At 33.6% G+C, this 122323-nt stretch overlaps 11 protein-coding genes, 1 long non-coding RNA gene and 1 pseudogene across 15 annotated transcripts; 2 read left to right on the top strand and 11 right to left on the bottom strand.

Annotated features, from left to right (window-relative positions):
* Positions 1–5427: 5427 nt before the first annotated feature.
* On the bottom strand, positions 5428–10953 carry LOC146910769 (uncharacterized). Its single transcript, XM_085724419.1, has 4 exons — positions 10807–10953; positions 8767–10097; positions 8439–8588; positions 5428–5935 (listed from the first exon to the last, which is right to left on the bottom strand). Exons 1-4 carry the CDS (start codon positions 10871–10873, stop codon positions 5561–5563), a joined length of 1923 nt encoding a protein of 640 aa, XP_085580545.1. The 5' UTR covers positions 10874–10953; the 3' UTR covers positions 5428–5560.
* Positions 10954–14553: 3600 nt separating this feature from the next.
* LOC146910768 (uncharacterized) lies at positions 14554–19099 on the bottom strand (annotated as a pseudogene). Its single transcript, XR_015020261.1, has 9 exons — positions 19007–19099; positions 18650–18735; positions 18462–18564; positions 18236–18340; positions 18057–18142; positions 17417–17658; positions 16412–16606; positions 15604–15787; positions 14554–14971 (listed from the first exon to the last, which is right to left on the bottom strand). The product of XR_015020261.1 is annotated as an uncharacterized LOC146910768 (transcript).
* A 3387-nt stretch (positions 19100–22486) lies between these two features.
* Positions 22487–27010, bottom strand: LOC146910767 (uncharacterized). Of its 2 annotated transcripts, XM_085724418.1 has the most exons (5): positions 26395–26928; positions 26242–26287; positions 25206–25617; positions 24982–25060; positions 22487–22970 (listed from the first exon to the last, which is right to left on the bottom strand). In XM_085724418.1, exons 2-5 carry the CDS (start codon positions 26257–26259, stop codon positions 22835–22837), a joined length of 645 nt encoding a protein of 214 aa, XP_085580544.1. In that variant the 5' UTR covers positions 26260–26287; positions 26395–26928; the 3' UTR covers positions 22487–22834. The 2 variants fall into 2 exon arrangements, with proteins under 2 accessions (XP_085580544.1, XP_085580542.1); XM_085724416.1 differs by having other exon boundaries at positions 26242–27010.
* A 4244-nt stretch (positions 27011–31254) lies between these two features.
* LOC146910766 (beta-fructofuranosidase, insoluble isoenzyme 1-like) lies at positions 31255–33810 on the bottom strand. Its single transcript, XM_085724415.1, has 6 exons — positions 33790–33810; positions 32824–33686; positions 32572–32730; positions 32194–32432; positions 31753–31843; positions 31255–31661 (listed from the first exon to the last, which is right to left on the bottom strand). Exons 2-6 carry the CDS (start codon positions 33679–33681, stop codon positions 31482–31484), a joined length of 1527 nt encoding a protein of 508 aa, XP_085580541.1. The 5' UTR covers positions 33682–33686; positions 33790–33810; the 3' UTR covers positions 31255–31481.
* A 9860-nt stretch (positions 33811–43670) lies between these two features.
* LOC146910765 (kinesin-like protein KIN-5C) lies at positions 43671–50034 on the bottom strand. The gene is made up of 23 exons (XM_085730838.1): positions 49805–50034; positions 49562–49691; positions 49297–49455; positions 48807–49156; positions 48587–48725; positions 48377–48474; positions 48124–48280; positions 47852–47921; positions 47672–47748; positions 47375–47428; positions 47186–47266; positions 46990–47101; positions 46782–46868; positions 46512–46687; positions 46151–46312; positions 45939–46046; positions 45646–45804; positions 45475–45558; positions 45150–45355; positions 44971–45072; positions 44637–44746; positions 44225–44376; positions 43671–44139 (listed from the first exon to the last, which is right to left on the bottom strand). Exons 1-23 carry the CDS (start codon positions 49852–49854, stop codon positions 43939–43941), a joined length of 3024 nt encoding a protein of 1007 aa, XP_085586964.1. The 5' UTR covers positions 49855–50034; the 3' UTR covers positions 43671–43938.
* Positions 50035–58437: 8403 nt separating this feature from the next.
* LOC146910764 (uncharacterized) lies at positions 58438–61407 on the bottom strand. Its single transcript, XR_015018067.1, has 3 exons — positions 60317–61407; positions 59428–60149; positions 58438–58636 (listed from the first exon to the last, which is right to left on the bottom strand). It is a non-coding gene; the product is annotated as an uncharacterized LOC146910764 (long non-coding RNA).
* A 1358-nt stretch (positions 61408–62765) lies between these two features.
* Positions 62766–72175, top strand: LOC146910762 (uncharacterized). The gene is made up of 3 exons (XM_085726510.1): positions 62766–63658; positions 63878–64034; positions 71590–72175. The coding sequence occupies exons 1-3, from the start codon at positions 62894–62896 to the stop codon at positions 72045–72047; spliced, it is 1380 nt and encodes a 459-aa protein (XP_085582636.1). The 5' UTR covers positions 62766–62893; the 3' UTR covers positions 72048–72175.
* On the top strand, positions 64860–67502 carry LOC146910763 (uncharacterized). The gene has a single exon (XM_085724966.1). The coding sequence runs from the start codon at positions 64860–64862 to the stop codon at positions 67500–67502; it is 2643 nt and encodes an 880-aa protein (XP_085581092.1).
* A 10173-nt stretch (positions 72176–82348) lies between the features above and the next one.
* Positions 82349–88543, bottom strand: LOC146910761 (DNA-directed RNA polymerase I subunit rpa49-like). 2 transcript variants are annotated; one of them, XM_085722998.1, is made up of 5 exons: positions 88428–88543; positions 87463–87853; positions 87097–87249; positions 84216–84530; positions 82349–82946 (listed from the first exon to the last, which is right to left on the bottom strand). In XM_085722998.1, the coding sequence occupies exons 2-5, from the start codon at positions 87847–87849 to the stop codon at positions 82554–82556; spliced, it is 1248 nt and encodes a 415-aa protein (XP_085579124.1). In that variant the 5' UTR covers positions 87850–87853; positions 88428–88543; the 3' UTR covers positions 82349–82553. The 2 variants fall into 2 exon arrangements, with proteins under 2 accessions (XP_085579124.1, XP_085579125.1); XM_085722999.1 differs by having other exon boundaries at positions 87471–87853.
* A 2007-nt stretch (positions 88544–90550) lies between these two features.
* LOC146910760 (replication protein A 14 kDa subunit B-like) lies at positions 90551–92371 on the bottom strand. Its single transcript, XM_085723000.1, has 3 exons — positions 92216–92371; positions 91122–91380; positions 90551–90950 (listed from the first exon to the last, which is right to left on the bottom strand). Exons 2-3 carry the CDS (start codon positions 91375–91377, stop codon positions 90886–90888), a joined length of 321 nt encoding a protein of 106 aa, XP_085579126.1. The 5' UTR covers positions 91378–91380; positions 92216–92371; the 3' UTR covers positions 90551–90885.
* A 2618-nt stretch (positions 92372–94989) lies between these two features.
* On the bottom strand, positions 94990–101491 carry CPSRP54 (chloroplast signal recognition particle 54 kDa subunit). The gene is made up of 15 exons (XM_085724413.1): positions 101260–101491; positions 101017–101158; positions 100777–100844; positions 100583–100684; positions 99887–100039; positions 99718–99795; positions 99157–99282; positions 98943–99045; positions 98421–98521; positions 97370–97507; positions 97149–97292; positions 96847–96922; positions 96673–96758; positions 96427–96552; positions 94990–95597 (listed from the first exon to the last, which is right to left on the bottom strand). Exons 1-15 carry the CDS (start codon positions 101395–101397, stop codon positions 95493–95495), a joined length of 1686 nt encoding a protein of 561 aa, XP_085580539.1. The 5' UTR covers positions 101398–101491; the 3' UTR covers positions 94990–95492.
* Positions 101492–102586: 1095 nt separating this feature from the next.
* LOC146910758 (rho GTPase-activating protein 4-like) lies at positions 102587–108247 on the bottom strand. Its single transcript, XM_085724414.1, has 5 exons — positions 107603–108247; positions 105388–105508; positions 105165–105284; positions 104460–104690; positions 102587–103534 (listed from the first exon to the last, which is right to left on the bottom strand). The coding sequence occupies exons 1-5, from the start codon at positions 108019–108021 to the stop codon at positions 102986–102988; spliced, it is 1440 nt and encodes a 479-aa protein (XP_085580540.1). The 5' UTR covers positions 108022–108247; the 3' UTR covers positions 102587–102985.
* Positions 108248–115816: 7569 nt separating this feature from the next.
* On the bottom strand, positions 115817–117440 carry LOC146910757 (putative small nuclear ribonucleoprotein G). Its single transcript, XM_085724412.1, has 4 exons — positions 117305–117440; positions 117174–117196; positions 116232–116353; positions 115817–116119 (listed from the first exon to the last, which is right to left on the bottom strand). Exons 1-4 carry the CDS (start codon positions 117337–117339, stop codon positions 116057–116059), a joined length of 243 nt encoding a protein of 80 aa, XP_085580538.1. The 5' UTR covers positions 117340–117440; the 3' UTR covers positions 115817–116056.
* Between the last annotated feature and the right edge of the window lie 4883 nt (positions 117441–122323).

Below are 122323 nucleotides of genomic sequence, written 5' to 3'. Positions count from 1 at the left end.
AAAACCAAGTCTGAAGTATCTCAACATGTCAAAAAATTCATTACCCTCATTGAAACTCAATACCATATCACCCCAAAAACTGTCAGAAGTGACAATGGTCCTGAGTTTCTCTTGAATTCCTTTTATGCTTCTAAAGGTATATTTCACCATAGGTCTTGTGTTGAGACACCTCAATAAAATGGTAGGGTTGAGAGAAAACACCAACATATTCTCAATGTAGGTAGAGCTCTCCTTTATCAATCAAAATTACATGCCTCATATTGGTCCTATGCTCTCCTACATGCCACCTTTATCATCAATATAGTTACTTCCCCTACACTCAACAATAAATCTCCTTATCAACTGCTTCATGATAAGGTCCCTGACATTGATTCCTTTAAAGTTTTTGGTTCATTGTGTTACTCCACTTCCCTCCATTCTCACAGAACCAAATTGGATGCCAGAGCCAGAAATCTGTCTTTCTGGGTTACTCTATTGGTTTTAAAGGCTATGTTTTGTTAGATATTCACACTAGAGAGATTCATATCTCTAGACATGTCAGTTTCCATGAGCACATTTTACCTTATCCCCCATCATCATCCTCTATTACTACTGATTGGGACTATTTTCCCTCTGAAACTTCCATTGCAAGCAACTCACCCTCTGATGTTTCAACTCCACAACTTCCACCTCCTTTCACTGACATTGACCCTCCTCCCCCTGATAATACTCCATCCCCATCACCTATTCCTTCACCCCCCATCTTAAGAATATCATCTAGATCTGTCAATCCACCATCTCATTTGCAAGATTATGTCTGCAGTCTTCATCATGCATCAACTTCACATTCTCATGATGTTTCTTATCCTATTCATCACTATATGTCTTTTACCAATTTGTCACCTTCTCATTGTGCTTATTCTTTGTCCCTTGACTCCCACACTAAACTTACATCATATGCTGAGGCAAGCAAATTCAGTTGTTGGAATCAAGCTATGCAAGTTGAAATTACTGCTCTTGAAAACACTGGGACATGGAAACTGGTTGATTTACCACCAAATGTCAAGCCTATTGGTTGTAAGTGGATTTACAAAATCAAGTATCATGCAGATGGCTCTATAGAAAGATACAAAGCAAGATTGGTTGCCAAACTTTATAATCAAATTGAAGGTCTGGATTACTTTGATACCTACTCTCCAGTTGCCAAGCTTACAACTGTCAGAACTGTTATTGTTTTGGCATCTATCAATCATTGGCACATTCACCAGCTGGATGTTAATAATGCTTTTTTGCATGGAGATTTACAGGAAGATGTTTATATGCTTGTTCCATAAGGTATAACTACTTCTAAACCTAATCAGGTATGTAAGCTGGTGAAATCATTGTATGGATTGAAACAAGCAAGTAGGAAATGGTATGAAAAGCTTACTTCTTTACTATTACATCACCACTATACACAGTCCACTTCTGATCATTCCTTATTCATCAAGAAGACTGCTACTTCCTTCACAGCATTACTTGTCTATGTAGATGATGTGATAATTACTGGTGATTCATTATCCGAGTTTCAATCCATCAAAGCCATTCTGCACTCTTCCTTTAAAATCAAGGATCTTGGTCAATTGAAGTATTTCCTTTGCTTGGAGGTTGCTCATTCTTCTCAGGGTATTTCTCTATGTCAGAGAAAATACTGCATTGATTTGCTTACTGACACTGGCTATCTTGCTTGCAAGCCTATATGTACTCCATCTGACCCCACTTGCAAGTTACATAATGATTCTAGTACTCCATATGCTGATGTACCATCCTATAGAAGATTGATAAGCACACTCATATATCTTACTAATACAAGGCCTGATATCACTTTTGCTACACAGCAATTGAGCCAGTTTTTAACTTCTCCCACTGGACAACACTTCACAGCTGCAACTAGAATCTTAAGATACCTCAAAAAGTGTCTTGGTCAAGGTTTGATGTTCCCTAGAGATTCATCTCTTTGCGTAACAGGATACTCAGATGCTGTCTGGGCTGGATGTTTAGATTCCAGAAGGTCAATTTCAAGCCAGTGTTTCTTTCTTCGCAAATCTCTAATCTCATGGAGGACCAAAAAGCAATTGACTGTGTCCAGGTCCTCTTCAAAAGCTGAATATCGTGCTTTAGGTGCAGCTACTTGTGAGCTGCAGTGACTTCTCTATTTGTTAAAGGATTTACATGTTCCAATTACTAAACTCCCTGTGCTTTATTGTGACAACCAAAGTGCTTTACACATCGCAGCTAACCCAGTATTTCATGAAAGGACTAAGCACCTTGAGATTGACTGCCATTTGGTTAGAGAAAAATTGCAAGCAGGCATCATGAAGCTTCTTCATGTCTGTTCATCTGATCAGCTTGCAGACTTCTTCACTAAGCCATTACTTCCTCAACCATTCAACACTCTGTTGTTCAAGCTGGGAATGTTAAATATTTACCATTCTCCAGCTTGTGGGGGACTATTTGAGGGAGAAGAGAATAAAGAACATAGTTCATCTAGTTTACTTGCATCTCAAGTTAACTAGTTTAGCTTTCCTATTCTAGTTGATTTAGCTTGTGCTTAGGCTTATTGTACTTTACATATTGCCTATAAATACACCTTGTACCCACTTTCACATCTGTGAGAAATGAGATCATTTTTACACTTTACATTCCATAACAGCTAGCTCTCAAATAAAATGGAAACTACAATATAAAAGTTGAAGAGAAATCAATAGAATAAGAAAAGGCCATGGCTTTTTGCATACATATGTATACAATGTGATTACTATAAGAAGATGAAAAACAAAACAGAGTAAAAAGTTTTTAAGAAATGGTATTTGGTGTAGAAGTTGATCTCCATCAAACCTCTCAAATCTCCCACTCACGAAAATAAATAACGAATTTTTTTTTATTTTATAATCATTTATAATAAAAAAAACAAAAAACAATTATGGAATAAAAAAATCTTTTTTAATAATTTTTTTTATGAAAGCAAAAAAATTTAAAAAAAATTATAATAAAAACTTTTTTATAATCCCAAAATCTTTTATGATAAAAAAAACAAATAAAATAAATAACGAATTTTTTTATAATCCTAAAAAAATTTATGAAAGCATTTTTTAATCTTTTTTCGAAAAAGATTTTATAAAAATTATGGAATAAAATTGTTTCTAAATTTAAATAAAAATTACAATTGAAAATTCTGGAACATTATCTAATATTCTGAAAATTAAGTTCCAAAGTTTATTTATTTTTTTTTAAAATTTCGTAAAAGATATATGATTTTTTTTCTAATTTTTAAATTTTTGCCAAAAAAAATCTGAAATTAAGATTTTGAAAATTGAAATAAAATCAATTTTTTTCTTCAGTATATATAATTTCCAATATTTTAATTGGAATTTAAAGAAAATTATATCCAGATTTTTAAAAATTAAAATACTTTACAGAATTTTTATTTTTTGTAGAAAAATTGTCATGTTAGTGCCACATCATAGATTCTGCTGAGTCAAAGGGCAGAGGGGGCAATTGTGAAGAATCTTTATTTTACAAGTACCGAATCCAATTTTTTTTTTATAGGGGGTAAAACCAAAAGTCATATATTATAGGGAGTAAAACACTATTAACCCTTTTAGAGTGCTTAACTGATTTAGAAATTCCCGTATGTGACAGATTATTTTCTAAACTGAATGGGAGAAAATGTGGTTAAAAGGATTTATCTTGCTTTAGAAGAAAAATAAACAGTAATCCAGAAAAATTATTCTTTACCTCTGTCTACCTAACCTATCATTTGAGACATATCAACCTTTTTTTTTTCATTTTATATATTTCAATAACGCTATAATCACTATTAATCAACGTTGAAGTAGAGAACCAACAGTTGGAAAATAGATTATGGAAGGTGCCCTGTTTTGATAATGTTGTACTAAGATGTGTGTTAAAAGTTCATCAGTGACCCGGATGATGTTATTGATTTTATCAGTATATATTTATGTATTCATTTGTATTTAATTACATTCTAATACTTGTGGTATAAAAACAGATATTACATGAATTCTAATGCTAAGCCAATATGGCCCATTTTAAGTGGTCGGCCATCCAAAGATGATATCCCTAAATGCATCTGTTGCGGTGGATCCATGTGTTGTGAATTTCAGGTAGTTATTTATTGTTGTCATTCTGCATGTATTGCCATTTCTCTTGTTTAGTCAACCAAATATTTTCTGTTTCCTTCTCTCGATAATACTGAAATGTTAATATTGGTTTTGTCATATTTTGCCACAGTTGTTGTATTAGGATACGAAGCAAAAAGACATAATCAAATGTGGAATGTTATTCCATGCAAAGAATTAAAGGATAAACTCAAGGATGACTGAATAACAAAACAGGAAAAAAAAAGAGAATTTTAAAGAGGGAGAAAGTTCCATTCAATCATTGCATGTCTTTCCTTTGCACACAACCTTGCCTATTGCATCATCATATCAATGTTATTTTCTGTCAGAAATCTTCACTATGATTTCCCTTTCCAAACACAAGATTACGTGGATCACTCTCACATATTCTTTTCTCAGAAGACTCTTCCTCTCAAGTGTATTTCCTCTTCCACGTAGAGAAATGATATTTTTACAATTATTTTTTGACAACTTTTGAAACAACTCTCTCTCTCATACTCACATGTGTTTTCATTCTCTTTCTTCTTATTTCTCTCTCCATTATATTTGTCTAATCACTGATTTTATTCTCTCTTCTTATTTCTCTCTCCATTATATTTGTCCAATCACAAGAGGAGAAAAGTGGTTGTCACCAAAGTTGTCTAAGACCATCCACATTGGTGAGGTCTTAACCATATAAGACCCGGTACATAATAGGTACCCCAATGTGGAAATTTTTTTTGGGGCTCTCTCAAGACCCAAGGTCTTACTTAAGACCTCAATGCTTAAGTGGACCCCACATTACTTTTTCTTAAAATAATCATTTTTATTGTACTATCTCTCAAATAGATAATAATGTCTTAAATAAATAGTTAGTGGTGGGACCCTTTTAGACCTTTTGTTAGAGGATCTCCATTGGAGTGGATGAGTACCTATTAGGTACTATTATTAAAAAATAAAAAATAAATGATGTGTCAATGTGGGACCCATTTAAGACCTCACAATTGAGTGTCTCCAATGTAGATACTATAATATTAGTTGTACAAATATCACTCATCTTCCACATTTAAGAGAAATGATATTTGTACAACCATTTTTTGACAACTTTCTCTCTCATACTCACATTATACTCTTATTTTCTCTCTTCATTTTTCTCTCTATTGATTTTGACCAATGGAAAGAGAGAGAGAAAAGAAGTTGTCACATAAATTGTCCCACATGGTTGTTCAAATATCACTGCTCATATAACAATGCCTGCCACTACAATGATTCCTTCATATAAACATAAAAACACACAAATGGATAGTTAATATTGTAATATTTCACTTCATAAATAAAGTAAATTATACAATGTCCGAATGGATTTATTACTAATATTAATAGTAAAAACTCATTATAAATAGATAAAATACACTCCAAAATTACAAAATTATAAGCTGGCATTGTTCTTTTACTTCATCTTTAAGCATCTCGTGAATAACATTCTCTCCAAACCAACAACCACCACCACAACCATTAACCCATTTAGTAGCACTTATATAAAATTTGTCACGAGGTTTAGAGTCAGAAGTCCATCTACCAGCTCCCATATAGAACTTGTCACGAGAACTGAAAATCATTTTCGTAATCGAATTTGCACTCCTCAATAGGTGACTAGCTAACTCCATAACATTTGTGGAGCAAACACAACCACGAAAATCCACACATTTCAAATTATTATGAGAAAACCCCGCATATTCTCTTTTTTGCCTCTTAAATCCAACCATGTGTGAATGTTCCGGAAGTAGATTTAAAATCTGAAAATTGAAAAAGTTCCGGATGTAGATTTAAAATCTAAAAATTGAAAAATAACGAGCATAATATAACTTAAATGAAAATTTAAAAATTCCATTAGGCATGTAAAACTAATCCAGGACTTGTTCATTATTTTAGTTGAAATAAGAGGTTGTTTGATTGAGGTTATGTTTGACAAGGTCAAACTGCTAGCCTAAGATACATGTCACAATTTGTGAATGTGTACTATTCACATGACTTTAACTATATTTTTTTAAGTAGTATAAATACAATGTTAATTATATAAGATTTTGTTTGATTTGTCTCAATAAATATTTTAAAAATATCTAATTTTTATATTTTTTATCATAGTAATTTTTTGTTGGAATATGTGCATTGAATTTAATTTTTGAATTTGTAATAAATAGAATGCACAAAACTCGAGGGAACGTTTATACTTTTGGGTTCCTTATCTTTTCCCTAAAATTTTGTGCATTAAAATGATTAAAAAGTTAAATATTAAATGCAATGCACACATTTCAATAAACTTTTTCTATATTTGAATCATTAACTTATGCCTTGAGGGCACAAGTTAACATTTCCCATTTAGAAATAGAAGGGGTATAACTAATTATAAGACCCTTTTGAGTTTTTTCTTTGTCCCTTTTACAAGACTCTTTTCAAATTTCAAGATACATTAATTATTTATTCACCAATATACCCCGATTTATGTTACATATTTTTCTTCGATATGTAATAAATATTTTTGAAAACATTAAAAACCCTCTCTCCTAAAGGGTAAATTTGTAAAACAATAGCGATTGTCAACAAAACTAACACAATAATTAACTTTATTAGTTCCGGTGTTTTTCACAAAAGGAACATAATTTAGGGACAGAGTTAGCAGCGTATAAAAACACACGCCTAAAATAGAGTTGTTTGATAGTGTTTTTTTTTTTGTTGTTTTAATGCACTTTTGGTTTCCCTATTTTTAAATAAAAAAATGAAGATTTGGTCCCCAGTTTTAAAAACCTTTTTTGTCTCCCAATTTCAATTTTTATGAGTTTTGGTCCCTCACCCATTTTGAGATAATTTTGGTGACGTGGCCTTATCAATAATGATGATGTGGCAGCGCCCTTTACAAACCATAAACCTCTTCGTAGTTTCCCGACAAATCAAAATCAAAACTAGATTATGAAGTATAAAATGAAGCAGTAGCATCTTGTGAAATTCATTTCAACACATCCAAAATGGTACTACAAAAAACATGCACGAATCAAAACAAGCCTAAATTTTTTAGAAAGCTCTTCAACAAAACCCCAAAATTCAAAGAGAACTAAAATTTGAAAATTACATGGATAGAAAGATCCTTAATGGAGCAATGATTCAGAGTGTGTTCTTTTCTTTCATTCAATTGCGCTTGCAGCTATCATTTCCATGCAATTTGTGGGTTGAAGAATTATGCATTTATATTTTATTTTTTTTGAATAATTTCTAATTTTATAATTGTTAAATCTGATTTAAAATATTATTTCAATAATTAAAATATTGTATAAAATAGGTATTATTGAATTAAACAAATTAGTAATGACGTGGAAATTAAATGTCCACCACTGCCATATTATTAGTGTCAAGGCCACATCACCAAAATTGAGGTGCGGGACTTAAACTCAAAAAATTGAAATTGGGGCAGAAAGCTGTCTTTTTAAATAGGGTGACCAAAACTAACTTTTTTTTTTAAATAGAGACCAAAAATGTATTTAAACCTAGTCTTTTTCCATGAGATTAGTGTTTTTTCATATGCTAGTAGAGTCTATAGCTTATATAGCATATAAGCTGTAAGCTAACGTATCAATTAAATATTACTCTTTGCAGAACAAAGCATAAGCCATGAAATATTAGATTTTATTTTTTTACAAAAAATAATTGGGTTGAAATTAATTGTGCAGATTTCAAGAAGTCGTAATATGTTCCCACTTATATGTTACACATTCAAGACTTAAACAACTCACTTTATGAAAGAGGGGGAAGTACAAATCTATCTTACATCATTGTAATTAACTACAAGGGAGTTACTAATTGAGTTAAATTCTAGATTCTATGCAGCGGCTAGGGTTCGAAACCCGAACACCCCGCTTCTCCACATTTAAAATGTGTGAGCTCTGGCCACTTGACTAAAAAAAAAATCTAAATTTTTTTTTTAGCTTCCTACTTTTATTATACACATAAAAATTCAACAATTAGTTCCGAAAATTAATTTAAGAAAGTAAATAAAAAATTACAATGATCATTTATTAGGGAAATGAACCAAGATCATTATAAATCATATGATATGATGTTAATCTAACTGCAAAATTGTCTATTTATTTTCTAATTTAAAATAAGTTTTTAATTTATAAATTTCTTGATACGTGAAGACAAACACATTGCAAGTATTGAAGACGGAAAATAAACTTCTAGTTCCATTAAAGTTTTTAGAAGAAAAAAAAAAGTGAACAAAAAAAAAAAAAGTTTGAATAAACTCACCGTCAAAGAAAGTTTTTGGAGATGCTCAGAAGCCATTGCAATATCTAAAATCCAAAAGTAGTCCCAACTAGGATCATATGGTCCCTCGATAAAAAACTCCAATTGTCTCAGATTTTGAAATCGAACCAAGACCTTCGTTAATTCCTTTATCTGTTTACAACAGTAATATTTAATGTGAATTAAAAGCAGCTAGTGATCAAATTAATTAAAAGAAACCTAGTAAGTGTTGTAATGCACTATGCCGTTATCTCAATTTTGGGACCAACCGCTATACGAGATTGGCAACCTATATACAAACATTAACAAACATGGGTTTTGAGTGACTCACCATTAAAGGGTTGATGAGCATAGATAAATTCTCAATATGTGGAAATCTTGCAATTGGATTAAAAAGGTGTGGCACTTTCTCTCTCACAGCAGTATTCCAGAAAACCTTCAATAACCTTGGAGCCGTAATAGAAATTATCCTCGTGGTATGAGCACTATATTCAAAGGATGAGAGATTCAATGCATCAATAGCTATCTCAGAAGGAGAGTCATTCGCCCAACCACAGTCAATTATTTTCAAATGACGCAACTTTGCACTGGTAATTTCTATTGAACTTATGAGCATGCAGTTCTTAAAGGTGACGTCTTCAAGTTGGAGACATTCAGAAAACAAATAAGGCAAGATGTTCATGGATATATTTTCAGCTAGTCCATCCAACACAATTGTTGTTACATTTTTCAATCCAGAAAACCCAACAGGTTCAAAAAATTGACTACCTCTAAAGCTAAACTTGGATAACATATGAGCCTTGATGTTGATTGGGTGTACTTCAAGTTCAAATCTATCACCATCATTACAAGAATAGTCAAAGGATGAGAGATTTGATGCAATGATAGTTATAAACTTTTCAATGTAAACCTCACAGTTAACAATGTTCAAGCGAAGCAATGTTGGACTGTTTATTATCACGCTAGAAGTGAATTGACAATCATCAAGGGTGAAGTCTACAAGATGGCTGCAATTGGAACACAGACTCTGAAGCAGTTTCCGATTCACATCAACTAGATGCAACACAAGAGTTCTCAAATTTTTGAATCCAGAGAAGTCCAAAGGTTCTACTAGGAGGCAGTTTTGCAGGTGCATATACGTTAGAGAATCATAGTCAGATAAGAGAGTAAGGGGAAATTTGTATGGCAAAATAGAATCAGTGGTATCATCTGTTTCAGATGACAAGAGAAGTTCAATATGTTTGACACCCTTAGCAATTCCTTTGGAGATCAATCTATCAATGGCATCCCTATGTTCATTGCCTAATGGAAATTTTACTCGGATTGAACGGATGATGGCACCGTTATAATGGAGCATAAATTGATCCAATCTTGTGGCAAATTGAGATTGAAAGTGAAATCTTTGAAAGAGTGGAAGGGTGTTTGGTAAGTCTTGAATTGTGTTATAGTCAAACATGGTATGAAGATCAAAATTGAGGTCGGTCCTTAATCCCCATTCGTGAATCCATCGTTTGGACAATGAGCTTGTTTTCACCAAATCCTTCAAAGCAAACTTGGAAAAGATATAAGATATAATACAATCAGGCAACTCACTCTCAAGCTTTGTACACCTCTTCATTGCAGGCAACTCATTCTTAAGCTTTTTACACCTCTTCATTGCTACTGCAAGCAATAACGAACACAGTTGTTAAAATATACAATATATAGTAAATACTCCCTCCGGCCCTCGCAAAACAATTGACTTGAATAATTAATGTATCTCATTATAAAATCAACTAGATACATCAATTACAAAACTCAATTGTTTCTTGTATTAAGAAAGGGACAACATCAGATGGGCGGCCGAGAGCAAGAAGTCCCACCGCACAGAGCTCAACACTCAGGCCCCAACAGATCTACTGGTACCAGCACATGACGGGATGGGCCTCCCACTCATAAAGGAGCAGAGGGCTACTGGATATTATACCTAGAAACCACTTACTTCCAACTCATACTCAAAAACAAGTTAATCCAAACCAGACAACACTTATAAAAATTTAAAAAAATTAATCCAAACCAGACAACACTTATAGATTTAGATTTATTGGGAATTAGGATATTATACCTACCTAGAAACCTCTTCCAACTCAGACTGAAAAAAATTAATCGAAACCAGACAACACTTATAAACCCGCACTGAATTACCCCTCCACATCGTAAATCCCTAATTACAAATCGAAACAAAAACCCTAAATTTTTTATAAAAAAAAAAAAACGATGAAAATCACATGATTTTGATTTTGCAATAATGGTACAACATAATTAAGTAAGGATCGCTTGGAGAGTATAAAAGAGATAGAGATACTTGAGAAAGAAAAGCAGCTTATTGTACCTGTTTCTGTTTGTGATGATGAACGACGGCTTGGCCTGGGTTTGAAGAAAACACAATGCTCTGACATGATTGGGAATTGAATTAGGATTTCTTCTTCACTAGTTAGTTGTGTTATAGATTTATTTATTTATAGTCGCATGTTTAATTCTAACTGCCCTCTAGTGTTTGCTTGTCGCCACGCGCCCACGCCTTTTGTGATTATAGCTCTCCTAGGTTTTTTTTTTGAAGGAAGCTCTCCTATCCTAGGTTTATTTTCATATATTTTGCAATTGTTGTATTTTTTTCATTATTTTCAACAATATTAAATATATATTTTTCTATATATAACTAAACAATAATTATTCAACATTGTTTCAAAAAAAATATAATAATAATGATTATTCAACATAAACTATTCCAATAACTAATATATACTCAATAAGTTAGTCGAGGCAAATACATCCATGTATTAGAGCAAATAATCCATCTACCAAAACCTATATAGAATTTGTCATCAGTGTTCAATGTAATTTTCTTAAACAAATTCACATTACTATATAAAATATGTTGAACTTTAACAAGAGAATATTTTTTATTAAAAAAACAAAGAAGAAAAGAAAATGAAAGGGGTAGAAGGATAGATAGAAATCATTGTTGAGTGTGGATGAAACTCTGAATATAATGGTTGTTCTCAAATCTCACCATATACTTAATCAAAGAAGGAAGTGGTCCTTGTTAAATAAGGACCCCCCATTGGAGATTCTCTAAGTTAAGTCCTAACTTAAGGGGTGTATTGAATTGAGATTTTAAAAGACAATTTTGGTAAAGAAAGTCTTTAAGATTTTAAAAGACTTCCTATGATTGTATTGATTCTGTGAAATTTTAAAAGACTTTTTTTAAAAGACTTTTTACACTCAAGATTTATAACAAAGATTTTAATGGATTTATAACACAGATTTCAATGGATTTCAATGGATTTATAACACTGACTTTTACACTAAAGACTTTTAAGATTTTTTTTAAAATTTGAATAAAGAAAAATAAAACTGATTCAAAATTATTTTACTAACTAAGTGATTATTGCTTTTCCGTAAAAAAAAAAAAAAAAAAAAGAAGTGAGTATTACGTATAAATTGACTCTTCATTTTGTTTGCTAAGCGACTCATTGACATCCACAAGGAAGTGTAACAACTTTGTAGTTTCATCCATGGTCCATGCTACATAACTATCTTTGTTTTTACCCTTTTTCGGTTATTTTCTTGTTGTGAATCCTTCATTTGATCACTGATATGTATAAGGAACGAACTAGTCATTTCACAAGAACAATTGTTGTTTGCTAATTGTCAAAAGTTTTGTGACTATATACCAAATAATATAATTCAATAAAAATAAAGAAAAAAAACTACCTAATAATAAAAATAATAGTCACTTATTACAACAACAACAACAGCCAAAACAACAACACAATATCAATGAAAAGAAAATAATTAATCGATATAAGCTAATAATATCAGTGAAACAATTGTCAAAAGAAAAAATAACAAGAAATCATAAAATAAATTCCGTCAAGAAGAAAAGAAATCATAAAATAAAATAAAAATAATGATTTGTTGTAAAACTAAAACAAATCAGACAAAAGAAAAAGACGCTAAAAAAACAAGAAATTGGAATAATAAAAACATGGCATAGAAACTATCAGACCAAAAAAAAACAAATCATAACAAAAACGGTAAAATAAACAAGAAATCGAAAAGAGAAAAACCTTGCATATAAAATAAAAAGAAATCGTACCAAAAGAAAAAAAATCGGTTAAAAAAAACAAGAAATCATAACAAGTATATATAGTTTTTTGCGAAATTTGATAGAGAAAAGTAAGATCATAATAAGTATAGTATATAGATTTTTGAGGAATTTGATGGAGAAAAGGAAGAAAAAGCAAAGTTGGCATATAACATATGACGGCAAACAAGCAAGGGTTTGGAAGAGAATGTCAAAATCTCAAGGGTTTGTGTGAGATTGTTTGATGAGAGTAGTATTTATATTTTTAACTAAAAAGTCTCACAAAATCCATTTCATCCAAGAATCCATCAAATTCTATAGACTTTTGAATATCATGAGACAATTTATAAGTCATGAGAAATCTCAATTGAATACCAACGGATTTCGTTGCTCTGAAAAGAAAGTCATGATTGTCTTAATTGAATACCACAAGATTTCTTTATGTTTTATAAAAGTCTTGATTCAATACCACTAGACTTTTTTATTATAAAAAAGTCTTTTAAAATCCCTTGAAATCACAATCCAATACACCAATTTTAATAGGTTTTTTAGTCCCTACAAAAAAAAAAAAATTACTTCTAATTTTAGTCCTTGTTACAACAAACTTTGTTTAATTATCCTTAAACTCTCAAATTTTCGAACGATTTTTTTGACACAAGTTTAGAACATTATGAAAGGTTCATTTATTAAAATTTAGAATTTTTTAACATAAAACAAATTAAATATGAATTTTTTAAAACGGCAGAAGTTAAAGATAAAATTAACAAAATCTGGACGTAGAAATCAAATTTTGCGACAATTTTTTCCAGAGAAACTTTTAGTAATGTTCTTAACACGTCAGCAAAAACTTGTTCAAAAACTCAAGAGTTTAAGCATAAATTAAACAAATTTGAATTGAGGAGGGACTAATACTGAGTACCGAATTTTTTTTTAGCAACTAAAAGAACTATTAAAATTAAGTAAGTACTAAACTTAAAAGGTCCCAATTTTATAGGGATCAAAAACATATTTAACCCAAAAATAATTTATCTTTCAATTTTACCTTTTAGCTTAAAATAATTTATTTATAATTTTATTCTTCTTTATCTAATCATATAACCGATTTTTTTTTTTAATATTTATTTCTATGTATTCTTCTATATATAAATGGATAGGGATGGCAATACGGGCCAGCCCGCCCGTTTAGGCCCAGCTCGCTATTAGCCCGCCAAAAACGGGTTGGGGCGGGGCGGGCCAACTTGAGGGGGTGGGCTCAAACTCACACACCGCCCCGCCTAAAGGCGGACTAGCGGGTTGGCGGGCTGGCCCGTCTATTTTTTTAAATATTTTTTTGTCGATTGTTATTAACAAATACACTGCTATTATAAAAACAATAAATTCAATATAAAGACTCAAACATTAAACAAATATCAAAATAAATCCACCATACATTCAACATAAAACAAATTACAAAATAAATCCAACAACATGAAATAAGTCTCAATATAATGCAGTGGTGAATCAGTTTTTTTCTAGAGGTAGTGGACTAGTGGTGAATCAATTATCACTTATCACTATCAGAGAGAGTGGGACAATTTGAGGTTGGGTTGATATCATTTGGCCCAATTGTTTATGGGGTGTGTAAATTAAAAATTCGGTCACTAATAGTAAAAAAAGAATGTTTAATAAGCCCGCGGGCCAGCCCGCCCCACCCCGCTATGACCCGCTTTTTCAGCGGGCTTAACAGGGGCAGGCCAACTAGAGAGATGGGCTTAAAATCTTACCCCAGCCCGCCTAAAATGACGGGTTAAACGGGCTGGCCCGACGGGCCGGGCCCATTTTGCCACCCCTATAAATGGAGATATTAGTCCTCGTAAACTTAGCACAATGCATAATATATATGCAAAGGTCTGGGGTTCGAACCCCGACCACCACAAAAAATGGAGATATCAAGTTTTAGTGTAAAATGGTAATTGAAAAACGTGCACATTACAATCTTCTCAAGATAACATTTTTGTGTGTGTGATTACATGTGGTAGATGATGTGCAACACAAGAAGTTCTCGAGATAAAATAACCAAATTTTTATTTACAAAGACGAAACAATTTTTACATATTGACAATAATTACTCGCTGGAATTTGCTAGCCCTACCATATTGAGCATATGCCGATCTTCCTTAAACCTCTCAAGTACAGTTCCCTTAACAGCATCATTCTTGCCTTGGACCACACCTTGAGTCACTCCCCAGCATTCTATTACTTCAGGTACTATACGGTTAGTTTTGGAGAGGCAAGGGCAACCAAATGTAGAACTTGAAAATGTATGTCCTTGATCAAAGTTTGCTGAGATAAATAACCCAAAGTGATTTTCTCGTCCTCCAAAACCAATGCCATTTGGAATTTCCTCTGAACTAAAGTTGACAGCACACTGCAAAACATATGGACATTCAGCAGTCAAATTAGAAAATAATGAAAATTCTATAATGCATGGACTTCATCAAAAGCAACCAAATAAAATCCTACACAAAGCGTGATGTGATATAATTATTGCTTGTGGACGGTGAGATTGGTCCCCCGGATTAGTCGGTCATTGGACCGGATACCGAGTTTAAAAAAAAAAAAGGACAATCATTTGCAACAACAACATCGCATTACACATTAGACTCTAATACCATCTTAAAATTTTGATTTAGGCCTAACTCAGCCTCAAGAGCCAGCTCATGAGTTGAAAGTTGTCCCTCACTTATAACAATCAGCCATGCCATATTACTATCTAATGTAGAACTCTCAACAAATATCATCTTTTTATAACATAACAACACGTTTAAAGTATATTCATGCTTAACCCCCTAACACTCTAAAAATGTCATTGATGCTGCATGGTTTAACACTATTATAAAGACCTCATAGTTCTTGTTTTTGTATATGTTTGTTCTAATAGCAGTACCAATGTTAAGTTACTTTGGAACACTAGCACAACATGATAGCAGTTTGATTATCACAGTTTCAACATAGTAGGGAATGTACAATTAAGAATATTAGAAACAGGAAGATTTTTACCCATTGTAGATTAGTGTTTGCTCCAGTTGGCCTGAATATAGATGCCTTTGGATTTAATTGAAAAATGTAACATTTCATGCCTCCTTAAAATTCAGCATGCCACTCCCATTGTTGAGAAGCATATCCTCCATATATATAACCATCTTTATCCTTAATAATTAGCACAGTTGGGCCTTCATGATTTCTGCGGTTAAGATTAAGAGCTATTAATGCATACTAAATTTCCAATCCTACAGAGTTTAGTTGAAGCAGCCTATAAACTGGAATCGATTTAACATACATTTAGCATTTACAACCTCAGAAATCAACAGAAATTGACAAGCGCCTCTTGGTCAATTATCAAAATCATAATAATGAAATAGTTGCTTGTTACTTCAAACTTTTAAGGTGACGGTAGAAAATAAACCTTTAACGTTGAATTGTAATTTGTAAGAACTCAAATAAACTTTTGAAGCTACAAACCTAATTGTAGGCCATGTGTAATAAAAAGCAAAAGCTATTGCCAAGTTTTAGATATCTCAAGGGTGCACTCAAATATAATGGGGATATTGTTAAATTAAAGACGTGTCTGTCCTACAAGTCATCATGTGTTTCTCACTAGTAACCACAAAAGGCACGTAACACGTCATGTGTACTATTTGTTTTAGATTCAAATCCCATTGATGAAAAATTGTAAAGTCCAACCATTCACTTGTACTATTTGTTTCTCACTAGGACTTATTTCTGCAATTTTGTGCATAAAGTTTCTAGAAAGCTGCTAGTTTAAAGGAGTGGGATGCTTCAAACGTAGGCAAGATAATGTACTTACGAAATGTTGCCCAAGAATGTATTGAAACTAAAACCATTAACAGAACTATGATACAAAAGGTTCCAATCTTCCAACTCATGCTGAGAAAGTGCTCCTCCTATATGCCAAGCATATTCTTTTCTCAAAAGCACAATGTTAGAATCAATTTCCTTCGGGGTTATTAGATTAGGAATTTGAGTACCTGGCCGTCCTACAAAAGGCAGAACATCGGAATAAGAAAATATGCCAATTATTTTCCCTGATTTTTCTTCAAAACTAATCCAATAGTATTTCATCTAAAACTGGGTACTAAAATTATACAAGGGAAAGATATAGTTTGATGAAAATTGCATCTGTTTGTCTAAGTTTTTATAGATACCAATACGAGAGGTTCCTAGATCTGGTTAGTTACATTGAAGGACCTGATAAGGCCCTAATGATCTACTCGTGTCGTTCGATTCTTGCATTCAGGGGAGGAGCTAACATGTAAATATCAAAGGGGAAGGAAAGCTAGTTTCTTGGGGCAAAGAACAAATTTGATAAATAGGGTAGTTCGGAGCATTAGGTGGGGGGTTGTTTGTGTTTCCATTTCAGCCTGGCTTATAGCTTGGGGTCCTAAGAATTTACATTGGCTGGGAAAGTTTGCCATAAATTTCTGCATTTTCTTCTACTATCTTATTAACAACACAATCAACCTATGTTAGATATGAAATATTTGTCTAAACTTTCCCTCTATTAAAGATTTTTTCTCTTACTTCTATAACTAACTTTCCCACTCATTTTTTATTTACAAATTAATCCCTCCTCGGAATAGGGAATCATCCCACAAAAGTCAATCACCGGGGCCTTAACCGGTTACTTCTTATAACTAACCAAATGTAAGATTTCCATGCAAAAATAATAACAAACACACACATGTTTACAGTTTTTAGAGAAAATCAAGTTTTCTAACATTGTTGAGTAATAACTCCATGTCCTTAATGTTAGTTAAGTCAGATTTGATATTTCAGATAGACTGATTAGAAATCAGGTGGCAAAAGCAAGCTTCCAAGAAGCTTCCTCGCAGTCGGAATATGAGCACAGCACACCAACTTCTGAAATCTTCAAAATACATAGCCTCCTCAGTGCACTTTTCATCATGTATGGAAAAATTGGCAGCACTCAGAAATATGTTGACAATATCTTGACGTGAACTTGATCCATCTTCAGAACCTTTTGTGCATAATATATCCTTAAAAATGGCAATTAGCACTGATTCCAAATCAGAACTGCATTTCCGATGCAACATGCATCAATATAATTTTAAAAAGGCTAAGGAAAGTATAGTAATTTCAAACCGTGTTAAAAACAGATAAATCTGTATACGTGAAGTAAAAATTCCAAAATTTAAAAATATCTTATTTCAGAACCATAAAAATAATATCAATCATGTTAGCAGCACTATCTCTAAAGAAGTACCAGTTGGAACTAATCACACAGGTCAACCAACTAAACAGTAAACTTGCACAAAATAGTTTAAGTCCGATGAATTATACTTCATCGCTTCAAAAAGAACAATAAAAGAATGCGAATCAGCAGATTTCATCACTAAATTATTAATCAGACCCTGCATTAAACCTTTACAAGTATAATATGGAACTAAAAGCTGTAAGTGAGTATGCTCTACCTTCCTGCAAAATTATCTCCCGATACATCTAATAACCGAAAAATGAATTCTTCGATTTCATCTTTTGTTCCTTTGTCATAAGTAGCCTGCACCATGAAAAGTTAAACCACACACACAAACTAAGTTAAACAGATCCAACTTTCAAAACATGATTATAATGATAATAACAAAGAACTCACTTTAGTAATAACAAGGTCTTGAAAGGTTAACTTTTGATCCTTACGCTCCTGAGTAACTAAATCAAACATCCTCTCTCCAATAGGGCCATTGAGTTTGAAATATGACTACAACCCACAAAATGAAAAACATAAAAAATTAACTTTTCATGGATTATAGAGAAAATTAACAATTGGGTCATGAAGGAAATTAATCACAGAATTACAAATCATTCAAAAAAACAGAAACCTGAAAAACTGAAGGAGTGATGTATTTTCCATTGCTCTGTGATTGAGATGCCAATGAATCGAATAACGATTTTAAGTTTTCAAGTCCCTTTTGAGTAAAAGCTCTGCAAAATGATTTTATAGAATAGATTAATATATGAAAATTGATTTTCTGAGTGTGTGTGGAAGAAGAAGAGAAGAGCAGCTTGCCTGGATGCTGAAAGATTTCGAGGATCAGTGGGAGGATACGCATTCAATTTGATTATATGATTGCTTTGCGTTGAAATTTTTCTATTCTATCTTCTTCTTCTTCTTCTTCTTCTTTAAGTTGACTATATTAAGTCTTATAAGGAATCTTATCAATAGGTGTAATACTTGAAAATTCATATTCTCTTGAAACTAACTATTGACATGAAAATGTAATCTTAATCTTGGAAGACAGCTTATATTATAAATTCGTTCAAAATGAAATGAATAATTGGACTTAAATGTATACTTTTGTTTAACCTGTCCCAGTGCTTTGTGAGTCACTTTTAATGCTGCTTACCTGAATTTATATGCAGTAACCTGTATATAAATTCGTTCAAGCAAGTCGCAGATACCATTGCAAGCACCAAGGTATACTGTAACACATTTACTCTTTATTTTCTGTTTCTGCATATTTTTTACTTTCCTATTTGGTGAGTTTCACGCCATTGCTGTTGTGAAACCTCTATTCTTGCATTCTCCGACGATATAACTTGAGTAGGCTTATAATTATTTCCCTTCTTTACTAGGAATTGTCAATTCGTTGCATGACTTTTTTGTTGTTGTTTTGCATATGGTGTTACAATTATCTACTAATCATGTTGAGCCTCCTCCAAAACAAACATCAATTCAACAAGCTACTTTGGCCTTGCCTTCTCAATCTCCTATTTTGACAGAGTGTAGTCTATTGAGAGATAAGGCAGTTGACATTTCCCATAATGCCATTGAAGTTGATGCTGGAAACGTGCAATCACCTGTGAAAAACTACGTCCTTCAACAAACATCTGGCACCAAGGGTTTAATCGTCAAAGACAATTTGACAATTTCTTCCTACCTTGCTCTAACACAGGGTGGCAGAATAAGGAGTGTTATCCTTGAAATTTATATTGGAAACAAGGTTTAAAACCAAGGTTGTTGATTATGTGAAGTACTATTCCCTTCAAGGATTTCAACATGTTTGTTCTGTCATTAGAAATCATATGAATAAGCAAGTTTCTCTTTGCATTGTCTTTGTCTTTTTATTTACAAGCATTTCAAACAATATTGCGTTTATAGGAATATTCACAATTGATGGCTCTCAACCATTTATGTTAGTTGGTTTTCCTTCAATCACTGCTTTTATTTGTTAAAGCTTCAAGTGTTTTCTTTCATCCTTACTCATCTTTTCAAAACGTTCAAACTCATAAAAAAATGATGACCACATTGTCTATGGCATACAATTGATCATCTGTCAAATACTCATCTAATAAGAAATCATTGTTGTAAGGGAGTTCAGAATGTGCTTCAAAATCAACAGGAACCATTGTAGTAAAATTCACTTGCATTTCGAGTTTCGACACATTCTATTGCCTCAGTTTTGGCGACTGTCTTATGATTTTGTTACAGCAACATCATTTTCACTCACACCCTGTCGGTAGAGTTTGTTATGATATCTGGAGGTGAAGATTGATTAGTTTAAATAAGTTCGGTATAAATAATGTTTTTGTGTATAAAGAATGCAATGTATTTCTTCTGTTTATTCATATTTTGTATTCTAATAAAAAAAATTAAAATGATTGTCAACCATTTGGTTTTTTTAATGGTCCATATTAACCATATTTGCTGTATTTGCTTTGCTGTGTGAACTTAAGATTCCTTGCAGCATGGTTTACAGGTCCAAGGAAATGTTGGTCACATGTATTTATTTTGTGTGCTGACACTTATATCTCAAAAATAATAAAATACAAAGATGTAAATTGTGATATTAGGAAAATAGATCGAGGAAATTAAAGGATGAAAGAGAAAAACATGATGTTAAGAGTATTGGAGATTTGTAGAGTGCCTTATGAAGCACTCCACCCAAAACTAAGGTTTTGTTTAGATTGATGGAATGAAATTTGTATTCTATTGTTTGAATTTGTATAAAATGAATGGAGTGACATGAACATGATGAAATTTATTTCATCTTTTTTTTGGTGGTGGCCGGGGTTTGAACCCCGGACCTTGCATATTACCATGCGTTGTCCCTACCAACTGAGATAAGCTCACGTGGACAAAATTTATTTCATCTAATACAACAGTTTCTTTTAATTTGCATTTTCCTCTAATTTAGGGTGTATGCAATGGAAATAAAGATTTATAATAATATAATTACCTTTTTACCCTTCTTTTATCACGTCTACTACAACTTCATGTCCGCAAATATGTTGGAACAAATGTGGCAATTTAATGGAAGACTAGACATTAAGTCTCACATTAGATAGAATTAGTGTTGTGTGAATTAAAAAAAAAAATTGAAAGTCTCCCATTAGATAGATAGATTCACACACATTGATAGTACTTATAGGTACATGATTTTGTGAAGGAGTAAGCATTCGGGAAATATATATAAGGAAGGATATATTAACTCCAAAACATGCACCAAATTAGGTTACTCCAAATCATGATATTTTAGTCTTCAATATTAGTGTTAGGTTACGAACAATGTTTTAAGATGTTAGTACGTGGAATTAGTTAGATTTTTGTTGCTAATATGACATAATATTTTTTAAGATGCTTGCATGTAAATTATTTGGGATTCTAATATTTAGTTGGATACCCTTATTAGGCCAACAAAAATAAATTACGGAAATATAAGATGTGTATTCTGCTTTTTGAATTAAAAAGAAGGTTCCGTTTAGGCTGAACCCATCACTCTTTTTGTTCAGACTGGACCCATGATAAATACCAGCTACAGGGAGTTGATCCAGTAAATTGCGTAATTATATAATTCCCCCATATATATGGTAAATCATAATAAGCCTCACAATGGTTAATAAAGTCATAAATATGCACATGTAGGTAAAATGCCTTTCTTACCCTTATGAATAAATAATAAAAAACTTTAAAACGCGCATTGCTTCCTCTTCTTTTCCCTTGGAGGTGCTTCTTTGTTTTTTCATTTTTTAATTTCACACTCAGATCCAATATTTACAGAATCTAAAAACAAGATTCATGATGCTCTCGTGCATCTCCAAGGAAGAAGCTTATATAGGGTGCTCCAAGGAAGAAGCTAAAAACTACGTATTTATACCCGAATTGGATTTATACGAAAAAATATATCGGATCTAAAGACACTATTCACTCACACTCAAAACATGAGGGAGATTAGGGAAAATGGATGTTTGAGAATTTTGTCATGTTAAATTTTGAAAAATTGGTCATTATTCATTAATCCAGACACTTTAATTTCTTCAAGTTGTTTAATTGGATTTGATATTAAACGAAACTTTGTCCTTTGATAATTTTCTGAGTTTTTTTTTAATCAAAGAGGAAGCTAAAAACTGTGAGATGACGAAATTAATTTGGCGAAAATGAGGAAGCCTGAGATGATATGTGTCATTAGAAAAAATTCTGGAATTTTTGTGTGAAAATGATGAAGTTTATGTATATGCATGAAGATGAAGAACTAGATGAGAGAAATAAACTTGCAGGGCTAATACCACAAATAGGTAATGGTTGGACAGTCAACCTAAAGAAAAGGTAGCCAATATGTACTCCTGACCACTCAAATTAAATAACATATCTATGGTTGATATGAAATTGGTCGAAGATAAAGCCAAAATTTCATAGGTCCAAATTAAACAAAACCTAAAGAATATACTCCATGATTGTAGAAAAAGGGAAAGGTTTTTGTCAGGCTAACTTTTGCTAACTAGGTCCAAATTAAACAAAACCTAAAGAATATACTCCATGATTGTAGAAGCTAACTTTTGCTAACTTTATGTCTACCAACAATAGAAAAGATATAAAAGCAAGTATTAGAATCCCAAATACTTCAAGCTAACAACAGAAGTATATTCAAATGTTAATGCCACTGGGCAGTGGTTGCCACTGTTAGACCATGCCTCCTTCAAGGGAGTGACAACTACTGCCTTTTGAATATGTTTTTCAAACAATATAAAAAATATAAGAGCGCAATGTACTTCAATCTAGTAACAAAAGTATAAGAGCGCAATGTCTTTCAGATGTTCATGCCACTAGGCATGCCTGAACCTTCAAAGGAGTGACAACTCCTGTCTTTTGAATATGTCTTTCAACCACCAATATAAAAAATATAAAAGCTACTAAAATCAAAAGTATATTTGACATTCAAGTGGCAGGGGCAGTGGTACTTTAGTCTAATATCATTTAAGTGGCAGGGGCAGTGGGGGTAGCCTTGGACCATGCCATTCCTTCAGCCTTCAAGAGGGAAGCCCAGTATTGACCCCTCCCTTTGTAATCAACCTTATAGTCATCTGCTAAACCAGCTACCTTGCGCACTTCACTGAAAAAATAAATTTAATGAGTTAATTACATGGAAAATTCCATGGAAAGGAGTCAATCTGTTACCAATTGGATGTGGGAAGAGGATCATTGAATATTTTTTAAAATCAGACAAACATGTGGAATTCACATCAGAGAAAAATAAAGAGAATTGCAATAATAATATTTACTCACAAATATGACTTTCAAAACAAAGTAATGAAAAGGAGTCATTGGTGGGTATTGTGAAATAAGGTTAGTAAAACAGCAGAAGACATCAATGACAAAAGCCTTCAGTAAATACCTTGAACTTTTACATGCATTGTGACCTTTTATATAAGAACAAGCCTTTGGCTTTCATCATTTGGATTCTATGAGATAAAAATAACACTATCATGCAAAAATTATGACATTACATCATTTGATTTAGGAACATAAAATCCTTAAATATTTCTTTAATTTTATTTTGGCTTCCCAAATGTTATATCAACGAAGTTAACCTTATTCGATCCCTACAGATATTGCTGTGAACATCATATTAACTTTTTTATTGGAATGATGATTAAATTTAAAAAAAAAAAAAAAAAACACTCCAAAAGTGATATCTAGAATTGAAACTGATATAGCTGATAAAATTCAATTGAATCACACACTACACTTCCACTGCAACCAATTGGCCGCCCCAAAATAATATTGTAAAAACAAATATAACAATAATACAAAAATATGCACATACAACAGATAAGTAAACCAAATTATACTATTTTATACCAATAATAGAAATTAACCTTTTTTAAATCAATTGCAACAGACTGCAAACTTAATATATATATATATATATATATATATATATATATATATATATATATATATATATATATATATATGGACGACAACTTCAACCACAGGGACAGGACAATAGCTGATTAAGATATGAAGGTCAAACAAAATAAAATGTAGAAGGAAAAGGGACTCAGGCGCACAAGGGTGACTAAAAATGAACAATAAAAGTATTCATACTAAGGTCATGTGAAATTCACATCACTGCTAATAACAAAAACAGAATTTCTATAATGTTCACTCACATTGAACCAGAAACTAAACCAGTAAAAGTTTGTGTATGAACAATAGCTGATTAATATATGAAAGTCAGGCATAAAAGTAGAAGGAAAATGGACTCAAAGGAACTTGGGTATGGACTCAAAGGAACTCAAGGGTGACTGAGAAGTAACAATATAAAATGTAGTGCACAATCTATCTTGCACCAAGGGTGACTGGTAAAGTGCTCAGCCAGATTAAACTTCCTGGTTGGCAAATACTAAAGCCAACCAGCTCGGTCAGCTGCATTGTAATAAAACTCCACCCAATCACAAATTGGATGTGGAAAGAGGATCATTTGAAAAAAAATTAAAACCATTTATCAATTAATCTTGATGACAATAAAATATAAATTATCCAGACAAGAATCAGACATGTGAAATTCACATCACAGAAATATAAAAAGAGAATTGCAATAATATGTACTCACATATATGACATTCAAAACGACTCACATAGATCCTTAGCACATTACTTTACACATATAGTTAGATAATTCCTAGAGACTCAAGCTTTAACATAAGAACCAAGATGTAGACATATACGAACAGAATGTTTCAAGTAGTCATTCATCTGAATCTTACTATATTGTTTATGAAGAGAAACCTAAAATTCAAACATAGACATTTAGAACACTCCTCACCCCACAGGTCAAGTAAACATGGCATTTAACTATAGAAAAAATGATAATGAAATATTATCTATTTTCACAAATTTAGTTCAATTTTTGTAAATAATACTTTTCACTGATATCAGGTATAAAGTGAAAGTAGATAAAATAAGCATAGTTCATTAAACACATATCAGTGAAAAGTATTATTTACAAAAATTGAACTAAATTTATATTATTAAATTGACATACACTTATTCTTATTATTATAAGTAGCAGTACAACATATATCAAGCAATTATAACTTTTTCTCAAAGATACTTACATGTCTTTGTAATCAAGACCTAATCTCTTAACAGCATCAGCAAGGAGTCCCTCAGCTTTCACAATCTTGCTCTTGAGACCTAACAAGACACAAACAACACTTCAAAAACCTTATAATAATAATAATAATAATACAACACGACCTAACAAGACACAAACAACACTTCAAAAACCTTATAATAATAATAATAATAATAATAATAATAATAATAATACAACACAGACCCTCGATCTTAAAGCGACGTTTAAGTTTTGGCTTATCACGATCCTCAAGATCAGAATCATCTTTGCGCTGTTCCCAAGTGGTTCGCCTCCCAAAACATCGGCTGAGGCCCTTATTGAGGGTGGACAAGTACTTGAGGTGACCACGAACTACAATGGACTCAGCATTAATCCTTTCCTGTTCCGCTTGTTTCCAAGCAATTTCAGCCTCCCTTAAAACATTTGCTGCAGCAATTGCCTTCACAGTAGCAGCTGCTGCAGCGTTATCAGCATCTGCAATTGCTTTCGCCTTCCTTGCAGCTTTATCAGCATCTGCTATTCTTTTCGCCTTCCTTGAAGCATTGGAAAGCTGAAGCTGAAACTTTGTTTGCTCAGCACGAGATTTGCCAAAGCAAGGTAAAGCTCTCGATGATTCCTATGAAAAACAGCAAATCAAAGAAAAAAATCAACTGATTATCAAATCAACTTTGAAGTTCTTAGAAAGAGCAAAAAAAAACCTAATTCGAATTTTACAATTTATAGAATCTTAAGATGAAAAACACAAATCAAACAAAAAAATCAGATCAGGATTGAAATTCTCAAAACGATAAAAACAACAAAACAACAAACAAAAAAGGCAGAACGATATAATGAACAAAAAATGCAAGATCGATATAAATGCAAGATCTATATATAGAAACAACAAAAAATACAACATCGATATATAGAAACAACAAAAAATGCGATCGTCGAAACTATGAAATCAACGTAGATTGTAGATCGCTTCGAAATCAACGTATAGAAACAACAAAAAATGCAATCGTCGAAAAGATGAAATCAACGTATGAAATCAACGTAGATCGTCGACGCGATGAAATCAACTTAGATCGTCGAAGCGATGAAATCAACGTTGATCATCGAAGGGATGAAATCAACGTAGATCGATCGTCGAAGCGACGACGAATTCAACGTAGATGGATCGTCGAGATCGTCGAAACGACGACGAAAGAAGTAGATCATCAAACAAAATCGAAAATCAATTCAGATCTAGAAAACATACCTTCTTCGACTTCGTCATGTTTGTGAAAGTGTTTCTGAAAGTGCTTCTGAAAATGTTTGATTGCAGAGAGCAAGAGTAAGCAGTGATGAAGTGATGTTGAAGCGCAATGAATGAATAACAGAACAGAAGGCGTTGTTGAAAAGATTTATACACCTTTCAAATTCAAAAATGCCGCGCGCGTATTCTGTGTGCGGATCTGGGCGGATCGGATTTGTCAAGTTATATTGGGCGGATCGGATCTATTTTTTTGGGCTTAGAGCCCAAACAATTTATATTTGATATTTTGATGAAAGAAAAAAGAAAAATAGAGAATTTCTTTTATTCGAACACAAATAAAAAAAGGACATAGTACAATCGATCAATCAAAGAGAAAGGATCAATTTTTAAGGTTGGGAATAGATAAAATTTTGTGAAGATGGAAAAGCGAATATTAGATTTGTGACTTGTGAAGATATAGATCTGTGAGGGAGAGGGAAAATCTATCGTCATGTTGTTGGATTTGTGAGTTGATATTGGGAATTGATGATAGATCGGTGAGGAGGGAGAAGGGAGGTTTATATGGTTGTTGGATTTGTGAGTTGAGGTTGGGAATGGGAAGAGAGTTTTGTGAAGAGGGTGTCATGGGGAAGAAGAGAGAAACACAGAGAGGAGGGAGCATATACATTATGAATGAAAACAATTGTGAATGAATGAACAATGTGAATGAAAGTATTTAAAAGCACACAGCCGCACCAACACAAACTAGGGTTACATATGTTCACCCGACAACAACATAGACAATCCAGCCCATTACTCTTTGGATTCCACTTCTATAATATAAGCCAGTTATATTGTGCCACGTGGCACTTCTTTTTTAAAATGAAAAATTGAATATTAAATATGTTTTTAGTCCCAATAAATATATCAATTTTTCATTCTTATCCCTCTAAAAAAATTCTTCAACTTTTAGTCCTCCAAAAATTTACCATCTTCACTTTTGTTTACTCATTTAAAGTTAACTCATATGCAGACTTCATATTTTTGAATAAATTTTTTTAGAAAAATTCATAATATTATAAGAATCTCTACAAAAAAAAATTAGAATTTTTTTACAAAACATGAATTTAATATGAATTTTTATATTTTTGATGGTTAAAAATTCATATTAAATTTATGTTTTGTTAAAAAATTCTAATTTTTTTGAGAAAGATTTTTATAATATTCTACACATACCTGCAAAATTTCATTAAAAAAATGCTAAAATAAACTTGAAAATATGGACCAAAAGTAGTGATTGAAAATTTTAAAGGAACTAAAAGTTGAAGGAAAACTTTAAACAGGCTAAAACGAAAAGTTGGTATATTTATAAGGACTAAAAACATATTTAACCCAAAAATCAAATAAAATAAAGGAACAAGAACAAAATCAGAACGTGTTCCTGCCTTCCTTCACTTGAACTTCTTCCTTCAACTTTTTGGTTCGAATTTTGTTGAAAATTTTTATTATTATTATTATTTTGAAAACTTTATTTTTGTTGAAAACTTTTATTATTATTATTATTTTGAAAACTTTATGATTTTTAGAGGTGTCAAATGGACTGGTTCGCCCCCGCTCAATGAGCTGATGTGTATAACTGAGTTGGACCAACAAATTCCGACTGATATATGGGTTGTAGATAACATGACGTTAATGAGTTGACCCGTTGGTCCAGCTCATTTTTGACATCTTGTGCAAGGTGAAGTAATAATAATTGCATATTTTTATAATTGGCTAAGATAACATGATGTTTACTTACTCCCTCTATTCAAAATACATGTCACAAATTTACAATGTGCATTGTTCCCATAACCTACTTTGATCATATTTTTTAACTAATATATAAATACAAATGTTAGCATGTAAGATGTTGTTTGATTTGTCTCAATGAATATTTTCAAAATAATTTTTCTTTATATATATAATTAAAATATTAATGGTTAAAATTGTGTATTAACATGTGTGCAATAGTTGACTCCGTCATGTATTTTGGAACGGACTAAAAAATTCAAGAGTCGCTTTCTTGTACATTTTGAACATTGACTGAAATATTAATTATTTCATTTTTTTTTGACAAATTTGATTCATATATAATTAAAATATTAATGGTTAAAATTGTGTATTAACATGTGTGCAGTAGTTGACTCCGTCGTGTATTTTAGAACGAAGTAAAAAATTTAAGAGTCACTTTCTTGTACATTTTGAACATTGACTGAAATATTAATTATTTCATTTTTTTTGACAAATTTGATTCATTATGATGAGTATATATTGAAACTTTAATTTCACTCTTTTATTACAACTTCATAATATTATCTATTAGCAGACCCTTCAAAATAATAATAATAATAATAATAATAATAACAACAACAACAACGATGATGATGATGATGATGATGATGACGACGACGACGACGATGATGATGATGATATGCTAACAAGTGTCCTAAGGGCATTGTTTAAGGAATCCAAAAGAAGAAACTACTGTATGTCTTAAAAATACAAGTCAAACACTTTTTAAAGTCATAACCGTACAATTTCCAATGCAAAAATTGCTACTTTTAGATGTTTAAACAATGCCCTTAGGGCACTTGTTAACATTTTCCTAATAATAATAATAATAATATGTGTTTAAAAGATTTTTATTTGGTTTTAACTAAACAATTTTGAGAGTAATGATACTTGATAATATTATCTAAACAAATAGATTTGAAACAATATAAGCAAAACAATGTAGCGCGGTAATATCAGCCATTCAAAAAAAAAACAGCGTGTAACGAGATAGGCGGCGGCCGGTGAGATGGAGCTCGTGGTCGTCGCGAAGAAAAAGAGGAGGTCGCGATGGATTGATGACAGACCTGAAAGGTCAGTCGATGGTTGTACTTGAATCTCATCGTCGGATTTTCTCTGGCCATGTCTCTCTCTCACTGGTGGTGGTGGTAATGGACGAGCCGGTGGTTGCACTTGGATATCTAAATTTTAATATCTATATTTTTTGAATGGATATATTTTCATATCATTGATTAAATAATGACTATTTGTAAATTTGTATATTCTAAAAAATAGCATCTTTGTGCAAAGAAGTATTTGACAATAACACAATATAAACACCATATATAGAAGGTTTTTTTTTTTTCACTGCCCTGCAAAAATTAGGGTCCTTTTCAATCTCTTTGAATAAAAGTTTGATTTATAATATACAATTTTATTTTGAATTAAAAGTATTTATTGCTGTTTTTGTTCTAGCGATTAGAAAATATGGTCGGATCTTTTTGAGGTTATGGCATTTGGAGTTTGAACTCTTGATGAAAGATATGTTGATCCTACTTTTATGGTTAAGCTTGCTGATTTTGATTTTGTACAAATTTATTTTGAACTTTGAAGTAAAAGTTTCATACAAATCAAAGTAGCTCAAGTATAATGCCTATATGACACGATTTTACTTTTGAGTATTAAATGGTAGTAATCTTAGGTCTAACTCTATTGAAAATTGTTGTCCACACATTTGATAGGGCTGAAAACACATGTAAAAGACGAAAATACCCCTCAGCTGTTAACTGTCGAGGAAGTAAACCGCCTGCACTTCGTAAAAATTTGTCGCAGTTTGTTTCGCAAATTATATTTTCTTCGACAAATTTGTCATATCATTCATAATTTCCTATATAATCATTTGAAAAAGGGATGAATAATATTTGAAATATTATAAAGTAATACTAGGTTAGTCAAACCTATAAATAATTATAGACATCAATGAAATTAATTACAAATAATTACAAATATTTCCTTATTAAGGAATTAAATTTATTTAAGGAAAAATTTAGGTGTATTTCCTTATTTAATTTCAACTTTTAAGTTCGTTAACTGCCGAAGTTTTCCTCGGCAGTTAACTGCAGCCGGTTTACTTTCCCGGTAGTTAACTGACGAGGGTATTTTCGTCTTCTACATGTGTTTTTCAGCCCTATCAAATGTGTGAACAACAATTTTCAACTCTATTTACTCAAAAGATGACCTGAAATACAATTATACCGCAGTGAATATGGATGAATTTTTTTTCCCACGTTATACTCTGACGTTTGTTTGTGAGTTTGGAAGAAAAAAAAGGAGCAAGTGTAAGAAATGGTTGGGGATTCATTTTTCTTCATAATACAAAATCCTCCTCATTTGGAGAAACTCAAAATTTATGTTGGATGAAGGTTTTGGGGTTTTTGGAAAGTTTACATGAATTATTCAAAAAAAAAAAATTTTGACAGATATTCAAAAACATTATTATTCTCTAAAAAAAAATTCCAAAAATGTGAAAAATTTTACCACTTTTCTCTATTTCTAACCCTCTAATTTTTTTTTTCTCTTGTGAGCCGTCACTAAAACCTTAGTTTATTCTCCTTCATCCACCAATGAGGGGTGATTTAGGGTCAGTTTTAACCCAAAATCACCCCTCTAACTCGTTTTTCTCTTTTCCTTTTATTGAAAATAAGTGATTTTCACATCTATTTCGTTTTTATTTTGTGATTTCATCGTCTTCGTGCGACGTTCGTTGTTTGTCGTCTTTGTGCGATGTTGTTTGTTTTTCTTGTTTCTCTCAGGTATTTGATCGGTTCAAATTGTCATATCAGCTTCGATCAAGTGCAGATCCAATCAATGACTTTGGTGTCATCTACGTTGCAGATTCGAAAACATGGTTATTCCGAAGATTTAAATATAGTCATATGTGTAAGCATTTGTACTTTACCGTTTTATGCTATTAACATGGATGATGTGAGATGTTCACATTCATCCTTTTTGTTTTTAGCTAATTTGCATTATATCGATGTACTCTTTCAATTTGAATGAATGAATAGTAAAAAAAAAACCTCTAAAGTCTTCCCTTCTCCTCCCCTCCCCTCCAAAAAAGCCTAAGGGATTTGTGATGTTTGAACATGCAAGTTTATAAATTTGATCATGGTTCATATTCAATTTGAAGAAAAGGAAAAAAAACGATTGTATATCAAATCTTAATGCTTGATCCAAGTGCAATTTGCGTGACCGATTTTTTTCATCATTAAATCAATCCTTTGAAATTTAAATAAACATTCATATGAAAATATAAATATTTATCAAACTGTTTGTTTAAACAGTAAAAATAACAACAAAAATTTCATAGAATTTACCCCTGCATTGTACGGATGGACGTCTTGTATTAATAATGCTAAGGATTGATTTACTGAAATAAATTAAGTAAAATTACTTCAATTTATATCAGCTGACTTCATACTCCATGCTTTGAGATTCTCCACAATGATCGGTTCAGTGCCATTGTTAAACACAAACAAATGAGCTTGATTTGCCACTGCTAGTACTGGGTAAACCCTAGACAAAATGTTTGTTTTACCTCCTTCTCCAAAACTTTCCACTACTGAATGATCAATCTGTTAATTAAAAAATCAATCATTAATCAATTAATAATAATCATAACGATTAAAATAAGAATAGAGAAGGACGTTGAATATTTGCACATACCAAACTCCTAAGAGAAAGTTTTTTAGTAGCTAAATCCACATCTACAAATCCAGCAAACGATGGCTTGTACAAGTTACTCGTCAAAGAAGAACTGTGAAAAAATGAAAAACAAAATTAATCAAGTTTAAATAAAGGACTTGATGAGAAAAATAAAATTGGATCCTCATCACAATTTGAATGAAATAATTTTAGTTCCTAAAGTACTATCAATGTCTTTCTAATTTAGTCCATAAAATATATATAAGTAAAATATGTAGTTTTTAAGACATATACAATTCGTCAATTTAACATTAATATCATATACTCTGGAGACTAACTTGACTGATTTCATATACTTTAAGGATGTTCAATTTTTATATATATATTTTATAAAGTAAATTGAAAAGAGAGTGATATTATAAAACTAAATTGATAGTTTATTCCAATTTAAATTAGAAGTACCTGGTCGCATCAGAGCACAAGAGAACGACATGTTTGTTTGGAGCTTTGAAGATTCTAAAGAATACAGGAGTAAACTCTGCCAAATTTTCTGAAGCCAAAGTTAAAAGACCAAAAGGACCAACACCACCTTGAACTTTTGAACCTTTTTGGAAACATAGGTCTTGTGCATTTACCCAACTTGGATCATAAGCCTCTGCCTTATCCAAGCTTGAAAATGAGAAAGTAACTTCCACATCGGCCTGCAATTTTAATTCAATATTTTTTGAATTTGGTTAAATTTATATTGTGTATAAAATTATTGAAGGTGTAAATAAATATTATAAAAAATAATATTGTTAAGTTTGACACTTATTACTTATATTAAAGTGTTTAACCCACCTGGGCAGCAGTTATTCCAGCTACTTCAACATGATTACCCTTTTCAAGCTTTTGATTGTTCATGCTAACTTCTTTCTCTCTAAGTACATTCAATTCTTCAACAGGCCATTGTACTAATTGTCTTTCAGTAGGATCAAGCCACACAGTTCTTGGAATTGCCTAAAGATTTTGACGTACACGTACATTAATTGATTAAAATAAACAAACCATCTTTAATATCATAAAAAATCTTATTAATATTATATAAAGTACCTGAATTCCAGCCCATCCTTTTTTAACATCATCATCCTTGGAATCAGACTCATTAGCCCAACCCCAAAGTATCCTACGATTCTTACTTGGATCAAAAAATGACTTGGAAGCATAGAAATTACCATAGTCATATCTAAGTCCACCCCAACCATCCTCTGATGTATTACTCGGAATATACCTATCCTTACCAGCTAGGTACGTGCCCAATGTATAGTACTCAAATCTAGTCATGTCAAGACTATTCTTTAAGACATGTTTAACATGATTTCCTTCAATTGATGTATCTAACCCTACTTTACCTTTCAATGAAACCGGGTAAAAATCAGGGCACTCCCACATACCGGTAGTAGTTTTTGAGTGGATCGGGTGTTTGGCCCGAACCCATTTCACAAAATCCTTACTCCTATACAAGTAGGCCATCCCTCTATGTTTCCTTCTACTACCAACCAACATTCTCCAACGTCCATCTTTACCCATCCAAGCAGTTGTTGGGTCACGAAAAGCGCTACCATTAACGCCTATTCCCGCAACCACAATCGGGTTGATCTCATCGGGTTTTACCCATTTTCTAAGAAGTGGGTCGGTTGGATCTTCGGGTATAGCATAAACTTGAACTTGAGTGTTATTTTCGTCGATAATTCCAGTGTAAAGGATCACGGGTCCTTTACCCGGAACAATAGTGGCTGACCCGGACCAACATCCGTATTTGTCAAAGGGTTTGGATGGATATATAGCGGGTTCAAGTGCTTTCCAATTTATAAGATCCTTTGATACTGAGTGGGCCCACACAATGTTTCCCCATACAGATCCTTTTGGGTTATACTGGTAGAATAGGTGATAGTATCCATTATAGTACATTGGTCCTGCATGGTTCACAAATAATTAGTTGAAGTACATGAAGATAATATGAAGGACATTGACAAATGAAGTAAAAAAGGAAAGAAGTCAAATGTGAATTTTACTTACCATTTGGATCTGCATGTGATTGATGCGTCCATTACACCAATTTAGAAACCATGAAAGAATAAGTAAAGTTAGCATAATTGGAGATGAAAATTGAAATGGAATTTTTTTAAGTATATTTTTCTGGATCAAAATTTAATGGGAGAGGAAAGCAGAATCAAAGAGATTAAAACTCCTCTCGCTCCATTTCAACTCTTATCCAAAATATTCAGGAGACTTGAGAGAAATGTAAAACATATACGACACCAAAATAATATCTATAATGGTATAAAAGCAAAGTAGAAATTTAGATGTTTCCTTTAAACCAAATAAAAAGAGTCGTTTTTCGTTCTCTCCACCATTAAAATCACATCCTCCTTTTTGGCTCTTCCTTTTGTAAGCAAACTTCATTAAAGTGAGCACATAGGCGTCATGGCCACCCCTAAATGCTAACCTTAGAACACTTCTTAAAAAATCTAAGGCAGAAATTTTATTTTAAAAATTATGTATTCAATACATTGAAATCTAAATAAACATCTTTTTAAACATTAAACTTAACAATAATTTCCATTTTTGAATCTTTAAGAAGTGTTTTAATGGTCCTTGTTAGCAGAACCCTTTATTAACCTTGGTTAATACACTTATATGTAAAAAAAAGTAATTGAGGGATTATGTACAAAATTTTATGATGAAATAAACATATCAAAATAATCAAATAATATGTTATTAAAATATAATATATTATTGTATAGAAAATTATTCACTTTAACTTATTAAAAATATAGTGAAAAAATATTAATATTAATGTTCATTCAATTTCAAGCTATTCTCATCATTTCAGGGTTCAGATATACAAATTGATTCTTGTCACTTGCCTTTGTTATTTTTATTTCCTTTCGAAATGGTGTAACGATAAATATAAAAGGAGGTAAAAACAATTGTTAATATAACAGCTTTTTTGCATATTTTGTTTCACATGCACCGTTGGAGATAGAACTCTAGACAAAATCGTTAAACCCCCAAGAATCTATAATTTGTATCACACCATGGTTCAAAATTCTTTTTTGTAAAATCAATAATGTTCAATGTTATAGCGTCAAATTTTATCCAGCCTACCACCATTGTATTCAAGTTATGAAAACATTATGCGCCCACAAATAGTTATTATCATAATTTTAGATTTTATATAATAATTCAATCTCCACAAAAAAAATACCTCCATTATGGACGTAGAACCATTATGGTACAACAATCACAATAATTCAAGAATCACAAAAACAACGCACCGAAAATATATTATATATTCATAAAGTAGGGTTAAAAAGCAAGAATGTTACGAACCGTTGATCCAGTTTCTAGGAGGTTGAAAATGGTATCCAGTTCTATGCACTTCGCTCACCGAAATGGTTGAAACAGATTGAAGGTGAGGGTATACTTTATGAAATGCTTCAACACCATTGCTTATCAGCAATAAACTAATGGAGAAAACCGCTACAAAGATCGTAACACACTGAGAGAGAACCATTAGTTTATTGCTAATCAAGAACAAAATGGAGAGTACGTACGTAGTTTTCTATGTAACATGGGAAAGGAAATTAGGAAATACAGAAAGAGAAGTTAAAATAAAATGCGTACGTGAGGAAGTGGCGATTTAGAAGGTTAAAAAATAGGATTTGGATAATTCATTGTTTTGGGCGTAATTCTCTCACTAATGGCTAAGATCGAAGACCTAATGAGAAATAAACCCATCCACTCATACTAGTAATATTTGAATTTATCTATAACTAATTTGAATGCGTAATATTTGAAATTATCTGTAACTAATTTTTTTTTTTTTAACAAAATTTATCTGTAATATGATATGAGTGCGTCATAAATAAAAAAATAACTAGTTTGAAAAATATATCTAACTACTTAATTCTATCATTATTATGGAGTAAATATTAAAGGAAAAAAGTTACTCTAGCGGGTATTTTTAGTGGGGATTGAAATACTTTCTATTAGGTCTGGTAAAAGAACTTTTATAGAATGTTAACTCTAGGAGGAAGTAATTGAGCCACACATGCCACTCCCTCTTATCTTATACTATATTGTAATTAATTTTAACAACAGTGAAGAGTGAAGACTCCATCACACACAAAAAAAAAAAAACACGGAGGATAAATTAGTTCTTGACAAAAAAAAAACCTAATAGGATTATGTGACGGTCTACATGTCATATAAAGAATTTTTTTTGAGAGAATGTCATGTAAAGAATGATCAGTGTGTATTTAAACAAAAATAAGATGATATTTAGGTCCTTTCAACAATTTTTTGGGACAATTTGGTGTACAAAAATTTCAAAATCCAAAAATTGTAGTTCTTCAATAATGAAATGATCAAGTTTGTTGAACTCTAAGAGACCAAATTGATAGATTTACATTTTGTGCTAGGGCTAAATTAATACTTTTTTTACGGAAGACTAAATTGAACAAAATTACATTCTCAAACTAATTAGAAAAGGGAAATTCTTCCTTACCCATGTCACTATGGTGGGTAGCCTAACCCATCTGACATGTCAAACAATAAGTGGATCTAAACATTGGAATGTCATTAGTAATGTCAATTTGAAATATTTGCAAATTTACCCTAAATTCATTAAATTTAAGTTTTTATTTGCTAGTTGCCCTTTCACATTCAAACAAAAGAAATGGATGTTCATCTCCCATCTCCTCTGCCTATCCTATCATACAACCTGTCGTACAATATTATTCTGCTTTTTGTATATTTATTCTCAATCATATGCATGTATCGATGCCTATGTATTTACTTATGGTTATTTCAATGATACATTTAAATAACGCTTAATTCTTTTCTTCCATAATTGATGTGTTTTTGACCGAAGATTATTTGAAAACTATTAATGGGTTTCATGCTGAATCAGTCTCACGATCAAAACTGTGTAATTTAGTTGCGTTTCATTGGCTGTATCGCGAGATCAAGTCGGGCCAATTTTCGGGTCAATACGACCCGTTTAATGTTATATGGGTGAAGAAGAAGCAGTTTCACGCTTTCAGCGCCCACTTGCGGCTCATGGCGTGTGTGTCAAAATTTTTGCTGTATTTGGGATCTATTTTAAAGGATAAACATTACTCCCTTAATTCCTTTCTAAGCCTCTTTTTAGAATATTAACCAAAAAAATAGCGAAGTGTATTTTTGTACATTTTCTTTCTATTGTACGTTGATTTTAATCCACCAATATATTTCTATTTTTTCACACATTTTCTCTTTTCAATAAATTTAATGTTATTTTTCTTTCGTAACAAACATTTGTTAGTTACTATCTTTTTCTCTAACAAATTCTTTTTTTTTTCACACATTCTCTTATAACAAACGTACGTTGATTTTAATCCACCAATATATTTCTATTTTTTCACACATTTTCTCTTTTCAATAAATTTAATGTTATCTTTCTTTCGTAACAAACATTTGTTAGTTACTATCTTTTTCTCTAACAAATTCTTTTTTTTCTTCACACATTCTCTTATAACAAACAATTGTCAATCCCCGTGAGCTTAACTCAATTCGAACTTCGGACACCCTACTTCTCCACAATTAAATTGTGTGAGCTCTAGCAACTAGGCTACTTGACCAAAAAAACAATTGTCAATTTTATAAATATTGTGCACATCTCTTTAATTAATTTAAGTTATAAAAATTATTCTAATTTCACATTAATCAAAAGTTAAAAAAAATTAACATTCCTCCAACTCCTTTAATCAAAATTAAGGCTTCAACTATGACTTCAACCAATGCTAGATCCACACTGTGTGACATAGATTTGAATGTTGAGATTACTCCTTTACCAGATTTATTGATGTTGAAACATCGTTAACAAAACAATTAAGGCTTCAACTATGACTTCAACCAATGCTAGATCCACACTGTGTGACATAGATTTGAATGTTGAGATTACTCCTTTACCAGATTTATTGATGTTGAAACATCGTTAACAAAACAACTTATATTTGATTCAGAAGAGTCGGATGAAGATAACTTGAAAGAGGAGACAGAAGAGAGCAACAATGGTACCTGTACAATATTTATCTCTTTACGTCTGTTTACTTTATCACTTTTATCAAGAAACAAACTTTGTTTAAAAAAAACAAACAATTTAGTTTTCCAAATATATAACATTAATTAGTTTTATTGAAAAAGTTAAGAGTAATTGATAAAGGATAAAATTGACAAATCATACCCTTAGAATACCAAAACGAAAGTTAAATAGGAACGGAAAATCCAAATTAGAGCGACACTTAAAAAAGAACAAAGGGAGTATTCATTTTAGAATGAGTGTCATTTTAACGAAAAAAAATTATTTGTTTTAAAATACATGTCATTTTTTCATTTTTCAACGTATAATTAATTACTTTTTCCAACTATGTCCTTTAACTATTATTAGTACACTACTCCCAAAGTTTTATATTTGATATCATGATGAATATATACATGATGAATAATAACCTTTAGTCTGATTTATTTTATTTGATATCATGACTCAGTTGGGTCTGTTTCACAAAAGAGAAGTGTTTGTTCATCTTAAGTGAGATTTTTGGTTAATAGTTTGTTAGATTGACTTATGCAGAAGATTTTGATAGACGAAATTCGAGATCCAGTTTTATTCTTAGTCCAATTAGATCATACCCAACAATTTGATTGACTTTATTTGATACCGTGAGTCAGTTTAGTTCGTTTGAATCAAAGGAGAAGTGTATTTTCACATTGACTGGGTTTCTGAAGGGATAGTTTGTCGGATTGACTTATACGGAAGATTCTAATCGACGATATTCGAGTTCATGTTTCATTTGTAGTCTAATTAGATCATATCTACGGTCCAATCGATTTTATTTTATGTCACAAGTCGGTTGGGTCCATTTGAATCGAACGAGAAATGTCTTTTCATGTTGACTAGGTTTCTAAAAAGGTTGTTTATTGCATTGACTTATATAAAAGATCCTAATCGTCGTAATTCGAGTTCATGTTTCATTTACAAACTAATTTGTCATATCCATCAATCTTATTGATTTTAGGGTAAATAGTGTTTTTAGCCCCTGTAATATGGTGCACTTTTGGTTTTAGCCTCTGTAAAAAAAAAATTTAGATTCCACCCTTGAAAAATGAAGATTCTTCAGGATTGACCCCTGACCCCAATGTATAAGCAGAATCTCCTACGTGGCAGTGATGTGGCATGCTGTGTCACCTTTTTCCGATGACGTGTCACGCTGAATGTATAATTAATTTTATTTTTTATATTTTTATTGGGGTACACGTGGCATTTTTGATTTTTTTAATTTAAAATAAAAAAAATTAAAAAATTTTAGAAAAATTAATAAAAATAAAAAAAATCTGAAAAAATACGGAAAAAATATAAAAATTCTGGAAAAATTAATAAAAATAAAAAATGATTAAAAAAATAAAATAATCTAATAAAATGAAAAATAATGAAAAAATTCTGAAAAATTAATAAAAAATAAAATAATCTGATAAAATGAAAAATTTTGAAAAAATTCTGGAAAATAAAAAATATTCTGGAATTCGAAATTTTCGAAAAAAATTAAAAAGATTAATCATTTTAAAAAAAATGAAATTTTTGAAAAAAGATTAATCTTATTTACAAAAATAAATTTTTGAAAAAAATTATAGAAAAGAGTAAAATAAAACTTCTTACTTTTCAAAAAAATAAATATGAATTTTTTCCGTTTTTCCGTTATTGAAAAAATTCTGGATATATGATTTTTTTTCTAAATATATTAATTTTTAGAAAATTTCGATATATATTAATCTTTTCTGGATTTTATTTTTATTTTTATTAATTTTTCCAGAATTTTTCATTTTACCAGATTTTTTTTATTTTTTTAATCATTTTTTATTTTAATTAATTTTTCAGAATTTTTTCATTTTACCAGTTTTTTTTATTTTTTTTAATCATTTTTTATTTTTATTAATTTTTCAGAATTTTTTCATTATTTTTCATTTTATTAGATTATTTTATTTTTTAATCATTTTTTATTTTTATTAATTTTTCCAGAATTTTTTAAAAAAATTCCGTATTTTTTCAGATTTTTTTTCATTTTTATTAATTTTTCTAGAATTTTTTTATTTTTTTAATTTTAAATGACGTGGACATTAATTTACACGCGTGGCATGAAAAAAAATTAAAAAAGAAATTGACACGTCACTGCCACGTAGGAGATTCTGCTGATACATTGGGATCAGGGGCCAATCCTGAAGAATCTTCATTTTTCAAGGGTGGAATCTAATTTTTTTTTTACAGGGGCTAAAACCAAAAGTGCACTATATTACAGGGGCCAAACACACTATTAACCCTTGATTTTATATGACATCGTCGGTCTGTTAGGTCTGTTTCAAATGAAGAATAAGTGTCATTTCATGTTGACTATGTTTTCTAAGGGGTAGTTTGTCGGGTTAACTTATACGGCAAATTGTGATTGACGAAAATCGAGTTCATGTTTCATTCTCAGTCCAATTATGTCATATTCAACGATCTGATTTACTTTATTTGATAACGTGAGTCGGTTTGGTTCGTTTCAATCAAAAGAGAAATGTAATTTCATGTTGACTAAGTTTTTGAAGGTGTAGTTTGTCGGATTTACTTATAAAGAATATTTTGATTAACAAAATTCGAGTTCATGTTTTATTTGCAGACTAATTAGGTCACATCCAATGGTCCATCGATTTTATTAGATATCGTGAGTCGGCTGGGTCCATTTCAATCAAACAGGAAGTGTCATTTCGTGTTGACTAGTTTTCTAGAAGGGTAGTTTGTCGTATTAAACTATACGAAAGATCCCGATCGTCGTAATTTGATTTCCTATTTCATTTACAATCGAATTAGGTCATATCCAACGATCCTATAGATTCCATTTGATACCGTGAGTTTGTTTGGTCTGTTTCAAATGAAGAAAAAGTGTACTTTCATCTTAACTAAGTTTCCGAAGGGGTAGTTTGTCGGATTGACTTATAAGAAAAATTCTCATAAACAAAATTCGAGTTTTTGTTTCACTCTTGGTACAATTTGATCATATCTAACGGTCCACTTGACTTTATTTAATATTGTAAGTCGGTTTGGGTCCGTTTCAATTCAGGTACCTTTTTTGTTTCTTTTCCTCTTTTACGGATAACTAATTTTCATAGATAACTATGGAACAAAGTGTAACTAATTTCCTCGATTATCGCATATCAATACATAAAAATGTTTCTTTTACATATATAAACATATAAAATTTCTTTTGTGTAACTAATTTATTTGTTGGGACATGAACAAAGTCATCTTCAACCTCCTTCAAAAAAAAAAGTCATCTTCAACCTCTTGTGGGTCGACCCACGGTAGAAACGGGTAAAAACGCGGGTCATAATTCAGCAGCGTTTTATGCCGTTTTACAACACCGACTCATGCGTTTTTTGTGTGAATTTCAACCAGAAAACAATCTCTAATCATTTAAACACAACATTATCAAGTTTTAAACAGAAAAATGTGAGATTTTAATTTAAAATCTTGGATCTATGAACCTCAAAAATCGAAATAGTTTTTGTTTGATTTCTCTCTCTATGATTGTCGAAAAAACACAACCAGTAAATTCATATGATCATTTTCTACATATACACTATGATGCTGTGCATCAATTTGTTACATATCAACACTCAAAAAGTTGCTAAAAAATGAATATGAAAAATATAAAATTCGAGAGAGAAAATAAAAAATTGGAAAATATAATAACACGAGGCTTTCATACATGTAGGAAATTCTAGAATTTGAAGAGGAGGAAGACTAGAAGAGGGAATGTAAAGAGATGCTAATGAACAATTGCATGTTAATTTTTTAAGGGTGTATTTGCAATTACAGAATTTAATTTACTAGTGTTGTAATTTTGTTTATTTTAATAACATTGTTAGTGGATGACTATGATTGGCGACACATCACATGGGCAACCTCACCCATCTTTATGTAATGGGTAATGAAGTTGCCACCATTAGAAAAATATAAAATTTCCATCAAGTTAAACCAATCTCTCATATTGAACAAATTGGCTATTTCTTGCAAGTCTAATTTTGATTGGAAGGAATATTGCAAGTCTAATCTTCTTTGGTTTTGGAGGAATAAGGATTTGCATATCTTGAATTTTGTGGACCACATAAACCATGGATTGTAGTTCAACAAATAATAAGTTGGACTATCCTTCCAAATTCAATGTGATTGGTTGAATTAGTTGCATGATAATAAGATGCATTATAATACTGTGTTGCATAATACTCCCTCCGTCCCAATTTATTTGACCCCTTGGCTCATTTCACACAGATTAAGAAAAATGTATAAATAAAGATGAAAGTGGAATATATTGTATTGGGAATGATAAAAGTAGTATTATTTAGTGTTATATTGTATTGGGAATGATGAAAGTTGTATTGAAAATTGAAATGGGTCAGTTATTTTGGGACACTTTTTTTTAGAAAATGGGTCAGTTATTCCGGGACGGAGGGAGTAATAAGTTGCATGATGTCTCGAAACAACAAATTTTCATTATATGAACTATCCTTTCAATGGGATGGGTTGAATTAGATACGAATGGTGAAATTAGAGGCGGATCGAAGTCAGTTTGTGGAGGCTTTGTTGCTGCAATTGGCTTGGTTAGGGGGCTAAGGGATGTGGAGCATGTATCGACTCAGAAGCGGTCGTGGATAATTTGAAAGGAGGCAAGACAGGTGGCGTGGTGAGTTGGTGATTAATTCAGAAAATTCAGAGCTTGTTAGAATCGGATTGGGAGGTCAAAGTTTGTCATTCATATCCTGAAGTTAACAATGTACGGATGCTCTAGTCAATAATATGGGGCTGTGATAGTGACGATTTTTGGTGTTTGATTGAGCCTTGTCAGAGTCAGATTAATCAGTCTTTAATAACTAATGTTAGGGGAGATTCTGCTCCGCATGTTATGTTATAATTTCTTTTTTCCGGGGCTTAAGTCTTCTCTGTTTCAAAAAAATTTAAAAAATATTTACTATAACGCTGCTTGTTATAGCTTTTTAAAGGGAAAAAATCACTTTGTAACCAAAAAAAAAGGGAAAAAGTCACTTTTAAAAGTTTTGCGTTTATTTGTTATAACTTTTTAAAAAAAGCATAATAAAAAATCTAAAATAGTCAAATAGCAATTTTTCATAAAATAGATTTTTTTAGATGAGAGAGAAAAATAAGTGTCCAAAAATTAAGATAATTTTGTAACAAAAAAATCTCATTTTATAGTTGTATTCAAACAAAATAAATCATTGAAAAAAATAATTTTTACCATGATAATCAAACACAAAAATTGTGTTTTTTTATAAAATCTCAAAAATTAATCCACAATATTGAATGGTCTTTTTACCCCCAGACCTTACATATATTATTGAATGTTACCGGTGTTATATCTCCCTCCCAAAAAGGAGCATCACGAATATAATTCAGCCGATCACAACACACTACTTGACACAATAAATGGAGGTGTGGCAAAAAACAAGAAGCTCAACAATAAATAAATCATGCATTGAAAAGTGCCACCTTTGTCATAAAGTCGATGGACTTAACATTTGTTAGGACCTAAAATATATTATTTTTGAAGGAGGGGACCCAACAATACAAGGAACAACCAACTTGCACCTGAATTTTGTTCATGTCTCAGTCTCACCGCATTCTCAATTAACCCGAATCCAGTGAACAATCTTCATATTATACTAAAGTGAAATATTAATATTTTTGAAGGAAGTTAATGTTTAAAAAGTTGAAAGTTATATGCTGCAGTACTCGATAGATATAGCATACAAAAATTGTACAACTTTAAGATTGTAGCATAGTCAAAAACTCTAAGCCACCAAGATTGAAAAAATAACACCATTGGAATAAGATAGATAAAAATACACCGCCCCTTCCCCATGGGGGAGGAGTTGCCAAAAATAACTATTATTTGAGCTATATTTCATCCCAAGATGGGATTTAGACACAAGTACACTGCCTTAGATATCACATTACATCCTTTAATATTAACCAGATTTCGCATTCTTCAAACTATTTCAAATGTGATGCTACAAATAAAGATACAAATTTGATTCCACAACAGACAACCGAGCAAGTTGATACCACCACCATTAATTCAATTGGGTGAGAGGAGAACGTGGAATAAGAGACGGTTTCAACTCCTTTACATCAGAAGAAGATTCATATGAATTATTTTCCCGGAATTCCTCAAGAAGGGCTTCAATTGGCAAGGTTCGAAGAGAGTCTATTGTACCCTTACTTGGAACCTCAGGCTCACATCTTACTGGTGTTGTACCACTAGGCTCATAGTCCTGCAAGACACAACACAAATCAACAATGATTATGATTCTGTTAAGTAATATCTATATTTGATCATTGGACCACAAAATAACCTACCATATAATTCTGCTGAAAAGTTTCACATGCCCTGTGTTCAATGGAAGCAGCTTGCCCTGAGTGATTCTCTCTAAACATCTCAAGTGTATTTGCATGGCTTTTCACAACATTTAAGACGCTACATACAGATTCACGTTCTTCTGCAGATGTGGCTGGAAAAAATACGCCAAGAAAAAGGATCACATGAATGCAAAATATATATAATAACTTAAGAAATAGAAAGGATGGAATGATGGTGAAATGCACTTCGTAAATGTATTATACTGTTATATCTATGATATTTGCAGGCATTATCGGTCAAATATATTTGGATGTAATCATGATCGCACAACTTCAGCTGCAATTTGCAAATGGTAAATTTTGATAGAATAATGTCAAATTATAGGACCAATATCCAGACCACAATACTCACCATCGAACTGCTGCAAAAAATCATCAGTGTTCTTTGCCACATCTTCCTCGGCTGCTGCTCGTGCAGAATTGACCTCTGCAACATGCTGCACATGGCTCTCACAAGCGTTCCTGTACCAAAGTAATTGATATCACGTTGCATAAAACCTATTGATTAATGAGATAACGACAATAACTAAAGCTTACAATTGACCATAACTAAAGCTTACAATTGACCAAAGCTAATGCCATATAACTCACTCCCCCGCATCCCCATATATCCCAAATTAACATCATATGCCGAACACATTATACAACAAAAAATATATATCTGTGATAATCAATCCACCACACACCTGATAAGTGACTCTGTCGCAAAAATATGTTTGGCCCCTAACTCATTTACAGCCTCATGTGTCCTCTTCACTTGTCCAAAAGCCGAATGAGCAGTACTAACACTACAGGAATTAAACAGGAGTGTTAGAATGTGACTAAGAGGATGTAGACCAAAAAAACTAGGAGAAATAACACATACCTTTGCTGCAGGAGTACCTCCATACGGCAATGCTTTGCTGCAGAGTAATCAGCAGTATCTTTTGCGTCTTTTTCTGCTTGTATGCAAAAGGACTGCCATTTCCTTTTTGCATTGGTTGTAATATCTTCCACTGATGACACATGTCCATCGAAGAATGACTTGTTCTTTATGCCACTCTCCCTAAGATCAACAAGCTTTGAGTCTACCTGCAAGACCAACCAATAACCATTAGATGACACAACCAAAAAAAAGTAGATCTCAAAAATCATCCATGAAGGCCAAGAAAAATATAATAATGTATAAGAAAAGATCGCCAAAAACTGACAAGATGGACTTGACGACGAATGTGATCAGAAATCAAGCTAGTCATATCAGCAATGAGTTTCTCCGACTCGGATTTTGATTGCTCCTGTACAGAATAGAACAAGATGTCAATATTAGATGATAACGATCATAACCATCTTCCAAACAACATATGTTAATGCAACATTATAACCTCGTAAGCTTTCTTAAAATCATCAATGCTCTCTGTTTGCATTTGGTCAGCCCGTGCTACAAACTCTTCAAGATTTTTTGATTCTTCAAAAAGCTTTTCAACTAATTCTTCCGATCGCTCAGAAATCTCCTTTATTTGTTCCACGCTAAGATTGAATCTCTTTAATTCACAATACACACAACAAAAACACAAAGTAGATAAAGATCATTAGTCAAAACAATCAAAGAATGAATTAAAGGGAATATGACAAAACAAGGAAACAATAAACACAAAGAACAACTTCAAGCACATACATTGCGTACTTCCCTAGCAAAAAGTGTCAATTCACCATGTTGTGTTGAAAGACAGCTCTGAAGCTCGTCAAATATTGAGCCAGCTTCTGTGGCCGCAGTTGTAAGGAACTGATTCATAAGAAACAAGTAGCTTTCTTAGTGTTGAAAACAATGAAAAGTGGACAAAGTAATTAATAATACAATAAAAAGGTGTTGGAGAAGATGAAACATACTTCTTCAATTGAATGACCGTGGGAGGATATGGCAGATGATAACTCCTCCAACGATGCATCTGAGCTTGCCTTATGCAAACGCACAACATTTTGCACTGCCTCAATATGAGACACATACACCGCCCTCAGGTCTTTCATTTTCTCTTTCAAATCGATAGCCGCCTACAGGCAACAAAAAAAGGATTAAGGATTCTAAATAAAAAGACAAATGTCAAACAATGAATTGGAAAACCAGACAAGAAGCTCAAGTGAATCTAACAAGTACAAAAAGCCCAACAAAAAGAGGCTTTAAGAATTTGAATCAAAGCATGAAAGAGTGTCAACAACAAGAACAGCGGCTTTGGATATGTTATGTGTGCACCTTATCATGAATTCCCAAAAAGGAATGGCAGAGCTTCTCCACACCTTGTAGATGTCCGTTCTGTTCAGACAACGATGTTGTAACAGTGTTGCAAAGAGAACCAACCTTCTGGGCAAGTTCCGCTTGAAAATTGTTCACTACAGCTCTATTATCTGAGCTGAGTTTATCTTCTCTACCTATAAAATTACCGGAGACATAAATAAATATAATATACATCAAAAATACATTTAGATTCTTAACCAATCAAAACAGAGAAAATAAACCACCTACCAATTTTCGCAAATAATGAAGCATTATCCTGAAGAGCTTTCTCTAAATCAGCTCGTAAAACACATGCTTGATGAGCTAGGGCATTTTCTGTTACACATAGTTAACATTAACCCAATGGTCCCAGTCATTACAGAACTTTAACAATACCTCACTCAAATGAACATTACAGAAGAAACAGTGATATAAAAACAAACACAGTCCTGAATACCTGCTTTTCTCTGTTCAGATATGATGAACTCCTTTTCATTGAGGGTATATCGACACTTCTTTAGTTCTTCCTCTCTATTGGCAAGCACCTTGCTAGTCTTGTTCAAGTTTTTCTGTGTGATTTATAATATTTCCCTTAAAGTTGTTATGTCGAATGTAATGACAATAAAGAGACGGAGAAAACAATGATATCAGACCTCAGTGGTATCAAGTTTGTTGCTTAAATCGGAGCACTGACGAACTTGATCATCATACTTGTTTCTCATATCCTCAAGTTGCTGGTTGAAACATACAAAAAAAAAGTCAAGCATTACAGAGACAACAAGCAGGCACTTGTTAACTTAAACAAGACTATAGATAGTCCATAGTTTTTTAAGAAAACAAACCTTCTGATAAGATTCAATTGTGATGCCCATCTGCTCAATCTGATCAGCCATAGCCTTAACAGAAGAAACGCATACATCAATATAAGGGACTTAGAGTAGTGGGTTAAATGGATCGATCATGCAATATGTTGAAATGAAATAAAATAAAAAATGTCCAAGACATTAAAAATAAAATAAAAAAACATCAATGATTTCAGCAGCTGATAGTTACATAGACCAAAAGTGTCGGTCTTGATGAATTTGTTGAAATAGTCATATCGCTACAGTTGGAAACAAACCAAGACTAAGAAGGACTACCTTCTTCTCAATCTCTTCCTGATAGTATCTTTCCTTTGGAATATAGACCCCATTTTTCTCACGAGTAGCATAAACCTCTGAAAAGGATCACAAATTTTGTCAACAATGCAGAACTGAGGTAAGAAATCTAAGGATTCACGGTAATTCTTACTTCATCAACAAAATAACAAAGCAACTCACCTGACTTAAGGCGTTCAATTTCACCGTAAAGATCCTTGATAAGAGTTGATTTCATCATTTTTTGGTTGACCTAAACCAATTAGAATATAAAAGCAGGTGAAAAACAATGCTATAGGCATGAAAATGAATCTTATAAAAGGAGTCGCTCAGCCATACATGTATCATTAATGTATTGGATAAAAGGCCATCAAATACATGACTGAAAGAATATTTTCATTTCAAGAAAAATACTGACAGGATTTAAAGTACTAAAGTCACGATCAACAACAAACCTCTGGCTTATTTTTAATGTTCTTTGCCCTATGTGCATAATCCAATGTGCTCAAAGTTTCTTCTAAGCAATGAACAGCGGGGGATACTGTCGCTATAATGCACGTCTTGGTTCTTCCCCCAAGTGAATCACGAAGTAAACGAGTCAACTTGCTATCCCTAAATATCAATGTATATTCATGTAAGCATACAGCAAAAGGGATAATGTCACAGAACCATTGAATGACGCGTTATCAAAAGTTCAAAAGTAAAAACCTGTATGGAATATGACCAAGGTGCTCCACAAGGGCATTAATCACTCGCCCTAATGTAAGCAAACTTTTATTAATCTCTCCAGCTTCTCTAGCACGACCCTAACAAATATTACAAAGCTCAAATTATTAAGTGTAATTTTTTAACATTTATTATGAAACCCCTGTGATGTAGTGTACATGATAAACAACTAGTATGATCCGAATGTATTACCTCCCTAGCGCCGGAACGAGATATATTTTCTGAACCCGCAAGATCCACCAAATTCAGTTTACCACACTTAATTAGTTCTTCACCTTCAGGGGTTGCTTCTTTGATGTGGATTGTAATTGAAAACAACGAATGTGAACGACTGAATAGCAAAATAAAGTGTTAGTAACAGAAATTCAATTTTTCAATATAACAATGACAGAAACAGAAAAGAAACAATCACCTGGATTGTTTGTTAAGTAAAGTTTCTGCAGTGCGTCTTTTGGAAGACCCTCTTTCGAGAAGAGTATAAATTTCACTCGCACACGTCACAATTTCTTCCTCCAACCCTCTCACAAGAACTCCACCTTTACCATCCTCCATAAGAGGCAGCTGCTTTTTTTGCTTCTCCTCCAAACTAACCTTTGAAATTTCCTCCGGAGCAAGCAAATCAGTAATCTCCTCATTATACAATTCTAAAAACGTAACTTTCACACTATACTCAGCATTCTGACCCTCGAGCGTGTCAAAAATCTGCTTAACAGCCCTCGGAATCACTCCTGCTTCTGGAGGCAACTCCCCATTCGGCCCACTCTACAATAAAAATCATTAAATAAAGTCATTAGCATCACTAAACCATGTATGTGTAGATTATTACTTAATTACTCAATACTTAATGATTAATTAAACTTTGATTCTGTTTATGCAGTAAAGCATTGGACGCAAAATTATACCTTGGATCTTTTGCATTCTCCTTCCATGGTAAATGTTTTTCCGGTACCGGTTTGACCATAAGCAAAAATAGTACAATTAAATCCTTCTAATACTTCATTTACTATCGGTGTAACAGCTTGTTCATAAAGTTCTCTTTGTTGTGCAGAAGGACCAAAAACCTAACCAAAAAAATGCAACAAATTAAACTTGACAACACACTAATTACCCAGTCTACCATTAATTAATTCCCTAATAACTTCTAAAAAACGTTTAGAAATGATTAACCTTGTCGAAGGTGAAAACCCTATCGATGTGTTTGCCGGCAATATTCTGAGAAACAGCAACTTCTCTACTGTAATCGTTACAAGTCACCACTTGCGGCGCATTGCTTCGTAACTCGTCGTCACTAAACGGCCTTCAAATTATCGATTCCAGTGTTAGATTTTGAAATGCAAAAAAAAACAAAAACAAAAATAAAATTGAAAAATTAAGAAGAAAAAATGAACGAAATGAAAGGGATTATTCTACCTGCAACGAAGTAGAACTTGAACGTTAACACCTTTTTCTTTACCAGACATTTTCGATTAATTTGGTGTTCGTAGATCTGAATATTGAATTTTGCAGTGTTTTTTTTTTTTTTTCTTTCTCTTCTGTGTGTGTGAAAATGAGAGCGGGGTAAGGGAATGGTAGCGTTCGGGATTTGAATTTTGAAAGACGCTCTTCTCTTTTTGCCCTTTAGATCTACGACTCAACGTTTTGGATTTTTTATTAACTAACGGTACTCTCTATATATTTCCTTTGTCTTCACAATTTTGCCATTGTCGTTTTGGGTTTTTGATTTTAAGTTTAGGTTTGTCAAAGGGTAAAATCGTGACTTCATCAAAGTGTGCTTATTGGTTTAGTGTGTGTAACTTAGCAATAGGCCCAACTCATCAAAATTTCTTGAAAATTGCTTTTCTGACATAGAATACTTCCTATTGACACATGGAAATGATCAAATTACCCCCAGCAGTTGTTAACTGCCGCTGGAAAAAACGCCGGTAGTTAACTACCGTTGAGTTCCAGCGGTTGTTAATTACCGCCGAAGTTGAATGTAGCGGTTGTTAACTGCCGCTACGTGCTTAACATTTTCCAGAAGCTCATTTCCATCTTCCTTATTTTGTGTCTTTCACCAATTTTAACTTTCATTTTCATCTAAAATTTTTATCAAATAACCAATTGAAATTTCTTCTAAAATTTTCATCTAATAATACCTAAACATATTCATCTAATATTTAACAGGAACATGGTAAAATTAAAACGCAAGAAATAATATAAAACGAACGTACGTATATGTCATAGAAATAGGAAAATGTATGGAACATGTCATAATAATACATCATGATCATCATAGTCAAAAAATACATAAAAAAATCCTGATACTAATCAGCCCTGCCTACCCTGCCTCTGCTGCCCCCTGCGCCGCCTGGAAATCTGATAAGTAAGGACATGCTCAGTAGCACTAACTATCTGCATGACCTCCTGGACAACCTCCTCTTTGGTCATCTCGCCATGTCTGGCCACAATATCTCGGGCTATGTGCGTCACATCCCGGACGATCGTCAGTGTGTCAGGCATCTCCCTGGCATGCTCCTCCTCAATCAGCTGCTCCACGTTGGCCGGCCTGGGAGGGGAACCCTCATCAGGTGGGAGAATGCGAGGGTGAGAGACTCTGGCATACCAAGCCATGTAGCCAGGAAAATGCTGCCATGGTGTCTCACACCTATCTACCCAAGCAGGTACAAGCCATGGCCGAGCGTCCATCAACACAGTGGTCAGCATCTGTGTAGGCACCTGAGGGACAACTGAAGGATGTCTGGGAACGTCCTGGACAAAGGAGAACTGCCTCTTCACCCGCTCAGGCAAATGACGGTACACCCTCGCATAGAGCACGTATCATCGCATGGGTCACAGTCGAATACCCAACGTGTATCAAACCATGGAGGTCAGACCCCTCCACAGGCTCCCAAAACCACCTCAAAGCCGCCTCCGGCTTATCAAGCTCCTTCAACCTTTTCCCTGCGTTTACGCACTTATAACCTGCATCATGCCACATCTGAAATTCAAATTAAATAAGACATTGTCACTATTTTAAATAACTAAAACACTTACGCTACATTATTTTAAATAAGTAAAACACTTACGCTACGTTATATTAATTAATTAAATCACTTACGCTACCTTATTTTAATTAATTAAACAACTTACGCTACCTTATTTTAATTAATTAAACCACTTACGTTACGTTATATTAATTAATTAAATCACTTACGCTACGTTATTTTAATTAATTAAACAACTTACGCTACGTTATTCGGATCAACCACCTGGGAGGAGTCATCCACATGTGCCTGTGAGCCCTCTCCATGTATCATCGGGTCCCTGCGCCTCCGAGTCTTAGGGACGTACGGGTCTTCAGCCCTCTTTTCTCTCCGAGCACTAGCGGTACTCGCCTCTTTACCTCTCCGAATCCTATCCTCTCTAATAACCCGCTGCTGCTCATCCGTATCCCTAGCCATATCTGTACAAAATAAATTTTAAAAAACATAAATAAGTTGACAATGTATTTAAGAATACAATGTATCTACGCATTTACTTAAGGCATCGAACATAGGCGAACATAGGCATGCATACAATGTATTTAAAACTTTTAAGGCATTGAACATAGCAAGTAACATGTAACGTATCAAAAAGGAAACTTAGGCATTCTAAAACAATATTTCCTCACTTATGCATTTTAACAAACACCTTATGTGCATTCTAAATTAGGAGCACAATTAGTGTTATTTGAAATCTAAACAACTACATTGTACCTAAACCTACTCTAAACAACAATTCCAGCATAAACAATACATTAAAACATCTAAATCATAGTTAATTTTCAATTTTCTAACCTAACCTAAAACTACCTAAAACTAACATTTTGCTCAAAATTATGAAAACTAACACCCTAAACAAACTACATTGCATGTAAATAGGAAAGAATGAACTTACATGTGAATTAATTGATGAAATTTGGCTCAAATTCGTGAAGTACAAGTTTTGAGAAATTTGGAATAGAGTTGAATGTGTTTGTGTTTCTGGAAAATGAAGAAATGGGGGTTTTGGTGTTGTTTAACCGCAGAACTCAGCGGCAGTTAACAACCGCTGGCAGCCAGCGGTAGTTAACTACCGGCGTGTTTCCCAGCGGTAGTTAACTACCGCCAGGGGCATTAAGGTCATTTCCATGTGTCAATTGGAAGTATTCTTTGTCAAAAAAGCAATTTTCAAATTTCTTTTCGCAATTTTTCATGTATTTGTGGATTCAACAATTTTTTAATATATAAAATAATATAAAAGACAATGAGTTTATAAATATATTTAAAAAATCATTATATATCATTATATCAAAAAAATTGAATTTATATCATTTTACATTTCAACTAATTTGCCCCAAGATCTATGCTACAATGATCAAGATTAAGGGCTTTCATCAATTTCAAACTTGACTCCATGTCTAGCCTTTTTATTAGCAATCGGCTCTTCAGGATCAAGGTTTTCAACAAGGTACAAGTCATCATCTCCTACTACCTCATAACCTGCCGCCTGACTTAGTTCATTAAAGGTAATCATCATACCGACAAATCTTTCATCCCATTTTTCTACATTTTGTCGGCGGTGTTGTCTCCATATCATGGAAGTGGGAGGAATTTGACAGTCATCCTATATATATACCGTCATAAAATGGTTGTCATTCACGTGAGCTACACATGTCATTCAGTTTATATGTAATGGTGCACCGCATAGAGGGAAAAAGGTTCTCGATCACCCTTTCTCGATGGACAGTCGAACAACCATATGTTTGTATCTCTATGCAACGAGGAAACCATGTCCGGCATGAACACCCATTTTTTCGGTGGAGTAAGACCAATACTATCACCGGTAAAAACATGCAACACCTAGTTGAATTGATTGTTCAACCCAATCACTCGATAGTAACATTCAATTTCTTCACCGTTAAGCTCTTTTTGAAGTTAGTAATGGATCATTTGATAATCATCAACGATTATGTCACGTAGGCCCGCAACTGTATGGAATCCACAATGACCATCACCAGTTACATCAACCACATTCTCAATACATGCATGCATGAACGATGGGATTCGGTCTTTGCGTGGGAAGTTGACTTTAATCGGAAGTTATTTGAGTTTAATCATAATTGCCCTAAGAGGATTATAAGACATGTTACATTAACATGCACTTTTTCTGCTTGCCCATGTTGACTTGGTATACGAAACTTGTGTGTTTGGATCCCGAAAGTCAACATGCTCGTAGAGTGAAGGTGGTCGCTCTGTTGATCGTACAATATGTTTATCCTTCTTTAGCGTGCCCTTCGTGTTGACCTTTCTTTGAGGAGAACTTATAGATTAAAGGTGGCTCCGGTAATATAAGTTGTTGAAACTACTCTTTAATATGCATATTCATGTTGTAGTCAGCAACATGTTACTAGCATAGTTCGGATTATATATCGAACACATATACCACTGTTCGGAGAATATTATCCAAACTACTCCTTTCATGATACATCCACGTAGAGGAAATATGTTGCATAGGCCGTGAGACCTCACGTTTCGAATTATATAATATGAAATGTGTATATGTTGCTCGGATTATATAATCAAGAGTGAACCAGTACTAGAAATAAATACATAAAATAAACATAAGAGGCATTAAACCAAGCAGAGTTAAAAATATCAGACCTGAAGCAAATTCCATTATGCTAGAAGAGATAAATCTACCTTGTTATCCTTAGGATCACCTTCGTACTTAAACTACGACCTATTCCAATGAGTGTAAATTCCTTCTAAACAAATAGGGGTGTCGTTCTTGATCTTCCTGACAATTGTACACACAAACAGTAGTTTGTAAGTGATGGAAATTAAACAATCACACTTAGATCTATATGTACCACGCCCAACTACTAGATCAGCCTCATATGCGAGAAAATGCATGGTGTTCCTTAATATGTTTATAATCAACTTAGACCACAACATTTTTCCTTTAAACCTAGGTTCAACCATTATCATGCTCGTCTGGAACGACTCGTGTATCTGAGTATATAGTGACTCTAACATGTTGTGAACAGATTTCCAGTTTGTACTTGAATCATCCACATTGCTAGCTAGATACTTCCATAAATAGGTGTGCTTGGTTCATTTAAAAAACATAATGAAGAACCATGGATTGCTATCCAATGGATATAAACACCAACTTAGACACAATTTACTACAATGGGGGAAGCCCATTGTATTCAGTGTTCGGGTTGATGTCACATTATCTAACCTGAAGGATGAGCCGGACCAAATTAATCGTCGACCCTACCATAAAGACATGAGAATGGTGGAAAGTATTGAGTATTGCCGTCCATCGACCGACTCGACTAGAAGCATCCAATTCACCCAGTTGAAGCTCAAGAATGACGACAACGTGAGAACTATGTTCCCGATGTCTGGTCAGTACAGTTTTAAATGACCGGTTGAGTTGGACACTTCCTTTGTCGGATCTTTTGAAGATATTCGGGAAAGTTTGATTCAACCTAGGATTTGCAAAGAAATCAGGGCTTGCATGGATAAACTAAAGGAAGATTTAAGTTTGGTCGATCCATGATCTTTTGTGTGTTTTAATTATGTTATTTTATGTTGTTGAATTATTTATTTTGTTGAAATTGTTATTTATGATGTATGTTTTTGAAATTAAATTTTTTATGTTCTGATTCCTCCAAATCTCAAGTTTTAACAAATTCTATAAATTGTTCAGATTATACAATTTAAAATACCTTTCGAAATGAATTTGGATTATATAATCAAAATCATCGCAAATGTGGGTTGTGTTGTAACAAGCAAGGTTTGGGCTATTAATAACCTTGCATCCTTCAATATTTTCATTCATTTTTCACTTTTCATTCCTTCTACAAAATTATTTCTTAAATATTTCTTAAATTTTGCCTTCTAGTCTCTTTAAAAAATGTCATCAAGTTTTAGTCCCTCGAATATTTCTTGTCGCCATTTTTTGTTCTTACTTTTATGTAAACTTACATGTATCGTTCAAAATTTTGATTTACTATTTGCAGTCATGTTTGACACATTATAGAAATCTCCTGTGCAAATTGTTTTGTTAACAAATGATGAATTTAATATGAATTTTACTTTATTTTTTAAAATATGAATTTTTTGTTACCAGCGCTTAAAAATTCATATTTAATTTATATAATGTTAAAAAAATTATAAATTTTAGTGTGATTGATTGTTATAATATTCAAAATATTTTTGTAAAAATTCATTCAAAATATTAAAGGTACACGTGAATTAACTTAAATATAGGGACCAAAGGGAGGGTAAACATTTGGATGACCGAAACTTGTTGGAAATTTTTAGAAGGATTAAAAACGAAATTTGAGACATTTGTGTAACCTACAACTCAAAATTGAATGTACGAATGACCAACTTGTTTACCAATTTGATGAGTTGGTGAACGACAATGATCATGTTTTAGCTAGTGGATCAAAAATCTCTTATTCAGAATCAGAATTGATTGGAAGCTATGATGATGATGACGACGACATTATGATATCAAACATGATAGCTATGTCGGAGGATTTGTTACTGGACTTCAACCGTCTAAATGGTGGTGCATTATTCCCTTAGTTGTGTCTACACAAAAGAGATATCCTAGTTTAAGCTGGTTTAGTTTTGAACCAAACCTCAAATAATATATGATTCAATGATTTTTTCTAATGGGTGCAATACAACACAGAATAAATATTATAAACTGCTCATCTTTATATTTACAAATTGCTCTTTATTGGTTTTTTCTTTATATCGAAAAAGTGAGCCGTTGATAATCTTTATTCAATGCAACATTGCATACATTAAAAATCTCATTGAAAAATCATATACAAGTTGATGTTTTCTTAATTTTATATTTTTATTTTTAGATATCTATTTATGATATATTGGGTAGACATGGATTTGTATATGTTTTCTTAATTTTATATTTTTATTTTTAGATATCTATTTATGATATATTGGGTAGACATGGATTTGTATGTTTAGTTTATGATTTTTTAACCGTGAGCGTTGTCGGTTATATTTTGTGTCAAGGCATTTGATTGAAAAATTAATTTTTGATGAATCTGACATTGATTAAAAATAGGTATTGAGGTGACTAATTTTGAAAAAATAATATACCTTTTTTTTTCTATGAAAAACTCATTTTTTTTTTAGAAAAATAAAACTTATTTTATTGTCTTACATTTTTTGAAACTCAATTTTAAAAATTATAACAATCATAAAAACTTACAAATGATCATATATGGAAGAGAGGCAGAAGAATTCTCCAAGTTCACATACTCTCTGAGATGGAAGAGAGAAAGAATAAAAAAAAAAAAATTGACAAAGAGAAAGAATAAAAACTTGTTTGATCTCAATAGAGTAAATTAATTTTGAAAAGTTAGTGGTCATGATATATTTTGTACGAAACTTTTGTGATTTTTATGACTTATGTTTTTAAATATATATTATGATACTTTATTCAAAAAAAAAATATATATATATTATGATACTCTTAGGTTGATATATATTTTTTAAACTATTTTGTATTTTGACACGTTTGTTGTAAGACTAGTTAGCTTTTTTAATGTAATTACAATTTTGTTTTATTTTGTTTCATTATTATAGTGGATATGTATACGAGAAAGTCTTGGTTGGACACATACCCAACACTTCAATTTTGGTCACATACTCACAAAAAACTAATAAAAAGTATTTAGTCACATCAATTGATATATTATAATTTTATTTTTCTTTAATTTTTTTCTTGCCTTTGTGAGTGTGCTCAAATATTTTTATTTGGGTTTGTGCCCAACCAAGTGTTCCTCCATGACCATGAGTAAAGCAATTTAATATGTGTCTTGATCGTGGGTACACTCTAAGACTTCACCTAACAACTTGAAAATATTGTAGCCTTAAGCTATTCGCCATTGGAACTACGAACTTTCATGGCTATAACAAGTTTTTTCATCAAAATATTGTTTTTCGACCTTTTTTTTGTTGATAAAGTAGTCTAGTGGTTAGAATTCACCTTTTTCAAGGTGAATAAGTGGGGTGTCCGGGGTTCGAACCTCGGCCCCTGCATATAACAATGCATGTCCCTGCCAAACGAGCTATGTTCACGGATTTTTCGTCTTTATATGTCAAAGTTCTTGTAACATTTGACATGGCAAAAAAAAAATTATCATTATCATTTTGCTTGTCGGCTGTATGTGCTAAAAATCATTAATTTTGGAGAGTAATTGCCACGGACGTGGCTTGCAACTCAATGTCACTCACCTCATCCGGTATTTCTATAGACAACAATTTTTACATGTATTATTATGGATTGAATTTTTACATTGAGGAGTATTTGAATTAGAAACAGATTCAAACTCCTATCATGTCTTCTTTTTCTTTAAATTCATCAATTTAATCTTCAAGTATTTTTTTTTTTTTGGCAAAGGCACACTTAGACCATTTTATTAACTAGACTCTTGACCCGTGCGACCGCACGGGTCTGTTAGGAGTTTAGACTGTTATATTTTTTTACAACCAATATTGAATTGTTATTAACATATTAAGTTATATAATCTAACATCCACCACATGACAATCAAATATAATGTTGTTGATTTGAGCAGACGCTATTTTTAGTGAAAATGACATTGAAAAGAGCACAGGAAGGAACATTTTCCTTGTAGAAAAGAGCATGCCAATTTGAACTCAGTGAGAACTATTTCTTTATACCCTTTTCGCTTCTTCGAGACTCAAAGCAACACTAAGGTTCTTGAATAGATAAGATACAATTTTCTAATTAGACAGTTAGAAAAATATAAACGAATAACTTATAACATATTAAAACATAGTATCCAATCGAAGTAGTATGATAAAGAATCAAAATGGATATTCTAAATAATGATCTAAGCAAGAATTGAGTTTTGATTGAAGGCGTTTATTTAACTATCTCGAAAACAAACCAAAACCAACTACTTTAAAGAGACAAATACAAATAGCAGAGGCCAATTTATGCAGTGGCCATCCGAAGAACCCATGATTGAACAAAAGCGTATTCTAATTGAATTTTTGATATATCATTCAAAGCTACCGTTCAGTGCTCTAAAAAAACTCTAATTATGCTTAAAATAGTACATTGATGAAAGGATCCATATACTATTATTTTTCATTTCTGGTTTCTTCAAAAAAAAAAAAAAAATCATTTCTACCTTGTCTTTCACTTTCCATTGATTAAGCTCCTGCAGACACAAAGATAAGTATAAGCATCAGTTGTAAAAGAAGTTAAATATGATCAGATACAAACAGAAATGAAATATGACAATCGAAACAAAGCCCCATAGGTGAAATCATGAATGGTTTATCAATCTGTTAGTAATCATGTTATTAAATGGTTCATTTTCTTTCCTTGTTTTTCTTCTCCTAACTAATCATGCTAAATAAATTGAACCTTAACATACAACACTGAAGTTGTTATTAGTAAATAGAATTCAAAATATACATGATCTTAATAGAGTACAATTACATTTATTAAAAATTAAATTTGTTAAACATAATCACAACATTTATAGGTATAGTTTAATCAAAACTTATGGATGATGACAAAACATGTACTATCAGCCTTATAGCAAATCATAAATCCGGTTTGCCAATTGCACCACACTTCTTTTACCATGTATCTCAATTAACTTACAGCAAAAACTACTCAAGAGCTAATATTATAAATATAGAACTAAAACTTATTATAATAGAGTAAGATTATAGGTTTCCATAGGCATCTGTTGCTCACATACAAACAACCCCTTGTGAGGAGATGATAAATAGAAAGGAGAATAAATTGAAATTCAAACAAAGGAAGAAACTCTTCAACTATCAAGTTAATTTCAACTTTCAGTTAATTTATAAAATCTCTATTAAACAATAGACAAACTGCTTTATTTAAATCTGAGGCATGTATGCATTGTTTGCTCAGAGAGAATGCAGTCAATTAAAGTAACCTTCAATGCTCAAACCAAATGAAAGTTCCTCTTACATAAGATGTAGCTATTCCAATTAAAGTTTGTGCACATGTATATCAACTCCAATAGCAGTTTCCTCATTCTCAGCCCCTAAATGAATAAAGCAGCACACCAAAAACTGAACATCCTTGTAAATAACAAACCAGCCTTACAAACCAGAAGAAAATTAGCAAAAAACACACAGGACAGGCCGACAGTGGGGCACAAAAAACAGCTCTCAAAAACTCAGCACCAAACAGCGCTCAAAAATAAAGTGGACAAAACGAATGCATACATGCCAAACTTTAATTATATAGATTTTCAAAAACAACTCTAAAAAATTTAAGGTATCACAACCAATTTAATTTTAAATTAAACTTAACAGAGTTGAAAAAAAATCAAAATGCAAAGCCATTAACAATTGTAGCACACCCTAAAATTAAGGCAGATGTAGACTGATTATTATCTTCTTATGAAGCCTGAAATAGTACTAACTACATATCAATAATGTAAGAATACTTAAGAGAAGGACAATATTTTTCATTGACATTTACCCCAAAACCTGAGAACAATAAAAACTAAAACAATGAATTCAAACATAAAGCAGCGTAAGCCATGGCACTACTTAGTTTCAGAGATGTAAAAACAAAAAACAGTAAATAAAATAGACATCAAATATAACATACATTTAGGTTAAAAAAACTGGTCATTTTGAAGCTTCCTTATATAGATGTCCATCCTCCCCATCCAAGCAAACCTGCAAATAATCAATAACCAAACAAATAAGTAGCCAGTATGAAGTTGTAACCATTACATTTCTTAAGAATGAAACAATGTCTTTTTTCTATGGTAGAAAAGGAACAACTAATTTGTAAAGAAAAAGAAAACCGCAAAATAGGATTCGTGTAAGAGAGAAGGGCTTACCGATTGGAGATGGCGATTGGGTTCACTATGAACGAACCAGAGAGAAGCTGATTGGAAAGATTTAACTATGGAACAAATGTTTTTGAGATGTTTTCAATAAATCTGTATGCATAAGAGAGTAGGAGTGATGGATTTGGATACCTGGAAATATGTACAGCTACTTAAAATACTCTGTTTGTATAGATTAATGGAGAAGAGGAAACAATAGCTTCGAACAGAGGGTTTGAATTTCGAACGGAAGGCGAAAGGAGAGAAGTTGTGTTGGGGATTGGTATTCCAGAAGAGTCTTTGGAAATATAGAGGGAGAATAGTAAAAGCAAAAGAGCTGATTGGTTGATGTATGTATATGAAACGTCAGGTATACAACAGCTGAGATTAACTGGGGTGGTTGGCAGTTTAGGCTAGCAATTAATATGGGATTAGGAGGGAAATTAGGGAGAGATTAGGGCAAAAGTGCCAGCACATCAAGTTGAGCGTTTATAATAAAGGATAATCAAATAGCACAAGTAAGAGGGTACATCATAGAAATATGGGGGTTAAGATTAAATAAGGATGCTCTGGCTACAGAATGAACAACCTTATTTGCTTGCCTCATAACATGGTTCACAACAAAACTAGTGTGAGATGTTGATAATAGATCCTTACATTTAGAGAGGATGTCTCCAATCTCATTTTGGGTCATATTTGAGAGGAGTTCACTATGTCAACAATAACTTTGCAATCAAACTCAAATATAAAAGAAGTTATGTCATTAGCTAAGGCAAATTTTATGGCCTCAAAAAGACCCCAAGCTTCAGCCTCGGCGAGGAGGAGGGAGCAGTGGGAGAAGTTCGACATACCCGGCACAAAATGGGCTGCTGAATTACAGAAGCAAATACCGTAGCCTAAAGTTGAATTGTTGTTGAATATCGCACAGTGCACGTTACATTTCATGTATGATGGCGATGGCTTGGACCACAAAGTCGTATGTTGCACATTTTGATCATGATGCTTGTGTTGTTGCATATAACGTCATTCGTTGAGGGAGTCCTTCGCTCGCTGCAAAATGATTGGGGAGGCCGAATCTGAATTTTCCCATAACTTAGAGTTCCGGTTTTTCCACAAACTTCATAGAATCATTGATGCCAAAGATTGTTGTTGAGATGTCAACCTATCAAAGAATTCAAATAAAAGTGTGAAAAAATCGTCAGCGATGGGAAGCAAATTGCGAATAATGTCATTAAGTTGCACCATCTCCCAACAGTTGATAACCTTTGCACAAACAAAGAAAATGTGCGTATGCTTTTTCGCCATAACATCACAATGCACACAGGTGTCGGAGCACGGATCCCCTTTTGCAATATTCAATTTAATCTTCAAGTCTAAACTTTTTCTTTTTCGTATTTACATTTCTAGCAATTTAGCTTCGTGTCATTTACTTTTCGAGCATTTAATTTTCAACAAAATTAACATTTTTTTTGTTGCTTATAATTCACGTCAGTTTTAATTTCATGTAAATTTACCTTTGTATCGATTATTTTTAGTGCAATTTACCTTAGGAGTCCTTACTTTCATTTATTTATTTCAAAATTACTTGTTTTATTTTCTTCAAGTTTCCTCCAAAGTCCTTGCACTTTTAAAACCTACTATATATATATATATATATATATATATATATATATATATATATATATATATATATATATATTTTTTTTTTTATTTTTTTTATTTTATTTTTTTATTTTTTTTAGTTTACCCCAACACATGTATTTAAGGTTTTTTTTTTGAGAGAGTATTTAAGGTTGTTATTTTGTAAAAAAAAAATGTATTTACGGTCGTTATATTTTTTAGCCCCCAAACACGTAGATTAAACATTAATTCGCGATTAAACCAAAATCACCGTCAACGCTCTTCCAACGGTTGTAATTTACGATTCTAATGAATTCTATTATGGTCGAAAAACTTTTTCTTTTTTTGAAAAATTATGGTTGAAAAACCTGAACATTACAATGTGGTGTCCGTTATGTATATTACTTCATCCGTCTTCAATCATGTGCTTCTTTTATGTTTTAAACGGTTATTTAGTACTCCTTATTTTTTAATGGTAAAATATGTTTAATTTTTTAAAACATCCTTATTTATTATAGTTAGATGATAAAGTAAACAAAACATTCTTATTTAATCTTGATGACAAAATTCATACAAGAAATGAGAAATTATGAGTTCATACCGACCTCCAAATATAAAATGTTTTCAATCATTTGAGCTGCGTTTAAAATAAAAAACACAATTTTTTTCATTAAAAAAAATGAGTGTGAAGTAAACTAGGTGCAACACCATCCACATGGTAGTTGATGACATTAACTAAGAAATGAGAGTGATCAATTGTTTAGCTCATGACGCAACAACAAAGCTAGTGTAAGTATTAAAGACTATCCAACTATCCCACCATCCAAGGTCAATACATTGTACTCTATTCATCTTACTGAGTGTCATTGTTAGTCCTATAAATAAACATTGAACTAACACAAAGATTGAACTCAACGTGAAAACACATTCTGCAACAAAACAAGAGAGTACGTAGCTAGCTTAAGTATTATGTCGACGGTTGAAACAAAAGGTCGTAATGTTGGTGGCACAGAATGTAGCTGGTGCAAAGCCATTCGTGGTGGCACTGGCATTGCAGTTTTATCACTACTCATCACAAAACCTATTGATATTTCTCGTTTTCAAACCTCACTTCACAAACTACAAAATTCCCATCCTATCCTCAGATCAAAACTCCACAACACATCATCATCATCATCATCATCCACAGACACTATTTTCTCCTTTCTTACATCCCACACTCCTTTCATCAAAATCGAGTCTCACAACATCAATGTCACTTCCAACATTCTTGCAAAAAACAAAAACAACACTCCGTTGCAACAAATCATGGAACATGAACTGAACCGTAACACGTGGCAAGATCGTACCGGTATTGATACTGACATGTTTGTTGCGAGCATTTACTCTATGCCTGATGAAAAAACATGGGTGGTGGTTATGAGACTTCATGTTGCAGCATGCGATAGAACAACTGCGGTATCACTTTTGAGAGAGTTGCTTGTGTTGATGAAAGATGAGGAAAAAGAGGAGAATGTTGTTGCTGTTGAGGATGTTGTTCCTTTGGCGATTGAGGATCTTGTTCCTGGTCGCAAAGGGAAGAAACATATCTGGGAGCGTGGTTTAGACGTGCTTAGTTACTCCGTTAATTCTTTTAGGTTTACTAATTTGAAATTTAATGATACAAAAAATGCTAGGTCTTCACAAGTGGTTAGAATGCAATTCAATCAAACTGATACCAAGAGGGTTTTAGATGTAAGCCCTAATCTATTTTATGTTTGGTTGGTTTAATTACATCGTACAAGATTAAGTACCGGGAATCACCATGATTTTGCAAAAACTGCATATTGTAGCTTCTTTAAAATCATTGTGATTCTTGTTAACCAAAATCAAACATATATATGAGCTTATATTTTTTTCTCTTTTACCAATTAATTTGATATTTGTATGTGTGAAATGAAATTTGTATTTCAGGGTTGTAAGCAGAGTAGGATTAAGCTGTGTGGAGCAATAACTGCAGCGGGATTAATGGCTGCACATAGCAACAAGAATAGTTCTAAGAAGTACGGGATTATTACCCTCACTGATTGCCGGTCCACTCTTGACCCACCTCTCTCAAATCACAATTTTGGTATGTTTATCAGTTGCATTTACTAAACCTTTTTTTTTTTTTTAATGAGAACAGAAAATTGATTTATGGTAATTAGCGTAATAATTTGTGATCTAGAACCATTAATATGTATATGGAAGTGGAAGTGGAACTTATATACAACCGACCAATCAACATTCATTCCTTATTCGTGAAAAGAAAAACTGACTCTGTAGCTGGTAGTGTACTATTAGTATTTATAGTAAGTAACAGCAAGCAAAACTTTGCGTACAGGCATAAATGTTGCATTAAAAACTTTTGAATGATTTTTTTAAGGAATCTAAAAAATGAAAAAATTTGATTTTTTTTCTTCAAAATTCATTAAAGTATACATAATTTTTTTATGCAAAAATATACCCTCTCTATCTCATCTTAAATGATTCATTAGAACATTTACGCATTAAAAAAAAGTATGTAAGTTCGTAAAAATTAACTCAATTGACAACGCGATATTGTTCGATTGAATGTCTTCACTTAGAACCTTACAATTGCGTGCGAATTTAAAATGATTTACCACTTCATCCACTAACAAAAAAAAAAAGAGGGAATAATATTTTTAAAATATTTTATCAATTACTTTCCATTAAATTGAAAGAGTCGTTTACTTTAACACAATATATTTACAAATATGTCATTTCTTTTGATTCATTAAACAATGCCTATAGACATTTGTTAACATTTTTATTTTATTTTTTAAAAACAACTTTACGTATAGAGATCAATTTCCTTGATACACGAGGTTACTTTGGTTAAAAATAACAAACCTTTATCTTTATTCATGTAGTGAAAACAAATAATCTAGAAAAAATGAGAGCGAGAGAACGTGAGGGAAAGGATGGTGACGGCCGTCGATCTCTTTCACGGCGGTGGTCGCCTGATGCCAGGTCCTTTCGGGGGGGAAGGGGTCCAAGCTGGGAGCCAGAAATGGGGGGGAAAGGGGGCGGATGGTCTGTTGCGAGACTGAGAAGAAAGAAAGCGTTGCGACGGGAAGGAGAAGGTCTGGACAGGAAACAGAAGGAGATGCGATTCAGCAGCAGGAAGGAGGCGGGTGTCCGATTTGGGAGGGCTAGGTTTAGGTCGAATTTGCGTGATGGTTTCCAATCGTATGATGCGGATTATGATCAATGGGGGAGCGACGGGTATGAAGGGTTCTCCGACGGCAGCGATCGCCGGCGTTACAGCAGGGAAGGCAAGATGGAACGCGGCCGTAGTAGGAGGCCGAGAAGGAGGGATGTGTTCTCACGGCTGGGAAGGGCGGGTGATCGGAGCAGTCGAAGGGTTAGCTCAGAGTCCATCGAACATTCAGACAGACCCCTGTTTCGCAGGTTTGTGACTTTCTATTTTACGAATTTTCCGCCTCAATTGTCTAATTTCTTCTTACGGAAAGGGTTTGAGGTGTGTGGAATGTTGGATGAGGTTGTCGTCCCTAGGAAACGTAATGCGTTGGGGGAGGTTTATGGGTTCGTTAAATTCTCAAATGTTCGTGACGTTGATAAACTGTTGAAAGCGGTTAATGCTGTTTGGTTTGGGAATTGGAGGGTGCAAGCGAGAGTGGCGAGGTTCGATAAGGCTGTTAAGAAGGAGGAGAAGCAGGGGAGAGGACTTGATGGCGCGGTTTTTGGAGATAGGAATAGGGAGGGAAGGAGTGGGATGCCGATCGTTGATAAGACTGTTGGTAGATTGGAAGGGAGGGAGGAGGTGGTGAAAAGCGGACCGGAAGTAGGAAAGATGGGGACGGCAGGTGAGGTGATCGTGCAGAACATGCCAGGAGTGGCGAAGCAGGGAAAGTCAGACCCAAAGGCGGTTCGTGTGGGAGATATAGATGTTAGTCTGGCAGTCGAGAAGACGTCAAGAAAGGAGACCGAGAAAGGGAAGGAGGTTCTCTGTAATAAGGGTGTGATCGGTAGTGTTCGAATAGGGCAGCAACCTTCAATCCAAAAGTTGGTGCGTAAGTATAGGTCCTCGGAGGAAGACTTATTATGGGCTTCGCAAGGTTTTACGGCATCTGTGATTAACGGTCAATCAATTCCAGATATTCAGGACAGAATTGAGGACGCCGGGTTTGCGTACATTGATATTACTCCGTTGGGAGCGGATAGAGTGTTTATTCGGAGCCTTAATGATATTGATGTGTTATCTACTATTCATGAAGCCAATGAGTTCTTTGAGAATTTCTTCTACGATATTGCGCCGTGGGTTAAGACTATGCAACCGTTTCAGAGGGGAGCGTGGGTGAGGCTATATGGTGTACCTTTGCATGCTTGGAATGAGAGTTTCTTTAAATTATGTGTTTTTGACTGTGGTAGATATCTACGTGCTGATTGTGGCTCTTTGGATAGAGATAGGTTTGATTATGCGCGGATCTTGATTGCGTCCTCTTCGTTGGAGATTGTACAAAGGTGTGAATCCCTTTTGGTTGATGGGGAGTTAGTGGAGGTGAAGATTGTAGAGGAGTGGGGTTTTAGCATTGGGGAAGATGCTTGTCTGTTTGAAGAAAGGGAAGGGTTACGATCTACTCAGTCGAATCAGGAGGAGGCGGTGGAGGATGGTGATCATGGTATTGAAGCGAACGTTTTAGTTGATCAAATTTTGGAAGAGTTGAGAAGTGAAGAGGTTAGGGAAGATCCCAAAGAGCAGGAGGGAAATGTGTTGGGGACTGGAAGTGATAATGTTGATAAAGTGCACTCTGCTCCGGTAGAGATGTTACATGTTTCTGTTGATGCAGAGGATGCTTCCTTTACGGCTAGTACTGCGTGTCCGTCGGCGAATGTGAATGGGGATAATCACAAGGATATTAGTGAAGATGGTGGAAAGCATGTTGAAGTTCAGACATCAATTTCTTCGCTTCATAAGGGTACTCAGGAGAGGTGTAGGGCGTCCTCGTGCCCTCCAAAAGTAACTCGATCCATAGCTTCGGGTCCTTGGAGTTTGGAATGGCTAAGTGATCAACATCATAGTGAGGCGGGAGTCGTGTCGTCTTCCCGGAAAGGTGGTAAAAGGAGGGCTCAGTTGAGTAAAAAGGTGGGTCAGGCTGACAATGTTCATCAGAAGCGCAAGAAAATTTACGGGGCGTTACGTCATCCGGTTCATAGTTTGAAAAAAGTGGCTAGGCTTCCACTGGGCGACAGAGCGGCAGTTCTTCAAATTCTCAAGAAAAACTCCCGAAGGGTTCGAGCTGCGGATAGACTAAAAAAGGCGGTGAATTTGATTTCTCAAGATCTTTCAGAAAAGGAAGCTTCCTCTGGATCAGTGAATAAGGAGTGGAATCATTGGGTGGCGTTGCACGGAAATGATAAAGTTATGGAAGATGATGTTAAAAACATTGGTGTAGTTATTGGGGTGCAGTTGAATGATAGAAATATGTTTGGTGTGCTTGCAAGAAAGAGGAAAGGGAAGAAGAAAGGAGAGGAGTGTGAGATTTTGGAGGAGGAATCAGTGGGTGAAGTTTGAGTGGGGTGGGTGTTTTGGTGTGTGGGGGTGGGTGTGTCAAATGAAGTTGGTGTCTTGGAATGTTAGGGGGTTAGGAGGCCCTGAGAAGAGGAGGGAGGTGCGGTCGTTGTTGAATGAGAAAAGGCCATTTATTGTGTGCTTGCAGGAAACTAAGTTACAGGTGTGCGATAACTTGGTGTGTTCGGCTATGTGGGATGTGCAAAATATGGCGTGCTCCTATCGCCCTTCCCAAGGGGCGTCAGGTGGTTTATTGATTGCGTGGGACTTGGCGGAGGTGGAGGTGTGGTCCACTGTGTCCTTTGAGCATGTCTTGGCTATTCATGGCAGATTCTTAAAGACTAATGAAGAGTTCCATGTGTTTAATGTTTATGCTCCCTGTGACAATCGGGCTAGGGAGGCGTTATGGGACTCTTTATCTGGGCGTCTCATTCCTTTGCGAGGACATCATGTGTGTGTTTGCGGTGACTTTAATGTGGTGCGTAACAGGGATGAAAGACGGTCAGTGTCGACTTCAAGGGGTTTTTATGATAGTGCTTCTTTTAATCAATTTATTGAGAACAATTTTTTGTGTGATTTACCGCTCTGTGGTAGGAATTTTACGTGGTTCAAAGGAGATGGTAGGTCGATGAGTCGTATTGATAGATTTCTTCTGTCTGAGGAATGGTGTCTGAGATGGCCGAACTGTCTTCAGGTTGCTCAACTGAGAGGTCTTTCTGATCATTGTGCTCTTTTCTTAACTGTGGATGAAGAGAATTGGGGTCCGAAACCGTCTAGATTTTTGAAATGTTGGGCGGATACGAGTGGGTATGCTGAGTTCGTCCGTAACAAGTGGGAGTCTTTCCAACTAGAGGGTTGGGGTGGTTATGTGTTAAAAGAGAAATTTAAATTAGTGAAAGTGGCTTTGAAAGACTGGCATGCAGCCCATTCTCAAAATTTGCCTGGGAGGATTGTTTCCCTAAAAGAGCGGCTGGCTGAGTTAGATGGTAAAGGGGAAGTGGAAGTGTTGTCAGAAGAGGAATGTATTGAGTTACGTGGTGTCACGGCTGATATTCATTCTCTGTCTAGGTTGCATACTAGTATATCTTGGCAGCAGTCTAGGAATCATTGGCTTGCGGAGGGAGATGCGAACTCTAAGTTTTTTCATGCTGTTATGTCATCCAGGAGAAGGCGTAATGCTTTGAGCTCTGTTTTGGTGGATGGGGTGGAGATTGAGGGTGTTCATAATGTTAGGCAAGCTGTTTTCTCTCATTTCTCTAGTCATTTTCAGGCGCAGTATGTTGATCGGCCTAGCGTGGCGAATCTTAGTTTTAAGAGGTTGTCTGTTTCGGAAGGAGGAGGGCTCATTTTACCGTTCTCGATGGATGAGGTGAAGGAAGCTGTTTGGGATTGTGAAAGTTTCAAAAGCCCAGGACCGGATGGGGTGAATTTCGGATTCATAAAGGAATTTTGGTCGATTCTTAAAGATGATATTATGCGGTTTGTCTCTGAGTTTCATCGTAATGGTAAGCTGACCAAAGGTATTAACTCAACATTCATTGCGCTAATCCCTAAAGTAGATAACCCGCGGCGTCTTAATGATTTTCGTCCCATTTCCTTGGTGGGGAGTTTGTATAAAATCTTGGCCAAGTTATTGGCAAATCGTCTGAAGGTAGTGGTGGGTAGTGTTGTTTCGGAGACACAGTCAGCTTTTGTGAAAAGTAGACAGATCTTGGACGGTATTTTGATTGCTAATGAGGTAGTGGATGAGGCGAGAAGAGGTAAGAAGGAACTTATGATGTTCAAAGTTGATTTTGAAAAAGCTTATGATTCAGTCGATTGGGGTTATTTGGATGCTGTTATGGAGAGGATGGCGTTCCCGGTGCTTTGGAGGAAGTGGATTAGAGAGTGTGTTAGTACCGCTACGGCTTCTGTTTTGGTGAATGGTAGTCCCACCGACGAGTTTAAGATGTTTAGGGGCCTCCGTCAAGGGGATCCCCTCTCCCCTTTCTTGTTCTTGTTGGCGGCTGAAGGTCTTAACATTCTGATGAAAGCTATGGTTGATTCTCAGTTGTTTCAAGGGTATAGGGTGGGGGCGGCAAACTCGGTGGTGTTGTCTCACCTGCAATTTGCGGATGATACTTTGTTACTAGGTACTAAAAGTTGGAGGAATGTTCGTACTCTGCGCGCTACTTTGCTTATTTTTGAAGCTATGTCTGGGTTGAGAGTGAATTTTAATAAAAGTTTGTTGGTTGGGATTAATATCTCCGATTCTTGGCTTCTTGAGGCTGCGACGGTGTTGAGTTGTAAAGTTGGTAAGATTCCTTTCGTTTACTTGGGTTTGCCTATTGGGGGTAATCCGCGTCGTTTGTGTTTTTGGGAACCTATTGTGAATAGTATTAAAAATAGACTTTCTAGTTGGAATAGCCGTTTTCTATCTTGTGGCGGTCGCTTGGTACTTTTAAAATCTGTCTTGACTTCTCTGCCTGTCTATGCTCTTTCTTTCTTCAAAGCTCCATCAGGTATCATCTCTACCCTTGAATCTTTGTTTACTAATTTTTTTTGGGGGGGGAGTGAGGATCATAGGAAAATTTCTTGGATAGCCTGGCAGTCTATTTGTACCAAAAAGGAGTGTGGAGGTCTGGGTGTTAGAAAGCTGAGGGAGTTTAATTGTGCTTTGTTGGGTAAGTGGTGTTGGAGGATGCTGGTTGATAGAGGAGGTTTGTGGTATAGGGTTTTAGCCGCCAGGTATGGCGAATTAGGTGGCAGGTTGGAGGTAGGGGGCCGGAGTGTTTCTTGTTGGTGGAGGGAGGTGAGCCGTCTTTCTGGTAGGGCTGGTGTCGGGGATAGTGGTTGGTTTGAGAGACAGGTGGTGAGGAGGGTTGGTGATGGGGCTGATACGTTGTTTTGGTTGGATAGGTGGTTAGGAGACGTTCCTTTTTGTGTTCGTTTTAGGAGGTTATTTGAGTTAACAGAGAACAAATTTGTGACTGTGGCTAATTTGTTATCTGTTGACTCAGAGCAGTGGGGGGAGGTGTTGAGGTGGAAGCGTAGATTGTGGCAGTGGGAGGAGGAGTTGTTAGGAGAGTGTAGGACTTTATTGCTTGATGTTTTCTTGTCTCCTAATGTTCCAGATAGGTGGGTTTGGATTCCTGATCCGGCAGTTGGTTACACAGTTCGTGGCGCTTATGATTTACTAACATCTCAGAATCAGATTAGTGAGGCTACAGTTTCAGATTTGGTTTGGCATAAGCAGGTTCCCTTGAAGGTTTCAGTGTTTGCCTGGAGACTTCTGCGGGACAGGTTACCAACGAAGACTAACCTGATTTATCGTCGGGCGCTGGCGGCTGACATGTCCTTGTGTGTGGCTGGTTGTGGTCAACAGGAAACGGCTCAACATCTTTTCATATTGTGTGACACTTTTGGTTCCCTTTGGCATTTGGTTCGTGATTGGATTGGGTGCAGTGGGGTTGATGCTGATAATATTTCCGATCATTTTTTACAGTTTACTTATTTGACAGGTGCTGCTAAGTCTAGGCGTTCTTTTATGCAACTTGTATGGCTACTTTGTGCCTGGGTTGTGTGGAATGAACGAAATAATCGTCTGTTTAATAATGTTGTAACCCCCATACCCCGTTTATTAGACAAGGTGAAAATGTTCTCTCTAGGGTGGTTGAAAGCTAAAAAAGCTACCTTTGTTTATGGCACCCAACAATGGTGGTCATGCCCTCTTGGTTGTTTGGGTATTGGCTAATGGTGCCCTTTGTGGTTGGTTTGTTTTGTTGTAAACTCTTGGTTCCTTTTGCAATCGCTTAGGCACTCCTTGTGCTTTTGGGATTGTTGTGTTATATAATATCATTTTGGCTTGTTCAAAAAAAAAAACTTTGGTTAAAAATATTTAACTTTGATCCTATATGTAAAGTGTTAATTTAAAAGTTTTTCTTTTTGAAGGAAGGAGAAAGCTATGTATAAGACTTCTTGTAATTTAATGTTTCTATAGAGACTAAAAACAAAAATTTAAAAATTTAGAAGACTAAAAATATATTCAACAATTTATTTTATAATATGATGATTTAGAAATATTGATAGGTGCATATGTTTCAATGTATAGGATTTTATCACGCTGCCATCCTCAACAACCACGTGATCAAAGGGGGAGAAAGTCTTTGGGAACTAGCCAAGAGGACTTATGGAGCATTTGCCAACTCTAAGAACAATGATAAGCACTTTTCAGACATGGCTGACATGACCTTTCTTATGTCCAAGGCCATAGAGAACCCTGGTTTGACATCATCCTTAAGAACATCCATAATGTCGGTGTTTGAGGACACGGTGGTTGATGACGGCGGCAAGATGCAACAAGAGGTTGGAGTAGAGGACTACATGGGGTGTGCTTCGGTTCATGGTTTGGGACCATCTATGGGTATTTTTGACACCATAAGGGATGGAAGGCTAGATTGTGTGTGCGTGTATCCATCCCCGTTGCACTCTAGGGACCAAATGCAAGAGCTTATTAACAAGATGAAGGCTATTCTTATTGAAGGTGGAAAAACATACGAGGAATATTGAGAATATGTGTAACACCTTCAAATTTACGATTATGGCTTTTGTCAATTAGTTATGTCGTTGTACTTCATCATATGCATGTTTGGTCGATTTATATTTTAACTATATAAAATTTATTGCACTTTTTAATATATTTCTTTCGAAAATGTTCGTCTATGATGATGAGAAAACTCCTATAATGTTTCGTTCAGGGTTTGATAAAAATTAATAGTGACGTATTTAGGATCTTGGGTAAGTAGGATGCATACTATTTTCTTCTTTACCAAGTCATATGCATGATGGTTAATAGTGGCCAATCTCTTTTGAAAAACATGCGAGACACAAAATATAGGTTCTTCCCTCCCACATCTCTCTAATTGAAAAACATGCGAGACACAAAATATAGGTTCTTCCCTCCCACATCTCTCTAAAAATGAAAGTTCCAGATCTTTGATGGTGGTATGCGAGAAATGAAAAAGTTTTTTTTTTAATTTGTTAGAATCAAGAATATTTTAAGAAGTTAAAGGAGTTTGTAACGGTGGAAGTATAGTCGTAGGGATGTGAAATATAATTTTGTAATCATTCTTTTACTTATTCTGTTTATTTTTTGGGTCGCTAATCAACCAAGTATTAATACAAGGGTGTGTTTGGATTGAGGGTTTAGGAGGGGAAGGGAGGGGAGAGTTTATTTTTCTTTTTTAAACTACGGACTATATAGCATGATTTTCTAAAATAAATTAAGTGTGATTGAAGTGTTATATTATCGTTTATCATGTTAATGTGTTAACTTTTTAAAAGACATTTTATAGTGTCCGTAATTTAAAAATGAAAAGTGAACCCTCCCCTCCCTTCCCCTCCTAAACCCTCAATCCAAACACACCCTAAGGAAACAACTAATTAATTCTAGCATTATTAACATAAAAGACCAAATTAAAACTTTAAAACGTATGGAATCAAAGTGAAATGCAAATAAACATATAAGCCAAAATTCTCTATAAAGTTTCCCTCCACATTAAATATGTGTGTTGAAATTTGAGGTATAACGCATCCTTACAAGAGTCTTATCTATCTGATACTTAGTGTGTGGATAGGTAGGTGGTCCTTGGATTCGACAAGCTCTGATACCATGTTAAAATTTGGGGTCTGATCCATCCTTACAAAACTGGTTCATAAGGTGAGCAGTGTCTCCTCTTTATAAACTCTTATTTATAATCTTATTTATCCGATGTGAGACTTGAATTTTTCCCAATAATGTGAAATATTCATCGTTGTGGATAGTCTGACTATTCTACAAATAGTTTAGATAACAGGATCGAGTATAGCGAACTGTGCTAGATTTCCACGTCTAACCAAATACTCCCCCGGTCCTATTTATAAGAAAAATTTGACTTTTTAGATTGATTGAGTAATTGATGTATTTTGTCTAGAATATAGACCAAATACATCATCTATGCATTGAATCAAAAAAGTCAAATATTTCTTATAAATAGGATGAGAGGAAGTAATATACAAACATCGACTTAGATACTTACATTTATTGTCTGACACACCTTGAATATGATGGATCTCGGTGCAAAGAATCTGAGATAAATTTTTGAAAATTGTAGTGTTGATTGGTTGAAAGTGTGCAAAGAAAAAGTCAATGCACATTCACAAGGTCGATAATCATAATCACAATTTTAGACAAAATGTACATTAAATTTTGGGGGGGATAAGCATCTTATCTTTCATTAATGATTCCTATAGTAATACCACAGTTCTTTGTTTGATACTCCCTTTCTCTCTAAATTATACTAGATTATTAAGAAAATGATTAGTTGTGTTGATTTCATTGGCAAAATTAATATCATTTACTAAAATACTCTTATTAATTGTAGTTAGTGGAATAGTTAAGTTTGATGAAATTCAATAAATAAGGGTATAATAATGAAAAAAAATAATAAATGCTGCATTGGCATTCTAAAGTGACAATTATTTTGAGAAAAAAAAGAAATGCTAAAGATACAATTATTATGAGACGGATAGAATAGTAATACTGCGTCACACAGTGATGTAATGTTGGATTGAGCTACCCGTTCCATTTTCATTCAACGATCAATATCTCTCGCATAAAGAGGTCCGTTGAAGACTGCTGATAGATTAAACTAAAATCCACTGTCTAGTTAGTACACGTTATAGTCAATGTACCATCAATTTCAAAATTGAATTGTTTTGGCGTTGACTAAATTAATCCACTGTCTAAATAGTAACACAATCACTTTCACCATGCATCAGCAGTCAGCTATAACTTATTTCTCCTTGTCCCTTTTATTATAAGATTTACCGACAAAATTTGAAAGAGGTTGTATGAAAAGGGTCACTTTTTATTTTTACAAGATCGGATGTTACACATTGAAACGGAGTTAGTGTATAGTCTCTCAGTCCTAAATTATAATAAGCAATATTTCCCTAAGCAATAGTATTCTTTTTTCATTAAGAATGAGTTGCGAAATCACATGAGATCAATCGATAAATGGTTGCTTAATTACTTAGAGGGAAATGCTAACCGGTGCCCCCGGGGCACTGGTTAAGGATATGAAAAAGGAAATTATATAGTAGTTAATGCATTGAAATTGTATAATTAATTTATAATAAAGTCAAAAGCAGTTTCCTTTTATGGTAATAATTCCCTTTTATGGTATGCTTAACCAGTGCCCCGGGACACCGGTTAGCAGGACCCTTACTTAAATAAACAGAGATGTTTTTATTGAGATTGAAAATGATAAAATCATTCAACACATTTTTAAAAAACGACAAATCGTAGAAAACAATTGTGATGTATATTTTTGCTTTTCAAAAATAAAATGTAATATATATTAAATGCTACAGATTATATATACAAAACTCTCATTATTCAAAATTTCGGACTCATCTATTATACATAGGCGTTAAAACATTAAAGAAATATGTATCTTTGTCAATATTTAACCAGATCGTCTACCCGTGCTGCCGCACAGGCCATAAATAGCTAAAGACGTTACTTGCTATTCATATTTGGATGTCGAATATCATTAGCGAAACGTGTGATACACTCGATACGTTGTAATGTACTTCAAATTGGTTAATTTAATGTGGTTATCATGACATAATTTAAAATGGATGTAAAAATAAAATATGATCGCAGCCATCAGTGTGCATCATATCATACTTTTGTTCCAATTCAATTCCATCAGCTCCAAAATATAACAAAAACAGGATCAGGCTTGTATAGCCATTATTTACTACAAAAAAGGACGATCTCCTTATTCACCAAAGTCTCAGTGAGTAAACTAATGCGGTTCTTATTTCTTAACATACCATAACCTGTTGTCACTCTACCATTCTGCAATTGATGTTTCACCAGCAATTAATAACATTCTTAGCTAATCAGCAGTAACATTCTTTATAAGCAACAATCACTTGCACCACAACTTTAATGATAGATCATTGATATGTAGGTCATAATCTGAAGTTATAAAATCCATTATTAGGATAAATCTTGAATAATGTTCATCTCAGTCAACCTTGAACTGCATTTTACATGGGTTAGGATCATGTCCACCATTTAAGTCTCTCCATTTCCTCATTACTTTATATTTAGAAATATAAATGCAAAAGTGGGACATTAAATGAGTTCAAATCTTTTTTATACATCCCAACTAAGGGTGCAAACAATAAAATTCATTTTGGGGTAGATGGAAAACTTACTCTTATCTTATCTAAAATATAAAATTCACAAAGGGGACAAACAAAATTGAATATTATACATCTATGACAATTAATTTTCCAGAATCAATTAACACCTACACTACACCAACGTTGTCAGTCCAATCTACATGTTCTGTAATGAATTACTCACAACGTGTGGTTAGCATTCACTGTGCTCTTTCGATACCTACTTTTGCTTCACAGCCAATATGATCTCTACAATACAAACCTTTACATCGTAAGTGTTTTATATCAAGCAGAAGAATGTCATTTGTAATCTTTATATCAGTTTATTGCCCAAAGCATGGAGAATGTCGCCATCTGCCACAATTATCCAAGGTGAACACCATTGTAAAGTCTTCAACAGTCATATGCTTATTAACCAAATGTAAAAATAAAGTCATCACATTCCTAATGTCACTGACATTGATGTTTGATGAAGAATTGATTGATAATTATTCTTTAATTACCTTTAGGTGAAGCTTGTAAGTGTGTTTGGTTGCAATTGATACGATTTGTTGTTGCGGATTCGATGAGAAAACACACCAATAACAAACTTGATGTGTGGAGCAAGGGATAATTAAGCAACCAATATCAAAGTGAATTGCAATTAAACAAGCAAAAGTAGAAAAACAGCGAGAGAAAAACAGAGAGAACACAAAAGAATCTGTTTACCCAGTTCGGTCCAAATTGACCTAGTCTGGGGGAGAGAGCAGCCCTCCGTTCCACTATATGATGAGTAACGTTACAAAAGAGATTTCAATGGGTTACAAGAATAAGTCTCCCGCCTAATTCTACCCAAATCCCAGCCTCTTCCCGTAACCAAGAGACTCAATCCTAATAGTGTTTCCCAAGGTGAATCAACCTTCAAACCCTAGTTTGTTGCCAAGAGACAAACTCTATACAAACCCTAGTTTGATTTCTAAACCCTTGTTTCAGCCCCCTCTATCTCTCTCAAAATAGTCTGATACAAGGCCTATATTTATAGTAAAAGAAACTCCCATAAAATTGTAACAAATCTGGCCCAAAAATACGTTTCTGAAAAATAACAGCACGCGAAATCGGCCACCGATTTTTCCCAATCGGCCACCGATTTTTCCCGAACAGAAAGCCTCCCAAAAGGCAGCCAAAATCGGCCACCGATTTTCCAAATCGGCCACCAATTTGTACTTTCAGCAAACATCAATTTTGGCCTCCAAACTCCAATTTTGAGTCACTTTCACAACAATCTCCACCTTGACTCCAAATTAGTGATGATGCCCATTTAACATCAACACCTTGCTGCTCTTTCCCTTGCTTCCCACTACACCAAGTAGCTCCACAAGTTTGCACCCTAATCTCTTCAATCATCGGAATGCCTTCCGCCCCTTTGAAGATCCTTGTGTCCAAACTACTCAAGGAATTTTAGGTAGTTCCACAAGTACACACCTTAACCTCTTCAGCCATCGGAATGTCTTCCGCCTTCTCGAAGATCCTTGTATCCAAACTACACTAGGAATTTCAGGTAGTTCTACAAGACTACACCATACCTCTTCAATACGAGACATCTCCCGCTTCCTTGAAGATCACCTTGCATCCAATCACCCTTGGACTTTTAGGGTAATTCCACAAGCCGTGCTATACATTCTTCAACCTCCGGAATGCCTTCCGTCTTCATGAAGAAAACCCTTGCTCACCACTAGAGCATAGCACCCAAGGTCCTCCATAGTCGTACCACTCCCGGTGTGTTCAACTCCACCTAAAGCTGAGCTTCCAACCTCTCAACTAGCAAATGAGTACATCCCACTATGTCTTCCTTGAACCTCCACCTCAACCGGTAGATCATGAGTATTCTTACCACCGCCTCTCCAGGCTGATGTTGAGTGTTTAACGTCTCTCCAGACGATCACCGCTCTACCAGGCATCACCCCCAAGGTGAGAAACATCACCTTCATCCTCCAAACAGCACACCATCAAAGCACCTGCATCCTCATAACCCTCAGAGACAATTTGTACGGAATTACCATTAATCTCCGGACAATCCTTCTTGAAGTGATCCATCTTGTTACACTTAAAGCATTTAAACTTTGTCTTGTTACTACTCTTTCCCCGGTTACCTCTACCTCCACCATTCCCTCTTGAAACACTTAGGCCTTCCCCATTTTCATCAACTCTCAAGTCCTTCGACTTAGTCAACTCCTTGGTTCTCAAAGCTGCTTGAACTTCTTCCAAGGTAACAATGCCTTCTTTTCCATAGAGCATGGTATCTTTAAACGATTCAAAAGATCTAGGTAGAGCACACAACAAGAGTATAGCTTTATCTTCATCCTCAAGATTCACCTCAATATTCTCCAAGTCATCAAGGATTTTGTTGAACTCCGTAAGTTGCTCCATGATGGCCTTTGACTCCACCATCTTGAATGAGTAGAGTTGTTGCTTTAGGAATTGCCGATGAGCCAAAGACTTTGTCATATACAAAGATTCCAACTTTGCCCACATCGATGCCGCGGTTGGTTCCTTTGCTACTTCTCTCAAAACTTTATCTCCGAGGCACAAGACAATGGCACTCCTGGCCTTGTCCACCATCTCGGTCTTCTCCGCTCGTGTCATGGTGACCGGTAACGAACCTTCACCCTTCAAAGCTTTCTCACACTTCTGTTGTATTAACACCGCTTCCATCTTTACCTTCCATAACCCAAAATCGTTATCGCCGGTAAACTTCTCAATATCCCACTTTGAACCCATGATACTTGATTATCCTTTGACCTTTGCCCCACGGTGGGCGCCAATTGTTGCGGATTCGATGAGAAAACACACCAATAACAAACTTGATGTGTGGAGCAAGGGATAATTAAGCAACCAATATCAAAGTGAATTGCAATTAAACAAGCAAAAGTAGAAAAACAGCGAGAGAAAAACAGAGAGAACACAAAAGAATCTGTTTACCCAGTTCGGTCCAAATTGACCTAGTCTGGGGGAGAGAGCAGCCCTCCGTTCCACTATATGATGAGTAACGTTACAAAAGAGATTTCAATGGGTTACAAGAATAAGTCTCCCGCCTAATTCTACCCAAATCCCAGCCTCTTCCCGTAACCAAGAGACTCAATCCTAATAGTGTTTCCCAAGGTGAATCAACCTTCAAACCCTAGTTTGTTGCCAAGAGACAAACTCTATACAAACCCTAGTTTGATTTCTAAACCCTTGTTTCAGCCCCCTCTATCTCTCTCAAAATAGTCTGATACAAGGCCTATATTTATAGTAAAAGAAACTCCCATAAAATTGTAACAAATCTGGCCCAAAAATACGTTTCTGAAAAATAACAGCACGCGAAATCGGCCACCGATTTTTCCCAATCGGCCACCGATTTTTCCCGAACAGAAAGCCTCCCAAAAGGCAGCCAAAATCGGCCACCGATTTTCCAAATCGGCCACCAATTTGTACTTTCAGCAAACATCAATTTTGGCCTCCAAACTCCAATTTTGAGTCACTTTCACAACATTTGTATTGAAGTAGAAAGTTATATTCCTTGTTCTTTATAGATGTCAAGTTGCTTCATCTCTTGCCAATTTATGTAGAGTTGAGGCATTTTCGGTATGACAAAAATGCTGGATAAGTGTTGATGCTAAATAAAAGCAAAGAAAAACATATAAAATAATGGAATTTTTCTCATAATATAAAAGAAAACTAATTGACAAAAGAATGAACTGAATCTAAATCAAATAGTGGAACATAATTTTCATTCTACAATCTATTAGTTTTCATTCCTCAAGTTTTCTCCCACTAAATGATATCATAGGATCCTTGTTATGAAATGTTTGATCACTTGGTTGAAATGCATAGATAATAAACAATATAGCACTTCTGAATAAATATATACTGTGATTTATTATAACTATGAAATAAAGGAGAAATGAATGAATGACTAATATATGAAATAATGTAACTACCCAAGCATTAAGGTTGAATCCTAGATCGATGGTTTATTAAACTAAGAACAACAACGCATTTAATTCATTGACTCGTAATGCATTTTGAAAAATATTAGCCGCAACAATGCTTGATTAATTGTGTGGCCTTTTATTGTGTATATAGCTTTTGATAACTTTTACTTAGTTTTGCATGTGCACTGATCAGGCTCTGCAGATTAAGGTCTAAGTTATCATAAGTAGATTAGATAACACTTAAGAGTACAAAAACCAAAAGAAGCATGTTAACTTTGGCACCCATTGATTTTCATTTTAAGAACATTTGAAGATAACCAATCAACAATCTATGTCTGATTATACTTGTCTCCAAGTACCTGTTTTGTGTCGTAAAAGCAAGTGATTCATAATATAATAAATTATACAACAAATTACTGATGAAGAATGCAAGTTTGGTGATATTATTTGTTAAAATATAAATGAAGGATCATGCACTAAAATCATAAAATTCTCACAATAAGGCAATATCACTTACATTGGAGATGTCAAATTCAATATTTTATGTTCATAGTTTCAACAGGTTCGTTCGTATAGCAAACACATTATAAAATATGCAAACTAAAATGCATCAAATTCTTAAAGAACGGTTCAAGACAATTTCAAGTATGGGGTTGCATAGTCTTATGTCAGGATGAGGAAACTATTACTAAAACACATTTTGGCATTGAAGAATGTAACAGGAACAGAGATAATTTCAATTCCTATATCTAAATTCTAAAACACACAGTTGCAACACAAAAAGGACAGGAGTGTTGAAAGTGAAATTCAAAGAGGCATTCAATCAAACATGTAAAAGTAGAAGTAATTAAAGCTAAAAACATAAAAAGATGATTAAATATAAATAAGTTCATGGAAGAAAATGGAAACAACTCACTCCATATCAGGACTCGAGCATCTGCAAGCAATAGTATTTTCTTAAATTAAAGCAATAGTAATTAAAGCTAATGTTACATATTGAAACGGAGTTAGTGTATAGTCTCTCAGTCCTAAATTATAATAAGCAATATTTCCCTAAGCAATAGTATTCTTTTTTCATTAAGAATGAGTTGCGAAATCACATGAGAGATCAATCGATAAATGATTGCTTAATCACTTAAATAAACAGAGATGTTTTTATTGAGATTGAAAATGATAAAATCATTCAACACATTTTTAAAAAACGACAAATCGTAGAAAACAATTGTGATGTATATTTTTGCTTTTCAAAAATAAAATGTAATATATATTAAATGCTACAGATTATATATACAAAACTCTCATTATTCAAAATTTCGGACTCATCTATTATACATAGGCGTTAAAACATTAAAGAAATATGTATCTTTGTCAATATTTAATAGTATAAAATATGATAAGGAGATTTTGAAAATCTCAAAGTAGAAGAAACTAAAAAGAGAAGTTCCGTGAGCTTAGCTCAGTTGGTAGGGCAATGCATTATTATATGCAGGGGCCGGAGTTCGAACCCCGGACACCCCACTTATTCACCTTATAAGGTGAATTCTAGCCACTGGGCTACCCGACAAAAAAAAAAAACAATCCGCTTACTTTCACCCTTCTCTAACTCAAATGAGCGTCTCGATAACACAGAAGCTAGTCATGCAATTATGGTTAGGGGAAATTACACTCATCTCCCCTGAGGTTTTCTTAGACAACACTAACACCCCCTCTAGTTTTCAACTAAACACAAACCTCCCTTAAATTTTATTAAAAGTGACAAATACCTCCCTTCCAATTAACACCGTTAGTTATCTGTTAGTTATCACATTCCACTTTCATTCACCTTCAACATCCACTGTATCTCTCCCCCACGAGCTCTGCAATTCTCTTCAACCATTTGCAATTTGTGAAATACTTAACTTATACACATGAAATTATCTGGAAAGAGGTGCAGCACTAGAACCAATACTATGTTTACTCAGCTCAACCTTTTTTGCTATGTCATATGAACCATGTAACAGAAGCTTTGTTCAAACCGCAAACCTTATATATGAATCTTTATCAATTGATACAAGAAGAAGTATATTAATAACAATATATAAAGGTAGCCAAGGATTAGGAAACCACATGAAATCCCCATAATTTAGACTTTTTTCCATTGGAACACAAAGCCAGTCCCTAAAATCCATAATGGAACGAAAGACACAATGAGATTCAATTGATTCACATGTTTGAATTGACATATGAGGAAGAAATTGATAATAAAGATTCAAACTTTGAAATTATTGATGAACAATCTACCCAAGAATTTGATAAGTTAACGAAAGAAAACGGAATTAAATATTCTACAATTGCAATTTGCAAACGGTGAAAGAGAATTGAAGAGCACCTTGGAGAGAGACCATGGTTGTGTGAATATGAATGAAAGTGGAATGTGATAACTAACAGACAACTAATGGTGTTAATTGGAAGGGAGGTATTTGTCACTTTTAATAAAATTTAAGAGAGGTTTGTGTTTAGTTGAAAACTAGAGGGGGTGTTAGTGTTATTTAAAAAAACCTCAGGGGAGGTGAGTGTAATTTTCCCATCTTTTTATCATAACAATTGTTTGTTAGTTCATCTCTCCAACAATTTTTTTTTTCACACTTCATCTCTCTCCCATAACAAACAATTGTTCGTGGTTGAAGTATTGTACACATCTTTTTAAATAATTGTAAAGTAAAGTAAAATTTATTTCACGTTCACATCAATCAAAATTTAACTTTGTTAGTCAGTTAAGAAAAAATTAACTTTCCAAAAACTCCTAGGGTTGGATAATAAAACTTGACATCACTGCATCAGAGTGACTGACAAACAACTTGATTTGCAACAGTCAATAGTAACAAAAAACAGACTAAGAAAGTGATCATAACATGTTCTTGTTCTTCTTCCTCCTTTGCCTTATCTGAGGAAATGTAAGTGGGATACGAAGTGTGGCATAGGAAACATTCTGAGAGGATATCAATTTGCAACCCAAATGCTTAAAGATTGTTCTCAGCGTTAGTGTGGTCATCCTTAGATCCTTTGCTATATCTCTGTAGTCGGTGCGGAAATCGTCGGAGAAAAGTGTGAGCTTTTCAGGTGGCAGCCTTCTTGATTCAGAAACATCAAACATTGTTGTAAATCTATGATGCAGAGTGTAGGGAAGTTTCTCGAACTTTGAAGAGGAAATACCATCCATGGAGTGCTGATCTTTAAACTTGACAAGATAATTGATGAATGAAAGTATGCAAGAAAGCTTCTTCTTTTCGGAATCGTCCTATAAATAGAAAAAATACACAACGTATATCATAATTTAATCAGCAAAAACAAATCTCAGAGAGAACTTTATTTTAGGAAAGAAACCAAAACCAATACACATCCAAACAAAACAATGAAAAAACATAACTCAACTCAAGCCTACTAATTCAATAAAAGTGCAGCCAGGTAATAACAGCAGAAACAGACCCCAACCCAGCAAAAAATCAGTCCCCTATCACTGCCAAACACCAGCTCCAAACAGGTAAACAATAAGGACCATATCTGCCAAGAAAAAAAAAATATGGCACAGCAAACCACTAAACACCAAAACGTGGCATCCTGAAGCAGGAAAAATAGCAACACAAATTCAGATTAAGAGATTGACTACTGCTGTGGTGATAAAACAAAAATAGCCACAAAATCACCCCAGTCCCAACACAGCAGTTGCCAAATTAACTGTTCAGTACAGCAAAACAGAATGACCAAACAGTAGGCAAAATCGAAACTGATAAGGCAATCTGATCAGAACTTAACAAACCCGCAATACACCTGCCCCAGGAATTCGAAACAGAAAATTTTCTACCTCTGACAGACAAATCAATGGATCCCACGAACATTTGTAATAGAAGCACCAATTCTTTGCCAACCTACCAAGATACCAACGCCAAGCCAACACCTTAATTTTGTCAACTACTTCCTCAACAGACTCCACCTTATTGACTCCACCTTATTATTGACAGAAGATCGTTTCTAGACTTCTATATTGTGCATTTCCATTCGTATCCACATGAAAGTTTTTAAAAAAATAGGAAGTGAAAAAATACAAAAGGCATACAGTTCATGAACTCTCATGAATGCATGTATGATACAGAAATGACAAGATATAGTTTCCATTATGAAGTGTCCAAGCTTCCTTTACTTTCAAAGTATTGATAAAACGAAATATAGAATAAAATAATAACAGGTCCAGAAACTACTATAACAGTTTAATTAATTGGCTAACTACAACAGACAATCCCCCTGGGGTGGGGTGGGTTGGGGGGGTCACCAAATATTATAGACAACATCTACTAAATTCAAGAAATGTTGATGATAAAATATCTCCTTGTAATAAATATTGAATGAGCAGGGGTCAAAACATTTCTTACCCTTACATATTAATATATGCAAGTATAGTATCACCGGTGGTAGCAAAACTATTATTTTCAACTCTGAGGGTTCCAAATGGCCAATAATTACGAACTCTACAGTTATATTTTAAGCGAAAAGGCTATATATGTATAAGTACCTCAATCTTCTTTAATCTGTTTATCCTGTTGCAAATAAAAGATGGATAAAGACTGAAGTCTGCTGCTTCTTCCTTTTGCAAACTATAATAAATGTCTTGAAGGTAATTCCATTCGTCTGCAAGGATGATTTTGTCCAATACATAAGCCTCCTGAGGTGTAGTTGCAGAAGAATTATATGGTGGTATATGGCGAGTAACGTTAGCTTCTGTATTTGCAAGAGCAGTTTCTTTTACTTCAACATTTTTCATTTTCTCATCCAAATTCTTTTTAGCTTCAGGTTCTTCATCTTCTCTCATTGCATCAAGCAGGATAAGCTGCAGAATAATACAAATTCAAAGATTAGGTTAGAACAATTCCAATAAATATCAGGTATACCTAGTTGAATGATAATTAGCAGAAGACTCGATCACTTAAATTCAACAGTACTATCCTCACCTATAAATACTAGCTAAAAGGTTATTTAAAATAGGTTAAGTAATAAATTTTCATAATAATAAAATAATGGACAAAATATAAAATGGGCAAGTCAGTACCTGTCCTCAGGTTTATTGTTTTAAGATAACACAGTATGTACAAATTATAGAAAAAGCATCTTAAATGGTTTACCAAAATTGCAGCCTCTGAGTGAAATAAGAAAACAATCACTAAGCGGGATGACATAGACTATAATCACTACTCACTAGATGACCACAAAGTATGAACTAGCATAGTAGCATCTATGCAGAACCCCATGGAGTGACCCAATGATATACCATTAATTAATCCATGATACAGAGCAGAGCTCTACATGCTTCAGAAACACAGGTAAAAAAAAGGGCAACCCGGTGCACTAAAGCTCCCGCATACGCAGGGTACGGGAAGGGGTCCCACCATTTTTGGTGTATTGTACACAGCCTTACCCTGTTTTTACACAAGAGGCTGTTTCCAGGACTTGAACCCGTGACCTTTCAGTCACATGACAACAACTTTACCAGTTGCGCCAAGGTTACCCCTCATGCTTCAGAAACACAGGTAGCCAAAGAAAATCATGTTGATGACATCTAAGGCAAGTTAAAGGCTTTTTAAAATGCCCTTACACGCCTCAGTTCAACACACACACACACACACACACACAGCTAAAACTTTCAACAGAGGAACTATGAGAAAGAGGACGGTGAAAATGTGAAAACACAAAAACTGCACACTGTCAGTCTTGGGGTAGGAACTGTAATTTTTTATTTTTTTTTCATCTTTAGTCCATTTCCTTCAACCTGAAAATCCGAGACGCCGTGTTGTTCAACAAAACTTTAAGTTTATATCCATTTTATAAATATGATTACTATATCTTTCATCTATGATTCTCCTCACAAACCAGTAATAATTTTTCTTATAGAAGATAAGCCTATGTCTGCATATAGTGATTATACAAACAAACTATATTCATGTTTTAAATTCATTTCCCTCTTTTTTCCTTGGATGTCTTTTTCTCATGGAAATTTATGATTTCCACATTGACAAGAATTTGGGAGTTTCATGGTTTATTTGTTCTGATTTCTTCTAGAAAGTTAATAATCATCAAGCGCCATACTGCTTTGGCACCTTTCAATGTTTTGCTTGAGAATTAGTTTGACCATTGTGGCTGCTGATTAGCTATTGTTGCTAAGAGAATAATTTTGGCGGGATTATAATTTGGGAATTGTAAGTGTAAATAAGGTTTAGTGAATTATAATTCACCATGAGAATGTAAGTGTAAATAGGGTTTAGTGAATTATAATTCACCATGAGAATGTAGGGCAATGTTATTGATGTCAGACCAGCGGAAAGCCAAAACTTGACATATCCAACGTATAGCGCCATGGTGCTGCCATCCTTCACAAATAGGTCGTGGCAGTTTTCCAAAAATCCGCCACCGATATCTGCCATGACTGATATTTGACAACACTGATGTGGGGTATATTGTTCTTATACAAAACATGGTTATAGTCCTAACAAGACTGTGAGTGCACCCATCTGATACATTAAACCTTAACTTTGCTGCATGAACATGTTTATAAATTATAAATCTTACCTTATGGTTTCCATTTTTCAGCTCATGTGTGACATTGCATAATATATGTCTCCTATTATTCTGTTCAGTCATGTATTCTGACCCCTTCTAATAACCACAAGATAAAATATGTATCTAGCATGGTTTCTTTATCAAAGAAATATTATAAGGAGAAAACCATAACTGACAGCCGTTGCCCAAAGTTTGAGTTGTAGAATTCATGCAAATGAATTGTGTTATATAATGAGTCAGTTCCAATTAAGCTAAGAGGTGGTGCACTCTTGAGTTAAAATAAGTAAGATTTCCTAGAGTTTAGTTTTGGACAGCTTATCTTCAACGCAACAAAACTTGAGATGTAGAGGTTAATTTGGCCTGATTCTAGTGGCTTGTAAAACAGAACAAGCTCAACAGTAGAACAAATTCTTGATGTTGAGATCCCACATAAACTAGAGATATGGCTAAATTAATCCTTGCAATTCTTGAGCTAAATCTCGAGATTGAGTTATACCTAAATCCCAATTTGAAGACTGAATATACAACATTAAGTTGCAGACTCTTATCCTACGAAGGGTGTATTTTGCCGCGATCAAAATGGGCAGGTCAAATCATAAAATAAACAATTGGTTGGCAATGTTGAAAGTGATGTCCAATGATTTCAAAGTTTAAAGTGTTTTTTGCTTATAAATGTGACCGGAGGGAGTATATATTTTAACCTCTAAGCTGAGATTCACGCATCACTTTCTAAATTTTCAAAAAAAAAAAAAAAAAAAAATCACATTGAAATAAGGATGTTGTCATGTAATTACTTGTCAGCACAGCTAGCAAATAAGGGTTAAACATGAATCTAAATATACCATCTGATTTGACCTCTCTGTTCCCAAAGCAGCAACAGCCTTTCGCTTTTGCTGTGTCCGCTGTTCCGCAGTCATCTCTTCCACCATCTTAGTCGGAGTCGGAGGCGGCTCTTTATATTCCACACCTTTAACTCTTGGTTCCAATCTGAATATCTACACAACACCAACAAATTAACACAAACATGCCAAGTGTATGTTTGGTATCACGGTGGATATGTAAGAATCATGGCGATCCACCGTGTTTTTCCAAAAGCTACGCTTTGTAGCTTTGTAAAATCACAACGGATCACCATGATTCTGACACACCCACCGTGATTCCAAATCATCAACACAGCTATTTCCTTTTCATTTTACTTCACAATTTACCTTATTACCACCAATAGGCACAATCTTAAGCGTCTGAGATTCCTTATCGAAGACACCAAGCATATAAGTCGCGGGGTTTCTTGCCGCGGCCGAAGCCTCTCCCTCATAACTCGTTCCGACAAATTCAACCGAGGACCCAGCTGGGCTGACAACAAGCTCAGTCCTCTTATGCATAACCTTGTTTCGATATAATTGAACATCGGTCGAACCAGAAGAGCTCTTAACTGGATCAAATCCAGAAGTAAAATAACCAACAAAAGGAGGCATTTTGGTTGGATCGGAACTGACAACTTCAATCTTAGCCTGAACCGGTTCAGGTGGTGGTTCAGTATCCATTTTCTTCTTGGTTTTGGCTTTCTTCTTGGATTTTGGCTCAGGGGATTCCATTATGCTGCATCATAATATAGAGAAATTAATGAGACACAAATTATTTTGAAGTGTTTGTTTAGGAATTTTTAAAAAATCATTTTACTCTAAAATGAAAAACTATTGGGAATAGCCTTTCCCAAAATCTTTTTTTTTTTCAAAAACAAAGAGGTAACACATGAACTAGTTAAAAATCTTTTTTTTAAAAGAGAATTTTTTTTTTTGTTGTGGTAGTAAACAAACAGAAATTGCTTCAGATTTTTTTTAAACCTTAAAAGAAAATCTCTAGATTACAGTATGTGCAAAAAAAAAATGTTAAGGTAAAAAAAAGATGAGGTTTGTGAGGCGCAAACCGTAATCCAAACAAGAACTTAAACATTACAAAATGAAATCAAAATATAAAAAAATAAAAACCATGTTTATCATAAAAAAAAAAAAAAAAAGCTATGCTATGTACAATAACAGCATAAATAATCTCATTGACTACTACCATAGCATGATTGTTCTATTTAGTTTGTGAAATTTATATAAGAAAATCAAGTGACATAGTCGAAAGATTTGAGCAATATGTAGAGCTTAAGAGAGGAAAACGAAAGTACCTGATTGGAAGTGAAATCGAAGTCGAAGTAGAAGCTCTACAACTACAATGGTGAGTTAATTTTGAAACCCTAAACTCGTAATCGTTGACGCGTGCTTCTTTTGGGAGGGAGGGCGTACCCGTATATTGTACGACACAAGCATATGCACCCACTTATCAAAATTAATTATTTTAATTTTTAAAAAATATTTTATCGGATACTTATAGTACACAGGGATACTTCATATATATGTATCCTAGACAAGATAATGGGTAAAAAAGTGAGACAATGTTATAAAAATTTAGTAGAAATGTATATAATTCAATTTTAGACATGCATTAGTATAATTTATTGATGAACCACTTAAAATTACTTCTTATGAATGAAGGTAAAGAGAGAGGCGATTTAATTAATCAACATTAGATAAAATTTGTGTTGAATTCTTTCAATGGTGCTTCTCTCGATATCCCAACATATGAAAGTATAATATGATTTAGAAGAAAACTTTACATTTTTTATTTTGATCATATGTATTATTTTTAAAAATCGATGACTTTTATATAATATAATAATGAAGAGTAATTTACCAATAATTTTTTTTTCACACATTTTTTCTTTCCAATAAATTTAATTTGTCATCTTTCTATCATAACATCTTTCTATCATAACAATGGTTTGTTAGTTACTGTTCATCTCTCCAACGATTTTTTTTCACACACTTCATATCTCCCATAACAAACAATTGTCTGTAGTCTAGGTATTGTACACATCTTTTTAAAAAATTGTAAAGTAAAATAAAATTTATTTTAACTTCACATCAATCAAAAGTTAACTTTGTTAGTCGGTTAAGAAAAATTTAACTTTCCACCGACTCATCTTATGTATAGAATTTAAACTCTTCATGCAGCCATTATTATAGATAACAAAATCTTGTTTAAATTTGCAGATAACAAAAAAAAACAAATTTTATTTAAAAATAAAACAAACTTGTGTTTTTCAAATAGATAACATTAACTAGTTTTATTCCGTTCAAAAAAGTTAATTAGTTTTGTTGAAAAAGAGTAAAAGTAATTGAGAAAGATTATTTATTCCGTTCAAAAAAGTTAATTAGTTTAAGTTAATTAGTTTTGTTGAAAAAGAGTAAAAGTAATTGAGAAAGATTATGATTGACAAATTATATCTTCTTTTTTTTGACGTTGACAAATTGTATCCTTAAACTATCAAAACGTTAAATTCGTACTCGGAGGACACTTGCAAAGAAACAAAGGGAGTAATTAATTAACTTCAAAGTTGTATAATAGTATTAAATTCATTTTCCTCTAAAAAATAGTATAAACTTCACTTTCAAATTTCTTCAAATCACACGTTTTTAAATTTGTGAAAAAAAGAGCAACAAAAAAATGTTTATGTTTAATGAAAATAGACGGTTAGTTTTCAAATCATCCATAGTTATGGGGTACAGTTTAATTGGAAAAATAGTTTTCTTGCCATGGGGTAAATTTGTCTACAAAATAATATAACCAAAAAGTTGTCAAGTGTGTAGTTAACTTTAGAGTCGTCCTTTATGTAGTTAACTTTAGAGTTGTCCTTTAGATAGACAAAATCATATGCAACTAAAAACAAAATCATGTAACTAATTATCGACCAAACCTTTAGCTGCACAAATTTACTCTCAACAGCTAAACTACTTTTTGGTCCTTAGTAGCATTTCTACTATTTTTTTCTTCTCTCGAAATGCTGGTGAATTCTTGGAAACGGTGGTTAAAATCCAGAATGTGTGTCTATGAGAGATCCAAAAGAAAAGATTACTTGGGTCAAATGATTTGAGGTGCGCAAATCAAAACGTGGATGTGAGTTGGGAAGTCTTTGGAGTGAGAGTTCACGCGAAGGAAGTTCTTTGTCTGAAAATATGTTCTACTAGACAAATTTCTTCAGATGCTGTCCATGGTTTACCTATGTCTTGCCTGGTTCTGTGAGGGTAAGGATGGTTTAACAGTTTCAGTTAAATCTACTTATGATGTTTCACAACATTCGATAAGTAAATTTTCAGTTGGAAAATTACAAGCCAACGTGCAAGCATATACTCATTTCATAAATCAATCTGTGAACTATCATCTAAAAGGGGCATGAGTACAAGCTGCATGTATAGCAATGCTGATCACTGCATTAAAAGGATAGATTCACAACAAAAGATATACAACATAAACCAACAAATCTATTTCTCAACATATCTTCTGAAAGAGATCAATCTAAAGATAACAGACAAGTGTTTTAAAAATCAGAATATGACTCATATTACGCATGAGTCATGACCCCGAAAAAAATTTATAGATTTCAATTATAGCACAAGCAGATATTATTTACCATGGGAACAAAAACAAAATATTGAACATTTTAGCCAACACAACAGTAATGTCTCCAGTTATTCCATATGATAGAGATGTCTTTGTATAGTCAGATAAGCTTGCTGTAACTCAACTCACAGGAACAAGTGTTTAAATTCTCCATTTGCAAGCTGACATAGCTTATGGTAGCTGAGCATATCTGCAAAAGCATTGAAACAATATCAAAACCCACAGCTTAATATGCTTAGAAATTTGAAATTTCACTTATAACAAGGACCATAGAGAATAAATATCATTACATTAAGTTTAAGAGTCATGTCTCAAAATCAATATGACAACCAGTTTGAGAAAAGGGAATAAAAAACAATACCAATTTCATCACCAAAGTTGGTCCATAACTCAGCTTTGATGGACTTGTCACTGTTAACAATACCAATAACTTCTACAAAACTTGTAAGAGGAGCAGGGGGTGATCCTTTTACAATCAACTGCTTCTCATCTGGTGATTTTCCAATGACAGCTAGAGCGTCAGATCGCACAACCTGCATCACTGTACGAACCCTTCTTCCGACATAAAAGGGCAACAGTTCTGCATTGACAAGGACTGCAGGGCTTAATGGATCCATATTCTGCAAAATATGCACAACAAGATGACTTAATTTGGAGTCAAAATAAGGTGAAAAAGGTATTGATGGTATGAAAATGCTGTCTTGTTTGATCTATTTGACACTCAAATGAAACAACCAGCTTAATGTAATAATGCATCTACTAGTAATTTACTCCTGTACAGATTTCAAATGTCTCCTGATTCGGTAAAACTGTAATTTAGAGCATATATGTGTATAATAGAGAGTGTTTTCCTATAATTTTTAGGAGCGGAAGGTGCATTACTCAAAGACCAAAATATACAAAAGAACTAACTAGATAGGTATAAATGGATAGAATACTACGTAGCACGGATACTTCAAATCGAAGGCTTGTCCGGCCGGTGTCTGATAGTATCTTGAACTAACATGACACTGATGCACGTGGTTACATTCACTAACTTCAATTTTCTCAAAATACTATCGGTGTCTATGTGACATTGTCAGTGCTGCGGGTATTTTGTGCTTCATAGATAGATTGAAATATATTGCACCACATTTCATTTAAATTTTAATTTAAACAATTTAAACAAGGATAACTAACTAACTAATCTGAATTCATTCATTGCTTCCCTTCAGTCAAATCTACAAATACAATTGATTGAATTCAACTCTATCAAAGTACACGAGCAACACAAATGAATGCAAGAATTGTTGAATCAATCATGAACACAAAATTAGGGTTTATTATTTACACAGAAAACACAAAAGAACACGGAGCAAGGAGAAACTGGCGTATGTATTTGATGCAGAAGAGTGTAAAGAAGCATGAAAAATGGTTTGTTAGAGAATGAAACGATGAATTGGAAAGGTTAGTTACCAGATTGATTCAATTTGCAGATGCAAATTGCTGAAAAACGAAGCGGGAGATTGGAAACACACGAGACGAGAGAGTAGAGCGAGGGAGCGCCTTTTTCCTTTCCAGAACCTTCTACTGTACTCCTCTGGTCCTCCCTCTATTTATAACAAGAAAATCTGTTGAAATTTTTCCTTCCTCCTTTTTATAATTATTTAACGGGTCTTGTTAACGAGTGCCTCCGGGGCACTCTTTAACCATACTAAATTAAGAAATTATTATTTAAAAATGTCAAAGTTTTCAATTTCCAATGCACTAATTACACAAACTTTCATAAAAGGTTTCCATTTAAGCCCCTTAACCAGTGCCCCGAGCACTAGTTAACATTTCCCTTATTTAATTTAAGGGTTATATTTATTACTTTTATTAAATTTTGAGATTAAAAAAATGAATATTAACAAAGAAAAACTTAAGTGCATATTTTTTACATGTTTTTCATATAGTTTTTAACTGAATTACTCATGATTTACACAAATTTAAAATTTTCTCATATTTTAAATTAAGAACCATATAAAAAATAAATAAGGAAATGCATCTAAATGTTGTCCTATTACTAATTATTATGAATGAGTTACACAAAAAAAAAATTCAAATAAAAATACATGAAAATAAATAATATTTTTAAATAATAATCACTCATCTAATATGTATGGTTAGCCAAAATGTCTAACCGATCAAATATCATATTTTCATTATTTTTCTCTTGTAGAAAATTGAAGTAAAGGAGATATTTTCTCGGTTAAAAGTGCATATCCATTCCATTAGGAAGTAGGAGGAATATGATCTTTCTCAAATTTCTATTCATAATACCAATTTTGGGTGTTGGACAAAGTTTTGGAACATTCACACTATCCCCACTTAAAATATTACTTGGAGAATTTTCCATGATAGCCTCCCCACCGTAAAGAAGTTGATCAATAGAGGAATGATGTTTGATCGTTTTTGTTCTCTTTGTTGTAATTCTGACAAAGATTTGGGTCGTGTCTTTAAAGGGTACACCTGGACAAAAAAATTTGTGGTTTCACTCTCCTTTGGGTGTTTGATTTGAGGATTCTCCTTTCCCTTTCATACCTTGGCTTGAATATGTATTTTCTCATTCGTCATTACATCTCGTGTGTTATTTCTCTATGTTATGGTATTTGCTTTGCTCTTAACAAGTCATGTTTTGATGGAAAACAAATCCTTGTGGAGGATATTGTTCGCAAGGCTTAGACTGTAGTTGATGACTACAAATTTAATGTTGAACACACATGTAATTTAATATAGGGTTAATAGGTCTTTACCACCCTATAATATAGGTCATTTCCGGTTTTTCCCCCCGTAATTTTTTTTTTATTTACCCCCCTGTAAAAAAAATTGTTTTGATTTACCCCCTAATAGGCTAAACAAAAACGAAAATTTCTTGAAAAAATAAAATAAAATTGGTTTTTGTTTGGCCTATTAGGGGGGTAAATAAAAATAATTTTTTTTACAGGGGGGTGAATAAAAAAAAATTACAGGGGGAAAAACCGGAAATGACCTATATTACAAGGGGCTAAAGACATATTAACCCTTTAATATATGATAATTCTAAGCCTTCCAATTCCTCCATTTCTTGGAGCCCCCCTCCTCCACATTTTGTTAAAGCTAATATTGAGGTTGCTTGTCCGATTAACAATATGTGGGGTATTGGTGTTGTTACGAGAGATTCATATGGATATGTTGTAGCAGGGACCACTTGGTGTGTTGAAGCCCTTCCATATTCTGATATTGGCGAAGCTTTGGGTGTAAGGTTAGCAATTCAATTTGCTCTAGATATGAGGTTTTTTCAAGTGATGTTTGAAGGAGACTCTCTTAATGTGGTACGTGATTTTCACAACCTTTCAAATAATCAATCTTACTTTGGTATGGTGCTTGCAGATTGTAATCGTCTTAGCTCCCGTTTTAATTATTTTTCATTGAGCCATGTTAAACACAGTGCTAATACGGCGGCTCATTTTTTTGGCTAAATTTGTTTTATCTTCCTCGAATATTGTTTGGATTGAGGAAGATTATCCCTGTATTGCTTCTTTTGTTGTAGTTGTTTAATCAAATCTTCTTTCCGTCGGAAAAAAGCTGAAGTAAAATATTATTGTGCTCAAATAAATAAAATTTTGTCGATAAAAAAGTAAATAAATAAAATATAAGAACAATTGTAAAAACAACATGTGTATCCCTCCCAACCCATTTCTCTTTGTGCAAACTTTTAATTTTATGCGAGTTCTATGATATATATCATCTTGGTTGTGGATTCGTATTTGAAAATCATTTGAAATTTCATCGATAACTCACGACCCACTTTGTTGTAGCTTCTGAAACACTTTGACACTTTTACTTATCAATATTTGCTAAAATTAGAAGTAGATTTTTATGTTTATTTTCCGAACTTTTGCCAAATCAACACATATCATATCATTGTCTATTCAAGTCACAAGAAAGAAGAGTCGTCCCGAACTTCTACTTTTTGTGAGTGTCTTATTTAGCATACACTTCATTTATGCACACTTGTATTATTGAAAATTTTCACGTAAAGTTCGTTACATTGAAAGCAGGTCTTTTTTTTTTTTTTTTTGAAATAAAATTCGCATAAAACCCACTCAATTAGAGTGTTGAAAGAATGCCTTACTTACTCTCATTTCATATAGTGGAACTGACTACGCTAAATATTGCCATTTATTTTTTTAAATACATGATATTTTCAATAATTTCTGGACAATAGATTTATAAACAGATAATGCACAGGACTGAAGCTTGTTCATTTAGCATTCTCCTAAAATAAAACACTCTACAAGAACCTGTTCAAGAGACAGACAGATGATGCAGGTTTAGTTCTAATTCTGCATACAGGATCTTCATTGAAGATTCTAAAACCATCCTTTTCATAATTACATACATTTGATTTTGGCCATCCAATATATGCATTTCAAAACTATAAATGAATCAAGGGACAAAGTTAAGCTTGCAAGTTCGAAAGTCAATTCAAAATATTGGATGGTAATACTTCTTATATTCGCACATCCCGCACGTACATCTCATTTCTGCCTAAATTTCACCAAACTCCAGGACAACACTCATTACTATATGAATGAATCGATCTAACAATGGAAGGAAATTATTTTATCTAAGGAAAGCTAAATCAAACTAGTTGATCGCCAGTGACATGTTGATCCAAATTCCAAACTCCCCCATCATATTGTTGCATGTCAATCATCTTTAGAAATTTTTAGTTTTTGCTCCCAAATCCACGAGGAGGTTGCCTTGACGTTGAGTCCGCAAATAACCTCCTTGACTCTGCTTTCTTTCTCCTCCTTGCAGTGCCAGGTGGAGCCTGATATAGGCAGAATGCAGAAAGTAAAAGACATCAAATTTTCGTATAAAATGCATGCATAGACAAATACAACAAGATTCACAATAATGGTTCTGCATTTTTCTCCTTTATTTCTTCTCCATAGCTTCACTAGAATGTTTTCTGGCTAAAAATATTTCTTCTCCATAGCTTCACTAGGATGTTTTCCGGCTAAAAAAGGTGTAGAAGGTCATAAATGACTCAAACCACACCCATGTTTGTGGAATCTTAATACACATCACACTTCCAATTAACTTTTTAAACAAGGAAGGAAATTACATTAAGATAATAGGATTCAGAATATCTTCATCCGTGGATTAAATGCACATCAGTCATACATTATAAGCATAACATCTAAGTCATGTTAAAACTACGATTAGCAAAATGACCTGCCCGAAAGATACCTGTAGATGTGGGTTAAAATAACTAATATACTTTGCACAAACATGAAATAAAGTACTATCTCTGGCTCATTATACGTGTTCTGTTTAGAATATTTTTTCGTCGCAGATTATTTATATTTTAGAATACCAAGACAACATTAATTATTTTTTCAACAAATATCTCATTTAAACAGTCTATCCTCCCAAGTCCTAACTACTGCACTACCACTTTCAACTACTCTAATTAATGTAATGTCTTACTCTAATAAATCCGTCAAAAAAATATGTCTTACTCTTTAGTAAAGGCATTTTAGTCTAAGCACATTATTTTATTAAGAAATGAGCATTGTCTTAAACAATACTTATAATGTGATAGAAGGAGTAACTCAAAAATTGCTAAAACTCATATATGTAGAAAATAAAATCACCTTTTCCTCTGTCTTAAGTGCTTCCTCAAGATTACTAAGTGTTGGCATTGAACCACCTTCCATTACACCCATTAGGTTCTTCATCCGAACACGCATTTGAAATAGTTGAGCTACAAGTTGGCTTACCTGACATTATAGTTGTGTATTTCTCGAAGTTAGAAAGTATAGCATCAGTATAGAAACCACACTTCGAAGGTCACTATTACAAAACAAGTAAAAATTTGAAAGAAAATTTATTCTACTTACCTGCTGCTCTGTTTTCCCTGAATCCTGAGCAACTCTTTTCCTCCTAACAGGGGATTCTGCCAACAGTTCTGGCTTTTCCCTTTCCTCTGGAAATAAACAAGAAAGGTTAGTAAGCAAAATCAATTAATCCAAATTCAACAGATATGAATGCGTTGATTAGTATAAAGAAACAACCAGGGGTCATTGCTTCTATTATCACTTCCATAATCTCCAAATTCCTCTCTGCTTCTCGAATTTGAGCAGGAGTAACCTGTAAGCATGCAGATGAGATGACAAACGTGTGCAAATATATAATCAAAACTGGAAAGATAGGAAAAATGTGCAAATATACTCGATGCTCCATTTTAAGGTTGATGGACTAAACTTGGTAAATTGCATATAATTGCCTACTTTCCTCCCAATTGCTATAAGGCACCAAATACATGAAACTGTAATAAGTAGAAATATTTAGGGATAGTTCATATGCGGGTCCATACCTTTGCCATACCAGGAATCATCCCAATGACTCGGGACACAGAACCCATTTGTGCAACAGTACGAGTTTGCTTTAGAAAATCATTAAAGTCAAACTTTGCACTCATGATCTTCTTTTGCAGGTCCTCAGCATCTTCTTGTTGCATCTATAATAAATGTAGTTGATATGTGAACATTTTGTTTTCATTGTGTCGATGACTGTACAGAAAACAGCAAGACTTACAACTTCTTGTGCCTTCTCCACAAATGAAAGGACATCTCCCATTCCTAGTATTCGCCCAGCCATTCGGTCGGGGTAGAAAGGTTCAAGATCTTCCATGCGTTCCCCGCGTCCTACCAACTTAATTGGCTTTCCAGATACCTGTCATCATGGAACTACCCAATCAAATAAAATATATAAGAGAAAGGAGAGAGCTTATAATATTGTAGTAAATCAATCACATTATAGTTTTTAATATGGTTTAGAAACATAGGCAAAATTGTCACTTAGAAAGCAATACTCCACAGAGAGTATCATAAAATTTGTTTTGTGCCATTTTGAAGGTAAAACATCAAATTCAATGGAGATTAAGTTGTCAAAACGGTTCCTTGTGATTTCTAGCTTTATGTCAGTAAACTGATAGGAAACAATTGGTATTGAAATGAAAAATTGAAGGAAGAACATAATCTTATTAGAGAAGTCCTCTGTATACAACTCTAGGCTGATTCCAAAGCTCCTAACATCTCCCAACAAATTTGGAGTTACTCACTAACTACCTACAGATTCCACCTTAATTCTTATTTATAAAGCCCACCCCTAACCCTTTACTAACTATTGACAGACCAGAGGCCCATACTCTGCGTCTCAAATTATAAGTCGCTTTACAATACCATTGAAACATTAATGTTACATTTCCTATAATACCCTTAACTATTTATTACTCTTTCTTCTTTCAATTCTTTAATTTATTTTTCCTATACCATTAATGAAGGATAATTTTGTAAAATTACTCCTAATTATAATTTAAGACTTATAATTTGGGACATAGGGAGTAATTGACACAAAGGATCAAGCAAATACAAGAACAAGAAGGATGATAATTTTTTTTGGTCCTCATGCAACTAGAAATCACATTTTGTAAATTAACGGGACTAACTTTCAAGAGCTCGTAATGTTGAAAATTCTGGTATAGCGGGTAACTATTGGTTAAGACGAGAACAAGTAAGGTAGCATTGTTTGAAAGTAAAATACAAAATAAAAACATCTCATGAAAGCTAAGATAAAACAAGCAAACCTCTTTGACACTCAAAGCTGCTCCACCTCTTGAATCACCATCTAGCTTTGTCAAGATGGCACCAGTTATTCCAATCTCAAGATTGAAAGTAGTCACCAAAGCTGTTCAATCAAAAATAAAACAGTGAAGTAGATTTTGGGATGGTTTTGGCTGTCAGAGTATAATAACCAACATCAGGAACATAATTATACAAAAACCTAACTAAAATATGGTTTTTTGGTTTCTAAAGGTATCACTTGCGAGCAAATGTAAAGACCAACTCATTCGAGGATCTGGAGCGCATTCAAGAGTTGCCTCTCTCAGAAGGTGAATTTCTGTACGCATAAGTCAGGGATTGAACCCTTGACCACATACTTAAGTTGCTTCCCCTCGGATTACACCAATTTGGTAGTAAAATATATGTTTAATAATATGCCAGCCATTAATTTAGAATCAGTTTATAAATATGAATAATTTATTTTTATAGAAAAATATTTTCTTTTTAATGTAAGAGTTGATACTTTAAACTTCACTTTTGAATACCTGCTGCTTCTTGCCCTGTCATAGCATCCACAACTAACAAGACTTCTGTTGGATTCAGTACCCGTTTCACATCTTTTAACTCATCCATCATTGCTTTGTCTATCTGTTTCATAAGAAATAACAACCTTGATGAGCATAAAAGAATTTATTCAAACATTAAAAAAATCATGAAATAATTATTCATTGTAACATTTTCAGTCATATAAAAAATTACCTGCAGCCTACCAGCAGTGTCAACAATAACCACATCAATTTTCTTCTTTTTGGCCTCTTCAAAACCTTGTTTAGCAATGTCTGATGGTTTAACATCGGTACCTGCTGTATATACAGGGACGTCCACCTGATACAAGCTATAACTAATTATAATCATCTAACTAGATGCAAATAGAGAGAATAAAGATTAAGAGATGAGTCAAACAATGCTAATTGGATCTTCATGTTAGATGCCTGAATCCAATTTGTTAAAAAATAAGAATGCTCGCAAAATTTCTCGTGTTTCCTTCATAATTTTTATCCAGACAGATCATTAAAATCAGTGGAAGATGCTAAAGCAGCACCTATCAAGGCTAGCATAATTTCAGTAGCCCAGGAAACACATCACTTCTAATATACTACAATGCACATTCTTCATGGTTTCATGCTAGTAAGCAATAACAAAAAACTATATTTAATTGAAAAATTAAAATGACATGACTGACTATATTTAAATGAGGTGTATGTATCATTAAAGAAATTGAAACTTGTTAACAACTTCAATGAAACAAAAATCTGGTACCTGTTTACCCAAGATAGTAAGCTGGTCAATAGCAGCAGGTCTATAAACATCCCCGGCAACTAGCATGCAACTCTTCCCCTGAGATCAGATGAATATGATTCGTTTCAATAAGGCGAAGAAGGAACCAAAAAAAAGTATTAGAAGGTGATGAAGGAGATTGGGAATACACCTGTTTCTTGAAATAATTTGCTAACTTTGCACACACGGTTGTCTTCCCAACTCCCTGGAGTCCAGCCAATAAAATGACAGTGGGACCAGATTTGGCAAAAGTCAATTCCGAGACCTCTCCACCCATCAATTGTACAAGTTCATCATGAACAATCTGCAAAACCCAACAATCAACACCCATTTTGTTCTTGTATGGAACTTCAGTATTCAAGAAATAACTCTAGTTGATGTTATTTTATTTCATGCATACAAGTTCTCTCACTTGCACAATGTTATAAAGAAAAACCACAAATATACATTCATTTGTGGGGACTTGTCCACTTTATACGGTGAACAATATTTAGTTGTTACAACAGAGCATTTTCCACAATGAGTTGAGATCCTCTCCATTTCCAAAAGAAATGGAAATGGAGTGATCCATTGCAGTAGTTTTGAATATATGAAATCATATAAATGTGTATGTATGTCACATGTTCTAGAAATGTATGCATATGTAGACATAAAACTATAGCAACAAAGCTCTCCATCCACAGCGTATTTCAAATGTAGAATTTTAAGAATACCCAATTTTACTTTTTCCTAAAAAACAAGAACAAAATCAGTTGAATTTAAATGCAATTTGAAGAGTATTACATAAAACATAACACAAATGGTAATACAGTGATTACATGATGCAATGAGTTAGAAATGATTTGACCTTAACCAATTGTTGATCGGGTTTGACTCCTCGAGTGACTCCAACACCCACAGCCTGATCGGTAACAGATTGCACAAACCTTCTTACAACAGGAAGACTTACCTGCAAACACAACATGCATGCACATTATGTTACCTACGAAAACTATACAAAAATTCCAAATCAGTTAAAACTCATAATCATCAAAACCTTACATCAGCTTCTAAAAGAGCTCTCCTAATATCTCGCATAGGCTCCACAATATTGTCTTTGGTCAAAACCTCTGCACAAACCAAGTCAAATTGAAGACATGTTTGGGTGTCCAACAATACCGACACATGTAATTACATTAAATTACTTATAATATTTTTAATGATCATATCATTGGTGTCTCCGTGTGAGTAGTGTGGAGTGGAAGTTGCAAAGTAAGTAATTATAGTTGAATTGAAAAAGACCTTCTCCTTTGAGTTTGTTCCAGGCAGATTCAAGACCAGTAGTTAACTGACCAAACATTTCAGCCCTGACCACAACTGGACGAATCATATCCATTCTTCTCACAGTTACGCTTTTCGACTGAACAAAACCCCATATCTCTTTCTGAAACCAAACCAAACCAAACCAAATTAGTATCTTATCTATCAATGAATGGAGGGAAGAGTAACCAATCAGAAGAATAGGAGATGACGTGGCATGCTTACCGCGAAAGAATTTCTGTAAGAAAGGGAAGAGCAAAGCTTGTTCGAAGAAGAAGAAGAAGAAGAAGAGGAGGAGGAGGAGAAGGTTCGATGATGAGAGAGAGGCGTCGACAAATGGCGGGACGCTAGTACTGCTTCCATCTTCACCAACTCAACTCAGTACTACTACTACTACTACTTGATGATGCTATCTGTGTGTGTGTCTGTGTTTTATCCACAACTGCCAAACTGGACTATCATCAACTGCCGTAAATTTACCTTTTATATACTTGTTAAAAAATTAATTTACCCTATCCAAACTTAAATATAAGCAAAATTAAGGGATATGCATATGTTAATTAATCTAATTTACTAATTTTTAATATCAACAACAATTTCTTCAAAAAAAATATATCAACAAAAATAATTGTTTTTTTTTTTTTACAAACTGTCATTTCTTATTGTTTTTACATAAGATTGGTTTATGGGAATACAAAAATGATTACTTAGAAATCAAATATGAATTAGTTGGAAGATAATTTGAAAATGAAGCATTATTAACAGTAAAATTACTTCAATTTAAATTATATTTTATTAGCTCATGCTGACTTATGTCTTAAGGCATAAGTTAAGGAGTTAAAAAAGAAATTCAAAGAGAAGATTTATATTAAAAAGATAAATTTTTAATATTTAATTTCTTAATATATGTTTCAAAAACATAGTTAGCATTTTCTTATTTATTTTTCGATTCTAGATTTTAGCAGTGAAACTCACACACACTAATTACATATAATTTCTCTAAAAAACGGAGGTTAACACCTAAAAAAACTAAACATATCAAATGTAGACCCAGTTTTTATAGTTTGAGTCGTGCTTGCCGGACTTCTTTTATTTCAGACTACTAAACACGAATTGAAGAATAACATGTCATTAATTGTTCATATGATATAATCAATATAGATCTATTGTTTTTATTTTTTATTTTTTACAGAAGATAAGTGAAGATATTGAAGTATTGCTAATGCAAATCTGCATATTAGCATTATCAAAAAGGACGTCACTATATGCATCTGGATTTTAAGTGTTGTGTTGCTGAATGCTGATGCAGCTACATACATATTAGTATTGCTTATACTATAATGCAATTTGTATAGACATTCTGGTTCCGGGTATATTGGTGTTTGAAATGTGGCTGATGCAATTGTTGCATCTTTGTATTTACTTGATTATAATTGTCTGTATCGGTTTAAATATAATTTTTGTTTCAATTTACCCAGATTTGGCATCCTCATGGTGTTTTCTCCAACTTCATATCGCTGTTTTTAAAGGGAGTGACAACACTAAACATGACTTCAAAATTAATCTAAGCAGCTTTCCGCTACTTACAATAATACATTGAAACAAAGGTAACAGAAAGTAGCAATTCTCCAAATTCATCAAATTCTATAATACAGGAACCCAAAAAACAAATGTCAGAAGTCTGCATGGTTAATGAAACAGAATGAAGGACGTGGTTAAGAATCTCTCCCGAAAACATAACACAACAACACACAACAAATCTTTACACAACTTGTCATCCCATCCATTCCATTCCCTTCTCGGAAGGACGTTATGCAACGACTCCACTAGGACGACATCAGCAATCATGCAACTCACATATGCGCAAAGATTATTTGAGTGTACCATTTTTCTTGTCATCCATCCCATTCCCCCAGACAGCAAGATAGAAAAAACATACACCTTTACATGTTCAACGCCAAGCTTCAGCCAACTCGGATCTTGAATTTATTCGTCCAATAAGAGCAATTCCCCTGTTCTTCTCCACCGATCCTGCTGAACACTTGTCTGTATCAGAAGCATTCAACTGAAGGCTTTTGCAATTTTTTGTTTGATCCCCAATTGCCATAGAGCAAATTTGAGAGACAACGCCGCAAGGACAACTGTCAACCAGCAACCTATTTCCACTAGAGATAAAATTTTCGGTAGATGTTTGCAGACTTTTGGATCCACTCTCAGTTTCACAGTCATCTTTAAAAAGATGTGTAGGGCTTTGTTGTGAAGGCTCGGCGGTGACAAAAACTGTGTCCTCGTCGCTGTAATCATTTCCGTATTCACTTTCATCCTTGAAAAGCAACGGTGAATCGCTCTGATGCCCGTCGTCATCAAAAGAATTTAGGTTTGAAGAGGGATTTGATTTTGTGATCGACTCCTCTCTTTCTTTCAGTGTCATTGCTACTAGAGTCTTGAGGAAATTCATGACTTGTACAGCATACATCAGAGCAGTCAAAGGATCTACCATCTGCAAGAGACATGAAAGAAATGATGTTATTGTCGTAAAGATTAATCATAACCTCAATCCAATACTATAATTTTGCTAAACATAAAAGAAATGCTGTTATTGAAACATGAATCAACCTCGATCTTTGACTGATACTAAAACTTTGCACAACAAACTTGAATAGATTCAAGAATACCAGAAACTGCAGCCAAATTCATAGCACTAATCCGAATAATTTATCAATATTCATCAGAATAAAAACAATAATCATACATTTAATCACATACAATAATTTTCGTAGCTTCATAAAGAATCTGTAGATATGAACATGCCATTCCAAAGGAACATTCAACCATCCAAAGGATGTGTATTGTTCCACAATGAGCATGAGATGCAGAATAATAAACCTAGACTGCACATCTAGGGACAAGTACTACTCTGATTGGGGTTTGAGATCTATGAAGAAAAGAAAATCTCAATATTATAATTATGCTGAAAAGGTATGTCAAACTCAAATGTTCACACTGATGACTGTATTTTTATGGATAAAACATAACCAAACGACAAAACAAGATAACATTATTCTCTACTAGGTTAAGATAATCAAACATTGGCTAAGATGCCTAAAGAACAAAGTCTCAAATAAAATTAAAAAACCGGAATTTCAAAAATTAAAATCCTTAAACTACTTTGCATTTTACATTAGTATGTTTCCCCTGCTCTTTAAAAGATCTCCAAAAGTCTATTTAAGGATATGGCCATGTAAATCAATTATCAGAAAAAATGTTTGATTTATTTAATAGAAGACAGTTGATTAGTTAAACTAACCAACATAGAAGTAAGGATATAACCACAACAAAATGTCTTTGAAGTTCAATCGCAAAAAAAAGGGGACTGAGAGCAAAACCTTCTACTAAATATAAAAGGGAACATGATTTTGGCTTACGTGAGTCATGTTTGGTGCAAAAACCATTGCAATATTACGTGCGTTCATCTTGTTCAAATGTTCCATCTGAGCAACGTCTGCCATTAGGTTTACTGCCCAATCTAAGAGGGCGGCTTCTGTTGAAGGAAGAAGCCTCACAAGCTGAGCACATTCTTCTTCTGTTTGGGACTGCATCACCTGCTCTGGCGAAAGAGGGTCCAATATCCCAGTTGGAAGTTCTCTGAACCAAGCCTACAGAGTTTCTCAAGTATATCAAAATTAATGAAATAATCCCTTTCAATATAGCTACCTAGACAACTTCGTATGCAATTACCATATTTCCCCACAGTAACTAAAAAAGGAAAACAATTAACATTAGTACATTAAAATTAGGGTTAAATATATTTTTAATTCATATAATAAATTAAATTATTTTAAATTTCGACTTTAGTCCTTGTGCCAGCATTTAATCTCTACGAATTACAAAATCACACATTTTTAGTCCCTAAAGAGGGAGTAAAAGTATGCAGTTTTGTAATTTGTGGGGAATGAAAACTGGATATAAGGACTAAAAGCATATTTAACAATTTAAATTATCTAGACAACGTTCAAATAGACGATAGGACCAAATCCCAACAACCTAAGAGCCTAGTTCCATATAAATCTCTAAACATTTAAAAGAGGAAAGAGGGATAAAGATTTTGAAAGAATTTGTTTTAGTAATACCTTTATAAGACCTGCCAAGCAATGCACGTCAATACCATTCGGTACCACTCCTCTGTTCAATTGTTCCCTCACAAACTCCTCTTGACTATTTTCAGCATTAATTCTGAAGATTCCTTCAGCCTGCGTGTATGCATTTAATAGTTCAATTTCAAGGTTCAGGTCTATTGAAATTAAACAACAGATCATACAAAAGGTTTCCGGTATGTATTATTAGTTCAAATACCTGCAGGCCTCCTTGTGCATACAGATGCCTTTGCATTAACAGCAGTATTGTAGGTACACTATTTCCTCTGGCATCAAAAGAAAGCTGCATAGATTCTGTTGAAACACCAAAAACACTTGTGCTGTGGACAACCATTGAAAATATACCAACAGTCAAAACAATGATATAATTCAGGACGCATTCATCAAACATGTATTATAGGTCGGGTAAATAAGAGAGAATACTGCCAAAAAAACAGATGAGCTGATAGAGAGGCTTTGAACCAAGTGTGTAAATGATATTTTGTTTATTTTTATCAAAGATAGCTATATTGATAAATGTATAAAATAACATCACTTTAATTATTAATATGTGTCATTTCAGTTCAAAGAAATAATGCATCATTTTATGATAATAAATCCAACACCAGTGATGAAGGGTCCCAAATTTCAAATAAAACAAAACTGACAACATAATCAACAAGGAATAAAAGGTATGTTTGACCTGATTAGCAGAGATGGAAGAAAGCATCTATACTACTAATGATTTTACTGGTTGTAAATTACAATGTACCGACTTCAAAAGACTAATTGTCAAATAGACATCACTTTGTTTATTAATATTATTATGTGTCCTTTCAGTTGCAAGAAATAATCAATTATCTTCCAATAATAAACCCAAAACCATTGATGAAGTGCCCCAAATTTCAAATAAAACAAAACTGACAATTTAACCAACAATGATACTAGCTGTAAATTACAATGTACCGACTTCAAAAGACTAATTGTCAAATAGACATCACTTTGTTTATTGATATTATTATGAGTCCTCTCAGTTGTAAGAAATAACCGATTCTCTTCCAACAATAAATCCAAAACAATTGATGAAGTGCCCCAAATTTCGAATAAAACAAAACTGACCGCTTAACCAACATGGAAATAAAATTAAAAGGTATCTTTGACTTGATTAGCAAAGAAGGAAGAAAACATTTATACTAATGATTTTACCTTCCTCTCATTTTTCTCATATCTTTTACTAGTCACCAAGAACCAAATCTACTTAATAAGACTAATTTGCAAATAGGCAAACATAATTCTATGAGTATAAATGGATAATATCACAACAAGTCATCAGAATGGAAGTTGCTCCATTTATCGGAAAAAAACTGAATCATATGCCTTATAAAGCATCAATTACATCTATTAAGCAACTTCAAGCTTGGATATGAACAGGAAAAACTAGATATTAATCCAATGTCTATGAAATTATAAAACAATAATCAGCCTATACTAACCCAAAAAATTGAAATCTCAATATGGAAAAAAAGCTTCTAAAATGCAATTTGTTCAGAATCGGATATGGATTTCAAAATTCAACATCACACAAGTTAATTTGATAAATTATAAACAAAAAAACATAAATTGAGAACCAAGTGTGTAATTGATATTTTGTCAGTTTGTATCAAAGAAGGCTATACTGACAGATGTAAAAATAACATCACTTTATGTCATCTCAGTTGCAAAAAATAATCAATTATTTTCCAATGATAAATCCAACACCATTGATGAAGTTCCCCAAATTTCAAATAAAACAAAGTGTATTAGCAAAGATGGAAGAAAGCATCTCTACTAATGATTTTACCTTCCTCTCATTTTCCTGATATCTTTTCCTAGATACAATGAACCAAATCCACTTAATAAGACTAATTTTCAAATACACAGGTATCATTATAGAGTATATAGATGCATAACATGAAATGTCATAAGGATGGAAATCGCTCCATTTATCCGAAAAAATCGAATCTATATACCGTAGAGGACCTTCCATTACATTTGTTATGCAACTTCAAGTTTGACATTAACAGATAAAAAAGTGAGAAAAAATCTAGATATTAACCTAATGTCTATGAAATACTAAAGCCATAACCAGCCTATACTAACCACAACAAATCGAAATCTCGATATGGAAAGAGAGCTTCTAAAATGCAATTTGTTAAGAATCGGGTATGGATTATGAAATTCAACATCACACAAGATAATTTGATAAACTTAACATCATATCAAACAAACAAAAAAAAAAACATAAATTGGGAACAATAAATTTCCAAGAATATATATTTTGGGGAACATGATTCCAATTGTATGAATCACAGATTCAGAATAACAAAAAGGGGTCATTGAAAACTGAAGAAAGATAGAAAATTTAAGAAAATAAGAGAATTTAAAGAAAGCCCAACCTGGCACTAGGAGGTCTTCTTGGAACTTCAGGTTCAAATTCAACAGGCAAACCAAGAAAGCCATGAAAACGATCAAAAGTAACATGAGCAACATGTCTAACATTAGAAGGCCAACCAATTTCCATTGAAGAAGAAGAAGAAAGTTCAGAACCAGTATTGGTACAACCAATTAAAGATTTCCTAAACGTAGCAATCAAAAGAGTCAAAATAGAAAGTTGATCTTTTTCTTCTTCTTCTTGTTCGTCTTCAGATTCTTGTTGTTGTTGAATCTGGTAATGGGTCATGACAGTTTCATTGTCGCTGTTGTTGTTGTTAAAAGGTGAAGAATTAGTTTGGTGGTGTTGTTGTGAGTGTGACACATCATTGAATGGACTTGAAGAACAGCTTGAAGGTGAAGGTAATTGAAGCACTTCTGTCATGATGAATTGATGGAGTGAAGTTTGATTCAAGAAATGGATTATGGAAGGTGAAATGTGACAATCATTGAAGCACTATCTTATGTTATGTGAATGTGACTTCGGGTAACCGCTTTACCCGACCCGGAATCAGATTCTCTCGCTCGCTCGCTCGCTCGCGTGTTTTTCTATTCTATTCAGAGAAGAATCATAACATCTCAGAGAGATAGAAGAGGTGGTTGGTTAGGGTGAATCTCCAGGATGAAGCTTAGTAGATTATTATTATTATTATTATTGGAAAATAACGTGCTCTTGTTGTATTTCTACTTTTTTTTTTGACAAAATTTCTACTTTTTTATTTTTGTTTTTAGAAAATGAGATATGCAAGTATAATATTTTTCATAGGGTAAAAAAAACATATAAATTTTTTAAAAAATAAATAAATTAGCCTTGCGTCATCCATGAGTATGTTTTCAGTCATTTGATCAATAAATTAAGATAGCATTGTGCGATAAGTGGGGTGTCTGAGTTTGAACTTCAGTCTTTATATATATATTATGTAATGTTCTTACCATGTGAGTTAAGTTTAATAGAATGAAAAAAGTTTTTATATAATGTAAAATTTATTTTACTTGACATCGTATAATTAACTAGTGCACCATATTAATTGGTAAAGTAATAATATTGCATATAAGCTTAGCTGAAATCACAATGTTGAAAATTTTAACATGAATATTTGTCGTGGTTATTAAAAGTCGCGAATCTAAATACACACTCATCTTAGCGAATATAAAAACTAACAAAAAGAATGTGTGCATGTGCAAAATTACATTAAAGTCACCTTAAATTTCTCCCATAAAGTTTTTTTTTTGGTACAATTTCTCCCATAAAGTTACTGAATCCTATACAAAAATTGAGATTTAAAGACTCGAAGATGGAAAAGTCTCCGTGACTTCGTTATTATTTCTCTTTATCTTTCTATTTGATAAAACATGCAAATTTATACTAAAATTATTATGGCTTTTCCACAAAATCAATCAATCTCAATCCTCATAAGGACTCGAACTCTAAACTTCCCAAGTCCAATGTCTGATTTTCTATCAATAGACCTTATCCTTAGAATTAATTTGCTGATTTTTTTATTAATTAAAAAAATAAAGTTGACCAACAATTTTTTGAATATATTTCAATATCAGTTCCACTATGATTAGAACTCACAAATATTGAAGTCCAATGTCCATTTCTGTTTTGACTGAAGCTGAGTAATAGGGTGACATATTTTAATCTTGTGTCTATTTCAAAGAGAATGACAAGTAATCAAGTAGTATAATTCATTCACAATAGACCTATCTGTGTCCAAAATCCAAGTTGGATGATCATGACAGGTGACAATGAGACGTCCAAGGTGTACACTAACCATTTGCTGTTAGCTTCGTTGCCATGAATATTGTTCCTGACCTTTTCATTGAACTGTAGTTGTAACTTTTTCTTTTTTCACTTTTCTATTTGGATTTCCAAATTATATTATCTACCGAAGTTGTTACTAAGTTGAGTCACGATCAGGTCGCTCTCTTTAAGACGTTTCGTGGCACTACCCAAAATTGTGCAAGATAGACTATCAACCACGCCGCCTCCAGGATAAAACAAGCTCAGCTACAACTGTGCGGTTAACTACTGCACTGTAGAAAACCATTCGAGAATTACACCCTCAAATATGGTACTAAGACCACTCTTTAATACTGAAACCACTTTAATATGGTACTGTTACCACTCTATTATGGTACTGAGACCGCTCAAATATGGTGTTACCACCATTCTAATTAATAACTTTTCCAACTATGATACTATGATCACTCAAATATGGTTTTACACCGTTCTAACGTATAACTTCTTCAAGAGTCGAAGAAGAATATATTTTAAGATCATTCAAAATTTTGAAAGGACATTATACCGAAAAAGGGACTATGATCTTAAATTATTATTTATTCCGAAGGACATAAAAATATCGAAGGGACTGTGAACTTAAGACCATTCTTAATTCCAAAGGGACATTAAACCGAAAAGGGACTATGGTCTTAAGAACACTCTTAATTCCGAAGGGACAGAAAAAGGAGATAAAGAGAAGAAAGACTCGTCAACACAAGTCAAGAAAGGGAGAAGAGAGAAAGAGTTCCCGACAACTCAATGAAACTCTTTGGTGTGATTTTTGAACTACGTGAGCTCTCCTTTTATAGGGAGAGTTTGTAACTAATTTAGAGAAACTTAAGAATTAAGTAAACTTAGAAATTAAGCAACTCACAGATCAGCTCAAGTAACAAACTAATCAGATAAGTTCAAAAAGAAACAAATCCACTAACGAAGGAAAGATAGGAAATTCAGTTGGATTCTCAATCTTATCACAACTAACATAAACTAAAATTATGGGGAGTGATATCCATGAATTAAAAATAATAATTACTATTATTTTCATCATTATCAGATATTTAAAATTAAATACCGCAATTTAAACACTACTAATGTGTGTGTTCTATTTTATGTGGGACCCCACACTCTATTTTTTTAATTCACACAACACTAGATCAAAGTTTAATTACTTAGTGTTTAATCTTCCAACCTTCCAATTTCTTTCCATCTTCACACCAATGTTCCAACAATTAATAGTACATTTAACCTGAAAAACTTATATTAGAGAGTTTTTGTAATTTTGTTTACTGGTTTTTTATTACAAAAAAAATTATTGTTTGGTGTCATTTATTATTTGTAAGGAATCGGGGAAACCATATAAAGAGGTTTTACACGGATTCCATAAGTCTTCAATCTTTTTTAATATACAAATCACTCGCATATGTAAGTATATATGTTTCTTAGTTAGTGAAGATTTTTTGCTCTAATGTCTCTTTTTAACATGTGTTTATAGAAAACTGCTGCGTAATTTTTTTGACTAATTTCAGATGTTCTTTAAAATTAGATGCTACCCTTTAGCAAACTCCCCTACAAAAGTTGGAGATTGTATCGAGGCTTGATGTCATAGAAAGGGCTCTATTTCTAGTGTTTCTTTTGTTTCTTTGTCATTCTACCAAAAAGAACTTGTGGTATTTTTTTCACTTAAACAAAATCATTTTTATTTTTATCGAATAAAATAAAGCATACATTTTCTATCTACTTAATTTATTATTGTTTTTTGTTGATTTATTTATTTTTTCTTTTCAAATTGTTTTATTAGTTATTAGTACATATCCATTTTTATATTGCGATCCCAACGATTCCCTTGGAGTCAATGAGTGTGAAAAAGTAATCAAAAAATTTAATTAATTAGTTAGAAAAAAAAAGAAAATTAATAATAAAACAAATATGATATCAATATATTATCATAAATATTACATATAAAAGAAACTTTTACATACATTACGTAAAAAAACAAATAAATATAAAATGTATTTTAGTGAATTGCTGAAAAGAAACACTGCCTAGTTGGATTAAGACAAACAATGAGGTGGTTGGTGGTGTGCTCACCCACCTTGGTCCACATGGCCTCCATATCATATTACGTGGGGTTAAATCAGCTGAAAACTCAATAATGTTGTCTCCACGTGTCTTTAACTTCGTTTTCATTGTTTGTGTTGTGTTGGTGAAAGTAAAAAAATGAGAAAAATGGGGAGTTTTTGAAACATGGCTTTATAAGGATCTTTTCAACCTCAAAAGGAAAATTGATGTAGTGTAACTATCTAACTAATAAGAAATATGTTTCTGTCAAATAACAATTTTATGCATTTTTTAATGATTGAAACCGAACTTCTTTTAATGTTTTTTTCCATCCTTTCTTCATTCACTGGGAAATCTTTTACTTATGGTCCAAACTCGTGAGTAAAAATGTAATTACTCCTATGAAATTCAATCTTTGTATACTTATCATAATAAACTGTCTTTTAGTAATCTTTTTATGTATATCAAGTCTTTTTTTTTTCTGGATAAACTTTGCACCTATTTTAATTTGTAAAATCAGTACTCTAAGAAGTTCTAAATGATGCATACATAATACATGTGGTTGTTCAGAAAAGGTAATACCTAACAATTCTCCTTACAAGAATAATATGTTTGGAATTTTTGGTATAGGATAGGACAAGAAGCAAATTGCTTGATGAAGTTGTTTGAGAAAAGCAGCATGCAGCTGTCCATTACAATCTGTATTTTCTGATTAGTTTAGAGATATAATACTTCTAACCAAACACATGCTACCATTTAATTCTTAGAAGAAAGTGCATTGACTGTGATTTGAGAGGGGGAAAGGGCAGGAAGAAAATTGCTCAAGTAACAACTGATAACAACTCCAAATCAACAACACTAAAGACATGTCTAATAACAATGTATGTTTTATTTAAACAAAAATTCAAATGAAATACCACAGAGTGCTCGTTTTGATATTTCAATCTCTTATTTAGGAAGAAAATAAACTTAAATGATCACTATGAAAAGTGTGTCAAACTTTTTTTTTTCTTATTAAAAAAATTATCAATAGTGTTCTCCACTCTCCTCCTTCATAACTCAAACCTATAATATTTTAAGTGAAGTTGGAGTGTCTTATCAATTAAGTTGCACTTTATTGTTTGAAATGTGACAAACTTAAAAGATCGCAAAGATAATTTTACATGTAATAATTCTAACCAAACACATGCTATCAGTTAATCCTTACAAGAAGGTACATTGACTGTGACTTAAGAGGGGAAAAGAGAATGAAAAAATGCACTTTGTTCAAGTTACAATTATGAAAAAAACAAAGGAAAAATTGCAATGAGCTACAATTTTGGTCTCCGCAAAGAACCTAATCAGAAACTTTTTTTTTCCTCTCAACGGATATGGCATGCTAAAGCAAAGATACACCATGGATCTATGCTACTTTACAAGTCTTTACATAAGCTTCTGTACTTGACTGAAAACTAAACTTTAAGGAAGAAAAACCGTTGTCAATCTTGCAAATTGTTCCTATTTCACGTCCAAATTTAAAATGGTTGGTACAATCGTACAAACATGGTTTGTAGTAGGTTGCTTCCCAAGGACGGATTCCTTAAACATGGCTCAACTACTTTTTATGTGATGTTGGATTACTCTATGTTTCTATTATCGATTATAGGTAGTAACTAACTGTAAGCACTACTTGAAGCTCCAACCGCCCTACCATCCTATTCCTACACACTAGCATTAGACCAAATAAACAGCTTCAAATTTGACTAGCCGTTTTTCAAAAATTTTATTGGTTTGATTTGTTCCGACATTTAACTCATTACATTTAAGATACATTTTTTTTAACAGCATTTAAGAAACATTTTACTTATTCTGATCCTATACAAGAGAAAGTTAGATAAACAGAATTTGTGCCAAATTTTGAATCAATAGATCAACTTATGTTGATCAAACTTTTTACAATTATTCTGGTCTTTTTACAATTAATTTTATACTTGTATACTTTTTACAATCATTTTTTTTATTATTCTGGTCTCCAACTAATATTAGAAGGGTATTAAGGATTTCAAATTAAAAAATCATATACTTCAATTTTCGAACATTGAATACACAAATTTGAATACTTCAATGTTTGGAAGAGTTTGTGTTGTGATATGATGCCGGTCACGAGTTTGAAGAAACTACTTTACCCGTTCTTTTTTAAGTGTCATTGTTGATCGTTTTACTTATATTAATCCATAACTTTGACAATTTTATATTTATTTATATTATGAAAATTGATATTTGAAGATATTCATTGAGATAAATTTAACATCTTAATGTTGCCTTTATATATTCATGAAAAAAATATGGTTATGGTTCATAATAGATCATATAAATAGTGCAATGGTTAAACTACGATATGAAAAAAATATGGTTATGGTTCATAATAGATCATATAAATAGTGCAATGGTTAAACTACGATATTTAACAAAAACGGAGGGGTAGTAAAAAAAGTTAGATTTTCAAAACAAAAAAAAAAATTGGTAAAAAAACTATACTGCAAAATTCGGCTGAATGATGAATAAAAGCACTTTGTAGAGAGCTTATACAAAATAAACCCTGGTCTTCTCTATATGATTGTGGAAGCACAAATATTGAAATAGGGCATTATAATAACCAAAGCTCCAGAACATAAAATACACAAAACAATCATGGTCAATTCTTGTAAAAAAAAAAAAAAAAAAGCGAATTAGTCACTTTAGTCCCTAAATAGGAAAGAAGTAGTCACTTTAGTTCCTGAATGCAGAGAAATTGCAAAACAGTCCCTGAATGTAGACCTTGTTGATCAATTTCAAGGACTAAAGTGACTAACAGAGTCTACATTCAGGGACTAAATTGACTAACGGAGTCTGCATTCATTCAGGGGCTAAATTGACTAAAAGAGTCTACATTCAGGGACTATTTTGCAATTTATCTGCATTCAAGGACTAAATTGACGACTCATTTCTTATTCAGGGACTAAAGTGATTAATTCCAAAAAAAAAACATGGTCAATTTTTACGCGAAGAAACGATAGATTGCAGAAGTAGGATACTAGCAGAAGTATTTGCAATGGAATCGTAGCTTCTTATTGATTAATATTATTGTGCCACATTACCATCTGAGAAAAGGAAATAATCTTATCTCCTGTATTTGTGTGGCAAGATTCCCACAAGGTGATCAGCTAAATAAAATCTACCCCAAATTCATAAAAAAAAGTTACTAGATTCTGGAAACACAAAATCTGAGTTTAAAATATGAAAATATCAACAAATTTAAGTAACTCCACTAAAAAAAACAATTAAGGAACTGTTTGAGAGTTTGGAGAGGAAATGTGAAATAAATTTTTCACCTTATTTGAGAATTTTTGTAGAGCATAAGAGGATAATATATTTTTAATGAGTCAGGATCCGTTGACACCTGATGTCAACGAATTCGTTGACACCAAATCTCAACCGTTTACTTTTTTTAATCTAAAGGGTACTCCATCTTCTTTAACGCAGCTAGGACAAAAAAATTGTGATAGCGTGATACTCATTCTCTAATGGAGAATTTATGCTCTGCCTCACACACAAATTAATATTATTCTTGTTTCCATCTTCCTTCTCTCGTGAATACTTTTTTTTTTTTTTGACGCAATTTTTTGATTGAATTTGCTTATATTGAATTGGTGGAATTTTAGGTTAAACACCATGATTGAACAATCAATTTAGATACTCCCAAACAGTGTCGTCGTTTAAAAAGAATTGAATGAATTGAATATGTAAATTAAATTTATGGTTTTGGTAAAGCCATCGATTGAATTGCTGTCAATTGTCATTTATAGAAAAAAACATCAAGAATTATCCTCTGATTGTGTACAGATCGTAAATTGTTGTATAAAGGATGGAAAAAAGGGGCAAGCACGTGAAGGGGATGGAAAACTATGGAATAAAAGATCATGTAGTGATGGTTCACATGCATTGTTAAGTGAATTAACAAGAGCCATTGGATTAAATTAAATCAACGGATGTGATTTGGTGTTAACGAATTCGTTGACACCTGGTGTCAACGGATCCTGACTCATTTTTAATTTTGAAATTAAAACAACAAGGAAAGGATTTACCAGATTTATATAAACCCTCCAAAATTCTCAGACAGCCCCTAAAGCTCTAGATATTAAAAAGGGAATGAGGAAAGTAGGACAGATTGTGTGACATTCATTAAAAACAAATATGATCCCTTAAAACAAAACCAGAAAAGAGCACATAAATGAATGTGAGAACTGTGAGAATATAGCTCCATCAACAGCTGCAATTTTCGATTAAAGAGCACATAAAGAATGTGAGAACTGTGATATGCAATAGAGAAATGTGATTTCAACTAAAGAGGACATGCATTAACATCATTTTAGTTAAGCCATTACCATCCACTACAACCCTAAATGCATCCAGCACTCACAAACCAACCAGAAAAGACCCTCAGATTTCTCGCTAAGATGACCATATTACAATCCACAATTGCATTCTACTCCTAGCATCTAAGCGGTTTCTGTTGAAACCTTGAAATTTAGTTATAAATGTTTACAAGAAACAAAAATTAGATGCTTCTGTTCACTGGTTCAAGCGCCTCTACAGTGACCACACTATTTCCTCTGATCACCTGCAGAAAGCGAGTGAAAATTAACAAATATAAAACCTAGCTCAAGCTCTATAAGATGCTATACATAAACTACTAATATTATAACTTGATAATGCATAGTATGAGGACTTACCACCATCCCTATGTCATTTTTCTCATTGCCATTCACCTCCACAGTATTGTCAACAACCAAATTCATAAATTGGTCGAAGCCACGGAGAGTACCAACAATCATGCGATTTGCATTCAGCTTGACTGCAAGATAATACCACATACTTCAGTATAATTCCTCAGCTAAATCATAAGACATGTTTTCAGCAAAGAAGCACCAATATCCATTTATACACATGTTAAACCCACATGTACATAGATACATATCAGGAACAAACAGACAGGCAGTTTAAAAATTCAAAACTACTAAACAAACCCGTAGAAAGATTTATATGAATAGTTCACACAATCACTAATAAGCGTAATCCCCCAATTCATAAAGGAATGAAAAACGGATAAAAAATAATGATTAAGCTGTAATTGAGTAATTGACTTCCTCGAACTTCACTTTATAATGCCAAATAATATAAGCTACCATATAAGCGAGAGAAATTACATTCAAAGTATCAACCAGTAGCAAAGACATGCCACACTTTTTCTCTGCAATCCAAAGAATGTTCGCAGCCAGTAAAAGCTCTCACATACAGACACTCATACATTCTTAACCACTTCTTCTATTAATTGGATCATGCTTAAATATTATAAGTTGAACATAACAATCTTCAGCTATTCATTGATAAAAAATCAAAATCCAACTCAATCTTGTACCTAGAAACCACTGAACTCATAGCAATAGTGAAAACCAAAAATTCAGTTAAAAAATTATATTTTTGCAATTCTACTAAACACTCCATCTTCACACAAACTACAAAAAACCTTTTTTTTTTTTTAATGGCAAACTATATATATAAATATAAAAAGGAACTGAACAAATACTACAAAAAACCAAATTTGATTTAAAAAAAAAAAAAACAAAGAAAGAAAGAAGATAAGAAGTAAGAACAATTAGCAGAAAGAACCTTACTTTGAAGCTGTTTGTCCATGTACCTATCGAAAAAAAAAATGCATATCAGTATCGACCAAGTGCAGTAGAAATTCAAAATCAACGAAAAATTGTAATGAAAAAATGAATTGAAAAGTGTGAAGAATGCTTACTTCTTCAAATCTGGTGGCTGCCCTGACCTACTCATGGTGAAAGAACAAACGGAGAACGAAGATGATTTGGAGGGTGGTAGTTCAAAAATTTCTAAACCACAAACCCTAACTTCTGAGAATTAGTTAGAAGATGATGATGATATATTAAGAACTTAAGCCCATTATTAAGACCCAAATTCATTAAGACCCAAATTCTAAATTTAAATTGACACGAACAACTTTACTCTATACACCACAATTATAGCTCATACACCCACAACACATGAAAAGTCAATTTTACCACTAATCTCATTTAATTTTGATCTAGAATTTTATTTCTAGATTGTGCGTATGAAAAAACATATATTTAGAGTGTTTGACCCCTTAAATAATTTTCGATTACTTTGAATAAGTAGCACAACACCGATATTGATAATTTTTTTTTCGACAGGAAAAAATGGTATCATAAAAATAAATTAAAGACTTAATCGCAACTTTAATCCTCCTACTTAAAATTGATATCAATTGTATTTATATAAAAATTTAAAAAAAAATGAAAGTAAGTTTACGTGAGTTGGCGGACTCATTAAGGTCGGGGAAGACCTAAAGGCAGACTCATTAAGGTCAGGGCAAACCTAAATGTTCAAAAATTGCCTGCATGTACTAAAGATGTCTTCACATTGAAAGTGAAAGTTGAATCCACATTTGTGGATTAGTCAACTACTTATCATCTGAATCAAACATTTATAAATTTTTATATCTGTCCATAAAAAATGTTCTGAGGTATACTTCTGTCATTGATTATTTTAAAAAAGAAAACTAGAAATTCAATCAGGGGCGGAGGGACCATGGGGCCAGGGGTGGCCGTGCCCCCCCCCCCCCCCCCCCCCCCCCCCCCGTTTTTTTTTTTTTTGTACTACTAATATATTACTGCTATATGATGTTGTTTCAATATAGTAATGAGTGTATATTTATCATGAACAATTGGGTGTGCTCAGGCTTCTTCCTATTTCAACACATGAACAATTGGCAGATTTTCTGACCAAACCTTTAGCACCTCCAAAGTTTGCTCAGTTTATTTGCAAGCTTGGAATGATAAATATTTATCATGGCCAAGCTTGTGGGAGGATGTTGAAATATAAAAACACATCAGAGATGGAAGCAGCACTAATAAGAGCTCAACAACAAGAAGAACAAAGTGATCTTCAGTTACTTGCTCCCCAAGTTACAAAAGTATAGTGTTAGATGGAAGAATAACTAACTTCCTTATATTCAGGAAGCTTAGGCTGTAATATAGTGCATCTAGTGCAAGTTAGTCTTATGATGTAGCATCAATAACAAACTATATAAGGACTCATTGTAACTAACTTTCACTTCAATGAAAATTCTATTGATTCTTCTCCATTTTCTCTCTAGTTTCTCTCTCTCTTTCTCTTCAACATTCTTGTTACTTAATATGGTATCTAGAGCCTTTTGATCTCTCTTCCGCAAGCTTTCTCAAGCTTCATCAATGGCGCCTCGTCAAAACGAAGTTCCCACCGATCAATCTAGTCCCTTCTTCATTCATCCCAGTGATGGGCCTTCTTCTGTTACGGTTTCTCCTGTTTTGGACGGTTCTAACTATCATTCTTGGGCCCGTTCAATGCGCAGAGCTTTAGGCGGCAAAATGAAGTATGAATTTGTTGATGGAACGATTGAACCAATCGTTGATGATTTTGATCCTCTTTTTCGCCATTGGAATCATTGCAACAATTTAGTTCACTCATGGATCGTAAACTCTGTGTCACCTTCAATTGCACAATCCATCATTTTCATGGAGAACGCATGTGATGTATGGAAGGATTTGAAGGAACGTTTTTCACAAGGTGATTTGGTACGAATCTCTGAAATTATGCAAGAAATTTATGCATTACAGCAAGATTCCAAATCTGTTACTACATACTACTCTGAATTGAAGATTTTGTGGGAGGAACTTGAGATTTATATGCTTGTTCTAAATTGCGTGTGTAGAGTGCGTTGTTCTTGTGAATTCATGCGCAATGCAAGGCATAATCATACTCTGCTTTATGCCATAAGATTTCTTACCGGCTTGAATGAAAATTTTGCTATGGTTAAGTCTCAGATCTTGTTAATGGATCCTTTACCTCCTATGAACAAAATCTTTTCAATGGTTTTACAACATGAAAGACAAGGCAATTTTGCTTCCTCTAGTGATGAGACAGTTCTCATCAACTATGCTGATTCCAGAAAGTTCAAAGGAAATGCTTCTGGTCAATCACCTTCTCAGGGTTCCAAGAATGGTGTATGTGTATGTACTTTTTGTGGGAGAAGTAATCACACTGTGGAAACATGCTGGAAGAAGCATGGAGTTCCACCTCATCTTCAGAAGAAGTTTGGTTCTTCTTCATCTGCCAATCATGTTGCTACAAAGGATGTTGTTCATGCTGAAAAGCCTTCCTCTTGTGATGATTCTAGAGTTGTTGCTCCATCAATCACACATGAGCAATATGAGCGGTTAATGTCTTTACTTCAGAATTCATCTTTAAATCAAGGTTCAAATACTGCACATGCTTCACATCAGGTTTCTTCCTCTATGTCTCTTGGTCATTCACCATCTGACAGGCAAGGTACAAGTTTCATTTCTTCTTTAACAAGTCACAATTTTACTTTCAGCTCTTGGATCATAGATTCAGGAGCTAGTGATCACATCTGTGGCAATCTACAATGGTTTCATTCATACAATGAAATCACTCCTACTCATATAAAGTTACCTACTGGACATCTTACTTTTGCAAAGCAAGCTGGAACCATTAAATTTTCTGAAGATTTCATCATTCATGATGTCCTTTATGTTCCTGATTTTCACTTTAATTTGATATCTGTGTCAAAATTAACCAATTTTTTAAACTGTATTGTGAGTTTTAATGGTTTCCAGTGTTTCATTCAGGACAAGAAAACCAAGAAGTTGATTGGTTCTGGTGATAAGAGAGAAGAGCTATACTTCCTCAATCTTTCAAATAAGCTAACTTGTTCTGCAAGCAAGCCAGTTTCTGCTCTTGTTCCTTTGCCTGCTAGTGCCCTTTGGCATTTTAGACTAGGTTACCTTTCATTTTCTAGAATGAAGTCTTTACAGTCTTTGTTTCCCTTTGTTCATGTTGATTCTAAGGCAACTTGTGATGTATGTCATTTTGCCAAACACAGAAAGTTGTCTTTTACTGAAAGTTGTAATAAAGCTGACAAGCCTTTTGCATTAATACACTTTGATATTTGGGGCCCTATTTCTATTCCTTCTGTCCATAATCATACATATTTTCTAACTGCTGTTGATGATTTTAGTAGATATACTTGGATCACTTTAATGAAATCAAAGAGTGAGACTAGACAGCATGTTATTGACTTTATCACCCTTATTGAAAACCAACATGATTGCCATGTGAAAATTGTTAGAAGTGACAATGGTCCTGAATTTAATATCCCTCAATTTTATGCCTCTAAGGGTATTTTGCATCAAACTAGTTGTGTTGAAACCCCTCAGCAAAATGCAAGGGTGGAGAGAAAACATCAACATATTTTAAACATAACCAGAGCCTTACTTTTTCAATCACATTTACCTAAAAGTTTCTGGTCTTATGCAGCTATTCATGCTGTTTTCATCATGAACAGAGTCCACAGTCCCATTTTGAACAATCAAACACCTCATTCTTTATTACATAATGTCACTCCTGATTTGCATCTTTTAAAAGTTTTTGGTTCTTTAGCTTATGTTTCAACCCTTCAAGCCAACAGAATCAAACTTGCTTCTAGAGCAAGAAAGTGTGTTTTTCTTGGATACAAAAGTGGTATGAAAGGGGTCATCCTTCTTGACATTCATTCTAAACAGATATTTGTTTCTAGAAATGTAACTCATCATGAGTCTATTTTCCCTTATAAGCAAAATTCTTCAAATGTTTCATGGGATTATCACACTCATATAGCTCAAGATTTTGAACCTAGTTCTGTCACAGATTCTCCACCACCTACTGAAACTGTGTCAGACTCTCCTTCACTTCCTACCTCACCCTCCATAAATGATCAACCACCCTTACCTCTTAATGATGTCCCTCTTCCTCCTCCTTTACCTGTTTATCATAAATCCACTAGAGTTAGATCTGCTTCAGGCTATTTGAAAGATTACATTTGTAATAACTCTTCTTCTTCATCATCAAAAGCAGTCAACTCAGGTATTTCTTATCCTATCACTCATTTTCATTCTTTTGATCACCTTTCCCCATCACATAAAGTGTTCTCTGTGTCTCTTACCCAAAGTACTGAGCCCAAAACCTATAAAGAAGCATGTCAGTCTGAACACTGGTTGCAAGCTATGGATAATGAATTAAAGGCCTTATCTGCTAATGGTACCTGGTCCATTGTGGATTTACCACCCAATGTCAAGCCAATTGGCAGCAAATGGGTGTATAGAGTGAAACATAAGGCAGATGGCTCTATTGAAAGGTACAAAGCCAGACTGATAGCTAAGGGTTACAACCAGATTGAGGGCTTGGATTTCTTTGACACTTTCTCTCCTGTTGCCAAGCTCACCACAGTTAGAACTCTTCTAGCTCTTGCTTCCATCAAAAACTGGCATTTACATCAATTAGATGTAAACAATGCATTTCTTCATGGAGATTTGCAGGAAGATGTGTACATGAACATACCAGAAGGAGTTTCCAGCTTACCTGGCAAAGTCTGCAAGCTACAGAAAAGTCTTTATGGCTTGAAACAAGCTAGCAGGAAATGGTATGAGAAGTTAACATCATTGTTACTTCATGAAGGGTACTGTCAGTCTTCTTCTGATTACTCTTTATTCACTCTTCAGCACAACAATGATTTCACAGCTATTTTGGTCTATGTTGATGACATCATCTTAGCTGGTACTTCTCTCATTGAATTTCAAAGAATCAAGTCTATTCTAGATGCTCAGTTTAAGATCAAAGACTTAGGGATACTCAAATACTTCTTAGGATTGGAAGTTGCTCATTCTAAGCAAGGAATCTCCATTTC

The sequence above is a fragment of the Medicago sativa genome, chromosome 7 (genome assembly GCF_051527215.1).
Source record: "Medicago sativa cultivar Bolivia chromosome 7, Bolivia_mono, whole genome shotgun sequence".
Classification (NCBI taxonomy): domain Eukaryota; kingdom Viridiplantae; phylum Streptophyta; class Magnoliopsida; order Fabales; family Fabaceae; genus Medicago; species Medicago sativa.
Note: the sequence above shows the minus strand (reverse complement) of the source record. Positions and strands in the feature narration are given on the sequence as shown.

Bases quoted from the DNA above. Each gene is read 5' to 3' on its own strand.
- LOC146910769 (XM_085724419.1), bottom strand. From the start codon at position 10,873: ATGTCAGAGCATTGTGTTTTCTTCAAACCCAGGCCAAGCCGTCGTTCA. The intron at 8,589-8,766 runs GTGAGTCACTCA...TGTTGTAAACAG, and splicing joins TGCTCATCAACCCTTTAATG to ATAAAGGAATTAACGAAGGT. The intron at 5,936-8,438 runs GTGAGTTTATTC...TTCAATTTTCAG, and splicing joins TCCAAAAACTTTCTTTGACG to ATTTTAAATCTACTTCCGGA.
- LOC146910767 (XM_085724416.1), bottom strand. The intron at 25,061-25,205 runs GTCTGTGTTGTA...GTGTCTTGTTAG, and splicing joins ACGTCGCTTTAAGATCGAGG to GTCTCAAGAGCAAGATTGTG. The intron at 22,971-24,981 runs GTAAGTATCTTT...TTATTTTTTCAG, and splicing joins GGTCTTGATTACAAAGACAT to TGAAGTGCGCAAGGTAGCTG.
- LOC146910766 (XM_085724415.1), bottom strand. From the start codon at position 33,681: ATGTACTATAATGGATACTATCACCTATTCTACCAGTATAACCCAAAA. The intron at 32,433-32,571 runs GTGGGTTAAACA...TTAAAATTGCAG, and splicing joins CTGGAATAACTGCTGCCCAG to GCCGATGTGGAAGTTACTTT. The intron at 31,662-31,752 runs GTATGTGCAAAT...TTTAATTAACAG, and splicing joins AACTTTCTCTTAGGAGTTTG to ATTGATCATTCAGTAGTGGA.
- LOC146910765 (XM_085730838.1), bottom strand. From the start codon at position 49,854: ATGTCTGGTAAAGAAAAAGGTGTTAACGTTCAAGTTCTACTTCGTTGC. The intron at 49,157-49,296 runs GTATAATTTTGC...TTTTTATTGTAG, and splicing joins GAGAATGCAAAAGATCCAAG to AGTGGGCCGAATGGGGAGTT. The intron at 45,073-45,149 runs GTATGTGTTATT...TAATTCCTGTAG, and splicing joins GAGGTACTCCTGCAGCAAAG to TGTTAGTACTGCTCATTCGG.
- LOC146910762 (XM_085726510.1), top strand. From the start codon at position 62,894: ATGTCGACGGTTGAAACAAAAGGTCGTAATGTTGGTGGCACAGAATGT. The intron at 63,659-63,877 runs GTAAGCCCTAAT...TTTGTATTTCAG, and splicing joins ATACCAAGAGGGTTTTAGAT to GGTTGTAAGCAGAGTAGGAT. The intron at 64,035-71,589 runs GTATGTTTATCA...TTCAATGTATAG, and splicing joins TCTCTCAAATCACAATTTTG to GATTTTATCACGCTGCCATC.
- LOC146910763 (XM_085724966.1), top strand. From the start codon at position 64,860: ATGAGAGCGAGAGAACGTGAGGGAAAGGATGGTGACGGCCGTCGATCT.
- LOC146910761 (XM_085722998.1), bottom strand. From the start codon at position 87,849: ATGGAATCCCCTGAGCCAAAATCCAAGAAGAAAGCCAAAACCAAGAAG. The intron at 84,531-87,096 runs GTATATTTAGAT...ATTATTCTGCAG, and splicing joins CAGAGAGGTCAAATCAGATG to CTTATCCTGCTTGATGCAAT. The intron at 82,947-84,215 runs GTACTTATACAT...TTCTATTTATAG, and splicing joins ACAGATTAAAGAAGATTGAG to GACGATTCCGAAAAGAAGAA.
- LOC146910760 (XM_085723000.1), bottom strand. From the start codon at position 91,377: ATGGATCCATTAAGCCCTGCAGTCCTTGTCAATGCAGAACTGTTGCCC. The intron at 90,951-91,121 runs GTATTGTTTTTT...ATGCTTTTGCAG, and splicing joins CAACTTTGGTGATGAAATTG to ATATGCTCAGCTACCATAAG.
- CPSRP54 (XM_085724413.1), bottom strand. From the start codon at position 101,397: ATGGAAGCAGTACTAGCGTCCCGCCATTTGTCGACGCCTCTCTCTCAT. The intron at 100,040-100,582 runs GTCAAATCATTT...TGGGTTTTGCAG, and splicing joins CCGATCAACAATTGGTTAAG to ATTGTTCATGATGAACTTGT. The intron at 99,796-99,886 runs GTGTATTCCCAA...ATCTGATCTCAG, and splicing joins CAAATTATTTCAAGAAACAG to GGGAAGAGTTGCATGCTAGT.
- LOC146910758 (XM_085724414.1), bottom strand. From the start codon at position 108,021: ATGACAGAAGTGCTTCAATTACCTTCACCTTCAAGCTGTTCTTCAAGT. The intron at 104,691-105,164 runs GTATTACTAAAA...GAAACTCTGTAG, and splicing joins GCTTGGCAGGTCTTATAAAG to GCTTGGTTCAGAGAACTTCC. The intron at 103,535-104,459 runs GTAAGCCAAAAT...TGTCTCTTGCAG, and splicing joins TTGCACCAAACATGACTCAC to ATGGTAGATCCTTTGACTGC.
- LOC146910757 (XM_085724412.1), bottom strand. From the start codon at position 117,339: ATGAGTAGGTCAGGGCAGCCACCAGATTTGAAGAA. The intron at 117,197-117,304 runs GTAAGCATTCTT...TTTTTTCGATAG, and splicing joins CAGCCACCAGATTTGAAGAA to GTACATGGACAAACAGCTTC. The intron at 116,354-117,173 runs GTAAGGTTCTTT...ATTATCTTGCAG, and splicing joins CATGGACAAACAGCTTCAAA to TCAAGCTGAATGCAAATCGC.